Genomic DNA, 144,179 nt, shown 5'->3' on the forward strand with positions numbered 1-144,179 from the left:
CGCCGAGTTCACGGTACACGGCACCCGTCTCCCGCCATATCTCCTATCTTTCGACTTTTTTTGCGAGTTCATCTCCTTCGAATCGTTCACTTGACTCCTATTGGCACCTTTGGGGGAATCTCATCGCCAAAATTAACGTCATTAATGTGCTCCAATGTGTTTTATTACAAAGTTTGCTCCTTAAACTTTCATATTCGACTACACATTCTATGACGAAAAATGTTTAAGTGCATTCTATCACTTCTTTAAAATTATCCCACGAATTATGAATCACCCTGTATACAACGTTTTCCAAAGATTGGCGGCATTAATAAAGTTTATACAGTTGATTCCGATATCAAAGCGATCAACGAAAAATGAGAAAATTCAGCTTTGAATTATTATACAGGGTGTCCTGTAAGTGCTGATGCGGCCTTCATCTCATCAAGTCCGTCGTAGAGATACAGTTTCAGTTTTAGGCGTTTAAAAATTACTCTGTACCAGTTTTAAGAATGAGAATACAGAATACAATATAGTCACCACCGCAAAGGGTGCGACTATGTGTCATCACAATTTCTCGCCTATACCTCCCCAAAAACAAGTCGTGAAACATTTTCGTACTCAGTTTCATTGAATTCCGGGTGTTAATTGGTCTTCCCCTGTTTCCATCACACAGCTCAAACGCCAACTTGACATCCTCCTACTTACCTCCCGTAGATAATATCACTCGCCTATCATTACTCATCAAAATTATCCACGGCTATTTTAACATTGACACTAACCCCATTCTAATCAAATCTCCACATTTGTCCACAATTGACTCAATCAAAAATCGACAATTTTTTTTTTTGCATCTAGAGATTGCTTCAAATTTAGTTTTTCACCCCCGTACAATTATTAACTGGAACAACCTTCCATTAAATTCTGTAGACTATACTTCAATCTCTGATTATGTATGTAGCATCAATCGGCTATGTCAAATCCCACCCTCGGCCAAACAATATTGTACAAATAAATAAATAAATAAATAAACTTTACTAGGAACCCTTTGAAAAAATTATTCCGGCCCAAAATAAGGTAATTTTTGAATTTTAAAATGAAACGAAATGTCTCCGAAACCTGAAAAAAGACAGTTTATAGACTTTTTTACGAAAATATTCGTTTTCACATTTTTTGGAACATTTTAATTTGTTAAATGTAAATTTAATTTTGTTCAATTTGTGAACAGGAATGGAGAAGACTCAAAAAGGGAAAATACGACTCTTTTTAAAAAAATAACACTATATAACATTCATTTGTTCATATGCACTACAAACATGTTGTCACTGCCTATTGGTCGAGGGGTTCCTTGATTTTCACTACGATTCGGCTCCTCGGATATCAAATTTCATTGGCTGGGAAATTGAATTTTGTCAATGTTAATGCAGAAACTGATGCTTCGAAAGAAAAGTGATTTGCCTCCTCCGGGAACCGAACCCGGCTCCCCCTTGCATACCGGGCAAGTGCGCTAACCAATACACCAGAGACACACTTTTCAATACCTCATAACACGCATTAGTAGCGTGAAGCGCTGAGTGAAGTCATAGCAGCCTCCCTTAACTACAGCAATTTTCGCCCCAGTTGGCGTTTTGTATGAAGAGATGGTATCTCTTCGAGCTGGGCCAGGCCGAATAAAAATTAAAAAATCTGTCTCGAACGCTAATCTGCTTGTTTCTTATCACATGAAGAGCCTCTTCATTTCAGGTGTCTCTGATGTATTTGGCTAACGAACTTGCCCGATAATGAATGGGGACCCGCGTTCGTTTCCCGGAAGAGACAAATCCCTTTTGGGCGCGGTAGCCCAGGTCGATAAGGTACTCGCCTGAAGTACCAAAGGATGTTTGGAGGTGTCGCGAGTTCGATACCTGGTTCGTCCTCGTCGGAAAACTTTCCTGACACAGGGGTACAACAAAAACAGCGACATGACCACAGAAAAAGATTGCTACCGCAAGGAGTCCCCTATCAAGGGGTCAGCGCACTAACCTCTCGATGAGTATAAAAAACACGACTGCCGTTCGGATTCGGCAATAAATTGTAGACCCCGGTCTAATTAGCCCCAGTGTGCAGAAAACGATCTAATGATCCTCATTTGAGTAATTGAGGTAGGGTCGGCCACTCAGCTTCCGCACGTACTTACGAACCATTGCTGGAACAATAAAAAATAACGAACTAGTGAAAAACACTGAAAAAACAGGTGGCACAAAGTCACCCCCTTGAATCAGCGTTTTTTTTTGTTTATGCGTTATATTTGTGCCGAAATGCAGTAAAATTTCGTTTAAAACAATTCTCCATACAACAGCTGACAGTAGATGAGGCAGTAAATGCTGTCGGTGAGTCACCTACAGCTCCTGAATCGGCATCAAAAATCTTGAAATCGATAGTTCATCCATACGCGCCTAGGAAGCGCGTGTCCTAAAATCCGTGAATGGCATATAGTCGGAACCTCGGCACAAAGTCACACCAGTTTTTACGGTAGTTTTGTTTTTAATACTATACACAAATACACTGTAATACAAAAATTAGTATTATTTTATAGGCATAAAACATGCATCTAGATCACCCCCCCCCCCCAAAAAAAATTACAAAATCTGACTGAAGATGGTATATAACTAACGATGGCGATCAAGAGATTTTTTGCCGCGCCATCTGTATTATGAAATTTTTTTAATCATGAGTATTACCTAATTTGGATTGTTTCAAATATCATATTGGAACATGAGTAGATACTCTGACAAATTATTGGTATTCTTTTATTTACGACATACAGATATTTTAATTTGATTCTAAAGGTAATATATTACATATATGTTTTTTCATTTTTATAAAGATAACGGCATTTACTTCTATTGGCATAGTCTTTGTCCACAGTGGTTGCATGTAAGCAACCATTTTGCCATTGTCTGATAAATATCTGTACCTACGTAGAGAAACCTAAGAAGACGTGAGTTGGGTACTATCTATGAATGGGAATTTAAGCCTATTGGATAATTAGTCAGTGGTCGTGCCGGTTTCGAATAGCAGATGGAGCAGCACAAATGGAATGTTAATTTTTATAGCCGATTGGTCGTCACCAATGTAAGGGCTTATTTATTTTGTGATATGCTTAAATTATACAGGGTGTTTCATAAAGAATCACCCGATTTGAAATGCATGTATCACGAAAAATATTGAACATAGATACTTAAGTTTAATTTTTTATTAAATGGTTAATCATAAAGTTTTTGCATATCAAATTGAAGGTGCTCAACATGTCCACCTTGGGATGCACGGTATATGTCTATACAGTAGTAAAATTCGTCCCAAACTTTCGCGAGCATGTTTGCATCCACTGCGAGTGGATTTCTGTGGACTACGTGCGAAAATCTACGCTCCACATTTTCGTCTCACGTGTGGGGAATTCCAGGGGATTTCACTTTACACGGACAACCCGTGTCTCGGAATCGTTTATACCATCGCCTAATGCTCTGAGCGGTAGGAAGTTCAACACCAGGGTATTATCGACGAAAAGCACGATGAACAGTTGTTACGGACTCACACCTCGCGGAGCTTAGAACACAAAATGATTTCTGTTGTGCAGTCGCCATCTTGGCAAACACGGAAGTGGCGGCCGGAGGAAGAGCGTTAGCGCTACCTGTCGGCAACTGCGTGAAACTCGAGATATCCTTCTTTCTACCAATACATTATTCGCTCAAAACGGATAAAACGCTGAATAGTTATAACTTTTTCAAATCGGATGATTCTTTTTGAAACACTCTGTATATTGCATACACAAGCGGCACTTCATCCAGATCGACCACTTTTTTTTATAAAGAAGTGGTGACAAATCTGGTCGATCGTCATATGGTTCGAGTGCCGCAAAACTCCAGTCCTGATTATCACATTATATACTTACTCAACATTATACTATCATAATAATTATCACAACTTCAAATGCAATTAAAAATATATATAATTTGCTTTTAGACATCATTATTACCTCTACAACAGACAGTTGATGAGGTAAAGGCTGCATTAGCATTTACAGGACACCCTGTATAATTTATTATTTATGTTAATTACAAGTTCCCGTACTCTGGGTATTTTTCTCGGGAACTGCTTATTCGAGTGCAGCCGAATTTTCGGGATGTCTCGGTGAGACAATGAGAGGAATTTATGCAATAAAAAAATTCAATTTTTGATCAACGAGTGAGGAAATTATGTTTTTTATTGCATTTTCCTTTTTTCCCAAGGTACATAGAGTGTGCGCCAAGTTTTGGTGGAGTGGAGTAGAGGTAGTTTCAGTATGCTGACACTGCTCAGTAATGTGGCACCCGTCGGTATACCGACACTACTCAGACCTATACATGGGCGGAGATACCGGAGGGGGCATTGCCCCCCCTACCCTTTCCCCAGAACTAAAGGTGAAGCCGACTCATGTAATGTATATGCAAATATATGAATTGAAATGATCATGCCCCCTAGACTTTCAACTCTATCTCTGCCTATGGAGCTATGTAGCGCCCATTCTGGTGGATGTATTCCGTTGAAGCTCGGTGTGTGCGTTATGTGGACCATGGGAAACAGAAAAGATAAATAAATTCAATTAAAAAAAAAGCGCCACTTTCTCACCTGGTGGTCGGAAATTGAGCCTTTTTTTAAATTTCGTAAATCCCTCTCCCATGGTGACATTGAGATATCCTGCAGGTTTGGCTGTGTTCTGGTGAGCGGTTCTCTCGGGAGAAACTACTCAGAGTGCGGGAACTTTAATTATAATTGCCCTGTATATGCTCAAACTTGGGAGTAATTAGTTTCAATGGGAAAGGGGAGGGAGAATAAACCATGTTTTTTATGGCCATCTTTTTTCAACCACTTCATTGTACATTTTGCCTGTTGTGGCTTTGTATTTGTATTTGTTTTTCAGTTCGATAAAGGGAGGAGTAGATTTTAGATATAATGATGGACATTCCGTTCTTTTTTAAATAAAGAATATTTCTTTTTATATTGTTCACTCTTTATTACTTCACGGAGTGCCACTCCCACAACTGAATTTACCTCTTTTTGATTATTTTGGATTCGTTCCGTTTGATTAATTTTGGAATCAACTGCCGAAAAATTTTATTGTTTCTGCTCAGCTGACTCCTTTATTACAATTGTGATGTCTCAAATCACATTCAAATTGGCTTCAAATCAGACGTTCCTATACAAAATGGTAGATATCCTTGTCAGTTCTTCCCACACCTAAGACAAATGTACTTAGTACAGAGTTATCCAAAACTCACACAAGCCTCTGAGATATTTAATTTTTTGAATTTTAATGATTGCAAATGCAACTTTTCTTTTTATGAATGGAAGCACTGCACTGTTCTAAATAAAAAGCTGTTTGTTTTACCATCCGCGCATACCGATACTCTCAGTAGTGTTTAGTTCGTTGTGTGGCTAAGTTAGTTTTCTTTGGCCAGGAGCAAGCACTTTATATTATTAAACAATATTTTTTAATTCATTCATTTGCAGTCATTATTGAGGCGTTCGTTAAGGATTATTCTGCACTAAACAAGACAACTATCTACAAACTTACAATCAAGTTTTTGAAAGAACAAATTGAATATAGTGGGGAGTGTAGGAGAAGTGAATATCCGTCTCTTCTAGGCCATCAAGAAAATGCGCAAAGAACAAAATTTTGAATCACCTTCAAATAGTCTAAGAAAGCTGGCATAACAGATGCATTTCTCATACGGAACCACTCACAAAGCCCTGAAGAAATTGAAGATTAACGCTTACATCATGTTCTTGTTAAAGAATTGAAAGCTCCCGATAGGATTAAATATTGAAGTTATTGTTGTTTAATTCATTTTATTTAGCTTCTTCACAGATGAAAATGGCATCGATAAACTTGATTTTGTGTTTACAGATATAGGCGGTTTTATCTAATAGACTACGTTTATATAGTCAAAGCAGCACTGAATTTGGGGGCATCAAAAATTCTGGCATTGGAATTTAAAAAAAAAGAACATTCAATCAGAGATTGGTAAGTGCACTAGTCCTGATGAAAGTGTTCACAATCCTGTCAAAAAGAATTCTTGCTTCTGTTCACGGTTTACGTCTTGACTATATGTTGTGATAATTTGCCGCAAATGTTGTGTTTGTATCCATAAATGTTACTTCGTTAGAACAAGAAGAGTTTTCTCGATTCATTTCTTCGTAGCATTCGAAAAATTAAATATTTTATAACGAGTTGCATGTCTTTCGGACCATTCTGTATTTATGATTTACAAGTATTTATGAAAGGTATATTAGTTATTTTTTTAAAGAAAAAAATCAAGTAACATTGTACAACGCCGTCTGTTTCAATGTTCTTCAACAAATTTACAACTACGGACCTGTAAAAGTAGTTGGAAAATTTCACAGGCCAACGAAAATGAGAGAGAAAGTGTGCAAGCCGTCAAAATTTAAACAAATAAGGAAGGAAATTTGTGAACTATATAAATTTAAATAGGAGCAGCGAAAAATATATAAATGGGACAAATAATTTGCGGAGTGGCAAAAAATTAATAAACGCGAGAAATAATTCCCGGATCGTAAAGAAAATCATAAATAGGAATATAATTGGAAAACTGGCAAGAATACCTAAACAAAAGAAGTAATTATCAGACCCTCTGTCAGAAATTGAGGGCAGATATAAAAACGAATATATGTATTTGTGTCTTATTGAACCTAAAATTATGTAGTGGCAATATGAATCAGACGAAATGCTGTCCACGCACCAGCGGTTGAAAAACATCAGTCTATTTTATTTGAAATAATTTGTTTTTGCTCGCATGATGAGCAGAAGGCGCAGTATAGCCAGTGGTTCTGAATCGGTGGTCCTCGGAGAGATCTCAGTGCGGGTAAGTGAGCTTGTGTACGTGTGTGTTTGGATGAGATAATATTTTCACAAAATTATAAATGAAGGGGTTGGTGACCAGTATCTTACTATCACCCCAGCGTGGTCCAACCCCTCGGGGTAAAACGCTTATATCCCTCTTGGGACAGAGCGTGGACCATGTCTGGACTTACAGTATCTTACTGCAAAGAGGTTCCCTGACCTACATCTTATTGGCACAAAGGGTCCGCGGAACACAAAAATTTAGGAACCTTTGGTATAGTCTGACAGCACTTCACTTTCTCACGTTTGCAAGAGTAATAAACGACCTTGTCTAAAACTGTTTCGCGTTTGTAAGTTTAATATTTACTCTGAAAGAGGTTTATTGTTATAGAAATATATTTGTTTTGTAACTTTTTCATGATTACACATGTAAAGAATATATTACAATATATTTATTTTGTAACTTGGATTACACGTTCGTAGGTCGAGGTACCACTCTGTGTATAGTATCCTAGAAATAGAACAAAAATGTTAGAAAGCATCACATTAGCATATTTTGCAAGTCATAGAATTCGTTCTAGAAAAGCTTAGAAAATACTTCGATCCCCTGCTGTGTGCAAAACTTTATCTTCAATTCCAATCTGGATCCAAAACAAGGAAAGTGATGCTACCACAAATTACATAAACACACCATAACTTATTTCACAAATAAAGATGAGCACCGTATCTTCTATAGACGATGACAATCTGTTTTCTCAGTGTACACAGATCGTTAATCAGTATCAGAAATCAAGAAACAAATCGCGATCTGCACGAAACCGAAACTAGCGGAGATTATAAGCATGGACATTATTAAAGAAAACACAAGAGCGTGAAATTATCGTTATTATTGACTTTCTATACTGGGGGAAAAATAAACAAATTGGAAACAAAAGATCCTGTCAGTAGATGTGTGAATAAATCAGATGATGATGAGAAAATAAATGCAATGGAAAAAGAAGGTGAGTTTCGAACCGAAAACCCTAAGGGTGAGATAGAAAGAAACACACCGAGAAGTCCGTAGTGTTATTCTCCACGCTCTCCTGAACTTCGACGTGATGTAATCTCTTATGTCTATGCTTTTTCTTTTTACTCACCTCTAAATGGTGAACTCTTCTTCCACAGAACTTATTCTTTTTCCCTAACGTAGGATTTCTTCTGCTCAGCATTTTCACAGAAACTAGGTTACAAGACCAGAAAGGAAAGCCGCACACACCGATTAGTGCGTCGAAAAATGCCGAAATCTTCCACAAACGGTAGAGCGCTCTATCGAGAGACGACGATTGTCTTAACGGTGTTGGAGCTCCTAGTGTTGATTTGAGGCGTTCGTGTTGTTTGTTTGAGTGTCACGAGGAATAATCCGTTGAAATAATTGTTGTTGTTTTTTTTTTGGTGCCGTTATTCATCGCATCGATAGGGTGAGTTTAATTATTTCTGCATTTACAGTAAAAACATTATTTTGAGAAAATATGTACTTTTATAAAAACTATTTTTATGTGAATTAACTAAAATTCATATGGACACTAATTATTTTCGTAATTTAGTGCTAAAAAAACGAAATTTTGCGAATTTTTTTATAAATTTATCAAATAATCAAGTTAAAAAATCGAAAGAAACAAATTAAGTAAATTTAAAAAATTAAACCAATTTTAATTTCCTTCTTAATTTTTAATTATTTATATTGGAATAGAAATATTATAAAAATATTAATTATTTTTTGATATTTAATACCTAAAGTGCATTAAATGAATTATACATTTATTGCACTATTTATTATTACCTATTTATTATTATATTTCAATTTAAATGATGAAGATGCAACTGTAAATGAGATGTAATTGAGAATTTAGAGTAAAATGTAATGAATTGCTGAACAATTTATAACAATATAATTTCGAGTAAAAAGTGTAAACTTTTTATAAATAAATTTCTATTCGATGTGCTCAATTGTTAACTGATCCAGTTAAGTATAATATACTGTATTATTCTGTTGAATTTAACACTGGAGAAATGTGATATATTGACAGAGATTGGAAAAAAAATCATTTATAATTACTTACAGAATGGTATTTACTTTAAATTTAGACACTACCACAGGATATGTATTTTGATTGAGTATACAATTTTATTAAAATATAAGTTTCTTTAAATCATTTACTACGTATTTGCACACGAAATAAAGATTGCTGTGAAATTGCATACGAAACAATTGAAATCCATAAATACAAATAATCTTTATAATTATAAATACAAATATGCGATAAGAAAAAATCTTTATCATATACATATTTTTTTTCCGGTGATTGACTATGCCAGTGAAGAGAGTACGGTCCTTTGCATGTTTGATATGACGACTCATGCCCGCTTTTGATCATACTGTCATCAGCGGCGGCATATACATACATTAGATAGAAAAGCCTAAAATGCATACAACATTTTGCCAAAATCTATAAACCTTTTAAAAACTTTATTTCTTTTCAACTAAAATCTTAATATTTTAGAAAGATTCAATTCAACTTTACTTTTTCGTTATTGTAAGTACGGCTGGTCCGATTAATCGATTAATCGATCAATTGTTAATCGCAGTTTAAAATTTTAGTTGAGTTAATCGAATTGATCAATTCGATTAAAATTGTTGTTAAAAGTTTGTGAATTGACTTGATTTTTTTTGAAGAAAACCGATCAGATGTCTTATAAATCATGATTAATGCGGAACATTTTGGATAAGTGGATAAATGACCCATATTTAAAAATATTTGAATCAATAGTTTGATCAAATTAGATTCAACGAAAACTGATGATTTCAGTTTCAAATTGAGTTTGATGGAAGTTTTAAAAGACGACCAAAATTCATTATCTTCATTGTGAACATTAGTTTTTTTGTATTCTTGGAAGCATAAGTTCATCTCCTCACAAGTACCACCCGAAAGAGGTTTCTAAAAAAACAAGAGCGACAGTGTAATCGAAAGTAGTTTCGAAATCTGTGAATAATAACTAAAAATAACCGATTTTTTTTTAAAAAAACGACTAGATCCAAATGAAGAAATTACAGGTTATCGCAATTATGTTCAGCATATTAAATTGCTTGAGGCGGGTAGCCTCAATTTCTTAACCTATTCCTATATTTGTTTACATCTACCGAATAGGCGAGTGAAATGAATGAAATATACATTATTTATGGCATCTATTAACATTATATGGTCACCAAAAATATTCGATTAAAATTCGATTAATCGATTAAAATACTTTGATTAATTAGTTAAAAATTGTAATCGATTCCCAGCCCTAATTATATGTCATCGAATCAGATACGTCAAATGAATATGAATCAAATATTCTATTATTATTTTTTGATTATCTTAAAAAAAAATAAGATGGAAACTAAAAATAGAACGTAACTTTATAATTAAATTAAGTTAAATTAATTAAACAAATAAATAAATAAGTAAATAAATTAATGAGTTAAGCAGTGAATGGAGGAAAAAAAACAATAGAGAACAAAACAATGAACGTTCATAAAATTAGTTGCAGTTCAAGTATATCAAAACAATATGCAAATACTGATAGTTATTCGTGAATAAAAGAGTGTAGATAAGTATCTATTCATAAAGCGGAAGAAAATGTTTGAAGCCGTTTAATGATATCAAACTTCTGTCACAGAAAAATAAAATTTATGATTCTTGCTTTTTCCTTTTGTTATATAATTCAAATGGAAATGAATATGATCAAAAATATTTTTTTAATTATTAAAAGACAATAATTATCTCAGTTTTTTTTCCTATAACATATGCATTGTCCAACTTTTGATAATTAATCAATTCATAATTCGTCACTAAATTGAATGGAAAGAGAAATTATTTATTTAAATGCACCAAGCTACAGATAACAATCCAATTAATGCAAGGGAAGACATAGAAACGATTATGTTCAATATTTATCTCAAATTATTTAGAAATATTTCATCAAAAAACTTATGGCATCCTCAGTTGCGGTTCTATTCGACCATAAATTGACATCAATGATAATTCTTTAGCAATTAAATATTGATTGATGATATGACTATAAGTCTATTTACGTTAATTGGTTATGATCGATTAATGGTGTACGTATATAGGTGCATTTGCATTAATATACTCTTAGAATAATGAGTTAAACAATTTATAATTATTTTGAATGTCAGGGAAGAGAATGGTTTCACGAAATAAGACAATTTTTTTACTTGAGAGTGGAGCGGGAATTGAATTTCGGAAAATCGTAAAATTAAACATTTTGAGTTTTTCGGACATTTTAAAAGAACTATTTCGGGCCGCACTTGAAAGACCAGCAATAGATGATTGTATCACACTGGAAGCAAAACTTACCATTTGAATTCGAGAATCACGAGACGAGATATTCCTTCGTGGTAAAAGACACAAAACATTTTGATCCAAGTTTTAACCCTTTCAGACCCTGCTTGCGCAAATGTGTGGGGTTGCTTTTTTTTAACTGTAGATTTTTTTTTCTTTTGACCTCAGGGAGTTAAGACCTGACTTAAAGCGTTCTGTAAGTTTTGAGTTAGAAGAATATGAACTTTTGGGGCTTTCGCCACTTAAAGTCGAACTCTCAGAGGGTTTTTAAGATGGCTTCCAGGGGAAAGTACATCCGGAAAAAGTGTGATTTATTACATAAAATTTAGCAATAAAACTCTTTAAAAAAATTTGCATGTGTAGATGAACATAATTTGCATCATTTTCGCTGAAAAAAATTCTTACGAAGTGAATCATTTCTTGACAAAAAAGTTGAAAATTTGAAGGAAAAATAACATTACAAAATAAAGATTTGAAGACATTTATGTCATTAAATCTTTATTCAGCTTTTCACTGCATTTCCTTGCATTTTTTGAGTATAAAAACTTCAAAAAACATCACCTGAAAATTAAAAAAAAATGAATACTGGGGGTCTGAAAGGATTGAATTACTTTTGGCCGCAATAATGTTATTAATTAAGGCAGTGTGCAACCTATGTGTTGGATAAAGATGCTTCAAATAAGATGCGTTTGGGAAAGGGCAATGGGGAAATGAATGCATTGATATTCAAATTTATTGAATTTCTTTAGATCGATCGATGAAGCACAAATACGAACCCTAATATTTTTGGTTTTTTAAATGCTTTTATTTTGTTCCCAAATTCCTTTCATATGTTTGGTTCCGGTTCCGCAAATAGACTCGTTTACCAACAAAAGCTGTTTATTTTCCATATTTCTAAGCCACAAAGCTAGATAGCATGCGTATTGAACCCTACTTTTCATTAAACCATATTCTCATTTGCTTAGAAACTATGAATCATCTTCTTCTTGACGTTTAAAACTCCCACTTACGTAATTAGTTGTATTTTCAGAGAGCACCTAAGAATCGACTTCAATTTTTTCCCTCCTGCTATTATAAAATTATAATAATAACGTTATTAACTTCGAGCCGGTTATTTTTGTTTTTGTTTTTGTTCTTTTTGAGAGCTTCTTTCTTTTATATTCGAGCCTGTTTTTAATCCTTTTCTTTTTAATGGCTTGTGTTCTGCCTTTCTTATTACCTCTTGCTTCTTATTTTATTTCTTTTTACTATAAATGCGTAACGTATTTAGCTTTTTCACCGCATTTCAACGCATTGTATAGCGCGTCAACTGAGAATGATGGATAGTTCGCTTTAGCGAGGACTATCAATCCCTCGTGAATATTATTTAATACCGATTACCGTCCCATGTAAACCGAAACCAAACCTTTCTATCAAGACACAGTCATTACGTAGTGTGTATGTTACTGCCAAAGCCCGGAGTGCGGCCACTTCGCGAATTGGCCGATAGTTTTGGCCAAAGTTCAAATTGCAGAAATGATTAGGACTTTTGCCGGTCATTTCGCGAAGTGGCCGGAGATCCCCGGTCAAAGCTCGATGTGCTGATGTAAGACGGCCTAGTAGGAGCCAAGAGAAAAGCTTTCGTGTCCGGCGATAAACATGATGATGATGTATGTCTCTTCTTCATCTGTTATTCTTGGCTTTAATCCTAGGGATCACGTCGTGCGTCGGTCGTCCGGATGCCTTAATGTGATGTTTCCTCACAGTATTTTGATGCAGTCATGCCGCTGAGGACAAGACAATAAGCCTCAGCTGAACTTTGGCATGGATGAGTGCTGACGTACGTTCAGATCAGCGATTCTCAAGTTTTTTTTTTTTTTTGCTAAGCATACATTAGGCTTCACTACACTAGACACACACATATAGGAAAAAAAACGATGCAAGGACAATTTCGAATGGAATTGTAATTGCAATTCGAATTGCAATTTCGAAACGAATTTTCTATTTTCTTTTTTTGCTTTTTCAACTTAAAACTCCATATAAGAACACCTCATTCAAAAAACTCCCATAAAAAAATAGAATAATTTAATAAACAACAGAATGCTGTTCAATAGGTGTTGTTTATAGAAAAAAGGTGTTTCGATTGAGAAATAAATTTCACAAAATATCTTTGCTTGTCAATGCTAAAATAAGAGACCTTTAAGAAGGTGAGATATCTCGCCAGTGCCGCTTGAAGGTTAAAGGAGGTAAAAATTCATCTTAGCTAATGACGTAAATGACAAATCCTATCTCTTTTGTATTTACATATATAAAAATACTACAGAATAAAAAATGAAAAAAAAATAAAAACAATGAAGAAATGCAAAAATACAAAAAAACATGAAGAAATGCAAAAATACAAAAACAATGAAGAAATGCAAAAATACAAAAACAATGAAGAAATGCAAAAATACAAAAACAATGAAGAAATGTAAAAATACAAAAACAATGAAGAAATGCAAAAATACAAAAACAATGAAGAAATGCAAAAATACAAAAACAATGAAGAAATGCAAAAATGCAAAAACAATGAAGAAATGCAAAAATACAAAAACAGGGTGTATAGATCAAATGCTTAACACATCTAGCATAAATTGAGCAAACACAAAACAGGGGAAAGTACAAAAAAAAATTATTCAAAACTATATACATATAATACGCCTGTATGTACAATAGAATTCATACTAACAAAATGAATTTGTTAGTATGAATACGTATTCATTCTAACAAAACCAATCAGTTTCAATGTTCTCATTAGTTTCGCGTCACCTCAATCACATGACGTGATACCTTTTTTTTTCTTCTAATCCAGGTCTATTTGAAGAATTTTGAATTCATCGGGACATACCGGAACGGTAATAGGCTGAAATAGTGATGATGGTGATCGTATAGCTTCCTGGGGAAATCACAAAAATAGAGACTATCAAAGATGAATTATTTCAATAATCACGAGAGGATGAAGACGGTGATGGAAATGTCTATGTTAACGATAACGTGGATGCTGATCGTGATTCTGAGTAGAAATGAAGTGATAGCAAGGAATTTTACCTCGTCTGAGATCATCAGCTCAAATGAAGACTATTCGCAGCGAGTGATTCCAGCTAATGCGCGATCCGATAATGCGAGAATGTTCGGTAATTTCGATTCGATGGGTGCTGCCGCTATCCTGAATAGTCAAACGTTCCCACTGCAGGACTTCCATTTCAGAGAACCATTGCCTGAGAAGATGCAGATGGGAATGTCGCCGTCACTGTTGGGCTCCAGAAAAAGAAGGCCGCATCTAAATACCCAACAAGGTTCGAATTACAATCTGAAGATGTACCATATCCATTATCCACACCCGGACAAGTTCAGAAGCCCAGAAGACATCGTCTTCCAATCTCATTTGACGAATAAAACGTGGGGAGGACATATACCCAATCCTGGCTTTGGATTCGGCAGTCAATCTCACCATTTCATGAGTGACTTTCCTTCTGATCAGTTCTCATACGTACATGACTCATCAATGTACCCACTGAACGTCCCACCCATGGAAGTGTCAGAACCCATGAAGGTTCCTTATGCTTCGTCCATGACGAAAGACCATTTCGGAAATGCAAGGTTTATCGCAAAACCCCAAGGTTCAAGTGGCCGATTCCGTGGGCAACAGGATCGAAAACCACCAACGCAGCATTTCATTCATACAACTAGACCTCCCGTATTTCATCGGAATGTGAATAATGGGAGACAACAACCAATGAGAGCGACGCCTTCATCACAGTCTCCCCACGAGAGAGGGGTGCAACGAATACCACCTCCTGCTCATGAGAGAGTGGTGGAACGAATACCGCCTCCTACGAGACAATTACATCCAAAGAATTCTGGCCGTCCACCATTAAATAATGAATGGAGGACACCACCAGGTAGACCTCCAGTTTACACAGATCACGGAACATTATACACTACTTCAACGACACCTCGGCCATACATACGCAGACCCGATATGGCAATCGGGAGTGGTAACACGGTGAAGCCGAGACCACATTTTCAACATCATATCGTATCGAAAGAAATCATAAGGGGTGATCATTCCATACGCCTTCTCCAAGAGCTGAACAGACCAATAACTAAGCGACCTGAATCACAAGAGACTTCAATAGAAACGAGTGACCATCAACTCGAGTCACAGGAATCCGCCGAATCGAGTAGAGAGTCGGAAGATGTAAGTTACAGGAGAGGAACTCACAGACCACCTATTTTAGTCACTGTGAGGCCCCATGCGAGTACGGGAGCTCGTCTGCTTTTTGAACCAACGACCCGGAAACCGGCCAGTACCGAATCACCACGAATCGACACTTTTAAATCTGCGACGACGGTCGCTCCGAGTGGCTCTTTCGAAGTAAAACACTTTTGGGATTTCAATTCCGAAAATAATGGAATAGTATCTGATAAAGCGGTGCCCGTGAGGACAGTGATATCGCCAACGAGGAACTCCCCACAGTGGCCTAGAAACTCTTCAAACGTTGAGACGAGTGCAAAGACGGACAAAGTTGAGCTCACGGAAGATAACGACCATCTCGGCTCTCAACGTAGCTATTCTGCGACTTCGACCCCAAAGCCAGACATTTCTTATACGTCACCCTCTCACGTTAAATCCAATTCAGTACACAAAGAACAGAAACACTCGAGTGGCACTTACAGAGTCCCAAAACCTATCCATGAACAAAGATTCCGAGCATTCTACCGTTTACCGAATCGGTCAAAAGCCCCCAATCGGCAATCAACGAGTCCTGACAGTGCCTATTTGGACGTCCTCAAAAATCCTAAAAAGAGTTGGACCACCAACACCGGCAGTTCTACATCACAAGAGAAGACAGACAGTATCTCTTCTGTTGAATTGACTACATTGGATATCGGCACCACGACCACTCAAGTCCCAGTATCAGAAATCGTCACCAAGAAAGACGACTGGCGTCCGGTCGTAACGACATCCGGTGGTTTGAAAGTAATTTCATCACTCAGCAACCATTCCAGTGCATATAGCGTCCTAAAATTAGCCAACGCGCTCTTCGGGAGGAGGAATAATACCAGTGACAGTAATCACTTACACGCAAAGCCGCGACCTGTGCAATTCGATGACAAAGTGGTGAAAAAGAAACTCACATATATGCCAGCATTCACTTTCTTCCCTAATGAGCTTTCGACACAAACTCAACCCGTTGAGGCTCCTACGACTGTGAGTCCGTATTCGAGAAATCCAAACACCATTTCCGATTCGTTTTCAAGTATTCGAGGGAATATCCGTAAGACTTCGTCAGTCACGAGTCCTTCGAGGACCACCGAGAGGCAGGCCATTACCACAAGACGGAACGTCGAGACGTCAACCAAAACATACCGAACCGTCAACGATTCGAAACCCAAGAAAAAGCTTTCGCTTTCCGGTGTAGTAGTTAATAATAACCCTTCAACAGCTCCAAAAGACGAATTGCTCGAAGAGGAGAGTGTCAGGAGCGCTTCCAGCGTGGTCACAAAGAATAAACTCGAGACATCGGAGACGGATATCAGTACTATCCAAAGGAAGAGTGGGAACATCGTGCTTCCATCGCCAGTCCAGGTCGCTAAACCACAGAAATCGTTGATCACAACTGTGAATCCAGTCACACAAGAGCCATCGGGTTCAAGTTCAACGGTTTCTATCCAACCCTCTCGTGGCATTTCTCATTCTAAATCAAATGGTTCTCTACCCGTTCCGACATCAGATACGGATGGTGTTCCTGACCACTCGACGCTGACAACGTCGCAGCCTCCAACGACAATGATCGACGCCGAAGCTGCCATGGTGCAATCACTCGTTTCCACCAGGGACAGAATGCGTTCGATGATGTCCAAGGGTCTGAGGCACATGATGCCACTTTTCATGTCCCTCGGATCCGAAATCGAGCTTTCCAGCGACTGCACTTTCGCTCTTCTCAGATGGATACGCGGGATTAAAACCATGGAGCCCTGGGCTGTCAAAAGTAAGTTTCTATTACCTTATAGCATTATCTTTCAACATGATTATTTTCACGTTTGTGTAACTTTTCGATTGGAAAACTTCAAAATTTATCGAATCTCCAGTTCAAATTCACGGCAATAACGGTGGCATGGAGCAGAAGGTCGATGCTAGGAAAATAACGAACCGAACTATACTTGGTCTTGTAACATTATAGAGAGCACTTTCATCACGGATTTAATCACTGTAATACAATGATTTTGATCATACATGACCAAAATCATTATATTACTGTATATTTCTCAGGATCTTTCTCCCATTCCTTAGTCAGGGCCAGGTGGGTTCAAAGGGTGCAGTTGCAATGGACACCAAAATTGAATACGTTTAATTAATTTCGACTTTAACTGCTTAACAGTCTTTTATAGAAATTCTATAAATTTATAGATATGTTATATTATAAATAAAATATTAGAGTCTTGCACCTCAATAACAAACGCCAGTCCCGTCTTAACGCATGGGTCCACCCGAGCACGGCCCTGGAGCCTCACGAGTAGAGGGGGGCCTCATAAAAACGAGATCTGATTAAAATTTACTAGAATTTACCAGGTAGGGTCTCAGGAAAAACCACTTGGCCCACGGGCCCACGATGCTCTTAGGACGGCCCTGACAAACGCATCCACACAGACAATACTCACTGAACGACCGACCATGCTTTTGTGGACCTCGTTTTATCTGTGTGCATGACTCACACAAAAATGGAAGGGATGTACTTATCCTTGAAGCATGAGAATCGACCTTCTGTTTTGTTATTTTAACACTAGAAAATCTGTGTACGGAGGCTGGTTAAAGTATCGGCTGAATGGTGCCCGACAAGAACCCGTAGCTTCGGGAACACTCTGTCCGTTAAACCGTTTAATAAGTCATGGGACGTATCACATGTAAAAATTGATAAGCAAGACAAAGTCGAAATGGAATAAGCGGCCCATGTATTTCACTCCCGTTCAACTGCCCAGTACAACAGCACCTCTAGCATCCGTCCCGCTTCTCGATGGCAGGGTTTTTACACACGGATCCCTTCGCATATTTCTAATAAATTTTTCGGTGGATACAAAGTAGAGAAATATATAAGATTGATTCCCGAGCCTGCTGGCTGAAGCTCCACTCTTTAGGAAAGATGCCTATAAATATTATTAAAGGCCGCAAAATTCACATCACTATTAATATATAGAGCTCCTTGCACCACAGGCTTACTCATCCACCATCTTTGAGAATTGTGACGTCACTGTAACCAATCGCTGTTGCCCTATCCGGCATTTTTAACGATTAGACCGGTCTAATAGTTAAAAATGCTGGATAGGGGGAACAGCGATTCCAAAGTCAGTGTTTCCCAAAGTGGGCGATGGAATGGTCCAGGGGGGCGATAGAAGTTGCAGTTATAACATTGGATTCTACGGACTTGTTTGAGTTGGGAGCGGTGAGAGAAAAAAAAATTCTGATGAAGGGGCGATGGAACAGAAAAGTTTGTGAATCTGTGGATTAGACGTCACTTTGAGCTGGAAAACCTGTTTTGTTTTGTTCAGATGTGGAACGGTGTGTCCGGCTCCCTTCTCTAGGCCAGTGGTTCTCAACCTTTTTGGAACCGCGGCCCGGTGAATCAAATTTATATGAGTCTATGGCCCGGTCTGTGGAAGAGTTTACTCGTTCATAAGATAATAATTAATTAACAACCAATTATATATCTTTTAGCTATGAGATAATTATTTGATTAATTATTTAAAACTCCTTTATGCGATTAATTATTTAAAACCTACTTTATGCCATTAATTAATTAAACCCTTTTAATTATTTGTTAATTATTAATTTAAGCTATTTAATTAATTGATCAATCAATTTAAACGATCTTAATTAATTAAAATTATTTTAATGAATTGTATCCATTATTATCTTACGGACTGATGTAAATTTTATTTCTTCTTTTTGGTACTGTATTAACGTGCAGAAGTCAAAACATAAACGAAGCGTTTCATCAGCAACTGCAGTAAACATCCTAATTGCATAGGCGCCGGAACTTGGGTACTGAGACCATGTTTGAGCGCTCCAATAAATTTTACGAGTGGGGGGGCAGCCCCCTAATAACTAATGAATATAGAATGCAACGCACCACTCCCTCTCTTGCATAAGGGCTTGGCCCGTATATACGGGACAGACGGAAATTTTCAGCCTCCTCAATGGTTTCTCATTTCGGCGCCTTTGCCTCATTAGAAAATGCAATTCATCGCAAATCAATCGAAACGTTTTAACATTCAGTTTTATAGAATAATTCCTATAGTTTGCGTGATACAAAGCTTTCAAAAGTTTTCCATTCATAGTGGGCAATTAAATTTATTTGTGCTGACATCGACGCAACACTTATTAATTAGCACTTTAATAATTTAGTGTAAAATATATTTTACGATCAAATTTTGTATTTAATCTTAACTAGAAACAAAATTCCAGCTATTAAATGATATAAAAAAAAATGTGTATATTGTTACTCACCATTAAAAAATGCTAATTCTGCTGAAAAGCAGAAAATTGTTCAATTTTGGGCGAAACACTCTTTTCGGTATATTCACGATAGGGGACTTGTATTAAATTGTGTAACTTAATAAAATTCAAAACCTTGAGCACGCGATTTTTCTACTCCAAAATTTGAAAACTTTTCTCTATTTTTAAACAAAAATTTAGATTTTGTGAACCTATCATTCGAACAAAATTGAAAAATACGACACTGGAAAAAAATCGGAACGGAAAACTTTCTTAACGTAATTCACTGTGTTTTTGCAAAGAAAACAGTATTCGAGTTATCACCCAGTAGTTATGTGCACCTTGATGACCGACTACTAGTAGGACTGCTAGAGTCTAGTGGTCATCACCGCTAGTCATAATAGATAGCGGGTCCAATGGTCGAAGGTGGGTTTTCTATTGCCCGTAAAAATTCCCAATCACTCATAATTATTCCCCTTTGAAGTTACGCGGCTTGGTCACTGGCGAGTACCACAGATGTTTTTCCAGTCTCTAAAGAATTCTACAGATACCGAGTTTTCTCATAGCATTATTGTTTTCAGGACATTTTCTGTGGTGCCTATATAATGGCAAATAGTGAACACGCAAACAACAGGGTCATCTGGTTGTCAACAGAGAGCCCTGAAGCAGTAGAATACTTTCCAGGGAAGAGGGACCAAGAGTATGGGAATTCCCCCCCCCCCCCCCCGTTGTATTGTTCGGGTCTCATGACGAAGATTACTCAAAATTGCAAAAAGAAAAAAAAATTCAATTAAAAATATGGCGTTGTGACCAGAGACGCATGTTTCCCTTCTTCGGTGCCTTGCAACAAAACGAGTGATTTTCAGTGCAATGGGGGAAGAGGGATCCTCCAAATTCCTATAATTTACGGTTGCAGCCGGAAGCTTTTGTCCTGGAATTATAGGAAGGTTTTTCATCTTTACCTTTGTTTGATTTTTAGACTGAAAAATTCTAATAATAGTTTCCGTAGTGGCGAAATAAACCAATTACTTATTTGTGTGGAAATGCTTTGTGGAATGTGGCCTAGAGTGGTACTAGGCCGCAAGTATAGATTCATATACTTGCGACCTAGTACGACTGATGTCCCGGATCGGCGGTTGAGAAACACTGCTCTAGGCGTCTTAGTCCGCACTTTGGTAGCAGCGTCCGTTGAACACTACACAGAACACCGAACGCTAGAACTCTGCCGCCGTACCTATACCGTTGCCGAGACCCCTTCCACCCAACTTCGTGGTAGAGTCTGCATCACTTTAATATTAAGCTAAAAAAAGTTGGGGAGGGGGGGGAGAGAGAACATACATATATGTATCAAAAATTTTCAAACATAGAAAAGTATAACAATATATTATTTGGACACGCGGGGTACTGTAGTGATTTACAGATTTTTTGGTGATAATAGATCAGATGGGGTCAGAAATTGTTGGAGAATGCTTCTAAAAGAATGAATGCACTATTTTATTTGAAGTAATCAGGGGGCGTGTCATCTGTGTTATCTTAACAGTGTCATATACATAAAATACACGGGAATTCTCATTGTATAACATAAAATGTCTACCGGAGCGAATCGTTTCGCTTAACACCTTGTAGGCGAGCAAATGATGGTTGGGGAGTTGTTAATTTCTGGGCTAGAAGCCAGCAACTGTTTCATTGGGTTGAGTTCAGTCGTTCTGGTGGATAAGATGAAAATATGAAAAATATATTCTAAATATATATTGTGTTAGCGGAACAGAACATCTCGAGCTGAGAAAAAAGTGATCTTCGCTATCTCTCTCTGCTCTTGCTGTACCCTATACAGCCTGTTGTTGTCGATGGTGTTTGCACAGGATAAGTCCTGTATCTCCTTCGTTCTGGGATCTTGCTTTTTATATCATTATGACGCAGAATAAATGCACGCAATTATTCAATATCATGCGCACTACCTTATTTTTTACACCATTAGTAGTGAAATAGCGATGAAGCATTTTATCAAATACATCATAATCATTTCTGCTTTCCAGATACGTTGATAGATTAATATTTTTAGGTTTTTTTCAGCAAATTTGCAACAAAAATGCAAATTAATGAATTTTTTCTATGTTACCATGAACACAGTACATTTAAAATCATCTAGAACAGGGGTTCTCAACCGGTGCTCCGTGTAGCCCCAAGGGCTCCGTGTGCACCTCCCAGGGGCTCCGCGACGACTCGAGGAAAATAATATAAATCAGTAAATTTGATAGATAAATAAACAAAAGAGGCCTACAAGATTTTCCGCCGTAAAAATTATGTACAAAAAAGTGCTTTTCAAACAGGGCCCTGCATAGAAATTATATACCGCAAGTGAAAAAAGTTTGAGAACCGCTGATCTAGAACATCATATTGGGTACCTAAAACACATTTTTATCAATAGAAATGTATCAAAAATATTCAATTTTAATCGAAACTAAATATTTTTTTCAAGATTCGGAAGTTAACTCTTTAAATGCATGGATTTTTTTTTCGAGTTGATAGTTTTTCATTTTTTTTCATAATTAGTGAAACGTATAGGAAGCCGGGAAAATCCATTGGAAAGACCTATTTCGAATTGCACTACTTATATGCAGGGCCTTATTAAAGACGTGCAAAGCCTCAAACATTGCATATGAAATAGATGCTTTGAAGGCTTTCGAATGCTTTATGGCTACTGCTATAATTTGGAGTATAATACGGTTGTGAGAAATTTGCGAAGAGATTGCCTGCGCGAAAGAGGAGAAAAACCGTTAATTGCCACCAAATCCTGAGGAATGTAAAACACATACATACGTAAGGCAACTTCCCGATGCCAATCGCACACATTGCGCACTAGATGAATTTATTTTGTCGAAAACATCAACGACACTCATTAGTAGTTATAAAAATTTCATAATTTCCGGAAGAAATTTCGTTTGACCACGATTTTGATTTTGTGTGTGTTTCATGGTACTTGAGACCTAGATTTTTTCTGCTTATCAACTCTAGAATCATTTAGTTCCTGAGTTGAAAGCACGCATGACATATGGTAAAATAATGTCTCCCAATATGATCCAGCAGGGACCCTAAGTTAGCATCTTTGTGTGCCCCCCTTCCCCGATGCTCCTCTATAGTCAATTTATAATGCGGAGAAACGAAAAAATGATTAGTATCATCTCGGTCCCTGGCTGGAACCCTGTCCATAGGTAAAATCATGGAAAATGATTTTTATTCTTTCCGTTGTACGACATTGTAAAAGTGAATGCAATACAGTAAAAGCGTAAGGCTAAATGAATGGAAATGTGCCACAGAAACGCCAAATGAATGGGGAAAAGTACGACGACGAGCTTCTTCGAAAGTGTACCTTTGAATGGTGCTCAAATGAGTAGTAGTACTACTACTGCTAAACCGGACATGCACCTTGTCTATATTCCTCTGTGGAACTTCTAACGAATTGGTGCATGTTGGAGTGTGTACATGTACTTGTAGTGAACATTCCGTGAAGTGTAATAATTGAATAACATACCATTGTAGGCCTGTCGCTCTCCGCGGTAATACTTTTTAACGGGGAGATCGGCTCGCATTTGCACCTTGAAGTTGGAACAAAAATGAGTAGGAGAACAGGAAATAAGTAGGTTTTCTGCTACTGGAGAAAAGCAAATACCATGAGAGGATATTTCAGCATGTTTTGCAATCAAATTGGATAAGTATCTCTATAACGCTCAAAATGACCGCTACCGTCGTTCTATGCAGAACTTAATTTTACTATTAAACTAATGAATCTGGAATATTCATACTTTACGAGTTTAAGAGCTTTAACAAGATGAAAAAAGTCACGAAATTTCAAGTATCTGAGATAAACCGTTTTGGTGTAACCGCATGTTGAGAATCCGTCGTTCTCTCTCTCTCTATTGCTAAATAAATTTCAAAATTATTTCTCCTACAGATTTGAATTATAATCAGTATCTCAAAAATGATATATAAAGTCGAATCCCGTTTTAACGAATACTTTTCTAGCGAAAATCTCGTTTTAACGAACACTTTTATAATCCTTCAGAAAAGACGCGAAAACCAGGAATTCCTTTACAACGAAATTTCGCTATAACGAAGTGATTTCTTAGGTCTCTTGGAGTTCGTCATAACGGGATTCGACTGTATATATATATATATATACGTATATACCCTTCAATGATTATATAAAACAATTTTTTCTTTCCATAATTCCAATTAAAATTGATTCCAAAATTATTATTTTTCAATAGTTCAGAATCTAAATCAATTCCAAAACTATTTCTTTCAAAAAAATTCTGAACACAATTGATTTCAAAAAGATATTCGTGTGCCAATAATTTAGATTTTTAAATTAATTCCAATATTATTTCTTCCACCATTTCTGAATTTTCACAGTTTGTTGCCAATTTGGCGATATTTACACAGGAATGCGTTAATTTCCATTTTTACATAAGACAATGACTATTTACAGGCAAAAAATGGCATAATAAATGATAAATAAAACCTATTTATATAAAATTTTCGTAACAATATTTATATTCTTCGATTTCCTTTTTCCGTAATAAATTTTTAGTAAGTACAGTACATTTACATAACATTTACATTATGTAAATGTTTGTACTTTACTCTAGTACTATGTAAAGTAAAGTACATTAGATTTATGTATAAAGTACTACACTGTACCAAGAAGTCACAAAATGTGAATAGGAGCAGTTTTTGGTATTAAGATGGTCTTTCTGATGGTGGGGGGGGGGAAGGGGGGGGGCAGGACGTGATCCTTTATAGAAGTCCGGGCTATCCGTTTTGGCTTATCAGTTATCCGGTCCACCCTTCCGTCAAATTAGGCCGGATAGTTCGGATTCTATTGTACTTTCTAACAAACGCTGGAAGGAATTTAAGCGGGGACCCAAAAATTCACAGTTTTTTTTTCACAGTAGGGCATGCAACCTCACGGTGTCTAAATATTCAATTGCTATTAACACATTGCAGACTGGAAAATCTTGCTCATCACAACCGGCTACGACATCACTACAAAAACACGAGTAAACTCAACTCGGACCGGTGAACATTGTGTTAATATTACAGAAAAAAATCGCGATTGTGCTTTTATGTCGCTCGGTTTTGTAGGTCCTTACACAGTGGAGTGTCGTTTATCCGACAATTCGTATTATCCGACGTCCAAAAAAGAAAAGAAAAAAGATCAAGCGCCATCGTAGCACCAACTGTTGAGCCCCTAAGAATTTTACATAATCATTTAAGGCTTTAGAAACTGCGATTAATTTTTGCATTGTTGCGATGTTGCATTGAGCAACAAGAAGAAGCTACAGGAATCGACATAACGATGCTGCAAAGATGACGAGACTTAGCGAAGAAATGACACTCGTAGGAAAGCAGACTACGATGAAAAATTCCTTATGTCATTGCAGGACTGACATTTTTAAGTACCACTGTAACTTCAGAAAATTCTGTAACTGCAAGTTAATTTTTTCTGTCGTTTTGTTGTAAAACATGATTACTGGTTTCGTGATGTGTAAAATTATAGCATGGGTTGACACTTAATAGGCTTTTTCTTAACACTTCTCTGTTATCTGACATTTTCGCTTATCCGACGCTCTGCTGGCCCGTTTATGTCGGATAAGCGAGACTCCACTGTATACGGTTTCGAAAATTTATAAGTCTTATGGTGGTCATAAGTGGTGATATGGTGGTTTATAAGTCTTATGGTCTCATGGTCGCTCATTTTGGTTCGAACAACCCACGGTTCTCTTACGAGTTGAATGGTGTCACTATCCCGGATGCAACTAGGGTCACCAATTTGGGAATTCTCATTGACGAGCGGCTTAGGTTTTCTGAACATTGTTCAGTGGTGGTCAAAAAATCGAATAGAATGCTTGTTCTCATTTTCAAAAAGGTCTCTTCGCGTTTTCCTAAAGTCATTCTTCCGCTTTTTCGAGGCTTAGTTCGTCCTGGACTGGAGTATGCTGTTAGGTTTTGAAAACCATACCTACAGAGGAACATAGACTTGGTTGAAGGGGTGCAGAGAAGAGATACGCGTGCCTTTATTGGCACACGGGGCTTCAGTTATGAAGAGAGACTTTATTTTTTGAATATGTTTACATTGGATGAACGTAGATGTCGAGGAGATATGATCGAAGTGTTTACAATTTTCAATGGGATAGATAGGATGGACCATGAACTTTTAGTACACCGCCAATCGACTGCTTTTACAAGGGGACACCAGTATCGGTTGGTGAGGGACAATGCAAGGTTATGGTGTCGCAGGGAATTTTTCTCTAATAGGGTTGTTAATAAATGGAATAGCTTACCCCCGGAGGTAGTAAATTGTAACACAATTGACACGTTTAAAAAGAAATACGATAAACATGTTGGGGTAAATCGAGAAGCTATCCATACTTAGAATAAGACAACCATAAGTATTCTTTATAGGCGTTGTATAATATTTTATCATGTGTATATATTGTTTACAATTTTTGTTAATTGCATTTTTAATTTTGTTGCTGTGTTTTTGAAATATATGACATCCATATTTTTATGGACATCTTTTTCTCAGCCACCTCTTCGGGCATTTTGCCTGTTGTGACGTTGTATTTGTATTTATCCATATCAAAAATAACAATCCTTATGAAATGCACAAATCCTTCTCGAGAAAACTGCATATCTCATTCTTATCATATACATAAATTTTCCATTACATCACACAAAAAATAAGAGCGAAATAAATTACATTAAAAAAAAGTACCAAATTATTATCATTATTACGCAAGACATCGCATTATAAAGACGTAATGTTCTCTTCAGAATTGCAATTCGAAATAAAGAAATGAAAATTTAGTCATTAAATAGGAACTGAGGGTTATGCTCTAGATGCCGTAGATACCATTAACGGAATAAAGAAACGGCTAGACTTTGTTTTCTATATATTCGGTGCTTAAGAGAATCCTACGTGTACGCCGAAGAAACCTTCGGGCAGATTTTCGTGTTATGGCCACACATATAGGTCCGTTTAAAGATCCTTTCCACTTCTATATTCCTCCGAAACGCCTTAGATAAGAGAAATGAGAGTTCAATAAACGGTACAGTGAGCAAATATTGCCTCGGGATTCTTCTAGATTATTATCGTAGCGACGCTTTTATCAGGTTCGGATCCTAATATGAGGCAGATCCATCCGCAAAAATCGAATCAGATCCAGCTGTTGAGGGAAGAAAAGAAAAAAGCAACAAATATGCCAATTCCATATGTTCGAGGAAAAATGAATCGATATTGAGGAAGGTAAAAAAAAATGTAGTTATATGAGATATATGTAAGAAAAGTTAGATTATACACTAACGGGGCTCATCGAGAGTATCCAATTTCGGATGATTTGCATATCTATGTATATCTGGTGGGTGAAGTGAGAGTCATTATGGATTGATGCACGTATAAAATGATGGAAAGAGAGAAAAAAAATCATTACTAAGATTAGATCTTTGATGGCCCAATTTCGCTTTTTTTCCCCCTCAATATGACTCTCTCCCGCTTAATAGTTTGTCACGTTCACTGAATATCGATGAACTTGACAATGAACTCTATTCGGTGTTTTTATTCCCTGTTATCAGTCAATCATATCGGTTGTGGTTATCGGTATTGTGTGTGTGTGTGGGGGGGTTGAGGTCTTGTTCGAGGAAAAATCTTTCCTTGTTATTGAGAATTCGTGCGAAAAGGCAACAAATTCGTTTTGCTCTTTTTTTTTCAATCTATTTGTAAATTATTTGTTTTTACATGTGTGTATATGTAATTGATTTTTTGTCCATTTCAAGCTTGATTTGATGTGAGTAGATGGGAGTTATTAACCGTAACTTGATGAAGATGTGGTTCAAATAGCTCTGGGAATTTATTTTTAGCTTTCGTGGTTCAATCAAAGCCGCGCAAGTTTAACAACTCTTTTCGTGACGTTCTGATTTCAAGGAGTAATAATTAATTCTTATGGTTTCGTTTTAGTCCAGTTATAAAATTATATTTTTAATTAAGAATAATTTCTAATGCGTCAAGAATAGTTTCTAATGCGTCAAGAATAGTTTCTAATGCGTCAAGAATAGTTTCTAATGCGTCAAGAATAGTTTCTAATGCGTCAAGAATAGTTTCTAATGCGTCAAGAATAGATTCTGAGTCAAGAATAGTTTCTAATGCGTCAAGAATAGTTTCTAATGCGTCAAGAATAGTTTCTAATGCGTCAAGAATAGATTCTAATGCGTCAAGGATAGTTTCTAATTTCCAAAGAATGATTTCTGATGTCTCAAGAACGATTCATAATGACCATAAGAATGATATTTATTACCTCAAGAAATTTTGTCTCAATTGTCTAAAGTCTTGAAAATAATTTCTAATGATTCGATAAAAATTTCCTTAAAACAAATTTCCTTCTTTTAAGAAGAATAGTTTCTAATGTCCCATGAACTATTTCTACTATCTGAATACACATTTCTGACGAGTGATTCCTGATTTCCGAAGAATAATATCTAATGTGCTTATAATAATTTCTAATGCCTCAAGAGCACGCAATTTCTAATGTCTCAAGAATAACATCCAATGTGCCAAGAATGAATAAATGAATGACGTGTCAAGAATGTCTAGCGTCTCAAGAATGATATATGATGTCTAAAAATTGAAGTGATTTCTAATATTGTAAAAATACTTTCTAATGTCCCAAGAATAATTCTAACGTTCCATGAACTATTTCTAATGTCTCAAGGACAGCTGTTAATGGCTTAAGAATAATTCCTGATGTCTGAATATTCTTCAGTTTTTAAATTTTTTTAGTTTTCTTCTTTTCTAATGTCCTGAGAATAATTTCCAATGCCTCAAGAACGATTTCTAATGTCTCAAGAATAATTTCATGTCTCAAGTGTAACGTCTAATTTTGAAAATTCTCAAGCGAATGATAATTTAAAAGAACATAATTTATTATTATTATGAGGTTAGAGATTTTTAATTCTTGAATAAAAGTAAACTTTGTTTTATACGAATCTGCAACGTATAAAAAAAAAATCCACGGTGTTTTCTACGGAATTTTGTTTTTCGGTAGTTTTTCGAGTTTCACATTTAAGCATCTTTACTCCATAAATTCCAGGAATTAATTTACATCAAAATTATGCCTGAGTTTGTTTTTTTTTATTATCCAATGCATCTTTCAGGTTATCATTCGGGTATTGTTATCACTTTTGCTGAGAACGAAAGGGACATGCATGTGCAGAAATTCGTTTATAATTATCGGAACTTCAGTTCATGTTATAAATTTTCTATTTGTCTTTCATATATATATGTACACAGTCAAACCTCTCTATCTCGAAACTGCCGGGACCGAAAAAAATTTTGAGATAGAGAGTTTTCGAGAAATAGAAGTTTTTTCCAGTAAGAAAGGAAAAATACGTCAGAAAAGGTGGAAAATTCGATTGATGAGGGCTAAAAAATGCCGTACTATATTTTACTACATACTAATGAAATTATTGGTCAAGTTACACAATCAAAATGTCCAATGACACTATATGCAAATACACTAAAATACGTTCAATTTCCTTTTTTTTTGTTTAATTTAATTCTATTTAAATACCTTATTTAAACTAGTCCTTAGTTTGATGCTCATTAAGCCTTCGCAATTTCATCTGCACTCGCAGGAGCTGCAAATATTTCGGGCCCTATCTTTCAGTTAGCTCCAGAAAAAATGGCACAGCGTTTTCATACAGCATTTTCCATTGTTACTTTTCGCTAATTCCTCTGGAGCATTTTCTGCTGCATTTGTCATCATCTCAGTCGGCCATACATTGAGCAATAATTTCGGTATCAGTTAAGGTGCTATATGTTTGTAGTGAACTGTCCCTTTAAGCAAAATCGGAAAATGAAATTTCTAGCTTTAAGGGGTTTTTAGTAATTCCCTAATATCCTGAAATTTCGTCTCCAACATTGTTCTGAGATTCATTGAAAAATTCGAGTGAATCAGGATTATCTGATCTGATTCATCAGTGAAATAGATGGCTGGTTCCAAATCCGCAGTTTTCTTAAAGCAATTTTGAATTGTCTGTTGGCTGACCTTTTGCCATGCTGAACAAGCCATCCACTTGGCATCCACCACATGGCTGTTCTACTGAATAATCCTTTCTTATGCTTCTTTTTCAGCTCCGGAGAAAAACCAGGTTTGCGCGGAAGAAAAGGAAAAATTCCGTGTTCCCTTTTTTACTATCATTGGGCTAGACCTGCGAGATGAAGAGTTTTCGAAAATCATTTCGAGACAGAGAGGTGAAAAGGGCGCGGTAGCCCAGGTCGATAAGATACTCGCCTAAAAGTATCAAGTTAGGGGTGTCACGAGTTCGATACCCGGATCGTCCTAGTCAGAAAACTTTCCCTGACACAGGGGTACGACACAAACGGCGACATGACCGCAGAAAAAGATTGCTACCGCAGGGAGTCCCCTATCAAGGGATTAGCGCACCAACCTCTCGATGAGTATAAAAAACAAGACTGCCGTTCGGATTCGGCAATAAATTGTAGGTCCCGGTCTAATTAGCCCTCGTGTGCAGAAAATGAACGTGGTGCGACCAAAATGATCAAAATCGGAGGCGAAAATGCATTGATTTAATACAGTAAATGCAATGATTTTTTTATTTTTCGAGATATGGAGTTTTTCGAGAAATTGAGGGGTTTGACTGTATAAGTATATTTGTGCATTTTTTGAAGCTATGGTTGGACCATATCCAATTTCCCCCCAAAAGTTACGATTATCAACCTGCAAGACCGTGTAGGACGTCAGAAGGGGTGCCACCCCCCCCCCCTGTTTACAAACATTTCCGTACTTGATTCACAATGCCCTATTCGGGCGATAACAGCCGCTATACATACCTATATTGGAGACAAATATGAGGTGAAGAAGTGCCTTTCTCCAGTTACTGGTTAGGTTCACAGTTAGTTGGCTGAAAACCTTCCTCAGGGATACATGGAACGTACCGTACCGTACATTAAAATACAAATACAAATACAAAAACAACGCCACAACAGGCAAAATGCCCAACGAGGTGGCGAGAAAAAGATGCCCATAATAAATATGGATGTCATATATTTCAAAAATACAGCAACCCAATTCAAAATGCAAATAACAAAAATTATAAAAAATATATACACAAGATAAAATATTATACAACGCCCATAAAGAATACTTATGGTTGTCTTATTCTAAGAATAAGACAAAGAATAAGACAATTCTGGTTCTGGTTATGGTTGTCTTATTCTAAGAATGGATAGCTTCTCGATTTACCCCAGACAAATATATACAGTCGAATCCCGCTATAACGAACGCCAAGAGACCGGAGGAATCACTTCGTGAAAACGAAATTTCGTTATAAAGGAATTCCAGGTTACCTAGCATTGTTCCTAAGTAAACTTATTTGGAGGATTAGAAAAGTGTTCGGCAAAGCGAGATTTTCACTATAACGGTATTGGTTAATACGGGGTTCGACTGTATATATATATGTAGTTATTTGAAAACACATTAAACAGTGTCAAAAGCTCGTCATTAATGACTGAATAATAATTAATGCAGGATTTTATCTTAAAGCATTAAAGCAAAAAAGTATCCTGTTTCCGTCTCTGATCCCAATATGCGTTGGCTGGGAGGGGGGATGACGAAATTTTGCTGACAGGGGGAGGAGGGACGTCAGAGTTTTGCTGACGGGGGGGGTTGGCGGGTCAAAAATAGCTAAAAATCAGTTGACGTAATACTTGAACAGCCCCTTATTAGAAACCCCGGAGTTCCCACGCGGTGTGCACTGTATCGTTACCCAAATCGAATATCTTCAGATTGATCAAGTATCGATAAAATTATCTCAAACATCATCAAGATATTCGAGTGTTGTTCAGAGCGAATGCTCGCACGTGTGCGAAGTTGATAAATATCCACGAAAAACTTTTGCGGGCGTCTCTCCAAATCGGCTTAACCATAAATTTTCCTTTTCACTTCAGTCGCCAAATGTGCTTATTATGATCGATTCGTAATGATTAAATTGATAATTGGAATGACAATAAAATTCATCATTTCAAATCAAGGTTTTTATAGTCGGTCATGTAATTAATAATCATATAATTATAATCCATCATCAACTGGAAGATATTTTTCACATTCCGACGGTAGTATTGTAATTATCTTTCGGTTTCTATAGAAATACAGTCAAAATCAATTAGGAACGACCTCGGTTATAACTTCACCTTGGATATAACGTCAATAACTAGGCTGTCCGGACTGGTACCCGTAGAGAATAATGTTAACGAACCTCACTTTCCCTGTCGATGAAAATCGACCACTTCGGACATAACGACAAACTTTACGTCACTTTTGTTTTTCCGTGTCAAAATGTTTTCCCAAGAAATTCTTAAGATTGTAGTATATATTCAGAGAATAAAAAAGACAGGGTCATGTCTCCAGTATTGTAGATGGTAGCATGCTTGCGCGGTATGCAAGAGGGCCTGGGTTCGAGTCCCGGCGGAGACGTGATGACTTTTCTTTCGGAGTTCCCCTCAGCATAATATCCGGAAAATAACTGATTCCTTGATATTCAGAGAATGTGTTCGTCTGTTCTATCTATACCCAACGTTGAAAAAATAATGCATTACATGTGTGACGCTCCAGCTTTCTCATTCACATAATCACTATGTAAAAACATTTCGTATTTGCCCTTCCCGACTTTTTCTTGTAAAAATGTTCCGGCTTTGCCGCCTGTCAGTCGAGTGGTTAGGGAACTACAGTAGCTTCTCACCGTGCAGGTCTTGGTTCGGGCATACTTGGGAATACGTGAGGATCACGTTATTATTATTTCAACGGAGCTCGCTTTAAGTGTTTCTGATCTTCAATAAATTTTTGCAAAATTTATCAATTGTGTTCTAACGAATATGACCGTAAATACTCATCTGACGTATTTGCCAAGTTCATTTATTGCAATGAAATACATTTTAACACACTCGCGCTGTAGTGCTGTACTACTCGCCAAGTAATATTTCTAAGGAATATATGGCACTTTTGCCGACTTTTGGCAACGTATTTGGTGAGAATCGTGACGTCCCGTATTAATTAATCCAATTGCCCGTATTTTTCTTGAACGAATATAATCGCCCTCCCCAATCACAAATAAATAAAAACCTTATGCGCACAGTATTAGATTTGCTTGTGATTATATATTTTTTTTTGTCAAAAAATGTCTTAAAAACGTCAACCTTGTAACGACACCTCGGTTACAATGACTAAGTTCCGTGGAATTACCGATATCGTTATAACCGAGTTTGATTGCATATTCAAACGTTTTACTGCCCTTATAATATCGCTTTATTTTTTTTTTCATTCACTTTAAAGGAAAACTCTAGATGGTAAGATATGCATTATTTTAGATACTTGTGGATTCAAATTCCGTACATCATCGGTAACTATTCAACCAAATATCAAAACAAGGAAGTAAAATGACTGTGAGACATGACCCTTGACCATATAAGAACAGAATAAATTCGACCAAATGAGATCCGAATTTGTATATCGAGTATTACAGAGGAAAGAACCTAAATTTATGTTCTAATGGGAGCGGCTCTTGGAAGGCTATTCGGGATAATGATTGTTCTAAGCGGACGGGAACGATTTCTTCCAGAATAAGAATCAACAACTTCGGTGGTGGATTATGTTTCGGAGTCGTGAATGGTATTTGGGACGTTTAATTGCGATTCATAAAATGAATCCGAATAGCGTTCGTTCCGGTTCACATCAGACTAAATGTGGGAAAAAATGAAAAAAACTAAAAGAAAAAAGTACAACCCGCCACGCATTAAATATGACGATGTTTTACCTCTTTTTTTTGTTTTGTTTCTTCTATTTCAAGAGGAAACAGAACATGCAAAACACATCGCTGAGGTAATGAAGTCAGTTCAGATAAGAGTTCAAGACGCGCGGGTATTCTTTACCTTACCAGCTTACGGGACCTTTATTGACCTTACATGTCTAGTATGAAGCCTTCCGGCTCCCGATCAAAATCAAGACGTCCATGAGTGTGTACATTTTGATTTTTTTCAGTACAGTAATAAGAGTTCTCAAATCCTGACTCATCGGGACCACAATTTTTCGGGACCTGTACGACTATCTACACATGGGGCATCGGCACGTCCAGTGTGGTCAAAATGTAAAATAATAATAATTGAATTTTTATTGTGACTAATAAGCTAATATTGACTAGGGATTTGTATTGCATATAAATGATCACGTTCATTTTTGCATGGTTATATCAATTTGGTTAACACGCAAAGTAATGTTTGGATACTTTAAGTGATTAATATGAAATGGGAATTTAACTTCTAATGAAGTTAATACATTGTGTATGTATATTGTACTCACGCGAAGATTTATGATATACTCTTGAAAGCACGTGTATTCTTTTGGTCGAAGCTCGACCATCCTTTTCTTCTATATATATTTGAAACCTGCAATTTCTTAAATCTGTTGCAATCAGTATAAAAATACTATTATTTGTCTTCTTGTTTGGCGTGCGAGTAGCATGACCACTCCTTAAGTAAAGGAAACTTGATTCTTTTATATTAATTTCTTCATGCAAGTAGCATGAATTTTTTAACTATTTTGTGTGTAACATAACGATATTATGTAACTAACATATATTTTTTGCGGGCCGGTACTAATGGGAACCCCTCTGGAAGAACGTTAGATAGAGGGAGGGATGGATGGGGGACCACCCAGGGATGAGACGTAGTAATGAGGATCGTGGCACAATTCTAATGACGGCTATAGAACCACTGACAAAAACAAACTCGCATGGCCATATGGCTGGGACGAGTAATTTATGAGTATCATCGGGACCTAAGAGATTCCGGATTAGGGAATCTTCAAGATTAACGATCAACTTTCGTTTATTTTCTAAGTTTTTTCGTATTTAAAGCGGTAATATACCTTCAATCGTTTCGATTCATGTTTTCATTTGAAACAAAAAGTAACAGTAAAGCGATATAAGGGGTTCATAGCTAACAGCTGGCACCACAATTTTTCGAGAGTTTAGCATTATGGGTGTGTGTGCGATTCGTGCACGACTGAAAATGCTTCTACGCATAAAGAGCTTCTGCCGCAGAGAAGAAATTCACTCGCATTACATACGAAAGCATGCGTAGTAATACACTATGCTACTATACTACAATACTAATCGGTATTGTATAAGTCGCTATCTGATGGTATCGTCAGCAGTTGTGAGGTTGGCCCGAGTCAGGTCCGGACGTCCATATACGGTCCCGTTCAGTGCACACGAGATCTAAGGAAAGATTGAGAGATTCGTTGCCTTTGTAGTCTAGTGCGTTCACCCGGAGAGTGAAAGGACGTGGATTCGATTCCCCGCAGGGGCTGTTGACTTTTCCCTCTTTCCAAAAATTCATCTTCGCAACAGTCAGTTGTTAAAAAAACTACGTATGCATAAGTAATTCCGTGCAGATGCCATAATGTAACAAACGAATAAATGTAATCTATACCAATTTGAACCCAGGCCCTCATGCCATTTGCTACCGTAAATTGCCCGTCTTGACTAGGCTGACCATATATATTCCCGAAAGAAATACAGGAAATTTTGATTCCAAACACATAAAAATACGGGGTATTTCCAGTTATTGCCAAAAAAAAAAGATGCCAAAAGTAAGCAAAGTCACCAAATATTGCTAAAATCACTTAAAAATCGCCAATGGCAGGACATGAAGGACTACTGCAAATATTACGGGAGATTTAAACCAATCCCACGAAACAAGACGTTGAGCACAACAAACACGAGATCAATATTCGTATTTATAGTTGTAGTTACGGTAACGTAATTTGTGAGTAGAAAAATTATTTATGATTTTAATAAATAATATAAAAATTCGATTTAGCTGTGGTGAAAAAAACGGGGACATTTCTGCAAAAAAAGTCGGGACGACCAGGAAAAACAGAAAAAACTGGAACTGTCCCGGAAAAAATACGGGACGTATGATAGTCTTCAACATCAAAAGCACGGAATCCGAGCACGTTTTTCTTCACACACAATACTTTCAGTTTTCTACTCCAATACCTAAGCTATCAATCAATCATTCAGGTGCAAATTAATTTATAATTAATACGCTATCAATTATTTCAGAGTTGATACGGTACAGCAGATAATGATTTATAAAAAAAAGAATCAGGTCATAATACGTAAAAAGTTATTTAATGAGGGGAAAAAAAGTGACTTTTTCCCCAATAAAATGTGAATGGAAGGAGGTTGAAGTCCCCTTCGAAGGTCACGCGTGGTTCAATGGTCGTCATTTTCTGTCATTACTTTCCTCGGTATTTCATTACTCCATTTTTTTCCTTCATTTATTTCTTTATTGAGGAAAGAAAAAGGGGAAGAAAACGTTTTTCTTTCTTCCATCTTTTATTACCTAGAAGAGAAGTGTAATTACTTCTTCTTTCGCACTTAATGGGGGGAAAACTCCCTGCGCTATTTCATCTATTGGATTCGATCACTTTCTGTTGGTGTGATTGACCCTAATGGTAAACAGTATTGTAATGAGTTTTATAGTTTCCTCATCCCCCCCCCCACTTCAGAGCAAATGTTGAGTCTAATTTTATTCATTATAGCATATTCTTCAGGTAGGTCACTCTTTTGGTCGCTCACCGACCTGGTCCATTGCTCTTTTGGGCACTGCAATACTCGTAAACTCTCTGTCGTTCTTTCGGTCATTCGCGTGCACGCAAAAGATTTAGTTCACACTTTTGGTCATTCACTGACCTGGTCCCTTGCTCTCTAGGTAATTCTTTTTTGTCTCTCACTCACCTGGTTCCTTTCTTCCTAGGCAGTTCTTGGTCACTCACCCACTCACCGACTTGATCCCTTACTCTCTAGGTAACTCTTTTGGTTACTTGCATGCTACTGAGCTCTCTAGGTCTCTCTTTTGGTCACTCACTGAAATGGCCCTTCACTCTCTACGTCACTTACGTGCCAGCAAACACTACCTAGATTATCAATGTCCTAGTCTCTTTCTTTCTAGGCACCGGTGGATTTATGGTTTTACTACCCTTCTACATTAGACAATTTTTTTTTACCACTTATTCCATAAATTTGCTGCCCTGGGCCATAGCTTGCTAAGCCTCCCCCCCCCCCCAATTTTTTAAGCCCCACCCCCCTTTTTAATGGTCGAAATCGACCATTCGTAAAATCGACCATCGTATTTCATAAAACGTAGACACATTTCCCCCTTATATTCACATACAATTATCATTGTATTCTGTGCTTTTAATTTTCAAGAAATATACAATTTTCAGAACTTGGGTGATTCTCTCTAAGGCTGGTAATACATGATAAAAGTTTGATAAAAGTCCTTTTATAAAACTTGAAAAATTCAGCCGATAAGGTCACAGGTTGCATTTTCTAGAATGTAGCCAATAACCTTATTGGTTAGATTTTTCAAGTTTTATAAAATGGATTTTATCAAACTTTTATAGCGTAATACCGGCCTAAGTCACCCTATAAAAGTACTAACTTAATATCGTCCGCCGGAAGCACGAATGCACAAATTTTCCCTTTCTTTTATCAGCTGTTTGGATACCTCGTTTTGCTATCTAACTTGTTCCTGAAACGCGCATGCGTATCCCTATTGAAACGCACGTTACAAAGCATTTTAGGTAAATATTTTCCATAGAGTAACACGGGTAGAGTAAACATTCAAACATCATTTCCCACGTTCTTTCTTTGCAAGGGCCTTCATTCGTGATTCTGGCCTGACGGAGCCGATATATTGATTATTGTACAAGTAGAATTTGATAAAAATCACATCGTATGATATATGGTAATTAGCTCAGCCGAATAAAGTCATTCTTTAGTTTTGACATAATCAACCAGATTTTTCATCAATTTCAATTTTCATAAAAAAATTGAAATTGATTTTTAATTTAATGAAACTGACTGTAAGAGTGAACAACTAAACGACTGAGTGTGCGGATAACCAAGTGATTGGGTGAGTGACCGTATGAATGACCGAATGGGTGTGCGAGACTGTATTAGTGACCATATAAGTGACGAAATGGGTGTGCGATCAACTACATGAGTGAGTGAGTGATCATATTAGCGACCATACAAGTCACCAAGTGCATGGCCAGCGGTGTGAGTGACCAAGTGAGCGACTGTTTTCCTGATCAAGTTGGTGATTGACTGTGTGAGTGACCAAGTGAATAGGTTAATTATCGTATGAGTGACAATATGAGTGACCAAATGGGTGTTTGATTGACTGTATGAGTGAATGAGTGACCCTGTATATGATCAAGTTAGTCACCGTATTAGTGATCAAGTTAGTCACCGTATTAGTGATCAAGTTAGTCACCGTATTAGTGATCAAGTTAGTCACCGTATTAGTGATCAAGTTAGTCACCGTATTAGTGATCAAGTTAGTCACCGTATTAGTGATCAAGTTAGTGATTGTATAAGTGACCAAGTACATGGCCAACCATGAGTGTTTCCGTGATCAAGTTATCGACCGTACAGGTGACCACGCTCACTTTGCCTCTCATACGGTCACATACTGTCATTCACTCATATAGTCTAGTCACTCAGTCACTTACTTGGCCATTCACTCATATAGTCTAGTCACTCAGTCACTTACTTGGCCATTCACCACTCATTTCGTCACTCACACGGGCAGGGTAAGTCAAATGTTAGGGGCGTAATTTACCGAAGACGAAACGTGCTCGGGTGCGAAATTTTCCATAATACTCTGGAACAACGCCGTATTATTATTAACGCGATTTGAAGTTCGCGACAACATTATATTTTCAATTGGAAATTTAGAATAACTCTGCACAGTATTCACAATTATAATTTTTCTAAATTATACAATAACGGAAGTGTTTTGAATACTGTTATTATATTTGAATGTTTCTTCAATTTTTATTTCCATTTTGATATTCGTTGAAAAATTTTAAAGTCAATTTGTTAAATTTTTTTTTTCCTCAAGCGTCCCTAAATTTTCTGTTTAATTATCAATGGTTGTTATTGAGCAACCATTGTTGTCATTGACTAATTTATATAAATAGAGAAACTAAGACGAGAAGAAGGCGTGAGCTCACACAAATGCTCGCTATGTGCGCTCAGCTAACAACGGCGAATTATAATTGACATTAGATTCTAATTTAAATCTCACGTAACAATTTAAATTGTCACTTAGTCATCCATGAGAGATTTTTTTTGTTTTTGTTTACGGGCTGATCATGTGAAAAAGTCATTCGAAGTTGTGTGAAGTAGATACGGGGCGATTCCTACCAGTGGAATTGACCCTGTCAATCAATGGAGCGCTGCCATAATGTCGGTGATTGTCGTAAATCAAGCTCTATCGTGTTTATTCAGAGTGAAACTTTCACCGGAAAATATTATACGCTTCTTGTGATGCTGTACTTTTTTTTTGTTTTTGTCAGAAAGAAAGTATAGAATAGTACAGGTTCCATACATGTACAAGCATCCAGAAGAATCGGGGGGGGGGGTAGAATGCGCAAAGACAAATCGGAATCATAAGGTGATGCTGAGTCACAAACGTGGTTTTCGGGGTCCTCGCGTACAGAGTGGAGGAGTAGTGAAAGAGATGAGATAAAACAAAATGACAAAGTGCATCCCCCTTAGCCAAATGCATTGAAGTTACAAAAGGTGTACAAAGACGTGAAGTTGAGCTATAACACAAGCTTGGCTGCATTAGCGGAGGGAGTTGCGCAGACCCAGCACCTCCTAGAAATAGAAGGCCTCCACACGGGTTGCCAAGTTCATCTGCGACGTCATTAAGACTACCTAGCAAGTTCGCCACATTTTGAACCACGGCATCCTATTTCGTTTCTTCTTATTTTGGCGTAGAATCTTCATGGTTGGCTCACAAATACGTTATGGTGATTGGATGTGGGACATAGAAATCACCAATTCTGAGCCCGGTCGTTTCTTTTCCTCACAACGATGATACAACACGAGCAGCGGAATTGTTTTCCCTGGATATTCTGAGTGGAAATGGACTACTTGCTGACGTCTCGAGCAGCGTGCTGAGGCCTTCCATCTCTAGAAAGTGCTGGCAGACCTCGGACGTGTTTCAGACTTGTAGCTGTTCGACTTGAGCTTGGTGTAGGAGGTTTTTAATTTCTTAATTAATTCAGGGGCTGTTCTTCTCCATGCTAAAAAATACCAGGGCTGTTGTTCGAGCAACGACAGCTCAAGTAGCCCGGATTCGAGTCCTGGTAGAGCCAGAGATGAATTTTGCCCGAGTGGCGTGGTGGTAAGATGCTCGTCTACCAAAGTGAATGTTGCCGTCAGGTACTAGATTCGAACCGGGAGAAGAACATAGATAACCAGATAAGTTTTCCTAACGTCCTCCCTACATGGAAAGACTATGCTAAAAAAGTAATACCGAATTGAATGAACGAGGTGAGAATGTTCCCTTTCGGTAGAAACGGTTTGAATAAATCTTTATTACATAATCCAACAGAACTCGTCCCAAAGATTCAGAAACCATCATTTTAAAAACCGTTGTTCATTTTAATTTTATTAACACTGAAATTGATCTGAACTTAAAATTCCACAATCCATCCTGTTCTATATAACCCTGATTGCTCTTGTAGTAAAATACTTAAAGTCGAAGAAATTAAATACTTGGGTCTCCATATCAATCAGAATTTACAATGGGAAAACACATGCTGATGTAATTTTAAAGAAACTCCGTTTCATTGTACAATGTATATAAATTTTTTTTTATCTTAAATACAAAGTTACAACCAAGTTATTGAACGATTTATAATATGCACTGTTTTATGAATACGCGCGCGGTCGATTTTCGCGGCCCCTGGGGGAAGAACTCAGCGAGGTTCAAACTTGAGCGGGTTCCTCGTATGGCCGCTTCAACATCATGGGCCCCAGGGCAAGTGATATTCTGAAGGCCCCATACTTAGATGAAACAACTTACTTATTTGCATACCTTCGAAAATAATAGTATCTTTTCATTTAGTCCCCCCCACCCCCAAAAAAAATAGACATTAGGATCCCTGGCATGACATCCACAAGCGAGTGACTGACAGGGCTCCAGTCTTAAGCTCCCATATTTAAATAGATCGAAAAGCTTACATATTTGCATACTTGTGAAAACCATAGTATCCCGTCAATTTGCCCCCCCCCCCCAATGGACATAAGGATTCCGGGCATTGCCCCCCGCAAGGGTGGGACTGACGAGATTCCAGACCATGGGAGTCCAGGACGAGTCTCATAATTTTTTTTTCCACGCTATAAATTCACTGTAGAGGATCCGTGGAAAGTTTAGCCAGTGAGACCGGCAAAGATCTCATCCTAGGGGACCGACCCTGCTCCAGGTTCTGGAGTCCATGCGTTTGCCTTATTCTAAGCTTTATTCCTACACATCTGAATATATTTTTTTTCCACCTTTCTCTGTGGCACTCGTTAATTAACAATCATAACTCCTCTTCCACTTGATTTTAACCCGCGGACCCCTATGTGAATATCCCAGGACCGTAAGGGGAGCCGCATTGCCCCAGGTTGAGAACCACTCCTATATATAAAGCATTGTGTCTGCACCGCTATATATAACGGGGTCAAACTTTTACGTCTTCTTAATAACATTCGCAGCGGAAATAATTTCGCGAACGAGGAAAAACGATCAATGGAAGAAAACACGTCTTGAAGATGTTGGCGTGACTCTCGCGGATGAATGACCAATACTTTCCAAAATAGTGCGCAAGGTTATACGCGGCGCGATACCATCACCATCGTCTTTGATTTGTAGATCACACACACACGGTCAATGTCAGTGACCTTCGAAAGAAAACGTGACTCGCGAACTAAGCAATAAAAGCAAAAAATTACATTGGTGTGGGATATATAATTGGTTTTTCTCTCCTCCTCTATTTTCTACAATTTCACGGCTGGGCAAAGTCAATAACAATAATAATTCGTTCTCGTGTATCAACAATGACAACATCATCGCCGTAATAAAACGAGGAAAACGTTGGATAAAATTTAGAGCAAATTCCAATTTTGTTTGCAAACAAAAGGGATCATTTGTTTTGGAAAGTCAAATAATTTAGATGCTATCAACAGGTCTTATTTCATGTGACAACAATCTCGTATTATGTTTGGGTTATTTGAGATCTTCGCTTTCCCTACGGAGATTTCACACGTTACAAAGCTTTTATTGCGTCTTTCTTCGATGTATTGAAATCTTCGAGACCTCTTTCACATTTTGTGGTCACCATAATGACGCAGGTTCGTTTTAGGAGGTAATTTAGGTGAATTGTATTTTCCAAAATAATATTATCTGATGCTTAAAATGCGTTGCAATCACGATAGGGTGGCGCAATTGCTGTTACAGTGCGAATGCTGATTTGAATGAGTCTGAAATGGTGTCATCAAACAGTTCGTCTTGGATATATATATATATATATACATACAAGCCGGGTTTTTTTGTGGAAAAATTCGTTCCTCAAGTTGGGGGTAGGCTTATACTCTATACTAGGGTCAGTTTTTGATGAGAAAATATCGACAACACAATCACAATCAGTAGTCATTTTTGTAGCAGTGTTCGAGAAACCGGCATTATTGGTATGGAATATGTTCAAACCCCCACAGAACCGATAATGGCAAAGTTGAGGCAAAGAAATCGAAAACATCACTGGCTTTGACACCAGGTGGGCTAACGTCGATTGTACAGCCTTAAGATGTGAGCATCAACGAACCTCTGAAAGACTATTTTAGGGATTTGTGGATCGAATGGATGAGTTCCGATGATAAAGAAACTACATGAAGTGGTGTTTTGAAGAAACCTGACATTGGGCTAGTGTGACAATGGTTTGGCCAAGCGTTTTTTGGGTATATGAGGCGTGGAATTCTGTTTCCGCCGAAATTATCATCTGATCTTTCAAAAAGTGTTGCATCAGCAATGCGATGGAAAAAAATTATCTTTGAAAGTGACACCCTGATAAGGATAAAAACGATACCGCACCCCCTATGATGATCTGATGGATTACGGTGAGCTCAGAAGAAACGGATTAAAAAGTTTGAATCACTTTCTATTGTAAATTTCCGCAAGCTGTTCATTTTGCATGAAAATATAAGAATTTTTTTTCCCCAAAAATGCATGGATTTTTTGGGGTCGGCTTATACACGGGTTTTCAATTTATTGCGGATTTGGTGGTCCTGAAGTGAGGGGGGGGGGTGGCTTATACACGAGTATGTACGGTATTTTATTTATTTATTTTTTTTAAATACTTTTAGGGGTGATATAAGACACCTAGACAAGAATTTTCCATCGTAGAATGTGCGGACGAATCGGTATAGCAAAGGCGGTAGAGGGTGTCTTTGGAGAGTGGTCTACAGCACCTCACCTAAAACAAATATATTCCCGATAGGTTTGCTTCGATATGTGCTATCAGCCATTCCAGGATGCATATGCGTCCAGTCCGTCAAGCCCCAGCTGTAAATACGCTTCTATGTAGCGTGATACAAACATTATGGACACTTTGCTTCCTGGCAGTAGAGTGGCCATGGAGCTCTCCGCTCACTGTGCGGGCCTGTTGTTGAGCCAGATATGACCCAGGCTCTGTCCCCATGAGGAATATAAGCACATTACCCCTAGGGGTTGGGCCACGCTGACTGTGCAGGTCTGGATTCGAATCCCGTTTCGGGCATGAATGTCAACTAACACTAACCAATTTCCTGAGCAGATCATACGGATCTCTTGAGAATGCGTGATGATAATTTTGTTTGATAATAATACCATAGACCGAATGAATCGTAGTCATGGTCCGTGCCTTCAACTGTAACTGTTCTACAGCATCTTGAAGCTGTATATTTCTTTATGAACTAACCTGTTCTCCAAGTAGGTCCTCGCTACTCGCTTGATTTGATGGAGATGCAACTTATGGGGGGGGGGGGGAATGACACGCCAGGAGACAAACGACGACTGCCGGACCAGTGAGTAGTTCGTGAAGCGTCATCAGTTGTGCAGGTGTTTGCTAACATGTACACCTACATGTTAGCAAAGCAGAAGAAAATTGAAAATTTTTGTTTCTTCACATGCTTTACATGAACATGTCTCGCTCAGACAATAGACTGCATTGTCTGTGTATAGCTGACCGATGACTGTCCCAAGAGGTCATCAATTGACGTCATGGCTCACACAAGGTAGAGTAGGAGCGCAGACAGAGCTCTGAGGCCCATGCTGTACTGTAGATTTTGTTTTTTACACCATAAAATGCACTGCAAACAACCACAGCTGTTTATCTTACATACATATTTAGTATTCGATTAAGTTTACCTTTCACCCTCAGGGGTGTGCGACATGACACAAAATAAAGTGTTCCAGACTATGCCATGAAGCTGGGCTGGAAGAGATCTCGGCAACGGGATAAGTCCAGTAGCAAAGTTCTGGCGTTCATTCATTCAGGGGTGTGCGACAGATGCGGCCACACAGGGCCCCGCGCTTGAAGAAGTCCTGCATACGTGGTAATAAAAAAAGTAATTTTTTTTCTGCATTAGAACAAGGAAGCTGTGTTTCAACTATAGAAATGATAATGATCATCCAAATAATACAACAAATAAACGAGAATTATTCGCAACTCGAAGGAGCCCCACAGTTCATTTTTTCTACGGGCTCCGAGTCCGGTAATTGCGGTCCTGGAATTGACATATAATGAGGGTTTACTGACATTTTATTTTGGGCATGAAATTAGTTTAGCTTGAATTATAACGAAGTTATTATGAAACATAATTAAAGCAGTACATTGATTAAATGCAACCAATTTCTCAGCTACTTTTTAGATCCTTAATACCTTTTAGTTTTAGTTATTTTTCCTTTTTTCCATAAATTATAAATGCCCTTTTTTCAGTGCCTATTTTTAGTGTCATTTTGCCTGCCTATTTCGACCAGTTTAGTGCCTAAACTTCCGGGCTCTACTCATTAGAATTTTACGCCTTGACTATTAATTCATGGTTTATGCCGGCATATAATGGCAAGTCACAAACTGTCAGGGTAGCCAAAACTGACGTTTCTACGGAACCAAATAGCTGAGTGTAATCGTGGGTCCCCCACCAGACTTTGGAGTGTGTGTTCATATTTACCAATATTACGCGTGAGTCCATCGTACCCTCAAAGTTCTTCCACAACGACATGGAATAATCGTAACCGGACAAAACTTAGGATCAAAAAAACAAAACAAATGTCTTTGGTAACGATGTCGGAAGGTGATGACTTCGGCCACGTAACCTGACCCCGAACTGCACAAACAATTCCCCAGAACTCATCTGCCAACACTACTAAATTGAACCTCTTCCCTCCTGCCGTCCGCCTTTGTCTAGAAAATTGAATGCACGAGGAATAATAATAAGGGAAATGCCTTTGCGTTTTTTGTTTTGGTGGAAACAAAATAAATCCTTAGAAATTCATCGCTATCTCTTGTAAAACACGGAACAAACGTGAGATATTTTATTGCAGCCGCGTGTCATTGCCGAAACATTAACCTGTAAGGTATGGGGCCCCCCCTCCAGGGCCTCCAAGAAACAAACAAACAAAATTACGTTTAACCTATCACGTCGGAAGCTTCCCGCCGCGTGCGGAAGCCTTTTGGTCTAGTAATTCTCAAAGAAATGGGTGATTTTGGGTGACTCGTGAGTCACGGAAAACCAAAATGTCTGGCTCGTACATTGATTTTGATTTTCGCTCGATAGATTTTAAACTTTACGCCAGGGGTCTTCAACGTTCGAGAAATCGAGGGCCAAAAAACCAAAATAAAAATTACACGAGCCCTACGAGAGACAAGGGGTCATCCTGCGGTTTATACATTCATACAATGACAGCTTGATTGATCAGCCCAACAGGACCCAGGGCTCCGAGTAAAATAGCGGGGCCTAAAATTATTGGCGATTTTTTTTAAATTCATTTCATGCTGCGGTGTCTAGATTCGCACAATTGCGTCTTGGCGGCTGAGCGAAACAGAACCCTCGAATTATTGGATAGCTTTATTTGTTGTGTGATTATATTTTCATCAAGTATGAATTTCCATTCATTTTAAGAGTTTTCTTCCATGTAAACGCAAATTTTTATAATTTTGCAGTCATTTTGCCATAAAACGGGAATTTTCATTCATTTTGAGAATTTTTTGCATTAAACGTGAATTTCCATTAATTTAGCTTTTTTTTTTCAATTTAAACGGGAGTTTTCATTATTTTTAAATTATTTCTTCATTAATTAAAGATCAATCTTCCTTATATAACTCTGGGAATATTTCTTTCAATAACTATGAAACCATTCCTCATCAATTGTGAAATTACTTCTCACCAATTCTGTAATTATTTTTGATCAATTTTGAAATTATTTCACATCAATTCGCAAATTATTCTTCATCAATTCGCAAATTATTCTTCATCAATTCGCAAATTATTCTTCATCAATTCGCAAATTATTCTTCATCAATTTGAAAATTATTCTTCATCAATTCATAAATTATTCTGAAATTATTTCTCTTCAATTCGTAAATTATTATGAAATTATTTTTCATCAATTCTGAAATTATTATGAAATTATTTGTCATCAATTCTGAAATTATTTTGAAATTATTTGTCATCAATTCTGAAATTATTTTGAAATTATTTGTCATCAATTCTGAAATTATTATTGATCAATTCTGAAATTATACTGAAATTATTTGTCATCAATTCTGAAATTATACTGAAATTATTTGTCATCAATTCTGAAATTATACTGAAATTATTTGTCATCAATTCTGAAATTATTATTGATCAATTCTGAAATTATTATTGATCAATTCTGAAATTATACTGAAATCATATTTCATCAATTTTGAAATTATTTCGCATTAATTCGCAAATTATTCTTCACCAATTCGTAAATTATTCTGAAATTATTTCTCATCGATACTGTAATTATTTACAAATACAAATACAACGCCACAACAGGCAGATTGCCCAACGATGTGGCTGACTTAAGAACATCATGGATACCCGAGCCATTTTTTGGAGGCCCTACCTACTACTGCTACACCACACATGCACCCCGCCCACACACATTGAACATTGAAGGACCGAACACACCCCGCTTCCCATCTCAGAGAGATATCGAAGCTTCCCCGGGGGATGGGTGCATCTGGAAATTTATTAATTCATGTGAAAATAACAAACAACGATATACATATATACCATAAACAGTCTGGAGTAAAAATTGTGATCGTAGCATCATCCGCAGATAAGGACTATTACGATTACGGACTGATTATGTAAATGATCAAAGAATAATTTTTGCAACTACAGAGAGACCGATAACAGAAGTTTCTTGTCTCGTTCTTCATCTCCAGCGAGTGGCAAAAATTGTGTGAATCCCCGATTCAACCCCCGACATCCATAATTTAAATTTTCATGCCTCACCATAACTCCAGGAACCGTTGACGATACGCTTGACTCCAAAAGTGGTGGTTATTGTAGTGACTAGATCCCGGATTATATGTGTTGATGTAAATGTGATAAATGTGGTCATAAAGCATAATGACACTTGTTATTATGCATAATTGTCAAACAAGTTTGATAAATTCCTCTAAACATCACTTTTACCTCTGCATCACTTTTACCGGCAATTATGCATAATACCCAAGCGTCGCGTCGTCGTTGGTAAACATGATAATTCGTATTATAGGACATAATATACATGAAAATTATATACATACATGTATCATTATATCGGGGTACGGTCGTAAACTTTGTTATCATTATATCGGAGTCTGACTATGTTCATCATACATACTAGACTCATTCGAAGTTTTTCCCATACTAATCAAATTTACCATTTACGCTAGGGTGTTATGCATGATCACAGACAAAAGCGATAAATTTCAAGTATTTATCAAATTTATCAACGACACTCGTTATGCATAATCGCCGGTAAAAGTGATAAATCTGTCAAACTTACCAAGGCGATTGGTAAGTATGCATAATAACCGGTTATTGTGTATAATAACTGATTTATCACATTTTACCATAACATATGTGCCAAAAAATCCTAAAATATGTTCCAAAAAATCCTAAAATGTCGTTACGAATCGCAAAATGTGTACTAAAACAGAGATTGTGCGTTTAAAAAACAAATAACCACGGAAAAAGCTAACGTGTTTCCTAAATGCATATTTCGAACTTGTTATAATGCATATTCATTTAGAAAACCAACAAAAAAAAAAACATTCTCAAGGAAATGACTTCTACATTTAGGATATTTCAGTTACCAGTAGCTGCCAATGGGGAAAATAATTTTGCTCTAAAGAGAAATGACGTACCCGTGCACCCCAGACTGTTATTATTAACACCAATGATATAAATGTGATTGAGCTTTTTTCGTATAACATCAAACTTTTTATGCACTTATTCTAAAAATTCTTCTATTTTATGCATTTATATATGCATTAATTCCTAAAAGAAGCTAATGTGTGCATTATTGTTGTGTTATGTGATGCATATTTGTATTGTGATGACTCTAGTGATGATTTCCCATTCTGGTGGGTGGGGAGAGGGCGATGGGGATCCCGTGAATCCCGATGATTGAACAGTACCGTATGGTCATTTGCAGTTGAAAGCAAATTTGCTGAATGATCTGTTGTTGCAAAAAAGAAACAGACGGCACAGTTTCACCATATAAAAGAATGCAATATGCAGCCCAAAAGAAAGAAGAATCCTCCCAGAGCTGAATTCATAATAAAGTAAAAGTAGAAGAAATACCAGCTTCATGGGAAGTTTTCTGGTACAGTTCCCCAGAGAATCAGAAATCAGTTCCCCAGAGAATCATGAATACTGGATGACTTATTTGTCTTCCATCATTACTCCAGTGTATCTATCCATCCCCCTCAAGCCAGTGTTTATCAACCTGTGGTCTGCGGACCTCAGGGGGTTCATGAGTACTTTTTAAGGGACCCGCTGAATCGTTTTAGTTTACTACCATTGCAATGCTCATTTAGTGCTGTGAAATCATACGTTTGTTATATATATACACAGGGTGTCCATAATTGAAAGACCTTACTTAAAAGTAGCCTACAGTCGAAACCAGTTATCAGAAAACTGTGAAATTTTGTAGAGGACTTCATGAAATGGATGGGAATTTGTTTCAGGGGAAAAAATTAGCCGTCATCACCAGAGGGCGTTTTATTAAGAAATGACACATTTAGGCAAACATTTACAATTTTAACAATTGTTAAACACTTTTACAATTGTTACTGCAACAAAACATGTTCCACATGATGGCCATCATTTTCAGATGCCATGTGGAATCGCAAGATGGCATGTTCCACAACCGACCGAAATCTTCTGTGCGGGGAAATGGTCAGCACGTGGCGTGAAATTCTGCCTTTAACGTCAGGTAAAGTTCTTGGATTGTCGCGACTTACCAGACGTTTCAAATTGCATATATTGAGGTCCGGGGATCGGAGAGGCCATAGATTAGGGGACGTGCCGGTTGATGACACGTTCTTCTGTAAAATGTGTTTTAAGAACATTCTTAACACACACCGCAACGTGTGGAGGAGCTTCGTCTTTCATAAAGATTGTGTTTGCAATGCAGTGACGTGCAGTGACGTTCTGTAACAGCAATGCATATCGCTTCCCAGTGATCGAACATGTCACTGTACCTGTAGAACGTAACGCTTTGTAGAAGTAGGGACCGAGAATAAATTATGCAGTAAATCCACACCATACTGTCAGTTTTGGTGAATGCATCGGAACCTCTAAAATAGCGTGCGGGTTTTCTGGTTCGCAAATTCGGCAGTTGTGGGTATTGACTGCACCATTCAAGTGAAAATGCGCTTCATCTGTTCAAAGTCTATTCCAAGGCCATTTTGAATCGACCTCAACGCGAGCTAGAAACTGCAGTGAGAACCGGAGTCGAGCGCCATAATCATGTGGAAGCAACCGCTGCACAAGTGAAAGTTTGTACGGATAATAATATCGGAGGATACTCCGCATGATCTTATGGAAGGTTGAACGTGGCCTGTCCAACGCCTGTGCTACACGCCTGACACTGGTGCTACCACCAGAATTTGAATCTCTGTCCTCTTCCCCATGAAGCGAAATCTCATTTACTGTGTCTATAGAAACGGGTTTCAATCCTCTTCCAGGACGAACATCCTGTGTTTTCAAATTTCGTTATCATACTCCGAAGGTTTTAACATGCATTGGACCTATTCGAATCCTCTTCCAAGTCCGATATTTCCGTAGAGCGGTTACTGCGAAATTGCTGTTTTGGTAAAGCAATTTGACCAAGAAAGCGCGATCTCGTAAACTTATCGTCATTGTGAGCAGCAAGCACTTTGAGAAACAAGATCGCCACGGAATGTTTCTAGGTTTTATAACAGCTGCTGCGTGACATCACATAAATTTGCATGCTTACTACAGGTATTCAAAGTGAAACCTCCTCTGGTGTCGGAATATGCAAGTAATGTTTTTCCCCCGAAACAAATTCCCATCACACACACACACACACACTTCATGAAGTCCTACACAAAAGTTCACATTTTTCTGATGACTGGTGTAAGCTATAGGCTACTTTAAAATAGGATCTTTTAGTTATGGACGCCCAGTATATATATATATATATATATGTATATTGGATTTTATGGGGGTTAGCAGAGCATTGACCTTCAGATTACAGGGGGTCCGTGGAGAATAACCCTTCACTTCAGTTAGTCCGTGACGTCAAACAGGTTGAGAAGCATTGGCCTAATGCATTAGTTCGCAACCTGTTGTACGTGCAACTCTAGGACGGACTGGGTACGCTGAAAATGACTATATGCGCCTGTAAAAACGAATCAGGTAAAAAAGATGGATGGGTACAAATGAATGGAACAATATAAAATGGGGCTAGCAAGGATCTTATGCATTTCAGGGCATTTCACAGGAAAACCTCCTGTGCCTTTCTAGAGACACGCTCTACTCACGCACATTTTTATCAGGCCAGCAAACCTCATACATTTTCTAGAATTACGCGAGCTTAGCATTCGTTTCAAGCTTCGTGCTCATGTGTAGGATATCTACAAGTCTCCCATATATAAATGGACGCAAACCTTGATCTAATTATTAGGAGTGCTCAGCAAAATTGTTTTATCCGTCCCATTTAGTGCAGAGGTCCTTAACTAGGGATCCTTGGATAGGCTTCAGTTTAGAATGAGACAGAAATTAATTCATTGTTTCTGTCTTATCATATATTGAATATAATTCTGTAAAGGGGGTTTCGTGGAACATGAAAGGTTAAGAAACTCCGATTTAGGGATGCGCTAGCCTTCTACGCATTTTCAAAGGTTATTCGAAGCTTGAACGGTTGGGAACCACTACTCCATGTCAATATCCGGGTCCTTCAAAAAACACACTGATGCAACAATTCCGTTTTTTTGCCTAAGGATACGAACATTATGCACCGATTTTCCGATTTTGTGAGCCGGCACCGTTATGGATTGGTTAAAAATCTTGGCATTAATGTTTTTTAACCAATCCGTAAAAGTGCCAATTTGGAGAAAACCAGAGCGCATCATGTTCTCGTACCCTTACATCAAACATGTGTAAAGGGTTCTGAAGTATCACTGAAATATTAGATGTCACTTTTTATCCTCTTTCCAAAATCCTCACACGTGTATTCGTCAACTGGCAAACTAATCTTCTGAAATATGTTGTAAGACGTACACAATAAGTCTTGAAAACTCTGATATTCCCAATGTATTACACGCGAGAAGTGAAATTCCACGGCGAATTTCAAGTATTCTTTTGAAAACCCTCAACACGTGGAGCTTTCGAAAGCTTTGGCGGGATGATTGACAAGCTGATGACAATGTCCAACGAATCAATCACCTCCCTCTCTTTCTTGTCTAGATCCTAATTACTAATCCCATATGCAAAGTCAATGTAGTTACGAGACGCATGATCGCATTTTTGGGATAATCACGACTAAAAGGTCATGAATAAATAATCCTCCATTTGCCATATAAAAGTAATGCAAGTTGGAGAAAAAAAAAAAGGAACATTGAGTACGACACAAGGGAAGTTTCTTTTTTAAGTTGTGCCTAATACCTGTGGCGTAAGAAACTGTTTTTTTACAAGTTTTGCGTCTGAAAAAAAACACACATTGAGCAGGTACGCATGGATCCGTGCGCAGAAATTCCGAACATTTTACGGGTATTTGAACCGAATGTTTTGTGTTTTCGTTTATATATATACATGGTATGACAAATCTCATACGTTGTTTTTATTTATAAAACCCTCACTTAATACCCATAAAGGAAGCGTGTCGTAAATACGCCGCGATTCCTTTCGGTGTTTGTTTTTTGTGTGTAATTTATGCAAATGGCTTCGATCTACATTTTTTTCGGAATATTCGTCAAATAAACACAATGACCTTACGATTATTGATTGAGTTTTTACGAAAACAGTGCACGCCGCTCAATGTGATCACTATCGGGACTCGAGAGGTTTCTGATAACAATTACCGATTGATATTATACATTCGAAAAAAGTCCCGATTTCAAGTACGGTGATCATAAATCTCTCCTGCTTGGTCGAACAGGACGCATGGAACTCATGTTTCTCTCCCACTATAGTTGCAAATAGTCCCGTTTTTTTTTATATTGCTCTAAAACGGTATTTTTCTCCCATTCAGCTGAAGAGGGCGAATAATTTGGCCTCATTAATTTTTTATATTCAGCCACAGCCACTAGCTACAAGTCGCTTCATGTGTATTTGATAATCTCTGAAAATTACTTGGCAATGATTTTCTAATATAACATTTGAACCTCCCTTGACCAGCATCCTTGAATTTTTCAGAAATCCCGTCGTAGTGAGTCTCTACATTACAATACTAAAATACTAACAAATTTTCTCATATTTATAACTTCAGCAGTTTCGGCTTAGCGTGATTTCTCTATGTTACCTTTGAATGAACCCCTTTATGAACCCCTCTGGTGCCAAATTTCGAAAAAAACCCACGTCTTAGAAAGCCTTTACATTATAAAATAAAACTACTGCCCAAATTTCATATTTATTGCTTCAGTGGTTTCGTCTCGGTGATGATGAATCAATGAATCAGTCAGGGTATGTCATTTTATATTCAGCCATTGTGGGGAGTTAGGATGGAGCTATCTAATGTATATCATAATTTAATTACAATACTTTTTATATTATAAAATGTACGGTACGTCCCATACATTTCCTTGTGAAAGACTTCCGGTGGACCGAACTTTGAATGTGATCAGTTGAAAAAAACTGTCCAAGAAACAGCGCTCTCACGATCCTATAACGACATTTTGAACCAAGAACGGAAATTTTTGTCAACAAGGGAGCCTTCTGACCTCCTACATAGTCGTGCGGGTTGATATCGATAACTTACGGGGGAAAAAGATCCTGATAATTATGAACGATCTTTTTCACATGTTGTGATATTGGTCAGCTTCGTAAAGTGATAAAGTACCCGAATGATAATATTATTCGTGATTCTCTTATCAGCGGCGGCGACTGTATTTTTCAGTAAAAATAAGTCTCTAATGTCCGCTTAATTTTCTCTCACTTTAGTGCTGGATGCTTCAAGTAAGATACCGGAAGGAATACTCTACGGGACAATATCGACTTTCGGTTCTTATGATGAATGTTTGGCGATCGACTCGACGAAGGATCTGTCGTCTATCCCGATGAAAGGCCAATATTGCTCCGTAGACATCAGTCCGCTGCTGCCAAAGAACAAGAAGATATTCACTATAAAGAACGCTTTCGATGATTATCCGAGACTTAAGAAGGCATTCAAGGTAAGTTCTATATCCTTTTTAAATCATTATTTACCTTGTCATCATACACCCTTGGCTATTCGTCGATTCTAAGGAAGACGATCATATCTCCGAAAGGAGTATGGGTCTGTTACGCAAGATTGCGAGTCGATCTCTCCGTTAAAAAAAAGTCTCATCACACAGATCAACAGGCCTACGGCGATACAACCATTCAATCATTACACTTCACTCATAGTTTGAGAAACTGATGGTGGATGGCAGCACTATAACAAGCATTACACAGAAACAAGCTTCCTTAGGTTCGCAACAAATACACGCAAATTTCTCAGCATGGCCCCAGGTCTTCGATCACCTGCCAAAATCTCTTCATTGAGACAGAGCGGTGGACCATGATCTGGTTAGGAGGAGGAGGCCTGTTACGTAAAGTACGGAACGAACCAACAGAATCCATCGCCCTTCCCGACACATCAAAATGGATCCTTACCTACCATGGGCTGGAATTCAGTGAGCATCCTTCTCATGGATGAAATTATATGCAGGGCCGTCTCAATAGCACCGATCCCAGGGCAAAGTGATTCCCTCGGGGCCCCCTATGCTGAGCTGGAAGCAATAGCTTACACATAGAGAGAAACGGCCCTCAGTAGCGCAACGACATAGAGATTTTGATACCGTTCGACGTCGTTATCGATATCGTTCAACGTAGAAATGACATACATTTGTTGACGTAGTTCGACATAGAGAAATTTGGATTACTTGAAAAGGGACTAATTATCGTACCAGATATTCTGCTTCAAAAAAAAAAAGATTATTCGGCGTTTATATTGAGCGAATGCATGTTTATTATCGTTCGATATCGAACACGTAAAAATTTCCAACCTCTTTCCGACGTTCGATATTCATTCGATGTCAGATCGGTACGATATCCTAATTTTTCTCCCTAGTCATTGGGTTCAGCTATCCATTTTAGTCAAATGGCTTGGACGTTGCATCGAGTTGATGGCTGTCTTCATGGGGAGAACGACGCGAGAGATCCGACACTTGCGAGCAAGGGGCAAGGTGAGCCACCACTATAAATCTTTGCTAACATTTTCCGACACAATTCTGAATCTTTTGAGGTAACGGGAGTAAGATACTTTGCATCAGTCCGGGGTTGTGAGCGGATCTATCTAGCTACGATATCGTTGTGCTACTGGGGTATGCCACTCTTGGCGGCTCACGCAAAGTACGCAAAATAAAGTCTAGATTCTTGTTCTTTGTAAATAACCAACGCATTTATGAATGCCTGATAAATGCGTGTGATGTGTTCGAAACGCTATCATTTTTTTTAACAAAAAAAGTTAAGTCGCCCACATCCCCTAACCTTTTTTACTTCGAAGGTTCAACCGCAGAATCTCCTGCAGTCATTTTGAGAGAACAGAAGATCACCAAATTTATTTTGTAACGCTAATTATGTGTGTTAATATACGTAATATTTTTCCTACAATTTTTTTCACCGTAACTTCAAGTATGACATCTTCTATTTATTAATTAATGTTTTTGGATTACTATAACTATACTTTCGGCCTACACAAAGACACAATCATTCAATCATTACAATTCATTCAGATAGAAAAAATTAATGCCAGATGGCAGCACTACATATAACAAACATTACACAGAAACAAACTTCACATAGGTTCACAACACATACACGCAGATCCCAACGAGCAGCAATCCGTTAGAAGTTCCGCAGAGGAATGTGGACGAGGTGCGTGTATGGCTTAGTAGAAGTAGTTTCTATGAAAGGGATGACACCAAATAGTCTTGTAAATAAGTGATTTATTCTTCACAAACATTTCCAAAAAATAGCAGTGAACTCTTTCTTTCTTGCACCTTTAAACCTTGACGCTTTGAATGAACAGCTTTCATTTTAGTCATTCCTCGATATGGAGGCAGGACCGTGTCGGACATTGGCGTACGCAAGGAGCGTGAACCTGATCCGAGATTATAGTGTAATTTTACAGGAGAAAACGTTTCCCCCCCCCCTCGAGAAAATCCTGCATATACCTATCGTGTCGGATATATATTATGATAAATTCTTAAAATCATTCGAAAATCGACAAGAAGACAATGAAAATCCACATTATTTCAAAGAACAAAAGTTACCAATATAACGCTCCAACAAGAATTTTGTTCATCATGTTGTATTGGTCACCCAGACAACAAAACCTTCGCTCATATTTCCATTAATTTTGCAATTAAAATTGATCATTGCAAAACGTGCAACATATTTTCGATTATATTTCTCAATGGTCAATTAAAATTGAAAAATTTGCGAAATATAATCGATTTTCGATTCGTCTAGAAATGCCTATTATATCTTTTAAGCAATTTCAGCATATAATATTTAATAATTAATAATTAATGACAATCTGCAAGTGATTACAGTGCGCTAAACTTCGCGGAAACAATAAATGAAAGGATCATGTTTATTTTTCTGAGGAAATAATCTCGTCTGTCATGTTCATGAATTTTTATCCAGGAAATGAAAATCGATGAGAAAACTATGGCGTACTATTATATCCTGAAGCACCGAGCGGGTCTATGTGTCCCAGATTCGTGTGGCGTCGATGATCTCGCCAGAGTCACCAAGAAAAGTAAGTGCGCACATTTCTTCGTGATCGATATACAGGGTGACTCCGAGCTATTCTGGCGAATGAAAGGGGGTGATAGGCAAGCCCAAGTGGATCATGAAACACCCCAAAGACCCTGTCTTATCTCAAACCGTTTTCGAGTAGTGGTCGATAATGGATTGAGGCGAAAAATGCGTCAAGTCTGAAAAAAAAAACAGAATTCATGAATTTTTTAATGGACCTATATACGCGAAATAAGCATACATTTGGAAAGCACAGAAAAATTCCTATAAGGTCCCACCAATTTCTTTGAAATATCTGGATGTAATAGCGAGCTGCAGGCGCTAAAAGAATGGCAATGTTTAAAATCGAATTGTCACCAAAACTTTTAATTGCCAATTCCTTAAACACTCTTTTACTTACAATCGATCAAATTTACCAAAAACTTGTCCATTCCACCAGCTTTCGGAAGATTCTAGAATAAACTAAATTGGTCATCTAGTTCAGGAGAAACTTAGTCATTTGTTTACAATACATCACTGAAATCTGCGTTCGTGGACGTAATTTTAGCAGGTTTTGGCGACAATTCCATTTCCACTTCATCGGTCTCTCAGCGCTTGTAGCTCACTATTAAGTACAGATATCTTATAGATAGAGGTAGTGTCACCTCATAGGATTTTTTGTGCAAAATCAAATCGCGTGGCGAAAATCTGTAACCGCTAATTCTAAATTTTCGTCGAACTTCGACGAGTGCGGATTTCAGTGATGTAACAAACGACTAAATTTCTCCTGAACTAGATGACCAATTTGGTTTTTCTAGGCTCTTCCGAAAGCTAGTGGAATGGACAAATTTTTGGCAAACTTGCCCGATTATGGCTAGAAAAGTGTTTGCGGAATCGGCAATTCAAAATTCTTCTTTACAAGAAAAGAACTTCGCCAATCTTTCAGCGCTTGTAGCTAGCACCAATAAATCCAGATATTTCGATGAAAATCATGTCATCTTACTTTTTCCGTGGTTTCCAAATATGTGTGTGTGTGTGTGCTTAGTTTGCATTTAGGTCTCTCGGAAACTTCACAAATGCAGGTTTTGTCAGACTCAACACATCTTTTATTCCATAATCGATCATCCACCGTAACTCGAAAACGGTTTGAGATAGGACAGGGTTAGTGGGGTGTTTCATGCTCCACTTGGGCTCGTCTGTCAGCACTTTCGTTTGGCAGAATAGGTCGCATTCACCCCGTACATTCAAATTCGTCTTTTCGAAATCTGTGTTTACTTAATCGTACCCGGACCAGGCTCTGTCACCTATTGATAATTTCAATCACAAATATAAATACAACGCCACAGCAGGCTAAATGACCAACGAAGTGGCTGAGAAGCCCCCTCCATTTCTTAAGATTTCATAATACAGTGGAACCTCACCGTTAACGGACACTTTTCTGATCCTCGGTCCCGAAGAATAAGGCTTTAATGTATTTCACTCCCGGTTAACGGACACTTTCGATAGCGGGCAGTAAAATCAGGCAAACTCTAATTTTTTCCAAAACTTTCATTTAATATATATATATATATATTTATTTATTTAAACATAAACCGAGAATTCATCATATATAGCGAAGATTATATATAATCCTCATTATATACAATACTCATTTTGGTAAATATGATAAATCGTTAATTAAGTAATTAAGTACCAAATTAACTGAACATAACTATGGACCAGGATGGTGAATTCGAATGGTAATGTGTTTGTTTTGTTTGCGCATGTTAGTAGATGTGAAGAAAGCCAACATTAAGACACTGATAATGTTGCTTCTAGCATAAAAAAAATGTTATTGTCCTCTTCACACACTTCTTTTAATGAAATTCAACTTTTGTTGCACGTGTAAAGCACGTATCATGTGCGTGCAAAAATAATTAGTTGGTTCAATGAAGTGAAGAAAAGTTATAAATGTTTTCATATTCATAAAAATTTCCAACTTTATTTCGATGTTATTCATAATTACCGCTAAAAGTTACAAATGTTGTGAAAGTAATGAAACTTTCTTTATCGAGATGATTGGTGATTATGCATAACCACCGGCGTATCACTTTTACACATAGAACCAATTGGCACCGAAAACAAACGTCATATAAATGTGAAAGTCGTATAAACGAGATTCCACTACGTATCGTTCCTCCCCCCTTAGCGGACAAAATTTTTGGTTCCCCTGGTGTCGGTTATCGAGAGGATTTACTGTAGTGCAATTTTCCCCCGAGGGCGTTGTGGGATGATAATTTTCCATAAAGTGGTGAAAGTTGTGTGCATTATGTGGATAATGCGCATGAAATTACGGTGGATGAAGTTTAAGGCGCAGAAGATCATTAGTAATTGAATTTTGCTATTTATAACGGCTGCGGAGCACCAGGAAATATCCCAGAAGTAGTCTGGGTTTCTACACATATGCACCCACCCCTCCTCCGATGCTAAAAGCACGAATGTACAATGTCGATGGAATGTTTACTCATGTAATGTTATTACTGACTAAAGTAATGTTATTACTTTAATGTAAATTATTTTCCTAAAATGTTAATGGTCCTTCCGCCTATTCCAATAAAACTATATCTATTATAATTTATTACCACGAAAAACCACTTTCACGTTCTTCAATCATTTCAATATCGCAAATTATCTGATAATTTTCAAACAAATTTTATAAGTAATCTTTCTCTCTCTGGTTAGATAGGATGTTAATTGATAATCCCCTTCACTCAACATTTAACTTTATGAACACGAGAGCTTAAATCAGGAATCCATAGTTTAAAAATCATTCTTCTATACACCAATCGGGATTCAAACCCATACCTGTCAAGCTGCAAGTCGATGTGCTAATTATTAGGCTGTCTTGAGGCGTCATATTTAACCCCACGAATATCTCATGAGATAAAAATGTCTTTCTCGGAAGTAAGTATTTCTACTGAATAATCACCATAATAGCCTTATAGGTTAGAATCTGAGTTGTGGAATCTCGTTGTCTTCCTCCAAATTGTTGGAATCGTCTTTACAATGCAATTCTCAATCTAACACTACTGTAGAATATGATTTATGAGCCAACAACTTGGCTGTACTTGTATCTTACACATGTTTAAATCACGTAAATTCCTGTATAGATTTTTTTCTAGAACTAAGTTGGCTAATTTTAGCCCACAAATAATATTATTTCAACACGACCCTTCATATAAACAGGCCCTACTCACACGAGGATACTAATTTTGCTTAGGTACCTTTGACCTTTGAAGACCGGGCACACCCCGCTTCCCATCTCAGAGAGATATCGAAGAGAGATGCTTAGGTACCGGAAGACTCGGTGTCTCAGCGACCCAAAACGTACATTTCTATGGCTCTACTCACACGAACGTGTTGCGATATTGGCAACTACAAAACCTACGTGACCTGCTAATTGGTGACTAGGTTAGTTAGCATCCCCGCTACACCAGTTAAACTATTCTCAAACATTTCCTTGTATTCTTGTGATTGTGTAAAGCATGAACTGCAACCACCTTTTTAGTTCACCACCTTCACACGATCACAAGAATGTAAAGAGATACTTCGGAAAAGCGCACAATAATAAATTAGAAGGAGATTAGCACCTTAGGTGACTTGGAGATTATTACTCTAAGCAATCTGAACCTGAATTAAATAAATGCACCTAGGTTACCTTCACTCTCCCGATTTTGAAGTTTCCCGAATGATGGATGTAACTGGAAATTCATAGTTTTAAAATTCTACACAGGAAACATAAACGCCATTCCACAGGTTAAAGGAGCATAAATAAAATATATAACGGACAGATATTCTTAAAACACCAAGTCACTAGTCAACAAGTCGTGTAGTTTCTCTGTTCGTCAATACTCTAATATTCTCGTCTCAATACCGCCGTAGACACTTACGTGCAGGGTTGCCTTGATGCTGAATCTAGAAAACATTAGTATCCCCCTTGCGAAGAAAGCCGTAACTGTACGAGACCAGTGTCTCCCAGAGTAGATGATACCGCTTCCAAGTGACCTGGCCAGGGCTATCCCTGAGGCGTGTGAAACAGTTGCGGTTGCACCGGGCCCGGCGCTTTGTGAGGCCCCACACTCGCGGTAAATTATTGGATTCTTTCACCAGTAATCGAATTACTTCTTGCATTAATCAAGAATTTCAATAATTTTGGAATTTTTGTACGATGCCGTTAGTTCTGAATTTTCATAACTTGCGGAATTATTAATTTAATTAATTCTAATTTTCATGAATTCTGGATTTTTTTCCCATTAGATCTGAATTTTTATAAATTCTGGAACTATTTCGTTCATCAATTCTGGAATTATTGCCTCCATCGGTTTTGAATTTTCATTGGTGCTGGAGTTGAAGTGACTTAACAGCGGGCACACCGGGCACTCGCACTGGACACCAAGCCCCTCTCCCCCCAGAAATCCCAACTTTACCATTTTTTTATAATTTAAGGGGCCCCAATATTTTCTTTTGCGCTTGGGGCCTCAACTGAACTCAATCATCACCTTGTATAGCAGAAAGCCTCCGCGCGAAGCTTTGACGTCACTGAAGTCGTCCATTTCAACCATAGTCATTGAATATACTGCAAAAAAGGTAAAGATTTAGCATACGTCGGACTGTTATTCCAATGGCTACAGGTGAAATGGACGACTTCAGTTACGTCAAAGCTTCGCGCGGAGGCTTTCTGCTATAGGTGTTGCCTCATCCGTCTCGGTGCTGGAGTTATTTTTCTTCAATTGATACCAAATTTCTATCGATTTTCGAATTATTTCTTTCATTAATTCTAAATTTTCATCACATCTCTGGAATTATTTGTCCCATCGGTTCTGAATTTCCATTTTGGTGCTGGAGAGAATTATTTCTCTCAATATATTAAGCTAATCATTAGAGTCCGGTAGTTCAGGCAAAATGACATAAATGCCTTTTATTGCCTATTTTCAAACTTTTTTGGTAAAAATGCCTTTTTTGAAATTTTCCTGCCACAACATTTTAACGTATTTTTAAATTTATTAGTTAATTTCAGAGGTCATAATCTGTTAAACTTGAATATTTCGAGCATTGAGAACAAAATAATTGAATTTTCCAACCCTCTCAGTACTAGTTATCATCAGAAAGCCCCCCCCTCCCCCCTCCAGCCCCATTTACATGTAAATAAGTGATTTGAGAGATCGGTGTTGCCATGCATTAACTGTGCTTTGACCGGATGATGTTAGATGTGAATGAGTTTGTTTCAGATGAACGCAGCCCATGTTAGAAAACAGAAAATTAGAAATTTTTGCTTCTCCACATGCCATAACATGCCTCGCTCAGGCATTGGACTGCATTGTACATCTGACCGATGACTGTCCCAAGAGGTCATCAGTTGACGTCATTGCCAACACAAGGCGGGATAAGAGCAGGACAGGCCCATGATGTTCTGATTTTGTTTTTTGCAATCGGAAATTCACTGCAAACAACACAACGGCTATTTATATAAAAATATTATATATGTAAAATCCGTATTCAAACACAATATAATATAATATGTTGTTGTGTCCTAACGGATTTGTCAAACAAGGCCCCAAATACAAACCGGGATCCCAAATAATTGATTTTTTTTTTCGTTTCGAAATTACTTCTTTCACTAATTCTGGAAATAGTTCTAATTATTTTTTAATTAATTATTCTTTTTAATAATTGTGAAAATTTTTTATTAATTCTGAAATTATTCTAAATCATACTGATATTATTTTTTTGCAGTTAATTCTGAAATCATTTAATTAAATATTTCTCGAAAATATTTTTTTTCAGTTATTCTGAAATGATTTCTTTTTCAATTATTCTTAAATCATTTCTTTCAATTATTTAAGAAGAATTGAAAGAAATCATTTCAATTATTCTTAATTTCCATTATGATTCATGATTCATTATTCATGATTATCATTTTTTTCAATTATTCTTAAATGATTTCTTTCAGTTATTTTTAAATGATTTCTTTCAATTATTCTTAAAAATGATTTCTTTGAATTATTCTAAATCATTTCTTTCAATTATTCTAAATCATTTCTTTGAATTATTCTAAATCATTTCTTTCAATTATTCTTAAATCATTTCTTCAATTATCCTTAGACTGATTTCAATATTTCTAGAAAATATTTTTTTTCAGTTATTCTGAAATGATTTCTTTCACTTATTTTCTCTTAATAGACTTCTTTTTATAATTTCTTTCAATATGTCCCGGAAACAATTCTTTCAGTTATTCTGAAATGACATACTTCAATATTTCTTGAAAAAGGTTTCTCTTTTCAATTACTCTGAAATGATTTTTCTCAATTATCTGAAATGATTTTTCTCAATTATCTGAAATGATTTCGTTTAATCATTTTAACAATTGCTTCAAATATTTCTCGAAAATATTGGGTTTTTTTTTTCAATTATTCTAAAATTATTTATTTCAATACTTTTCGAAAACATTTCTTTCACTTATTCCGAAATTGTTATTTTTTCGAAAGCATTTCTAAGTAAGTCTCTGCTGACTTTTCTCTCCAGAAATAATGAAATTTTCTCAAAAAGTGTTGCACTTCTGCCGAATTTATTTAGACGGTCCTGGTAAATGTAATAGATTTAATGTATTAAAAAATAGTTTTTTCAAATGTTTTTAGATTTTCCTAAAATTGGTCAGCGGGCCACGACGAAAAGTGTTCCGAGGTTTACATTCACCGATGCTTCAACACCTATCCTAGTACCACATTTACTAGTCAAAATACCGAGATCGCCCTCGGCCACGGACTCGGTCTAAGCTTATCAAGAACACCAAATAGTAACAATAACGAGAACGATGCCAAACGCTGCAAACCAACCGAAACTTTCATGCAAGCCATATATTCATCAAATAATAATAAAATCTGGAAGAAAAAAAAGTGAATTTCAATGATATCGCGCGACGATCGAGCGAAAAAATATCCATAATGATTGACGAGCTGACGCGATCACATGAAAAACTGAACAAACAATCGTTTCATGGCTCATGAATTTTACTGACATTTAAATAGATGACAATACGTGAACATAGAATTCAAGTATAACATAACGGAGAGAAAAAAGAGAAAAATACGTAGAAAAACAAGAGGCATGTTTTTTGTATGCACGTGTTGTTTGGAAATTATACATAGTGTTATTCTTACATGCATCACTGAGAACTTGAAACTCGATGAGACGTTTCGGTATGTTCACGGCTGTGTGTTCTCTCTTCTCCAATTTGCCTTATTTTATTTTATTTTTTTCAGGTCAATTGTTTGTCATGGCGAACACGTTCGATATTATCAAGTGTGATATTATCTTTGAGACGGAAAAAAAAAATGAATACACACATAAAATTTCTGCCTGTTGTGTGTTCGCGGAAATCCTGAAATGCTTCTATTGCATTTTTTTTGTATTATTATTATTTGCCATTTGGTTTTCTGAAATGTTAAATGATAGAGCTCGTTGACTTCTCGTCTAATCTTCTAGATATTTTTTTTTTTTCCCTCCTACCCCTTTTTTTTGTATTCTGATCATGGACTTGGGCTCGTTCCAGTGACATGTTCGAGTTGTCCGGTAATCATGCGGTTTTTTTTGTCTCACTCATTTTATCATTGAAGGTCACTGATTGTTTACATGCTATTCGAACGCCTCGAAAATTAATTAAAAAAAAAGGAACAAATGGTGCCCGAAAATTGCGGAGTGAACTAATGAGATCAGAAGGTGATCGGATTTGTTCTTAATAAGGCGAAAAATCCTTGCGAAAGACACTGGCGGATGGTGACGGCATGATATACAGTCATATCCCGCTTATAAACAGATATTAACGGTTTTAGCACACAATATCCAATTAAGCTGGGTATTCGATTAGGCGGGGAACAATTAAATAGTCAGTTAACGCCGTTAGTATAGTTTTTATATTGGAACTGAGGTATTAAATAAAGCTTCTCTTGAGTAAATCACAAATCAAAAATTAACTCGATTTTTTTTTAAATTAAAATGATCACAATATTTAAGATATACACTTTTATTGCCACAGTTTGCGCTTTCAATGAGCATGTTAGCGAACAAAAATAACTTGAAATAACTGAGTACAACTGCTTTAGGTTTTTATCTTAACTGTCAACATATTGGCCATAATTTCTAAATGTTTCTTCTGAAACAAATATTATATACATACCGGTTGATGTGTAAACAGTTTCGTGAATCGCATTAAGCGAGGGACTTAAACATTGTCTTTACGGGAGAAATTTCGGGTCTGGAGGATTTTATTTGTATAAGTGGGTATCCGTTACCCGATTATGTGGGGTTGACTGCATATCACGAGTCTTGAAAATTTCAGACATTGCGGGCCACGTTTGAGCTTTTTCTGAAGCCCGCGAGCCACCAGACCAAATCCTACAGTGTTATCTACAATTTTAAGATAGTATTCAGATTCACAAACACTTGTGTGCAAGGGTGTTTCAACAATTTGGCCAAACGGCTGCCCTCGAAAAACATGCCCATAACAAATATGGGTGTCATATATTTCAAAAATACAGCAACCCAATTAAAAATGCAATTAACAAAAATTATAAACAATATATACTAATGATAAAATATTATACAATGCTCATAAAGAATATAATGGTTGTCTTATTTTAAGTATGGATAACTTCTGGATTTTTTTACTTCGGGTAAGCTATTCCATTTATTAACAACCCTATTAGAGCAAAATTCGCTGCGACACCATAACCTCGCATTGTCCCTTACCAATAGATACTGGTGTCCCCTAAGACAGAGCTGCGGGCCATATTCTGGTCAGGAGGAGGAGGTTATAACGCCCTCGGTTGTAGCGAACTATCAGTGATCAAACGTCAATGATTCTTGGTCCTGACTGTATTTCTCCACAGATAAAAATGTTAAAGCAATTTACCTCGGATATAAACGACACATTTTTCTTCGCTTCGCTTTTCATACATTTTCGTGTGCTTCAGTTTTTATGGCATCCCCCCACCCCAAAAAAAAAAAATTGTTAAAATCAAAACTCATCAAGAGTGCCCGGATGTTGATGGCATTTGCCTTTATTTGGAATCTTTTGCATTTTTATGTCTCCCCTCAACCCTCTTAGGTCCTTCTTCGAGATTTTGGGCATTTTTTGATATTTTCGGGATATTCTTTTTCACTTTTAAATTTTTTGATGATAAAAAGATTTTAAAAATAAATATCAATATTGATTGTATATTCATCCCTTATGAAAACCAATTCCGTGAATTTCTTGAAAAACAAGAAAAAGAAGCTTTCACATGGCTTTCTAACCATAATAGGCATATATAGGATTTTCTCAGGCGTAAGGGCGAGGGGGTACTATAAAAGAAAAACCACAAAAAAAAACATTACCCGCCGAAGTAGACTAACCCAGTGTTTCTCAACCTGGGGCCATACGGCCCCCTTGAGGTCCTGGGATATTCTAAGGGGGGCCACGAGTGAAAATCAGATGAAAGGGGGAGTCATGACAAGTGGTGAAGGGGGGCCCGCAGAGAGATATGAAGAAATTATAACAATTATAAATTATATACAAATTTTCAAATGAAATATGTTGGGGGAAAAAGTGACTAAACTTTCAGAATCCAGCAAAGCTGTCCATGAAGCAGGAGCCATCTAAACCTATGTGGGCATGGCTTGGGATGCTCATGGAGGCCCTTTATGGTCACATATGGTACAATAATTTTTGAGTGTAAATATGTAAGCTGTTTCGATTACGTAAAGGGACGCCCCAGAATATAATTTTGCCCGGGGAATCATTATAGTGAGACGGCCATGCATAGAACCCCCAAAAGAAGGAAGTTCACTGAACTTCAGCCCACGGTAAGGTGCAGACCCATAATGATGTGTCGGTAGAAGCGATTTATTGCATAGGTTCGCTGAATCGTCCAGCATTTCGCACATACCTATTATTCCCATATAATTTGTCCCTTAAGAAAGGTGGCAATCTCCCCTTCCCCCACTTAAATTGATCTTATCTATAAAATTTTTTGTTCATTATAAAAATTTAGTTTGGACTAAACTAAATTCAGTGAGTATAAAGTGTTTCGTTCCTTCATGAGGGTGGGGGCCCTTAGGTAAGACGAGCGGGGCCACGAGAAGAAAATGTGGTTCAAAGTGGGCCATAAGCTAAGAGAGATTGAGAACCGCTGGACTAACCGGTTCATGAGTTATAACTCGCTAATTAGAAAAATGATGAAAAATTGCAAAATTGATGGTTTTTGATGGAAACTAAACGTTGTAAAAAAGTAATTAACATTTTATATATAGTCATCACGCATATTCATGTTGAGGTAAATCGAGAAGCTATCCATACTTAGAATAAGACAATCATAAGTATTCTGTATGGGCTTTGGATAATATTTCATCATGCATATATAGTTGTATATCGTTTGTATTGAATTTTTAATTGGGTTGCTGTATCTTTGAAATATAGGACATCCATATTTGCTATGGGCATCTTTTTCTCAGCCACCTCGTTGGGCATTTTGCCTGTTGTAGTGTTGTATTTGTATTTGTATATGTGTGCCATGTTCAGGTTTTATTTTTTTTTCATTCTTGTGAATGGGATTAAAATCACTGTAAACTTGCTCCAGCCCCCTTGATTTGAAACAGCCAATTTGAAAAATTTCTGACAAGAATCTATGGTTTCCAGTTGTTATAAAACAAATTTCCCGAACTTTTCTAGATAAAATATGGTCAGGCACAATTTAATGAAATTCCAATTCCATGTATTTTGAGTACATGTGATTATTTACATATTTGGAAGGTCTTGACAACGTCACACTCCGTTGTAACTATATATACACCTGGGTTATAATTCCGAAGATTCACAAAACATGCAGCGTCGTTGTAAACGGGTATTTCCAATAAAATGGTCGGTGGGTGACGGCGAAAATCACCGAGTGGCACATTTGGCCCGTGGGCTAGGTCAAAAATACCCCGGATATATATGAAGGGGATTATGCACATCTGGCTGTTGGCGTCGAATGAAGAATCTATAGCATGGGCTATAGATTCTTGAACTTTGGGCTATAGATTATTGAAACTTTGATAACTATTAATTAACATGTTATCTAGCATCAAGCCAGTTTACACATTATCTATTATCAAATTAATATTGTTCTTTTCTTTTACTCTATTTTATCAGAGGCCTAATTCCTGTACGCATGTTTCATGCGTTAGCCTAGGGCAGCGGTTCTTAACCGGTGCTCCGCGGAACGCTTGGGGCTCCGTGTGCACTCTTCGGGGGCTCCGATATTTAAAAAAAACAGTTAATTTGAAAAAAAATAATTATAATTACTTTTAAATAATGGAAACAAATCAGTAACTTTGATGAATAAGTAAAAAAATAGGCCTACGGGGCTTCGCCATAGAAATTATATGCCAAAAAGGGAATCACTGGCCTAGGGTAAGTAAGTTCTCTAGGAATACGTACTCCCACTCCACCATGCCCTTCTAGTGGTGAGCAAGGAGCCCCCCTCCCTTCCCCCACTGTTGTCGAAAAATTCGCAGGTCTAAACCGTTTGTAGAAGTGCCGCTTACGTATTTCTATGTACATTTGAAGCATGGATGTTTAGGAACCACTGGTCTAAAACATTGTTCTCAACTTTCAATGCTTCCCTAGTGGCGCTAACAAATGCATAGTAAGCTTGGCGTATCCCTTGTAGCACGTGGGATGCTTTTTTAAAGAGAGAAATGTGTACGAGATGAGCTTACTCCCCAAACGCGCATATCGTAAATGCTTAGAATTCGTGCGCATATCCTTCGACATGTGTGAAAGCTTACGTATTCCTAAAATTCGTGAAACTTTCATTTCGCTGAGGAGGATCGTGCTTAGGAGACTTGCGTAGCCGTTATAACAGAGATCGTTATAACCGAGTTTGATTACATGTTTTTCTCTTCAACTAGCCAACAACATGATTTGAATTTGGCAAGATGCCCTACCTCACCAAGAAAGCCAGGGATAATAATTATTATCATCAGTGAGACGAGTTGTGGGCTACACTAAGTTTTTTGTCGCACTTTTCTCATTCTAATATTTGCCAGTCATTCCTCAAATTTTACACCCCAAGCCCACGCCCTGCAAATGCAATTGCAAGTAACGCTTTTGGTCAATCACATGCTTACAAATTCTCTAAGTCGTTCTTTTGTTGGCCTAGCTCTTTTTGTCTATATCATTTTCCAAGCCACTTTTTTTCGCATTCCAATGCGTGAACACTGTTTTGGTGACTCGCATGCTTGCAAGCTCTCTAGATCAGTGTTTGAAAACAAGGACCAGTAAAATGTCTGAAACAATTTGACGGACCACTTGCGTCCCATTATAATTACTGGACATTCCCGTGATTTTTATTGTTTTGGTTTTTTTTTAAATATATATCTGTCCCGTATTTTCAACGATACTTATTTGAATCCGTAATATTTACCGAAGTCGTGGATACACTGCCCGCAATTTTTTGGAATTTTAATTACGATTGATGATTGTCGCTACTTCTGAAAATTCTTCTGATGAAAAATAGCGATGTCCCGTATTTTACGGATTACTATTTAAGATACTAGTTTAGCGTATTTTTTCTCAATGAAATATGGTCATCAGATCATTTAAATATTTTTTTTCATCACATACATTTTTTTTTACTGTGATTTTTAACGGCCCTTTATTTCCACACCCTTCTGCAGTTTCAGCAGTAATTCGCGAGTTGCATTTAAAGCGGTAAATTGGCAAAATTTATATAGTGACATCCAATATTTAGGACCGCATTTACCTCTGCATTCTTCTCGATGATATATGTATGAAGTACCAAAGTATGAAGGATTGACTTTACTTTGAACCCATATGTAGGTTACTATTACAACGGATAAATAGTTCTATCAAGTCTGCTGCAGACAATCTATAGCATCGCCGCACGCCACCTCTAGTCCGCAGACCACAGGTTAAGAAATGCTGGTCGAGGTTGCTCATTTGGTCATTCACTGTCTTAGTTCGCCCCCCCCCCCATACGGAGGGGCGGATTTACGGTTTCGTCGCCTGTGTGGGTTTCCCAAGTGTTGTGGTTTTTGACAAGTTAATCCTTAAATCTCCCCCCCCCTCCCCCAAATACTCATCTCGTTATCACGAATGTGACCATAAGTCAATTTATATAGAACGCCAGGGCTACGTCGACCTTGGGCTGAGTGGTGTGCGGCAGGGGGTCCCGTAGTCTGGGGGTGCATTTACGGATTACGCTATAGAAGTTATTTATAAAACTTGAAAAATGCTACCAATCAGCTTAATGGTGGTATTTTTCAAGTTTTATAAAATAACTTCTAGAGCTCAATACCAGCCTTATATAAAGCTGAAACAACACTGCACTGACGTGGCGTGATTTCACGTCATGTCAGAAACGTTGTGAATGGGAATTCCACGTCAAATAATTTCAACATCACAGAATTTCCACGAATAAGAAATTCACAAATTCTCTGACGTGACGTGACAAATGTGTTTCGGCCATAATGTACCGCTTTAAACACCAGACCAGCGTGCACCCCCGTATAATGTCTGATAATATCCCGTGCCATCTGACCTGACGTGGCTACACGTCACGTCATAGTAGTGTGTGCCGGCTTTAAAACGCTCAACTACGACGGTAGGAAAAGCCACGGCATTCTTTCGGAAGCACTTATCATTGTAAATTCAGTCAAACCTCATTAATGAGTCGCTCTTGGGAGAGCAAAAATATGACTTAGCAAGGGAGTGACTCGTTAAACGGAGTACGCCCTAGCTGTGCCTATTCCTGCCCGAGGACAATTGAGACTTCCAAAAAGTGACCCGGTAAGCGGAGTGACGTGCTAACCGGGTGACACACTAATGAGGTTTGACTGTATATCCAGAATATCATTCTGCCGCATGTTACGCACACAAATTCGAGTAATGTCAAAAAAAATTATATTCCCACAGTGGCGTTGGAGCTGCAGGCAAACGTTACAGTCGGAAGATGTGAAACATCCAAGAGCGTCAAACTGACCAAGGGGCAAATAGTGTCAATGTAAGTATAATTCAAACAACCTTTCTCTTTTCCCCTTGGAATAGGGGTTTTTCCCCTTGCATTACCTAATTCCCTCTCGCCGCATTTTATTGGCTAACCCAAAGTTTCCCAAACTTTTCATTCCATCGCCCCTTTTCAGAAATATTTTTCTCTCATCGCCCCCAACTCAAGTGAACCCATAGGATCCTATGTTAATTCCGTAGCTTCTATCGCCCACTTTGGGAAACACTGTTGTGCCGTTGATCCTAGACACATACTTCCAATTAGAAAAAGTATCCAAATAACGTGCAGAACTCAGATGCATCGTTCGTATTGCTAGGGGTTGTATAGTTATTAAGATAATAAAAAAATTATTATTAAAAACTTTTCAACTGTCGCTCCGTCCTCAAGAACCTGTTATCAGACATTTGCTGCCCTGTCTCTCCTGAGGCCAAAAAAAAAAAATCAACGTTTCAAAGTCAAATAACCACTGAGATATTTCAATTCAAAAATCGGAGGAAAGATGGGGAAAAAACATATAAATAAGGGAAAGAAGCGCTGTTCCTGAGGTTTTTTTCTCTTCATTTCCAGTTTTTCAATTCCAATATCTCAGCGGATATACATTTAGAAACATGGAATTTTCTTTGTTGGCCTGAGAAAGAAAACAACAGGGCAACAACTTACTCTAATTGCGTTTTTGAGCACCGGGTGTCAAAATAAAAAGTTTATTATTCCAATGACGACGAGCACCCCTTGCAAACATGAATGACGTGTCCGAGTTCTATCTCTAGTATCAACGGTTTCGCCAGTAAAATGCGGCAAAGGGGAATTAAGCAATCGGTATATCCATGTATAATCCGCATAAATCCCCTCACTTCTACAGTATTTGTGACGCACAATCTGCATCACTATTATATTTATTTTACAGGGTATTAATTATATTGTAATTTTTTTGATAGCTGTTAAAGTATTTATAAATTATTTATTTATATTAATTTCCAATATAACAAATTTGATTAAATTTTCCTAATATTACTAAAATTTAATCAAAAATAACAAATTTAAGTAGCATGGTATACATTTCCGACCATACCAAAATTCATATTACAAGACTAAAGAGAGACTAGATTTTTTCCCCATGTAAAATATAGTTTCAGAAAATCACGATAGATGTCACTGTTCTTTTGTAAGTATGTTGGTCCAGGATGTTTTTTTTATGGGAAAAATCTCCTCTTTCATTAAGAAACATTTAAAAAATTTAATTTACTTTAATTTCTTTTAAATCTTTTTTCTCGAATTTCGTAAATATTTTTATACAGTTTAGCTTTTACGATCTCAGTAGCTGTTTCGTTTCTTCTCCTAATTATAATTTCAACACAACGTGTGCAACTTTTTCCATGATCACAAAAATTTACCCGTATTTCAGTGGTCCAGATGGAAAAATGACACAAGTTCACTTTTCCAAAAAGAAAGAAAAAAAAAATTGAGTTGTTCGCATTATGGCGTGTCTCGTTCGTCAAAATTTTGGAAGGTGACAAAATTTCGTCCATCTCTTTCGGTTTACGAGGAACCAACGGCGGCAAAATTTGCCATAATTCAAAAAAACCACATCATCACATTTTTTGCAAAATATTGCTTACAAATTTGCTAACTTACAAAAGTGAGTTATTAAACTGGTGAAATAAATTAAGAGAATTTGCATATTTTATCGAATTTCATGAAAAGAACTGAACTGAATGTAAAACTATTGCTTCTAGACAAAAATGCAAATCTTGTACGTCAAATACGTAATACGTATGTGTAGGCGCAGCCAGTAAAGAAACAGGCTTTACAAGCGCGCGTAAGTTAAGGCGCATTTCGTTCGCCAGCACACCTCGGCGAATTTCTTGGTGTTATTTTGCAGCAATCGGTTAATTTCAAATTGTAACAGTAAAAATGAGTAACCACCAACGTTTAGATGATGGAATGAGGTGGCGAATTGTGGGGAGGCTAGAAGCAGGACAATCTCAAGTCCAGATTTGTAGAGAGTTCAATTTAACGTGCAGCGTCGTGTGTAACTTATGGAAACAGCTCCAGGATATTGGATTCATCGAGAGAAAGCCTGGGCAAGGTCGTCCAAGAGCCACGACGGCCAGAGAAGATCGCCATTTGTCGATTATAGCGAGGAGTAACAGGAGTGCTACAGCTTCTCAGCTCTCTCGTGACTTGTATGCAGCCACAGGAACCCGTATATCAAGGGTGACTGTCTCCAAAAGACTTCATGAGAGAGAGGGTTGTTTGCAAGAAGACCTGCTGTTTGCGTCCCGCTCACTTCTACGGACAGGAGAATCCGTTTATCATGGTGCAGAGAGCATAGAGATTGGAGTATGGATCAATGGGCAACCGTTCTCTTCACTGATGAGTCCCGGTTCAGCCTAAGCACCGATTCTCGCCGTACGTTCATATGGAGAGAACCAGGGACCCGCTACCTACCCTCCAATGTCCGCGAAATCGACCATTATGGCGGAGGAGGTTTAATGGTCTGGACAGATATCATGTTGGATGGCCGCACACCTCTCCATGTCTTTGAAGGAGGCACTGTGACTGGTGTGAGGTATAGGGATGAGGTCTTGGAGCCCTATGTTCGCCTTTTCAGGGGTGCAGTTGGTCCTGAGTTCATTTTAATGGACGATAACGCGAGGCCACATAGAGCTCTTCTGCTCGACGATTTTCTAGAGAGTGCGGATATTCGCCGGATGGATTGGCCAGCCAGATCTCCAGACCTTAACCCTATACAGCATGTCTGGGACGCTCTGGGGAGGGCAATTGCAACTCGCAACCCTTTCCGGGAACCATCCTGGGAATGAAAACAGCGTTGCTGAACGAGTGGGACCAATTGCCACAGGAAATGATAAACTGCCTTATTTCAAGTATGAAATCACGCTGCGAGACCTGTATATCTGTAAAAGGGGACCGTTACCCATCTATTAACCCATTTTTTTTGTTTATCCTGTAACCGCTGTTTCATACCTTCCGACTCCAACGAGTGTTACGCACGATCATGCGTGTGTATTACAATTATTGAATTGTTATTTGTTTTGTATTGTATCAATGTATGTACATATCCAATTTCATTAAAATCGGTACAGTAGTTCTAGAGATAATCGACCAAGTCTGCAAATTCTCTTAATTTCTTACACCAGTGCATATTTTGACATCTGAGCACAGATTTTGTACCATAATTATTTTTTTTTCAAATCATTTTAATGGGATATATTCTGATTAGCATGTAACACATCGGTGTTGGGATACATACAAAGTTTAAAGTCATTTCAACAAGTGATGTTGGAAAAAAAAAGTCCCTTACGTTAGGGCTGGACAAATCCCAGGCTCCAGGTCTCCATGGCGACTAAAGAAATTGGTACTAGCTCCTAACATTTTCTTCGTACAGTTGCTGCTCTTCCTACAGTGAAAAGAACATTTCACCCTGTAGCGCGGGCAACGCGAATGTCGCGTTTCACGTATTCTAGAAAATTTCGCGGGGGGGGGGGGGTACGTACGCTAATGCGCGTTTTATATACGTAGAGGATTAAAATACCTGCGATTTTATATAGAAAAATAATTCAAAAACTGCCCGTGGATGTGGAGGGTTAATGGAAAAAGAAACGGCATTCAAAGTGATTGGCAGCGGTCTATATTAAAATATTTAAAAATATATATCTGGTGAAAAATATAGAACGAAAAACTCGTAAGGAGTTGGACGCAGAAAATTGCATAGTATTGTATTTAAAAATCAAAAAATAAAAAAAGCGAGATGCAAATGCCTTTTCTGGCAAATTTGCGTGCACCAACCCCTTGATTACTTTCAAAGTACACTGCTCAAAACAATTAGGGGAACACATGGTTTTAACAAAATTACGCAAAGATGTATAGCGATAAGTAACATAAATTGAATCATCCATAATTTAAAGCCTAGCAGGAAACGGAAGAAGAAAACTTCATATGCAAATCAAAGTTCATGACGTCAAAAACCAGAAAAAGGAGATAAGGGCAGAAATCGGGATGTTGCAGAAACGTCTGTTTTACTGTGAAATTCGATTGCGCAGTATTTTTTTTTGAGACAAAATGACTTGAGGATGTCTCAACAACGTGATTTACCGGAATCCATGGCATGGCGTGTTATGGGCAGACTGGAATCCGGGCGAACACAACGTAGTGTCGCGGACGCTGTTGCAGTCGCCAGAAGTGTTGTTGCAAGGCTGTGGAATCGATTCCAAGAAACAGGAAATGTTAGACGTCGACCAGGGCAAGGTCGGCCACGCGCCACTACAGCAACTGATGACCGGTATGCACGGTTAACAGCCTTACAGAACAGAGAATGCTACGCAGCTGCAAAGACGGTTGCTCTTGGCAACAGGACGAAGGGTGTCCAGCCAAACAGTACGTAATCGGCTTCATGAGGGAGGGCTCTATGCACGTAGGCCAATGGTCTGCATTCCGTTGACCCCACGCCACCGTGCGGCCCGAAGAAGATGGGTTGCTGAACATCGAGATTGGGAGCAACATGATTGGAGCCAAGTGCTGTTTACAGACGAGTCCCGATTCAGTCTGGATCGTGACACCCGACGTGATCTGGTATGGAGGGACAGGGGCACTCGAAATAACCCCGCATTCGTTCGTGAAAGGCCGCTGTGGTGGTCGAGTGGTTATAGTGCCGGACTCGTGATGCGAGGATCCTGGTTCGAACCCCACAGTGGTGGTCGGCTGAAGTTGGTTTTCTGTGGTTCCCAACTTCAAGGCGCAAATGCGAGCCGATCTCCCCGTTAAAAAGTCTCGCCACAGAGAGCAACAGTCCTACAACGGTAAATCATTCAACCATAACACTTCACTCATAGTTAGAAAAACTGGGGGCAGATGACAGCACTACACATAACAAGCATTGCACAGAAACAAACTTTACGTCAGGTTGCACTACACGTACACGCACATCCCCGCATGTACCGATTCGTTGGGGGGTTCCGCGGGGGGCGGGGGTGCATGTGTGGTGTAGCAGTAGTAGGTAGGGCCTCCAAAAAATGGCTCGGGGATCCATGATGTTCTTAAGGCCCCTTTCACACGGAGCGGATGCGGAAGCGGGTCCGCATACCCTTTACTATTTTTTCGCAATTTTTGTAACTGTTTTTCTCCTTCACCCCTGATTCAGTGCCCATATGCAGCCTAGAGGTATTCTTTGGTGGTTTAGTCTAGAGCCACATAGAATATGGGAATAAAGATGTCTTCATTCCGATCCTCACAAGTAGTCGATGGGAGAAAATGTCTTCAAATATTTTCAAAATATTTTGAAAACAAATCTGTCCTTTCCGGAAAAATATGAAAGAAAAATTCCAAAAACATCCAATATTCGAAAAATCCAATCCAAAAACATCAAAAACTAATATGTTCCTAAAAAAAAAATTCAGGAGATATCAAAGAATTTGCAAGTAGAAAAAAAGGGGAGGGGTGGGGACGTTCAAAATGTCTGTGCTTAGAAATATTCACATCACAATTCTGTCTTAGGCCGGGATTACAGTATAAAAGTTTTATAAAAGTTAGTTTATAAAACTTGAAAAATGCAACCGATAGGCCGATCAGTTAAGTTCGCTCGAATGTAACAGATGTGTTTATTGATTACATTTTTCAAGTTTTATAGTGTAATACCAGCCTTAGGCCGGGATTACACTATAAAAGTTTTACAAGATATACGGAAGACTGGATGTTGTGAAGATATTTATTATTTCAGATGTTTATTTTTTAAGGAAGGAAAAAACTCATCTCTGCCTCTACCGGGAGTCGAACCCGGGTCCCTCGATTGCCGGACGAGTGCTCTGACCACTAAGCTACAGAGGAGATAGAGATTTTCCTTCGCTAGAGCGTATATATGCCGAACGGAACCGTGCAATGGACGGTGAAACCGATCAGCTAATAGCTCATGGACGACGAGCCACCAGAGGGCTATATATATGACATGAATGTCGCTTGTATTAACAAGTGGAGAGCGACATTCATGTCATATATATAGCCCTCTGGTGGCTCGTCGTCCATGAGCTATTAGCTGATCGGTTTCACCGTCCATTGCACGGTTCCGTTCGGCATATATACGCTCTAGCGAAGGAAAATCTCTATCTCCTCTGTAGCTTAGTGGTCAGAGCACTCGTCCGGCAATCGAGGGACCCGGGTTCGACTCCCGGTAGAGGCAGAGATGAGTTTTTTCCTTCCTTAAAAAATAAACATCTGAAATAATAAATATCTTCACAACATCCAGTCTTCCGTATATCTTGTATTAACAAGTGGAGAGCGACATTCATGTCATATAAAAGTTTTGTAAAAGCTCTTTGATAAAACGTGAAAAATTCAACCAATATTATCTTATTGGTTGAATTTTTTGAATGCAAAATGTGTGTGCGTGTGTGTGTGTATGCACCGGTTGCATTTTCTGGAATGCAACCGATGCGCCTATTGGTTGAATTTTTCAACTTTCATAAAAGTTCTTTTATAAAACTTTATAGTATAATCCCGGCCGGATTACACTATAAAAATTTTATAACAATTATTTAAAAAAAAGCAACTAATAAATTTATCGGTTGCATTAGAGCAAATGCAACCGATAAATTTATTAGTTGCTTTTTTCAAGTTTTATAAAATAACTTTCATAAACCTTTTATAGTGAAATCCCATCCTTAGATTAGTCACTTCTGAAATATAAAATTTCATTTTTTTAAGTTTATAGACTAAATATTGAGTAAAATAAACTTGTAGGTATCGGGGGAACCACCAAAACTATTCAAGCGCTAGGGTCTTCAAACGTCTTAATCCGGCCCTGAGTGAACACCGGACGTGGATAACGTTGTTTATGAAAAGTATTTTTTTTAAAGTTTAAAAAAATTAAAAGATAAAAAATTTAAAAAAAATAATATTTAAAATAATATTTCAGATTTTTATATTTTTAAATAATTTTAAAAATTTAAAAAGAAAAAAATTAAAATTTTTAAATTAAATTTAAAAGTTATTAAAGTATGTAGTCAATTAAATATTCGTAATGAACAGAACGGCTTATAATTTTGGTCCCGTCAGTGGCCGTTGTTGGCAGGTTTTATTGTATAAAATTGTGAAATATGGACAAAAGGCAGTTAAAGTTGCTATATCTCCATCTCATAAGGAAAGGGAGGGATTGACGTATGTAGGTACATTATATTAATGAGCAGGGACCATCATATGGTGTTTTATGATGGTCATTTTATCATTATGGCAAATAATTAAAAAAAAATCCGTGAAAAATCACCTTCAAAAAGCACCCAAAGATGCGGACGAATTCGCTCCGCATCCGCGTCGTCTGAATAGCTCCGAATAAACCTATTGTCAAAACTTCTATGTGCGGATGCGGAGCCCGCACTTAGGTTTTGACACATGCGGACGACGTCCGGACCCGCATGAACATTTCCTAGGTGCGGAGATTTTTCGGCTCGTCTGAAAGGCGCAGTATATTCCAATTGTTAAAACTTCTTCCGGACCCGCATCCGCTCTGTGTGAAAGGGCCCTAAGTCAGTCACCTCGTTGGGCAATTTGCCTGTTGTGGCGTTGTATTTGTAATACAGACGAGCTGGTTGGATGGTATGGGGTGGAATCAGCATAGGCGGAAGTACGGACCTGCATATCACTCGGAATGACACTTTGACGGCCCGAAGGTACGCAGACGGGATACTGCGACCTCATGTCATCCCTTACACTGGAGCCATTGGAGATTCCTTTGTTTTCCAGGATGATGCCCGACCGCATAGAGCTCGTCTGGTGGAGAACATGTTTGAAGCTGAAACAATACAGCGTATGGAATGGCCAGCGTGCTCTCCTGACCTGAATCCTTGGACGACACATTGCTGCGCGACCAAGGCCACCTGTTACTGTCCGAGACTTGCAGATTGCACTTCTTGAGGAGTGGAACAGTATTCCCCAAAGTCTGATCGATAACCTCATCGCATCCATGGCAAACAGGTGTGCAGCAGTCTTAGCTGTTCGAGGAGACCACACGCCCTATTAAAACTCATGCATCATGTCTAAACAGTACTTTTTTTTTATCGTTTACATGTAACCAAATTGTTGCCCTAAATCATCTTTTCATGTTTTTTCCATATTTTCAAAGAATTAAAGCTTAATTCCAAATTTTTTTACGTCTTTTTTCTGTATTGCGCATTGATACGCTTGCCAATACGTGGCTTTCTCGCACGGTTTTCTTCACTTTTTTGCTTGCTCCCCTAATTGTTTTGAACAGTGTACAACGAACTTTTTACGGGCAAGATATAGGGATCCCGCTGTGTTCTTCTCACATAACAAGCACTACACACAAACAAACTTAATGTCATGTTTCACTACACGCACATTCACATATGTACGAATTCGTTAGAGGTTCCGCAGAGGAATATGGACGAGGTGCTTGTGTGGTTCACTGGTGTTCTTCTCAACCTTTCCGCATTTCCAGATCGCAGTGGAAAAATCTCCGCGGACTTGCTGCGAAAATTCGGAAAAATAATTTTTGGGACTAACAAAAATAAGTAATCGTGAGAGATAATTTGCGGACTATTAAATAATAAGTAAGAGGAATAATTTGGGAACTGCAAAGAAAGAGGGAGAGAGAGAGAAAGTACATACAGGGTGGGCAAAAAGTTCGTAGAAACATCAAAACTTCGTAGAAACCGGAAAAAATTACCGAAATAAGAAACGGTTCGTAGGGTTAGCATCGCTAGGGTCACGGGAATTTTTTTAAGACGGGGGGGGGGGAATACTCAAACAGACGATAGGGGGCGCTGACGTGCACGAGTCAAAGAAAAGATTCACAAGTAACGAACAGAATGCCTCTAGAGCGTTTATTACAGCAGTATGTGTCCCCATGACCACCACCACCACCACAGGAGACAACACATTGCAGGCGAGTCACAAATCCAGCAACGGCAGAGTGCAGCAGGTCCACATACACGGTTTACAACGGTGAACTGATTGTAGATTATGATAGAAAGTTGTTATAACTGTCTCATTTGCATATTTCCACCGCAGTTACTCGTACCAACTAGTGCTACCTATCGGTTGTTTTTGAATTAATTTTCCCCCGTCTTAAAAAGAATTCCTGTGATCTAGCGATGGTCACAGTCCCTACAAACAGTTTTTCATTTCGGTTTTTTTCCGGTTTCTATTCATTTTTAAAGTTTCTGCGGACTTTTCGCCCACATGGGAGGAAATAGTTTGAGGATTGGCAGAAAGAAAAGTAATTTCCGGGCTGCGGAAAGTGGGAAAACTTGCGGACCATCACAAAGTGCATAAATAAGAACCTTTCTTTAGACCGTACTTTATTTAATAAATCTGAAATCATATAATAGCTACTTAAATTGAAGGGAACGTTTGAAGACACTCGGCATATACGAACATGAACACTTACATGGTCTACTTCTGCCACATCTTAGGCACACATACTGAACCCATAACCAACGGGCCAGATGTGGTCCCGTGTCATTTTATGTGGTCCGTGACCTCAAACCAAATTTCCTAAAAATGAACTAAGCGGCCCGTTTCCAAATCACTTAGTGACGCGCAGAATATTTACAGATCAAATTAGAGACCAGTAACATAGTTCCAGACCACTTAAGTAACCCACGAGCACTTGAGTGACCGATGGTGCAATTCCGCATCACTCTTGCGGCGCACTTCCATGTCATTTGAGTGGCCTGCTGCATATTTACGAACCTCTCAAATTTCTCGTGGCACATTTACAGATCACTTAGGTGGCCCACGGTGCTGTCCTGCATCATTCAAGTGTCCTGTGGATCATCCCCATATCACTTTAGTGACTGCAGCACATTTACAAATCGCTTAACTGTCCCTCGGCACATTTATAGTTGACTTAAATTACCTGGGGCGCTGTTTCGGAATGCTTAACCCCTCCCCCCCCCCGACAAATTTACAGATCACTTGAGTGACCGGGCACACTTTCAGATCTTTCTTTCTTTCAAACCGAGCACAACTCAGGTCTATCACCATCTAAGGGCGATTTACTGCCTAGTGAGTTGTGCCGGAGGTGTAACTGTGTGTGTACCTAACAGTCTGAGTGCGTATGTAGTGAAGTGTTATGATTGAATTACATTTGTAGGTCTGTTGCTCTCTGTGGCGAGACCTTTTAAAGGTGAGATCGGCTCGCATTCGCGCCTTGAAGTTGGGAACCGCAGGAAACCGACTTCAGCCGACCACCACTGTGGTGACGGTGGGGTTCGAACCCGAGACCTCGCGACGCGAGTCCGTCACTATGACCACTCGACCACCACTGCGGCACACATTCAGTTCACTGAAATTGCTCGCAACACATTTATAGATTATTTAAGTACCCATCCGTGCTTTCCCACATCACCGTGGCCCGCACATTAAGTGGCCCTCGACCCTCATCACGGACTGTATTTCATTAATTTAATCTGAAATCATACAGTAGGTACTTAAATTGAACGAAATGCTTCTCGAACCGGCAAAAAAATTCCTACGCACTTATTGGTGACGATCATTTCCGTAGAAAATATTTCCCACTAAATCAAAAAGCCACAGAAGAATATACAAGATTCTCACATTGAAAGACTGGTTATTTGTGGAGATGAAGATTACAAGCAAGAAAATCCATCACTGCCCACACGGGTATTAACAAGTAGAGAGGACATTTCTATATGCAAGTATATATAGGTCTTTTCTCAGTAAGCGGTAGTTTAGATCATTCAGATGGCCAGTGATATCGACAAGAAATGCGAAATCTCTCACCCAATTTTTATTTTCAAACTTTCCAATAAGTTCTCCTTTGGATTTTACGAATTCGTCAATTTCCTCTTTCGTGGAAAACGGGTGCTGCTTTCCTTATCAGACATTCAGAAGAGCAAAAAGTGGACACATTAGTCCCCACCACCTTGTTACTACTACTTAAACCAGACATGCACCTTTTCCATATTCCTCTGCAGAACGTCTAACAAATTGGTACATGTTGATGTTTTTTTAAACTATATTGTAGTGTATTAAATTTTTTATTACTATTGTGTGCAGTCAAATTGGTTTTTGCACCTGATGTCTACAAAATTCCATCAAATTGAAGTATATTTAGTATTGTTTTTCATACAAACCCCAGAATTTCCTTTTTAATTCATCAAAAAGTATATTCTGGTCTCTTAGACATACTACTACGTTACCAAACACCAACTCCGGCTATATCACTATTGCAGTTTACTGCCATTAATGAGATGAGTTGGACATCCATATTTTTATGGGCATCTTTTTCTCAGCCACCTCGTTGGGCATTTTGCCTGTTGTGGCGTTGTATTTGTATTTGTTGGAATGTGTGTGTGTGTGTGTGCAGTGAACTTTCCGTGAAGTTTGTTTCTGTGTAGTGCTGCTGTTTGTCATGTTCTTTCCTGACAATTTACACTTTATGTTAAGCACTTGCTGTCATTTCTGTTCGGTGCTTGCATGCGCCATGTATGTATGTTTTCTTTCAGGTGGCAAAGGAGCTGAAGCGAGTGATTGGCAACCGAGATCCCACGGGTCCATCTGCGGATGGATTGGTGGGGACGGAGTGCGGTGGTGGCATGGATGGGCACGGGCTGCCGGAGGGGGACGGACGTTTGGTTCCGTTGTTGCTCCTTTGGGCGATGAGTGGCGGACGGGGGTGTTCTTTCGTGGACTAGTGGAGCCGAGGGCCGTCGAAATGTTTTTGCTGGGTGGGTCGGAGATCTGGCGGGCGGTCCACCTGCGCTTGACCTTCTTGACCATCGGGGGTTTCCGGGAGCTTCCCGGAGTGTGGCTGCTTGGGATGGAGTGGGTCCCGGCGGGCGGGCCGGTGGCTTGCGAGTCCGGGGATGTTCGCCGGGCCCGGATGTCAGGAGAATTCTTCCAGCATGGCCCAGCCGCAAGGTTATCCGCTTATATCCCTCAAGGGACAGAGCGGGGGCCATGTTTGGTGTTATGTGTAGTGCTGCCATCTGCAACAATTTTTTAAACTCTGAGTTTTTTCTCAACGCATAGTGAGTGAAGTGTAATGAATCAATAATTGTAATGTTGTGGGCCTGTTGCTCTCTCCGGCGAGACTTTTTAATGGGGAGATCGGCTCACATTCGCGCATCAAAGTTGGGAACCTCAGGAAAACAACTTCAGCCGACCACCGTATGAGGTTTGAACTCTGAGCCTTGCTATGCGAATTCGTCACCCTGACCACTCGAACACCACAGCAGCCCCCGCCTTGTTAGGGAAACAACCTGTACCCACTTATGCTTTTGCGGAAGGGGAGAGCTTATGTGACTTGAGCCCTTAAGGTCCAGTTTCTATAGGGCGTTGTATTTAAATCTACTTTAAATTTAAAAGTTTTTAAAAAACTTTTTTTTTTTTTGTAAATTTACTTGCGTTCCCTCTACTTTATTAACTGTAACCCCCAGGTGGTTGCTACTTACAGTTTGGGCACCACTGATATAAGAAAACCGTCCAGGAGGGCTCTCACTCGTCCTACTTTTTGGTGAAAAGGTCCCGCTTTTGTCATACTTTCTAGTTTTTGTCCTACTTTTCCTGCCTTTTTAATGAAATCCTATCAACAAAATTTGTATATGGATTTTAATTGAGAAGGGAATCATGAACATAATGCCAAATAATACAAATGTAGTAGATTGCAAGATCAAATGATCAAAAATGATCACTTCCCCCCACGAGGACTCGAACACCGGTCTGTGTGTTCGATTTTTTTTGTGAAATTTATACGTATCTCTATGATCTTTAAAATCCCTTGGCATCTTTCTTAACCCTTGAATGCATAGCTTTGTATATGTACAAATCCTTCCAACGTTCATTACTGCTGTCAGTTTGAAGATAGAAACTCGGAATCGCGAAATGTGAGGTCTTTCCATTGTGTGCGTCTAGTGTTTCTTGGCTGGTATTACACAATATAAGTTTCATAAAATGTCATTTATAAAACTTGAAAAACAAATTCAACCAATAAGGCTATCGGTTGCATTTTCTCGAATGTAACCGATAACCTTATTGATTAAATTATTCAAGTTTTATAAATGAACTTTTATGAAACTTTTATAGTGTAATATCATCCTTAGTGTATCTTTCCATTTGAATTTGCTTTGGATAGTAGATGTTCCAATAAATGACAGCAGCTCTTTGTTTGTTGCAGAGCATAAAGATTAAGACAACCATAAGTATTCTTTACGGGCATTGTATAATATTTTATCATGTGTATATATTGTTTATAATTGCATTTTTAATTGGGTTGCTGTATTTTTGAAATATGTGACATCCATATTTGTTATGGGCATCTTTTTCTCAGCCACCTCGTTGGGCATTTTGCCTGTTGTGGCCTTGCATTTGTATGTGTGTCTTGGATTTTCGCTAATTTGCGGAAAAATGTTTTGTTTTCGTTTTTTTTTAAACTGGAATCTTCCAACTCGATTTTTTTGAATCGCAAAAATCGGTAGAGTCCTGTAAGTGCCAATGCGGCCTTTATTTCATCAACCGTCTGTCGTAGAGATATGGTACCAATTTGAAAAATGGTCAAAAGGCGTTCAAAAATTACCCTGTACCAGTTTGTGAGAGTGCAGTATACAGAGTGCCACAAAATTGAAAAAGATCTAAATTTTTATACGATCCCCCTTGTCCTCTATCTTCCAGTTAGAAAATTGTTATCTCCTCAGGCCAACAGAAAAAATTCCATGTTTCTAAGTGTAATATTCACTAAGATATTTTTGAATTCAAAAAAGGAAGGGAAAGTTATGAAAGGACAGCATAAATGAGGAAAAGCAGAATTGACCGTTAGTTCTTTTGCTGTTCTTTCATAACTTTTCTCTGGTTTTTAATTCCAATATCTCAACGAATATTGCACTTGGAAACGTGGATATTTTTGTTAGCCTTAGGAGACAAGGCAACAACTTTCTAATTGGAAGTTAGAGAATGGGTGGGGGAGGGGGTATGTATAAAAATATTTAGATTTTTTTTTTATTTTGTGACACACTGTATTTTCACTCTCTAAACTGGTGTAGGGTGATTTTTGAACGTTTTTTTGAGAATTTTTTTAAGTTGGAATCATACCTCTACGACGGACGGTCTCGATAAAGGCCGCATGAGCAGCACTTGCAAGACATAATATGTTTATTAACTATGAAAAACATTATCTGCTTGAAAACAAAAATTTTACTTTTAAGGATTGAAGCTATTTGTAATAATCTTTTATTGCAGGTGTGGTGTTTTCATGGCTCTCTTCGTCGTGCTTCTCGCAACAGTTTTCGATCTATTTTTCAAGCTAAGACCAACCGGCAGCATAAACAGCAGCAACGGCTCTCGCTCGAGAAGCTCAGAAAACCACAATCAGGGTAAGTTTCTACATCGTTACTGATTCAAGTTGTATTAGTTTCAGTGGTATATATCATATACAGTGGAATTTCGGTTAACGAGTGGTTCGTTTAACGAACAATTCGCATAGTGAGCAAAAATTTCGAACAAACTTCGATTCGATTAACGAACGATGATTCACATTAGCTGCCATGCTTTGTTTATTTATTTTCAGTATATCGCAACTGCGCTGATGGCGTTTGTCCATCTCTTTCGCCTACCACGTGCTGTGAAAAATTGTGGGTAATATTTTCCCCTAGTATCTGGTCAGCGTGCTCAACTAACCCGTACGAACGTGACTGTTTTCGATACGAAACTTCATGTAGATAGATAGAATCGCTCATTACCTCGGACTGATGCAAAGCACCTTACTTCCGTTACCTCAAAAGAGGCAGAGTTGTGATGGAAAAAGTTAAAGATTTATAGCAGTGGATCCCATTGCCCCGTGCTCGCAAGTATCGAATCTCTCGCGTCGTTCTCCCCATGAAAACAGCCATCAACTCGTTGCAACGTACAAGACATTTGACTGAAATGGACAGCTGAACCCAATGCCTAGGGAGAAAAATTGCACGTGCGCCCAGTGGCACATAAGGGCCGGAGACCACAGCCTGGGATTTCGAAAAAAAATGTGGACAAGAAAGAAGAAGAAGAAGTTGGCAAGTTGAAGGGGGAAGAGATTTGAGAATGGTCTAAATACACAATGTATACAAAATATATATACATATCGTCTCGACTGTGACGGAAAACGAAGAAACAAAGCCTCCGTCCATAGTGATGGGCCGTTTTGCTTCTCTTTCCTTTTACAGAATATGCAACATACGCACACAGAAAACAAGTTGTAATCCGGTTTATATGTGCTTGAAGTGGTTTTTTTTTAAATTCTGATTTGACATAACTGTAGTGTAGGTTAATTGGATAATTGACTTCGAGGCATAGCTCATGAACAAGGGAAAGCATTTCCGAAAAGATTGTGTCCTTGGAGAAGACCATGGGACTGACTTACTCACCGAAACGACGACCCAGTCCATATTCCGAAGAATTTCTAACCGATAGGTCACCGCCGGGGTAAAAAATACTATGACAATGGAAGGAAGAGTCAAGATGATGTGAATAATCAAAGTATCGAAAAATACACGAAAACAGTTAAAAGCAAGGGCTTCAGGGAAAGAAAGAAAATGTACATTGCTTACAAAATTGGGTATGCAGGAAATTGCATCTGGCACTACTGGAAAGGAGGAAAAAGTGCGTGTGTGACATACTTTGTATATAAAACTACATTTTATACTAAAACAAGGGCTGGAGAAAAGAAATGTATGCTTGCAAAATTGACTTTGCATGAAATCACTCCTGACACTACTGAATAGAATGTAAAAGTACATGACATGCTGAATAAAAAAAAAAGCGAATGCATATAAATTTAGTGACTGGGAGAAGAGTATGGGACTGGAGGTGCTTGAGCCCGACATTCAAGAACTAGTGGAGCAGCATAGTCATATCCACAGATGAACTGATGGATGTCTATTGCACGCAACAGCAAAAGCTTATGCACGAGATCTCGTGTGAAGAAGACAAAGAGAGAAATGAAGAGTCCCTCACTTCAAATGAGATTAATACACGTGTAGAGAACGTGGGAATCTGTGCTAAACTTTGTCGAAGAGAACTACCCCAAGTAAATCTGTACCAGTGCAAGCAATAAATCTGTCCAACGATTGTGTAATTTTCCATTGCAGAGAGGCAAAAGCAAGTGTCGTAGATAGGGTTTCTTTTAAAGTCACAAAATTACAGACGGTGAGTGTACAGGTCGTAAGTCGTTCTAAACTCTCTCTGATCGTTTAGAGTAAGTTAATTCCTAAACATTATCGAATTGTATGTTTATTTCTGGCATTATTATCATTTTAAATATTGTATTGTATTACGTATTATATTATTATTGTGTCGCGTTATTCAATGAATGACGTTTTTATGAATCATTTTCATGCCAATGAATTATCCAAGTTTCCATGATTTCCTATGAGGACATTTGATTCGGATAACGAGCACGTTGGCGGAACGATTTAATATTGTCAGCCAAAGCTCCACTGTACATGTCTTGAGATAAAACGACGAATTTTGTATTCCCTTTATTACTAGGATGCGTGCGCCGCGTCTGTTCAGCCTTCTCCTTGTACCAGAACACGCAGTCAGTGCTGAAGACGTCCCTCCCGGAGGACCATCTTCCAGTTATTCACGGCATCAAGTTCCTGAGCATTACGTGGATTATGCTGGGACACGTTTACTACTGCAAGGATTATCTAACTTTGGGTGACTATAATTATCATTATTTTTCTTTTTGAATGTTGACTATTAATGTCATCGAGCATTTGATTTTGATTCTTAACATGGTACTTGATGAATACACCGATTTCCGACCAAGCTTTCTAAATTAATGGTCCAGAGTTGAAATACTTCATTTACAGAAAAAAATATCCGGCATTGACGAGGTGTCTCACCTCCATAGAAGCCTCTTATTGTAACATTGGCATACCCAGATATCGTGAAAAGTTGATTTCTCAAGGAGCACTATTTTATGTACCGCTTTTTCGAGGCTTAGTTCGTCCTGGACTGGAGTATGCTGTAAGGTTTTGGAGACCATACCTACAGAGGGACATAGACTTGGTTGAAGGGGTGCAGAGAAGAGCTACGCGTGTCCTTATTGGCACACAGGGCTTGAGTTATGAAGAAAGACTTCATTTTTTGAATATGTTTACATTGGATGAACGCAGGTGTCGAGGAGATATGATCGAAGTGTTCAAAATTTTCAATGGGATGGATAGGATGGACCATGAACTTTTAGTACACCGCCAATCGACTGCTTTTACAAGGGGACACCAGTATCGATTGGTGAGGGACAATGCAAGGTTATGGTGTCGCAGGGAATTTTTCTCCAATAGGGTTGTTAATAAATGGAATAGCTTACCCCCGGAGGTAGTAAATTGTAACACAATTGACACGTTTAAAAAGAAATACGATAAACATGTTGGGGTAAATCGAGAAGCTATCCATTCTTAGAATAAGACAACCATAAGTATTCTTTATGGGCATTGTATAATATTTTATCATGTGTATATATTGTTTGTAATTTGTGTTAATTGCATTTTTAATTGGGTTGCTGTATTTTTGAAACATATGACAACCATATTTTTATGGGCATCTTTTTATCAGCCACCTCGTTGGGCATTTTGCCTGTTGTGGCGTTGTTTTTGTATTTGTATTTGTATTTGTATTAGTTTGCACCTGCTGAAAATCGGAACAAAGTATACTTTAATATTTTGTAAAGAGTTTAACCACTTAAAGGGTTAAATATACAGGGTGTCCCATAAATTCGTTAATAGTTTACATTTGAATACAGTTTGCAAGAAGTTATTCTCACGAAGAGGGATTATTTTGGTACAGAGAAAAATAATATATCGTTCAAATTTTTGTCGGAAGAGAGTGTTTCAAGAATTATTGGATCTGAACCTTTCTTCAATCTCTTTTGTGTTCGAAAAGTTCATCTGATGATTCGATTCGTGGCTGAGGTAAAACAAATTCACCAACGGTGGTGCTTCGTCCACCAATGTCAACATCGCAATTGAAAACTTTTGTCTATATAACGGGAACATTCACAAATGAGTTTTTAATTATACGTCTTGCATTTTATAGGACTCTGGTTGCATATTAAGAGCTTTCGACAGCACCCTCTTTCGACAAAAATTTTAACTATATTTTTTCTTCTGTATCATTAAAAAATCTCTATATAAAAAATTCGTTGAATTTTCGAAGAATCAACTTAATTTCATCGGGTAACGTCGAAAATCTGGTAATTGACTTTCATTTGAGGAACAACAAGGCCATGCGATTAGCAACAACCTACAAACCGCCGAATAACGAAATGGACTATGATTTGATCAAAAAAATCTTCCAAACACAGAACCAGTGCATTGTCATGGGAGACTTTAATCTAAAAAATAAATTCTGGGGTTCCAGAATAAACACCAGACAAGGTATAGCCTTCAAAGATTACTGTGATAAAAATGCAATCAGTGTTATTGGTTCAGACATACCCACGCATTATCCAAAGGTACTAAATCACAGACCAGATGTTCTGGACTTTGCAATCACCGGAAAATGTTATCATCAGATTACTTCAGAGGTGCTTTACAAACTGAATTCCCACCACCGCCCAGTGAAATTGAATGTTGACCTCAGAATCAACTCATCTAGAATGAAAATCAAAAGTATCAACTGGCAGAAATACCAACGTAATCTTCAAGAGATTGAAATTCTTCAGTATAATTTCCGACGATATTCAGCAAGCAGACGATGCCACAAAAGAATTAACGAAACAAATACAAAGAGCCATAGAAGAGGCAACAACAGAAAGAGGAAAGAATATGCAACCTTTAAAACTACCAGAGGAACAGCAAGTATTGATTTCTTATACGAGCAGTTATGATGAGCAGTTTGAAGCAAATTTGTTTTTAGTTGAATTCCCGTACATTTATATTGCATGTTGAAGTTACGCAACCCATGCAAAAATCAAGAGTTTTGTTTTCACATTTTGTGTCACCTACAGGTTGAAAAATCGTAGCATCTTTTTTTTTTTTTCTTTGATGGCTCACGAGCAGTGTTACATGATCCAGAGCACACGGAACTTGCGCAAGGACGAAAAATGATGAACGCAGCTCTTCATTAATAAGATTTTGAAGGAACTGCATTCGGAAAATAGTTTTGCTGTTCACAGCTCTCTACGAAAACCAGGAATTTGTTCTAGCGAGATCTAGGATGTTGTAGAAAATATGGACAAGCCACCTCCGTGATATTGCCTTCACCACATATTTTCTGTGCATTTTGCCGTCTCTGTCTACGCCAAATTTTGTTGAATTGTAGCATGAAATAGTTTCTGAAAGCTGTTTGAGACTACTAGTGTGTCGATATTGACTCGGATGAAGCGTGAAAGTAATGAACCTGAGTAATCAAACATTTTCGTCCTTTTTCCCATGATAAATTTTCATCATGGCATCATTGTTTTTTAGTAATAACGTTTCATGCAACTGCAGTCGCTAAAAAATTGGAGAGAATTCCCTTGATTGAAGATTCAAAAATGAAATTTCTCTGATTTCTGAAGAGAGTCTTTGCGTGCCACTACTGATATCATGACGTGCAACGCTCCGGCCACCCGTGATTCATAGCGCCCGTACTGGATGGATTTCTCTCTATACATAAAACGGAACTCAGCAAATTGTTTGTATGCAAATGGCTAGGTGTGGCCAATTGGTCTTTTACGTTAGCTGTCCATTGATGCGATCATCATGGCGCCATCTGTCTTTCACAAATGGATGCAGTACCTCCGTGTTAAGAAAGATATCTACAAAAAGACCAGGTATATTTCAATACTTGTGAAATTTTGGAAAGTTCTTCGGAACGTTATAGGTGGATGCCTTATTAATATCGGCTACGGATACAGCATGTCTCAACATATGTTGCAAATCTTTAAGGGGTTAGGTGCACGCAAATTTTCCAAAAAAATTCATTTTACAATTTTTCAATTTTTAAATACTATTAAATTTTCTGCGCCTGTGTTGAAGTTTTTGTTTTACCTGTACATTTTTTCGAACACCACTCATTCAAATGTCTTGAAAGTTTGTGTGTCTCTCAACACTCTGGCATTACATTCTTTAACACGAGGATTTTTTATTAAAATTATTTAAACAAATTTTATGGCACAAAATATGGGTAAATTCTGATGGTTTTTGAAAACTGCATGTTGTCGGAGTTACGATTCGATAAAAAATAACCAACGATTAAAATCCTAAAAGCTCGTGTTAAAGTAACACCATGGTGTTGAGACAACACAAAGTTTCAAGACATTTCAATGAATGGTGTTCAAAATGTTCTCCCTATCTAACAAAAAAATCTTAGTTTTGAGGAAAAACGCATTTTAGTGAAAAACATTTGCATGTGTCATTATAATGCCTGCCAGCAGTTTATATTAAAATATTTTAAAAATATTTTCAGTACAGGTAGAACAAAAACTTGAACACAGTTATATAGACGCAGAAAATTTCATATTTGATATTTAAAAATTGAAAAATGTGTTTTTTTTTGGAAAATTTGCGTGCACCAACCCCCTTAAATCATAGGTGCACAATCTTTCCAGTTCGTGGGCCAGAGATTTATACTAGCTGAAACCATATGATCGGCATTATTACGGAACATTTATATAATTTCGGGTCCTCAAACTCTTTTATGAAGTGTCTTGTTTCGGATAATTTGGTACATGCGTTGCAATAGATCAATCTTTATTAATCATCAACGCACCGAACCTAACAAGCTATTAATCTTGAGGGGTATTTATATAATCCATACGTATTTGCATGACATAATTTACTAATTTAAATATATGTGTGCTAACGGATATGTATATATATATATATATATTTTTCAATTTCATATATTTTGCTTCAGCTGGATTATCTCAAGTCAGGGATCTTGGTTCGAACCTAGCTTTTCAAGTTGTCCTCAATTCTGGATTTGCCGCAGATACATTCTTTCTAGTCAGGTATTCATTATATATTATACAAATTCATATATATCTTACATTGTATTTATTTTTTCTACTGTATGCCTTTTAATAGATGACTATCAGAATGGAAAAGTGATTTTTTTTCATTGCAACGGGGCTCCAAAATGTACATAAGACGGCATGGAAAGCCTCCCCTACAACATGAGAACTGAAGGGACCCTATTTTTCAAACTTTAAAATGCTAATAAACAAAAATATATGCTTATTTTAATACATATATATTTTAAGATCATATACTTTTCATATTTCATCTTTCTTTATAATTTTAAATATTTTTTTATCAATAGTTAACACCCAAATGAAAAATTTTCCCGGTTTTTTCCGTTTCTATTTCCCACCTACGGTATTTGAAAAACGTTGGTTCAAATCGTACAACGGCAGTTTCTACCTATCAGATTTTGTATTGACAAGGAGAACAGACACCTATTCATTCTCTTGATGTGATGATCCATAGAAACAGAAGCGAAAACGAAAAAAAATGTCGTTTTATACGAGGACGTAACGTTTTCATCGACGTCATAAACAAGGTTGATGAGAACATTAGTCTCTATGGGGAACGAGCCAGCACCAAATATTACTGACGTTATAGCCTAGGTGTCGTTACAACCGCGTCGTTATACCTTTCATACCCTGAATGAACAAATGTGGTGCGGTTGATTTTTTCGCACAGGGGTTTTTTTTTTCTTCTTCAGGGAGTTAAGTCCTCAAAGGATTGTGCAAGTTTTGAGTAAGAAGTATAGTGAGTACGAACTTTTTAGGCTTTCAGCAGAGGGCATCACTTGAAGTGAAATTTTCAGGGGGATTTTCAAGATGATTTTCGGGAAAAAGTACCTCCAGAAAAACTGCGTTTGTGACATAAAATTCAGCACTTAAATTATGGAAAAAAATGTATGTTGATATATGAATATACCTGGCATCATCTTGGCTGAAAAATGTGAACGTAGTGAATTGGTTTTTTACAAAAAAATATATATATGTATATAAAAAAATTGAAAAATTTGAAAAAAATGCTGACATTTATGACTTCAACGTGTTTTTAAGTATCACACAAAAATGCTAAAAACATCTTGAAAATTCCAAAAAGTCAATGCACGGGGACTGTTATAACCGAGTTTGACTGTATATAATACTGATTATCCCACGCAAAAGAAGCATGGATTGCTTTTATCGTCGTGAATTCACGTGAATGTCCGAGCGACAGATAATCCATCAGATACATAACACGCGAGAACCCGAATCTTCACAAATTACTGACCACAACAAGCTGATCAGCTGACCGTGGCAGCAGGAGAATCAAGATATCAAATCCAGGTAAAATAAGTCATCAATGGGCAATGTTTTCGGGGTCGAGTGGAATTCAAATACACACACACATTAATATCTGAAGATTACCATTCAGATTACAATTTTAGATGGATTTTAGAACTTTGGACGCATGACGGAGACCCTTAAAGATTTTTCTCTGCTCTCATCTGGTAAAGTCACTGGACTTTGGCTTTATTTTGAACTTGATGTTAAAATCGCTAGTAAATCCTTAGAGATTATGAGCCCAAATTGCATCAGGTCTGTGTTTTTTTTGCTTGTTTTGGCTCTTCTATTGGCAAAACTTGGAAAACTGAACGAAGCCGGATTATGCAATCATTCCTTAGCGTCATATGTATCTATTTACAATAATGCTCATTTCTTGTCTAAAATAACGTATATTATAACTGTAATTAAATATAATTATAATAGTTCATAGTACTTATAAATTAAAGGAGGTACGGTCAAATTCGGTTGTAACGACACCTTGGCTATGACGTCAATCATTGGCGGTCTGGACTGATTCCCATAGAGAATACTGTTAATATTAACCTTACTTATTTGCGTCTTTGAAAATCAACAACCTCGGATATAACGACAAAATTTTCGTCACTTTTGTTTCCGTTTTGATGATGTTTCCCCAGGAAATTCCTATGATTGGAGCTGATCACAAACAGGAATTTTTTGTCTGTTATTCCAGTTTCTCCCAAACCGTGGATTGCGACCCTGTGGGGGCCCGGGTAATGGAGGAGGGAGGAATCGCGGAAGGTTTTCCAAAATTTAAACGTCTTAAAATAAATGTATTTTATTTCTACTCAACGTAAATAAATATGTATCAAACCCAAAACACACCTTAACTCTCAGCTGTGCTACTTATTATCCATATGCGCACTCACTGGTCATTAGTAAAGCACACAACTAATAAATTAGAATGTGCAGAGTGTCTGGAAAAGGAAATTCCCACATTAAAATTGAATTTCTCAAAAACAATAAATGAAGAAAGAAAATTTCATTGCTTTTGTGCAGACAGTCCTATATTTAATACAATACAATACAATACAAATACAACGCCACAACAGGCAATATGGACGAGGTGCACGTATGGTTTAGTAGTTGTCAACAGCGCTGTGAAATTTCAATTAAAATGCTAGTGAAATCGAAAATGAAATCGTGTAAGTGCAGATTTTGATGATAGTGATAGGAATCGAGACATCCAGGCTCTGTCGCACTCGGTGATATAAGCACATTAACCCTGGGGACTCGGGTGCCTCAGGGGAACCTAACCATATATTGAACTTGAGAAAGATATATTACATACATGGGCAGGTGCCATTGCGCACATCGCCAGTAAACAATTATAAAATTTATGATCGAAAAATGGTGATTCATGTAATGATCAGATTTTGATCCCACACAATCATTCAACTTTTATTGGTTGTCAAACACAGATTGATGTTTTCGCTGCATAAACAACACCACACAAGCACGAGCACTCACATTATCTCGATCAGAGAGAGAGAGGAAATGGCGGTTTTTCAAATAAAATTCGAAAATGCAAAGTTGATTGCGTAAATGGATAGTATCTATACAGCGCCATCTATCAATCAAATTTTAACTGACGTTTCAAAGAGGGAGAGACCAATAAAATTGTTGTCGAAAGAGGGTCACATGCTTCAAAATTCATAACTAACATTAAAAAATAATTATAAATTCTTGACGAAGGCGCTTGTTCTCATCGACCGTTTTTTTCCCCTAATGTGAAGCCTGCTTCAAATCCCTATCCTTATTAAAAACAGGAGTAAAATCAATTTAAGTATAATTACTGTTTTATACAAATATTCTATAATGGATATGACAAAATATTCATCTCTCATATCTGCCAAGTTTGATCTTCGCCCATGAAATACATTCTAGCAGATTCGATGTAGCATTTTCTTTCTTGCCAAGCGGTATTAATAAACAATATCTGAACGGGCGTCTAAAAAAAAGGCATGTGTTACAAAAATATACCAAAACTTTACCGAAAACGCCAAAAGGCACGTCATTCGAGGTCGCAATCGTTGCGGAAATCACATATAGAATGTCTTCCTTTCACTTTTGGACACTAAAACCGTCACAGTGGAGTTTGTTACATTACATTTGAATTCATTCCATTAAAAAAAGGCAGTTTCGCGGAAAAAAATGTAACATATGCCCTTCTTCTAAGCACCCAACCATTTGATAATTTCGTTTTCATTTGACATTATGTTTGACGAGAATATGCGATGTCCAGTATTACTTTATACCGATTTCTCTATGAAATTGGTCACCCTATTCATAAAGAGGCAAAAGCTTTATGCAACGTATTTGATTGACTCTGATTATATTTTCCGTCAAAAAAAAAAGGTCTTGAAAAAAGCCTACCTCGACTGTAACGGCATCTCGGTTACAACGACAAAAGTTAGTTGAATCTTCGTTATATTCGAGTTTGACTACATATTCATAAGGGTCTAGGAAAGTTTTGCGACTCGAGAAAACAGCTTGCGTGTGCGATGATAGTGTTGCAAAGAACAAGTTTATCGGCTAGTACACAATAAAACTAATTTAAACTAATTATATTTGAATTCACATAGATGCCCTATATAGCCAAAAGAATGTGTCGACTTAGTTTAGACATTTTCTGGAATTTCTAGAAAATTACCAATTCAATCGTACAGTATATACCCTATGTTGACACTCACCATTTCCAGTAAAAGTTTAGTCACGAGTGCATTTAGAGGACCGATAAAAACTAAATGAGGAAAAAATAAAGTTTTTGATCAACCCCGTATCAGAAAAAGCTGCAAGTGACTTGTAACTTTAACAAAATATTGCACTAATTTCGTGCAATGCTTTCGTGCATTTTCGTGAGAATATCACTCATGTTCACGGGAAAAAATATATAACCCATAAAAATTCCAATTCTTATCGCATGTTTTTTTTTTGCTTATAACATGTGTAATTTTCAATTTTAAACTAATTTTACGAAATTCGCAGAAAACATCATACTACACACGAGATATGCTGTGTAGAAATTTAAAATGTGACAAATATCATTATTCTTTGAGATGTAGGTAATTTTTTAGCAAATGATTATGTTAATTGTCCATGCGCAAGAAATACAGTGTAACTTCGGTTAACGAGTGCGCTTTGTTTATTTATTTTCACCTTATCAAATTTGAGCTGATGGGTTTCCGCTTTCACCAACACAAGTGCTGTGAAATTGTGGGTAATATTCTCCCCCTACAGTCTTCGATCAGCGTGACTAACTCGAAATATGAACACCCCTACACGAACGTGGCTGTTTACGATATGAAACTAGATGTAGCATTGTGTAATCACGCGTATGTGTGTTTGAAGTCTTTTTTTAACCTTTTGCACTCGAGAGGTGACTCTCGATCACCACTTGATTTGATGCGGTAACTCGAGAGGTGACTCTCGATCATCACTCGGTTTGATGCGATAATTCGAGCAGTAACGATGTTTATTTAGGTTTGGTTTCGGCAATATCGCTTCATGAGTGTATTCAACAATACATGCGTATAAAGCAACTGCCAATCTTTAATCTTAAATGCGTTTTTTAGATTTATTGTTATGTATGCGTTTTTTCGCGTTAGTTCGGACTCGACAGTCGTGGCAATAGGAATATTATTTTCAAAGTTACGGAGCCCAATAAGCATGGGATACGATGAAGGAATCAGTTTAAGTGAAGATGAGTTCGATTTTTCGTTGATTAAGAACGAAATTACGTCTACGCATAGACTACTTGACGATAGAGAGGAGGAAAGCAGTGATGAAGATAGCGATGAAATAAGAAGTGTAAGAGGCAAAAAAATCAGGGTAATAGTGAATGTGAAAGCGACAGTGATTCCGCAGAAGAGACAGAAAATTCAGAATGGATAACGTGCACAGAATCCGAAGAAATACCGCAAAGAATACCGTTTGTATCCGGCAAAGATCCGCAGGACCGCAAGTACCTTCAGACATAAAAAAACCCATTAGATTTGTTTAAGTTATTATTTATTTATTTATTTGAAGTGTAAAGATATATATAAAATGTTAATGTTATATATAAAGAAAATATAAGAGTTTTAAACGTCAAATTGTGTGTGAAATCTTTTTAAGTTAGCTGTAATAAATTCACCAAATATGCGGAAAATCGTATCGAGTTGCTGGTTCCCCCGAGCGAAAAAGGCCTCGAGTGCAAAGGGTTTAATTCTGCTTGGAGAAAAACTTTGGGCTGGATGTATATTGTTGACCGCGAGTTTGAGGGGTTAGCTCACGAACAAGGGCCACCATTTTCGAAGGTATTGTATCCTTGGGGGAAAGACCATGAGACTGAAGGTGCACGAGCCCGACATTAAAGAACTAGTGGGGGAACATGGTCATATACACAGACAAACTGATGGATCTCCATTGCGCGCAACCGCATGAGCTTATGCACGTAGAGCTTATTATGATTAACGCAAGAGCTTATTATGATCTCGTCTGAGGAAAACGAAGAGAGAAATGAGAAGTCCTTTCACTTCAAATGAGATTAAGATGTGTGGAAAATGGGAACCTGTGCAAAACTTTGCAGAAGAGAACCACCCCCAAATAAAGCTGTAGCAGTGCGAACAATAAAGCTGTCCAAAGATAGTGCGATTCCTCATTTCCGAAAGAAACCAAAGAAAAGATGCGAAAGCAAGTGTCGTAGAATAGGATTCCATTATTTTCTGTTGTTTCATTATTGACTTCAGTTTGTTCATTTTGACACCATGCACGTGTTATGCTAAAACACTCCTCTTATGTAGCATCAGTCACGAGTCTTCGCTCATTCGCATAATGTGTTGTGTGTGCTTATTATAATCGCATATCAATTCGTGGAAAATCCCTTATTATTGGATTACTTTCAGCGAGTTTCAAAATTACTGCTCACTGTATCAACGATATCTTTCTGAATTTTCATGACATTCAGCTGGAATTTTCACTGGCAATCAAATTTATGAAAAAAATTGAATTTATATTTCCTGCCAATGAGAAATCAATAATCATTTACTTAAAATACTTATATATTATTGAGTAATGATTTTTGTCACATTTTCATTCGCCATAGAGTATGTATGTCACTTGCGTAGCGTGATTTTTTCTTTAAATTTCCTAAAAATTAGTTGAAAACTCCGCATGTCGTAAGCAAAAAATATGCGATTAAAATTCGAAATTTCACTGAAAACATTTATATTTTTGTGAATATACGTGCTGACACGAAAAAGCAAGACGGCATTGCACAATACAATATTGTGTGTTAAAGTTTATCTTTTTTAATTTTTTATCCGTCCTTCAAACACACTCGCTACTAAGTTTTCACTGGAAATAATGAGTGCCAACATGTGGTATACAAGACCGAAATTTCTGAGCGATTTGTCAGTATTTTTGTTGACAATCGAGAAAATGTCGGAACTCCTAAGTCAACGCACATACTTTTGGCTATATAGTGTAATTCGTTGTTAAGCCTCGTGTGTGTGTGTGAATAGTTAAACTAACTACCTTGCAATGAAAATAAAGGAATTACAACAACAAAAAAAAACCCACTAATTTCTGACTTTTAATCGCACTCAGTGTCATCTCAAAATTTCACGAGAGAAAAACTGAAATGTTTGTGCGCCATCTATCAATGAAACTTCCGATGTTGAATTTTCATCAATAAAGTTTTATACGTCGAAAAAATTGGTAAAGTTATAATTAATGAATTTTTCAGGGATAAAAATTCACAGATATCTCAATAAAAATTCGCACATGATTAGTTGGGGGTGTTATTAATTTTTTAATAAAGTATTATAATATACAAAATTAAATTGATAAAAATCTTTTGGTATATGTTCTTGGGAGCACAATTATTACCAGGGACACTATTGAGTTCCTGTTTGAATATATGGAAGAAGCGATTAATTTCTTCATGAACGTCATCAACTTACATTGTATCTCGAACTTCAGTAGAATGCAATCCTTTCATAAAAGGAATTACATTTTGTGTACTTTGGACCCTTTGTCCGGGGACAAATCACGAAGGCCCCGCTTTGTCCTAATATCATAAAGTCAGCGGACCCCTGTGCATATGAAATGAAGGCCACCCACGGACCTCCTTACAGAATTGTATTCAGTAGATAGCAATGCAAAAAAATGAGCTAGCTGAGATGAATGATTTTTACTTTCTCCGATGATTTTCAATATAATATGCTAATAATATCCTAATAAAGGTGAACTTTTTGCTGTGTCTACGTCGGGGATAGAATCCAGGACCAGACAAGAACACTGATCGTTATACCCCAGAGAACACTGGCTATTATAATATTTTCAGAGAAGAAAGGTTATGTCCCTGGGGTGTAATGGTCAGTGCTCTTGCCCGGTATGTAAGTGGGCTCGATTCTCAATGACAACAAAATTTTCTTCCTCGGCAGTTCACCTCGGGATAATATCCAGAAAGTCTCTTGAATAAGCTAATTATTTTTGCAGCCACGCTTGAAACCCAGCTGAAATCTCTCCATGGACCGTATACCCCCCTATCGTGGAGCAATGTCATATAGCGATGAAATGTGTTTTTTCCGGCAAATTTCTGGATACCGGGATTCAATTTGAACATGATATTTCGATTAGAAATGAGAGGTACGCTGGAACACATTTAGTCACTTCTCATTGCAAAACTGAAAAATAACCAGGAAAACTGACCAAAGAGAGGAAAAGTTTGAAAATATCTGAGAATTTAGCTTTTCGCCTTCGGATAAGAGTGCACTGTTTTTTCAGTCCGCGGGCCAGAAACTGGTATAAAAAAGTGACCATATGACCCGTTTCCCGACTTCTATAAATATTTAAATCTCTGAGCTGACCCCTATTTCCCGTGAAAAATACTGGAAATCTCAAATTGTCACCAATAATGGAGCTATAGGTGGTTACAGTGACGGACTCGCGATGCGAGGATCCGAGTTCGAACCCCACTGTGGTGGTCGGCTGAAGTTGGTTTTCTGTAGTTCCCAACTTCAAGGCGCAAATGCGAGCCGATCTCCCCGTTAAAAAGTCTCGCCACAGAGAGCAACAGTCCTACAACGATAAATCATTCAATCATAACACTTCACTCATAGTTAGAAAAACTGGTGGCAGATGGCAGCACTACACACAACAAGCATTACAGAGAAACAAAAAACTTCACGTCAGGTTTCACTACACGTACACGCACATTCCCGCATGTACCGATTCGTTGGGGGTTCCGCGGGGGGGGGGGGGCATGTGTGGTGTAGCAGTAGTAGGTAGGGCCTCCAAAAAATGGCTCGAGGATCCATGATGTTCTTAAGTCAGCCACCTCGTTGGACAATTTGCCTGTTGTGGCATTGTATTTGTATTTGTATAAAGCTCACAGTTATTCCTAAAATCACTTTAACCCTAGATTCGTAAACATGCATGGGAGATACACTATTCATAAACATTCGTCTCTCAGACGAACATATTATATTGATGATTTTTGTTTTATCGAATACAGGAGCAGTAAAACACACTTTGAATCTGAAAAGTTGTTAATTAATCATTAATTTTCTGAAATGAAAATGAACATGATAGTTATTCTGAGCAATCGACACATAATAAACCACGGTGATCCATACACATGAATTTTTTACATTGGGTACAACACAGAACCTTGTCATTCGACGTTTTTTATAATCGCAGAAGGCACAAATTTTTTTCTGGGATCCACACACAGGGTTATGTTTGATCAGCGGAAGAAGTTTCACCAAGAGAATTGCAATTTTTCCCCGTTTCTGCAATTTGCACCCGTTCTGCAATCGCAACACTATTCATAAATATTCGTCTGTGGGACGACCTACTCACTGTAACTCCATTAGCATAAGTGCACTCTGACATGCGACAGGCGCAATACTAATTATTGAACGATCTAAGAAGGTACTTGGAAGTTCATCTTTCTATGGCCGGGATTACATTATAAAAGTTTTGTAAAAGTGCTTTTATAAAACTTGAAAAATACAACCAATAAACAGATCGGTTGCATTTGCTCGAATGTAATCAATCAGCTTATTGGTTGTATTTTTGAAGTTTTATAAAAGAATTTTTAGGAAACTTTTACAGTGTAATCCCGGCCTATCTCTTTCACTTTAAAAGTTACAAGTGTTTACGTATTTTGCGCGGTCTGTGAGACGAATGTTTATGAATCTAAGGTTAAAATCACTAATGTAAAATGAAACACTACTTCAGGGGGTGCGCAACTTTTTCAGTCGTCAGGCCAGAACTGTTCAGTATTTCTGTCGCTCATGAGTGGCCAGAAACTTGACCACATGCATGGCCCCCACAAGGGGTGGGCTGACAAGGCTCCAGCCCTGGGCCCGGAACGATTTTTACCTTTTTTGTTTTTTCACGTTGTCAATTCATCATAAAGGGGGCCCGGCTCCAGGATGTGGGGGCCATGACCACATGACCAGTATCTTTCGGGATGTCCCCGTAAAAAATTTGGGCTTCCTAGCTTTTTCTTTATAAAATGTCCCATTTTTACTCTCATTTTCAACGAGGGTTATTTCAATTTTTAAAATCAAGAATTGAGATTATTTTCATGACTTATAAATAATACATAACTCATAATTAATGACATATCTATATAAATATGCATACATACTATGATAATTACGATGCTATCATATATAATTAATAATAGTCTTGTATTCACATTACATATTTGTCAAAAGTGCAGGCTTTATATAATTATTTTTTGAACTGCATTTTTACTCACATTGTAACTTGTAGTAGCCTTATAATTGCTCCCATTGGTGATTTTTCAGCAATTTTAACGACAGATATCAACTTTACGGGCTTTTGAATTTGTTTTTTTTGTCTGTAATTTATTTATTTATATAATAATGTTGGCCGAGGCCTAAACATGAGAATGCGGTTGATGATGACTGAAAAAAAAAGTATTACATTTTTCGAAAATATAAATGGCGTGGGTGAATCAACAACAGTGCAAGGGAGAGAAATTTAAAGCAGTCGGTGGAAGCGGAGACAGGGTAATTGACAACTGTTATTTGTCTTTGACAAATATTTTGGCTGTAATTGGCATCTTTACTTGCCTTTGACAATTTTTTGGCTGCAATTGGCAATTTTCATTGCTGATGACTAGAGCCCGGATTATATGCTTTTGCATATTTTGGCCTTTTTTTTTAGCATTAATGCATATAAATGCATAAAATCAAAGAATTTTCAGTATAAGTGCATATTTTTGAAGGTTTATTTAAGCTTGCTAAAATTTTTTTTTAATTTTTCAAATAAATATTTTCATAACATCAATTTTTTTCCCCGCAGGTGAAAAATTTAGTGAATTAACAAATATTTATAAAGTATTTTACGAATATTTAGCGTTTTACTGAGGCTATTTCTAGAGATATGTCAAAGTGTTAAATTTTTTTAGAAATAGTCGAAATTCTTTTGTTACTGGTGTTTTCGTTATTGAGCAGCTACGACAAACTGAAAATTAAAAAATGCCTGAATAAAAAATACGTAGAAGTTATTTTCATATGCAATATGTATATATATATATATATATATATATATATATATATATATATAAGGGAATATTTTTTTATAAATGAATACATACGCACTGAGAAATAGAAAAGATGTATTTTAAAAACACATATGTTTTTTTTTTTTTCCATAGTGATTGTTTTAATGCATATTTTCTCATTTTCTGTACATACTTCGGAATTTTTGACTTTTTCAAGATTTCTAGTGCATATTTTTGCATTTTTAATTGCATATTTTTGCATTTTTAATTGCATATTTTTGCATTTTTAATTGCATATTTTTGCATTTTTAATTGCATATTTTTGCAGTTTTAATTGCATATTTTTGCAGTTTTAAGTGCATATTTGCATATTTATAGAGCATATTTTGCCACTTTTTTAGTGCATACAATCCGGGCACTACTGATGACACTTTTTTTTGGGCAGTGATTGGCAACTTTACGTGTCGGAAAGTTTTGGGTGATTCCCCTTATTTTTACACAGGAAATATGGAGAGCGTAGGTACTTATCATGTTGCCTGTATCAATGCATTTCTACCGGAACACCTTCGCGGGCCGGAGGTTATGAACACTTGCACTACCGCAAATCCGTGTGAATTTAAATGAAAAAAATAAAAAAAAACTTCCATGTAACAAATGTGTGGGATTACTATTCATATTTACCATCGTATCATAATATAGTTTATAAAAGTTTGGAAAATAATTTTAATCTTTGTGGTCGTGTAATTTCCATAAAGAATAAAAGCTCGAGTAAGCTGTACTAATCTCTTAATGTTCTTAACATGTGAGTCAACATGGCCTGAGCACAGGGCCCAAATCAAATAGTGGGCAAAATTATTGAAAGCTATCACTAATTCTGAGATTATTTTCAATTACGGTCGAATCCTGTTATAACGAACCCCAAGAGACCGGAGAAATCACTTCGTTAAAACGAAATTTCGTTATAAAGAAATTCCAGGTTTATGCATTGTTCCTATGTAAACTTATCTGGTGGATTAGAAAAGTGTTCGTTAAAACGAGATTTTCGCTATATTGGTATTCGTTAAAACGGGATTCGACTGTAATTCTAGAATCATTAATTTCTTTCATTAATTTCAAATTCTCATCAATTCTATAGTTTCATTATTTTTTGGTTATTAGTATTAATTATTGAGTTATTATTTTTTATAGATAGTTTCAGCATTCCTTTTGCCCATTCAGTAATAATGTTTTGTTTTTTTGGATGCCGACTTCTCCTACAAAAATGCGATGTATTAAACAATGGTTCTAGGGGAAGCCAAAATTATTATTCGGATCCCAGGCCAAAAAATCCTTATTAGGCCCCTAGTGGCACAAAAAAAAATAGATTTGAATAACCGTATTATAAGTAGATTCGTTCGAACCATCTCAGGAGCCCTCGTGATCCAAGTTTGTGTCGCAAACCCCTTGGTTTATAGACGTATTCTACGTGAAAAACTTTTACGAACGGAGGGTTTTTCAGGTTTGTAGCTGCTGCACGCGTATTAAAGAACGAAGCATGATGAAATATTATGCATACTTCAAGCAGTTGAAGTATCCTTCATCTGCTGAATACTAAGCGAACGTCTGTTGTGCATTTGCATGGTTTGCACAAAATGAGGGGGGAAGAATACTCCATCGAAGAATTCTCTACGTATGCTACGGAGAACAGATACAGTCGACGAGCTTGATGTGCTCACACCACGACCAGGGGTTTCTGATAACAAAAACCGAATTATATGTGTAACCGAAAAAGTCCCGTTTGCAAGTAGGATGGCCATACGTCCCATTTGGTCGAAAAGTATGTATGGCTAACGGATATTGTTAAAATGTGACAACTGTTCTTCTTTCCCACTTAATTAGTTGCAAAACGTTCAACTATTACATTTTTTTTTAAATTCTATTCCGAAACGGTACTTTTTTTTTACTTTGAGCTGAAATCCTGAATTTTCGTTGTTCAGCCATTGTGGGTATTAGAATGGAATTGTCTGACAGGGCCGTAACTAGGGTTTTTGCCACCCTTAGACCTTCAAAATTATATAATTTTGTAACGGTGTTCTTTGTCCCTACCTAAAACTGCCACCATCGAAATTTTGCAGCTCCGGGCTATTGCCCTCCCCCGCCTCCCTCTAGTTACGGCCCCGCTGTCTGATGTATATCACGAGATGAGATAATTTTTAATGTGCAGTACGTTTCATAGACCCTTTGAGAAAGAATCTCGGTAAAAGAAAAAGAAATTTCAATCTAGTCAAGTGAAATAAACTGATCAATCAAAAACTCAAGGCCTACATTTGCCTTCAACTCCACTCGTACAGGGATCACAGCAAATACTACGGACTGATTATTGAGACTGACATTAAGAGCGGAAATATTTGTCAGCAAAGAATAGGGAAGAGAACACCTTCCAGCCGCCTACATAGTCTTGCAACTTTATAACGATAACTCACAGTGGAAAAAAATATGTTCGCTTAAACTTTAGCTTCAGAATGCCCAGGAAAAAACCTGACGGAAAAACATTGATAACACTATCCGAAGTCCTAGAAGCTATTCACGAATTTTTTCCCCATGTTATGATATTGGTCCGTTTCGTTCTTTGCAAAAGTGATGAGTGTACACTAATGATAACATTATCCGTGATTCGGATAATCGGTTTCGACTGTATTTTATGTCGTTACCTGTCCATGTAGAGCACATTGATTTATTATTTTTACTTTTTCTGCATGTTTCAGTGGTGTCCTAGTCGTGTATTCAAGCCTACACCACATGGTGAAAAGAGAAATGAAGTTCTCCATCATCAGCTTCTATGTCCGAAGATACTGCAGGTAATTGACGTGAACTTTTATTTAAAAAAAGTTAAATTGCGATTATATTGCAACAATTCCGTTTGGAATCCGAGTTGTGTCTAAGGGGGTCTGCCCGTGTTTTATATGAGTGGACATTATAATACCGTGTCAGGTAGCTCAACCTACCGTAGTAAGTATTAGGAGTGATTTACTCGGCTATAATGACTTGTGTTGATTTTAATTCATGCGGTGACGATTCTAGATTATCGATTAACATCAAATTATGATTTATTTATTTACTTAAAATACAAAGCTGCAGCTTGCAGTAAAAATAAAAATTAGGACAGAATAGAAAATAAGCATAACATGATAAAGTACACAAAAGACAAATAAAAAGTAACAAAAGTTACGCAAAATACAAAGTTCTACACAAAGATATATACAGTACAACTCAATCACAGCAAAATCTTCTAAAGTCGGTTACAGACGAATGAAAAATATCCAGATCTTGAGGAAGATCATTGTAAAATTCGGGAAATCTGTTTATACAGCACAGTAATTACCAATGTTAGTATTCAATGATTTGACGGCAAATAAGCAATTAGATCTTGTATTGTGGCACTTAATATTGAAACAGATTTCGTTAAGAATGAGTGTGCAATCAATTTGGTTAGTCAACAGTTTCTTGAAAAAATAACGAGCGAGTACTCTCTGCGTTTTTGTAAACTAATGACATTGAAAGTGTTTCGTAGATGAGTGGCAGATAGAATATTGTTAGTATAAGGACCATGTTTTTTTGAAATATAAATACCTTAGAAAATTGTTTTGAATAATTTCAAGACTCGTAATATGGCAAGCGTGAAATGGGTTCTAGATAATTGAAGCCCCCACCATCGCCATAGGGTGGTCGGCTGAATTTGGTTTTCTGTGGTTCCCAACTTAGAGGCGCGAATGAGAGCCGATCTCCCCATTAAAAAGTCTCGCTACAGAGAGCAACAGACCTACAAACAGCACAAATTCAATCATAACACATCACTCACTTCACTTCCCAAATATAGAGATGGCAGAACTGAAAAATCAAAACACAACACTACATATGCACAAAGACTGCTAGGTACACACGCAATTACACCTCCGGCACAACTCACTAGTTAGTAAATCGTCCATAAAATGGTGATAGCCCTGGGTTGAGCTCGGTTTGAAAGAAAGAAAAGATAATTGAAGCATATTCTCCAGTTTAGATCTTATCAGCGTATTAAAGTATCACTATCGTTGAAATCTCTCAACATCCTTCAAAGCAAGCCATGTTTTTTTATATGGCACACACACACGCACGCACGCACGCACGCGCACACACACGCACACGAACACACACACACACACAGAGCAAAGATTTCTACTGTGATCAGCAAAGTTAAAATTGGTACTATAAATAACACCTAAATCGGTCGCTGAGGTTGTTCTGAGTAATTGGCTATTATTAATGCTATAAGTAAAATCATAGAATTATTACTCTGTGAGTAAAACAGATTGGATTCTTTTGTGAGTGAATGAAAGAACAAAACAAAGATGAACTTACATTTATCACAGATTATCGACGATTTCTGATTAAACATAATGACGACGACGGTATACGCATTGGTCAACATAAACTTCATCTATTGCTATCGCGGAACATCAGGGACAAGACCGTGGAACAACGATAGGAAAAAAGCGTCACCTCACCAAGTACAGCATGTGGACCAACGGACGTCAAGACTTATATCAAATATCATAACGGTTCACCTAATGAAGGCAATATATTCGTGGAGATATTTGAATTCAAACCTCAGAGAAAAATTGGGAAAGGACAGTATAAATGAGGGAAAAGAACGTTGTCCGTTAGTTTCTGATGTTCTATCATAACTTTTCTCCGATTTTTGAATTAAAAAATCTTGGGGAATATTGCAACTAGAAATATGGGGTTTTTTTCAATTGAAAAGACGGGCAAAACAACTCTCCAATTGGAAGTTAGAACACAGGGGGACCGTATAAAAATGTAGACTTTTTTATTTTGCGACACACTGCTTGTTCACTCTCAAAACTGGTACAGGATCATTTTTGCATGTGTTTTGAGCATTTTTTAAACTAGTCATACCTCTACGACAGACGGTTGATCAGATGAAGGCCGCATTAGCTTATAGGACACCCGGTATAAAATTGCAAACGCATGTAACCCTAACATTAAGAGCTTTACAGCGAACTTCAATCTCATCACTGTGAGTGTGAGGGCATAAGGGTTTCTCAGGGCAGCTTTTATTTCGTAACACACTGTATGCGCACCTCCAATCTGTTAAAGAAAACGGCCTGACCCTACCTTTATGCTCAGAAAAACATCAACTGTTCTTCAAGAAATTGCTGATCAGAGTGTCTTAGGCCGGTATTTCACTATAAAAGTATGATAAAAGTCCTATTATAAAACTTGAAAAATGCAGCCAATAAGGTCAACGGTTGCATTTTCTATAATGTAACCAATAACCTTATTGGTTAGATTTTTCAAGTTTTATAAAATGGATTTTATCAAACTTTTATAGTGTAATACCGGCCTTAGGCTTATTAATTATTCTGTCAAATTTCTCTAGTATTTAATCGACACATTTTAAAATGATAAGCTTAACTTTTTGTATGAGAGATAGCCTTTCATCTCGTCCCGTCTTTAGTAGAATAGAGTTCCGCGGAAAATAACCACACCGAATTCTTGGAGAAATTCCTGTAAATGATTTCTAGCCATAATCACAACGTGAGAAAATGGGAATGGCTTTATAGTTTTCATAGTCGCATTGGAATGATATAACGCAGGTTTGCGATAAAAAAACTTACTTAAAAATAATTCGTTTTCTATTGTTTTTGGAGGCTAATTACTGGGAAAATATAATGAAAAATTCCATTAATGAGATAAAGTGAAAATATTAAATTTCAATACTAATGCATAAGCACCATGTAGACCACATAGAAACTGTGCGCTATAAACAACTGTAGTAAATCTTTGCCAAAGATGATTCAGTGATTTTAGGGTGATTTTGGGGCCCAAAATCATTATAATGCCAGAGCTAGGATGTACCGTAAATGTCAAATATGTGTTTATGAGGTGATAAAATAAAAGTCTAAATTCTAAAATATATTGTGTTTTGGGTTATTTCTCCCAAATTTTGAAATCTTACGTGAAAAAAAGGGATTACATTTTTGGAATCTGCACTGAAAATAACCGAAAAATCAATCATGAAAAACAAAAGACCTTTCAAAAAATAATATTATTTTTTGTAGATCTGTGCAATCAAAAGAAAATAATTCGCATAAAAATTAAGGTGAATTTTCAAATAGGTATTTGCCACATAATTTCTCTTGTCAGTTATGCAAGAGGGTCTGGGTTCGAGTCCCGGCGGTGACAAGGTGACTTTTCTTTCCGAGTTCCCCTCAGAATAATATCCAGAAAAAAATGAAATGTTAACTTGATATAGTTTCTCATCGTATTCGTCATCTGCGAAAATTGTGATCATTGTATGACACAAAGGGGAAATGACTATAGAATCTTTATCTGAAAAGATTTTTTTTTCCTCCAGGTTAACGCCGGCATTTCTGATGGCTTCCGGACTGATCTTGCTCGGTCCTTTGGCTGGTAGTGGTCCCATCTGGAAGGACACTCTACAGCCTTTCGTCAGTGGTTGCGAGAACTACTGGTGGACGAACCTCTTCTATTTCTCGAATTTCGTACCGAGTGACCAATCAGTGAGTACAACATATTGCTTCCGTTGATAGAACTCTTCCATCAAATGCATCAAACTATTTTCAAGTCATAATTATATAAATAATAATTATTTTTTATATTCTTCTCCAGTGTGTTCCTCATGGCTGGTTTTTATCGTGCGATCTACAGTTTTACATAATCGCTCCGATCATCATCTTCGCGCTTCACAGGTAACGACCACGATTTCTTATCACATGATGAGTGATTGATTATTTGAAATGGATGTCTTCGTGAGAGTTATTTTGTTGTATCCATGATTACAGGCGATACAAGTTTGGACTCTTGCTCTTGTTTCTCGGAGTGGTCTCGTCGATGGTCACCGTTGGGATCCTGACGTATATACACCATCTCCCGCCAGTTTCGTTGTTTACTCTACCTCATCCAAGGTATTCATGGGCTTCCTCTTTTTTTTTACGAAAATATTCTTAAAAATACGGTATGTCGAAGGTAGCGTATCGAGAGGGACATATATCCATGTTTTCTGCACAGCGATCAGTAGGAAATACAATTCATTCGACTAAGGGCCGTATTAACCGACATGGTTTAAACCTTTAGTTACAATTTTTGGATAAGAGATCAACATATATTGGTTAAAACCCTGAATTTAACCAATCCGAGTCGATCTCTTATCAAAAAATTGTGACTATAGCTTAAACCATGCCGGTGAATACCGCAGTAATTCGTGCAACTGTGTTAAGGTGGCTACAATCTGCTCCAACGTGGTCCCACGTCCCGCCATAGGGGGGTATGGGGGCACCTTTTACTGTTCTGAAACGGCTCAAATATATGACTGTTAAGATAAGATCTGTGTGTATATGTCTTTTCGGACGAGTCAGTGAGTATATGACAATTAGGATGTGGGCCTGTGAGTATATCACATTTGGGGACAAAGGATTAGAAGTTAAAAGACTAACTTCTAGTCCTTAAAAGAGAAAGACTAGGATAACACTCCCGGGGTATATGACTATTTAGGCGTGGGACCCAGTACTGCCACTACCCTGAACCACGCATGCCCGTCGTAAACATTCCTCTGAGAGAAGGGGGGTCATGATAAAATCTGCAAAGGAATTCGATAACTGTTCAATGAATGTCAAAAGATAAAGAATATGTATTTTTTTGAAATATTAAATTAATTTGCAGAGATTCGAAATCCTTCATCGAAACAGGATTTTGGTTCAGAAACTGTACTTGAAAAACATTCCTTTTCCTAAACAGTTCTTCACTTCTTTAACCAGGATAGCCCTGGTACAGTAATAAATTATGTTTCATGAAGCGCCGTTGTCGGTAAAAAACGAGATATCAGCTTACACGTCACGTTGCTCAAACAGAACCGACTGCAACCGCTTTTCTATCCTGTTAATTACGATAGTTTGCAATCGCTGTATTGCCGATTTTATTGAAATCTTTCCAAAATTATCTTTCCGATTATCGTCATTAGTATTTGCATATTTATTCGCTTGCTTCGTTCAGCCATTTAAACATTTAATGGAAGAAATTTTTCATTTGCTTATGAGGTAACTTCCCCTGATAATGTTTTTCTCGGATCAATTTTAGTTGAATCACCTACGTCAACTTTTGTTAACACGGGTCAGATAATTTCAATTACCTTTTGTGCTTCCTAATAATTCTGGATTATATTTTTGTTTTTATCTGAATAAGGCGTAGCTTTTAGATGCTTTGGACTGCGTTATAACCAGTACAACTGCAATATGAAAACATGGGAAGTAAATTAAGAAAATCCTGATAAAAAGGTTTGGGCGTAACTATTAGTAGTACAGTGGAACTTCAGTTAACGAGCGGTTCGGTTAACGAGCAATTCGCATAACGAGCATAAATTTTGAAAAAGTTTGATTCGATTAGCGAGCGATGATTTCTAGCATTACGAGCAAACATTTTCCGCTTTGTATATTCATCGTCCCGTTATCACAACTGAGCTGATGGTTTTTCGCTTTCGTCCACACGCGTAATGTGAAATTGTCGGTAATATTCTCCCCAACAGTCTCCAGTCAGCGTGCCTTTCCCGAGAAATGAACACCCGTGTGCGGGCTCGACTGGTTACGATACGAAACTACATGTCGCATTGTAACCATGCGTATGAGCGCTTGGAGTTTGTATTTATTCCATTTTTTTTATTTATAAATTCTGCTTGGTCAGGAGGTGACTGTAGACACAAACTGATGGACCTTCATTGCCTGCAACAGCAATATCTTATGGAGGGTATATTTTCTGAGAGAAAAGTGCCTTACTTCAAGTAAGATAGATGAGAGATGTGAAAAATGCGGGAATCTGTGCAAAATTCTGTAGAAAAGAACCAATCAAATAAAGCTATAGCAGTGTGTGCGCGAGAAATGAATCTATCCAAGAAAAATGCAAATTTCCCCATTTTTTTTGAGAAATCCTGAAAAGGAGGCAAAAGCAAGTCTCATCAGATACGTTCTGTTTTCAAAGTCGGACGAGAGAATAAGCTTGCCGAAAAAAGAGGGTCCCCAAGTTGCCCAAAACACTATAGTCCGTTTCAGGTTAACTTTGCAGTGCAGAGAAAGATAGAGAGTGTATTCTTCCGCCGCAAAATATAGTTCCCATATATCGGAGGCTTACGATGATCATTTATGCAGAATATTTCAATTTTTTTGAATAACTGAAAAAAAATACTGCAAAAATATCGTTCTGAACCGATCTTTATTCGTTTAAAATTTTTAAATTAGAAAAAATATTGGTAACCATTATACGTACAAAAAAGATTTTTCTCAGTGAGAATCAGCCATACCTTACCGTGACCGCGTATCGATACATTAGTTGAAAGGCTTCCGTTGTCATAGCAACGTGTGATGCGGTTTCCCCGTAGCTTCCCCTTTACTGCAAAGTTAACTTGAAACGAACCATAGTCCTCATTTAGAGTAAGTTAATTTGTAAACATTACCGTATTTTTTGCTTGTTTTTTATGGCGTTATTATATCATATATGTATTTTATATCGAATTATTTATTATATTATTATTGTGCTGTATTATTGAATGAAGCCATTTTTATTAGTCACTTTTATGTGAATGAATAACTGTGGACCGAATTATGTGAATTTCCATTATTTCCTATGGGGAAGTTTGATTCGAATTATACGAGCACTTCGTATAACGAGCACGTTGACGGAACGAATTAAGCTCGTTAACCGAAGTTCCACTTAATGCTAATATCAAAATATATTATTATTTACCAACTATTTCTTGAAAATTAATCCATATTTCTTATCTTATAGATTACAAAACGATTATAAAATTACCTCACGCGCGCGTACCTGTGACACTGAAACATCATGAACGAGAGATCACTCTTTTAACAAAGTAAAATAGGCAACTAAAATGAATAAAAGCCACTTCGATTTAGCTCGTTGTGTGCTGATACAGCCTCCTAGAGATAGAAGGCCTCCACAGTCTGCTTGTGACGTCAGTAGTCAGTAAGTAGTCCATTTTCCCTCAGAACAATCAGGGGAAAAAAATTTCCTGCTCGTGCAAGTATCATCGTTAGGAGGAAAAGAAATCATCGGGCTTAGAATTGGCGAATTCTATGTCCCACATCCAATCACAATGCGGCAATCAGGTATATTCTACGCCAAAATAAGAAGAAACGAAACAGGATGCTGTGTTTCAAAATGTGACAAACTTGCTAGGTAGTCTGAATGACGTTCATGGCGAACAGTGCGGAGGCCTTCTATCTCTACGGGTTGGTGGCTGATATCGCCTGCTAAGAGAAAGTGTTTGAGCAGTGATGCCACGCGGTAGCTCCAGGACCACACCCACTGAGCCAAGGCTGCAACCCCGACTTCAGGGGGGCTGAAACAGCTCTTGCTAAATAGCCCTGACTTGTATGCGCTAATCATATCCAGTTTTGTTTTTGCTAGTGCCATCTAATGTCGGTCTTATGCAATATTTTCGTTATTTGAAATTATGGCTGTTTTTGAATTTTTTTGCACCCGTTTTTGGACAAGATACCTTAAATCTTTATTTTTGTCTAAAATCACTTCCATTTAATTAAGTAATAGTTATTTAAATTACTATTTTTCATATACATTATTCCACTAAATATTATATATAGGGTGGTAAAAACATTAACTTCATTTCTCCGATCTTATCAGAGGCGAAGGTCGGATTTTTGAGGTGTAGTCACGAAAAATCACCAATGAATTTCTCCCCCCACACACATGCACACGTATATTTGTTCCGTTAACGCATTTTGTAGAAACTTGAAGCTTTAAAATCATGTGTTGTCTAACTGAAAAGGAAACTGACATCTACTGATTATTTTCCAGGGATATTGCCAACTATCTAGATACCGTAGGATATAAGCCATACGCTCATTACGCACCGTACTGCATAGGAATGGCGACGGGTTATTTATTGTTCAACAGACAGAAAATGGATATGCATAAGGTACGTTGGTTTCCAGCATTGAAATTTTGTCTTTTTCCTGCACATTACCAACATTAAAAGTCGACGCTCGGCATACGGACGTCTCATCGACCGAGGGAAAACGAACGTTTTTTTTTTTTTTTTTTTGAGAAGTCATTATATCGAAAGTTTAAAAATAATATATACAGTCGAACCTCGTTAATGCGTCACTCTTGGGAGAGCAAAAATATGACTTAGTAAGCGGCGGAGTGACTCGTTAAACGGAGTAAGCCATAGCTGTGCTAATTCCTGCCCGAGGATAATTGGGACTTCCAAAAAGTGACCCGGTAAGCGGAGTGACGTGTTATCCTTGTGACGCACTAACGAGGTTTGACTGTATATGTATATTTTAAGGAGTGGCAATAAAATTGATTGCATTAGGTTAGAAAATATTAATAATTAATTGCATGCACTTACAAACCGTATTCTCCAATATCGAAGGTCAAGGTAGAACACACTTAAAAACTCAACTCATTTTGGTCATTTCTTTACAAAATTAGAGGGGATGGGATCAAGCTGAGTACGGACTTTGTATCCGACTTTATATTAGGACACCATTCTACTTTAGTCAATACTTTGCAATGAGTACTTTATAGTTGTGATGTTCACCAACTTCCAGATAAATTAACGAGTTAATCATAAACGTAAAATTTCCGGTCTGTCTTTAGTGGTGGGTGATGAAGTCATCATGGAGGAATCATTTATTTCCTGCCCACCTAATGAATTATGTTGGTATAAACGCAATCGGCCGTTCGGATTGAATGTTCTTTGTGGGTCGTTGTATCGGATGAAATGGAAAACGTTTGGGAGTTATCGTACGGGTCGGTGTAACGGAACGGTTGCAATAACACATGGTCTTTATAACGAGCGTCAACTGTATTAGAATAGACGCGTGGAAATCCATTCCTGGAGGAGAACAGCGACATGTGTCTTCGAGGTTTGGCCATCGATCTTTTTTATATGTCGTTGAAATCGTGTTTGTTTTTATCTACACTTGTTATATTTTTATGATTGAAAGAATATGCGTATTCTAAAAAAATTTCAGGTATTTCATATCCTGGCATGGAGCTTGGCAGCCACCGGTGGTTTGGCGGTGATTTACGGCACGTGGCCTTGGAACAGCGGCGACCTACCGGAACGTCAACAGGCCATCGCTTATGCTTCAACGTGCAGGACGGTCTGGGCGCTGTCCGTGGCTTGGGTCATCGTGGCGTGCTCTTCTAACAAAGGAGGTGAGACTAACGCATTTCTATCAAGTACCCGTATGTTTTCTACGAATAAATTGCGTACAACGCATGTTGTACAGCAGTGTATGTCTTGAAGGATTATATAAAAATGTACATTATGTCGCAAATTTGATTAATTTCTGTCGGAACTTGTTATATGAAACATGATTCTAGTTATATATTTTTCCATCATCTCCGTGTGTAGGCGTCGTCCATGTCATACTTTCTTGGAAAGGATTCGTTCCGCTGAGTCGACTTACGTACATCGCTTACTTGATCCATCCATTGCTCATGTACGTCTACGCAAGCTTCGTTAGGACGCCATTCTACTTCAGTCAATACGTTGTAGTGAGTATTTTATAGTTGTGATGTTCAGAAAGTTCCAGATAAATTAACGAGTCTATCACAGACGTCAAATTTCCGAGTTGTTTTGTTAGCTTCAGTGTTGAGAGATAAAATTATCAAATTAATTATTTATTGTTTGCCCATCAAAGAAATTTTGGTGGTATAAATACAGTCGGGCCCCGCTAAATCGGGTAGCAGATACCCCTATTCAACGGATAAAATTCTTTGGATTCCTCTCATATTGAGGAAATGATAATTTCTACTTCATGGGTTTTCAACTTTCTCCTGCTTAATGCGAATATTGAATCTTAAATGCCGTTCAGATGAAAAAAAATTATTAATACGAAAGTGCACTACTAAAGTACAATCTATCTTCTATATATCTATCTATATATATAAAATTGATTTTCTGTGTGTCTGTGTGTGTGTGTGTGTATGTTCTCTATACAAATCTACAATTTTAGATCGATCATCACCAAATTTTGCATATATACCAAATGGGACCCGACTTGAACGATAGGCTACTTTAAAATTTCGTCAGACCAGGGCAAATGCCCCAAATGGGCAAAACACTGTCCGGCAACAATGGTTTTTGGGCCTCAACAATCACTTTCCGAACGTTTACTTTGGTTACCGTGGTTCCCTAGCGATGAGTTTCAGACGTGTTTATGTCTTTACAATGGTTTGTCACTTCTTTAATGCTGTCAGTTATGTATAATATTTTATGCCTTTATAATGGTTTGCCACATTTTCAATACTCTCAGTAATGAGGCTTTTTGAATAGACGTCATAATCATCACCATCATCTCTTTGAGGGTCAGGAAAAGGGTGATCCTCACAGAAATCACTATTAAAATTGCCGATTTAACTGCATAAATACGGAAATTTAGTGGTGGTGGTGGGGGGGTTTCCTGCCACATCAATAATTTTAAAAATTAAATTTAATTCTCGATTTTTGAAATATTGAATTCACTTGGAGATACGAAGCCCAGAAAATTAAAAATATGAATAACTTGCCGGATCTACTTTTGAGTTTGATATCCATGTAATAACATTGATTTCAACTTTTTATTTATATCTTCTCAATCATGAAAATTAATGTCTCCGTATTGTCTTTTGATATTTATTTGCATAAATTCATATAGTTTAGGATGTTTTTAAAATTAGTTTTGGGCCCCGTAAAGTGCATCGAAAAAATTCCACAGCTTTAATTTAGCATTTTTGGAAGCTCAAACAGGCAGAAATAGATAACTTGAAGTTCAGGGGGAGGGAATCGAAATACCTAACACCCATCAAAAAAAAAGGGGGAGGGGACTATTCATTTCTATGTTTCTTTAAATTTAGATTTGTTTATTTCATGAGTCGCGCAGGACGTCGCCATATTGGTTATCTTTAGACACGGTTTGCATGTCCCTCAAGGAAAGAGGGAGATATCGCATGATCCAAAAAGCCTCATTGAAGAAAACCCGGGCAGCGCCGGGTATTATAGCTAGTATATATATATATATATAAAATTGATTTTCTGTGTGTCTGTGTGTGTGTGTGCGTGTGTGTATGTTCTCTATACAAATCTACAATTTTAGATCGATCGTCACCAAATTTTGCATATATACCAAATGGGACCCGACTTGAACGATAGGCTACTTTAAAATTTCGTCAGCCCAGGGCAAATGCCCCAAATGGGCGAAAAACTATCGGGCAACAATGGTTTTTGGGCCTCAACAATCACTTTCCGAACGTTTACTTTGGTCACCGTGGTTCCCTAGCAATGCGTTTCAGACGTGTATATGCCTTTACAACGGTTTGTTACTTCTTTAATCCTGTTAGTATATGCCTTTATACCGGTTTGCCACATTTTCAATATACTCTCAGTAATGAGGCTTTTTAAATAGACGTCATAATCATCATCAGCATCGCTTTGAGAGTCAGGAAAAGGGTGATCCTCATAGAAATCAGTGTTAAAATTGCCGATTTTACTGTAGAGATGCGGAAATTAGTGGGATTTTCCGCCCCATCAATAATTTTAAAAATTGTATTGAATTCTCGATTTTTGAAATATTCAGTTCGCTTAGAAGCCCAGGAGATTAAATATGAAGTAATTAGCCAAACCTATACTTTTGAGTTGGATATTCGAGCAATATCATTGATTTCATTTATATCTTCTCAAGTATGAAAATTAATGTCTCCATATTGTCTCTTTTGATATTTATTTGCATAAATTCATGTGGGTTAGGATATTTTAAAATTAGTTACGAGCCCGTGAAAAGTGCATCGAAAAAATTCGATAGCTTTAACTAAGGATTTTTGGAAGCTGGAACAGACAGATGGGTAACTTGAAGTTCGGGGGGGGGGGGGGGTGATCGAAATACCTAGCGTCCCTTAAAAAAAGGAAAATATGTATTCATTTCTACGTTTCTGTGTAAATCTATATTTGTTTATTTCATGAATCGCGCAGGTCGCCATATTGGTTAACTTGGACACGGTTTGTATGTCCCTCAAGAAAAATAGAGGGAGATATCACGTGATCCAAAAAAGCCTCATTGAAGAAAACCCGGGCAACGCCGGGTATTATAGCTAGTGATACAATAAAGTTTCAAAATTTGCAGTCAGTATATCCCCCTCCCCCCGTCCTCCAAGTCAGCCCGAGTGGTGCAGTGTAAGATGCTCGTCTTCCACTATGAATGCTAAAGTCAAGGTCCACGCGGGTTCGAATCCAGGCATAGAACGTCTGAAGCAAGTTCTTTACCTACCGAGCCTAGGGCAACCACCGATGGATGGAGGCTTCATTTCCCACCCAGCTCCACTGATGGATCGCCGTATGGCGATATATGACCGGAGTTGGTGTGCGGTGAAGTAGCTATTACCTGCGGCTTTGATAGCGTAGATTTGGTAATCTGAAAATCTAATTAGAAATTTGTTTCCCTGTCTCTCCTGAGGCCCACAAAAAATTTCTATGTTTCCAAATGCAATATTCTCTGAGACATTCGATTTCAAAAATGAGAGAAAAAAACGGGGAAACAGCGTAAACTAACGGACAACACCTCATTTCTGCTGTTCCGTTCCAACTTTTCTCCCATTTTCGAATTCAAATATCCTTGCGAATATTGGACTTAGAAACACGGAAATTGTTTATTGTCCTCAGAATAGACAGGGTAATAACTTTCTTATTAGAAGTTAGAGGACGGGGAACATTTCGAAAACTTAATTTTTTTTAAATGAATTTTTTTACAATGAAGAAGTGGAAACAGTTTGGCACCGCACGATCATGAGGCTTGTGCGCGGTCCGATTTGCTCTCCATTCCAAAATGTTCGAAATAGAAGTAGGTGACATCGGCAAATAGTGTTCAGACCTGAGATTAGATGTTTCAGGTTATAATTGGTTTCCAATGATTTCATGCCACGTGATACTCACCCCTATAAGTTATGCACCTGCTGTCATTTTATAGCTCAACTATGACTAGATCTCATCAGCTTTACACTGTATGGTCCAACATCACGAGGTAACGGGCTCGTATATCATAACGGGCAAGACCGGAGGCCATGCTTAGTTTTGTAATATGCTAATGTTGCTCAACGTTCGGTAATGATGAATTAGTAATAACTAGTTATTTGCTATAGCATTCAGGGAGCAATAAAAAAATAGAAAATGCTGAAATCATCTTACACATCTGTAGACCATTTTCAACTATTTATGGCTGATAATATCATCATAAAGGATTTTACCAAAAGCATTATAACGTCATTAACGATCAGTTTTGGAAAGCACACGTTTATGATATAGAGCAGTGGTTTACAGCCAAATTCCTCAGAGGAATGTGTATGAAGAGCATTCACGGTTAACTAGCAGTAGTGGTTCTCAGCAAGAAGCATAAGGCATATGCCCAACTTATTGAACTTAGATTTATTATATAAGGAGCTACTGGACAAAATAGAATGGAAATGGAGTCATGACCAGCAATTTAGGAGGCCACAGAGAAGTGGAAAAAAATAGATGAGACGAAATAAAGGTCTCTAATAGAAGCTCTAATGTGAGACAAAAATTGTGACTACTAACCGAATTCAGCGGAACCAAAAAACCCTCCAAAACCAGGACCATCTGTTGCCAGACAGTGAATATTACGAGGTTCATGTTGAAAAGGCCATGAATTGAACTAGGCCAAGAAGGAAGCCTAACAAACTTTAGCCCAGTTGGCCGGAGACCGATCTGACGATCAAAATTTTTGTTTTCTATGAACTTACTGAAGAAAAAAATCAATTCAACGCGTAGAATGAGTCTCACTCCTAGATAAGACTGGGGGACCTTGGGTAACACAGGGACCCAACGAGAAAAAAAAAGGTCAAAAAGGGAGTGGCAGCATGGTTGGAAAAAGGTTATGAAAAACCATAGATATAATATAACTACTTAATCTTATATGCCTATGTATGAAACACTGATATCCTCTTCAAAACTATCTGTAACTTTTTCTTATTTGAATTCCAGGTCTACCTTTACTTGGGACATCTCTGTGTGACATTCGGGTTGTCGTTCATTCTATCGCTGGTGTTCGAGGTCCCCTTCCAAAACCTTGAAAAAGTCATCTCTTCTTATTTGATCTCGAAAGGCAACAACAGCAGCAGGACCGATTCGCTGTCCTCGTCTACGAGGGGCCACAGGCACTGGCAACATCCCGAGCACCCAGAAATCAAAGATTCCGTCGTTCTCACGAGGCGGCACCAGGCCACATCTCATCGGTACATGTAATGCGTTTCGCGCATTTTGCATAAAACCAGTTGTATATCAAGTGCGTTAATCTAGGGCTGGAATCGATGCTTAGAGCAACTGAGGAGGGTGAATGTTCTATATGAAGTCCACCGTACACATGAACGGAAATCGTTTCCTGAAGAAACCGTGCAAAACAAGCCATACGTGAAATAATTGATTCGACATACATACGCATGTCATAAGACAAGTCATTACATTACGAAATGTAAACCTCTCATGGCATGTCTCCGCTGGGCCCAGAATCATCCATGGACTTGAAACGAATAATGCCCCTGAAAATCTCTGGAAGTTCTAGGATCCTGGACCTGTCACGTGGAACAGACTTTGAAACGACGAAAATTACGAATGAATATCAGGAGGACATACTTAAAATGCATTTTAATGAGTTCATTGCGTAAATTCTGTGATTACGAAACAAAAGATCACGTGGCCATTAAACGTGGACGTTATACGAACTGTTTCCTCTGTCAGCATTCCCGGATAACTTTTACTCTGTATTTATATGTAAGATATTATCACTTTAACCTGTGTATATTTCCATACGTTATTATTATGAAGCGTTATGTGTTTACATAAACACATTTTGGTATTAATAGGTCAATTTGGCTCATCAATTTGCGTTATTGAATTTTTTTGAATGATTTATGCATATGTGAAATAAGTTTTTGTAAATAATGATTGGAATAAAAATAGCGCCGAAGATCTGAGCTGCGGTCCTGTTTATTCAATCGATTCTACGTTTAATAATCGATTTAACGTTCTCGAGTGCGACAGACCAACCACAGCATAAATCGTACTATTATTAATTAACTGACATTAGAGGAGCAAGATAGACTCCGTTGGTTACAGTACTAACGGTGCTCCTGGCAACACTATCTGTAGCAGAAGGCCTCCGAGCGAAGCTCGTGACGTCACTGAACAAGGTCATCGCACCTATAGCCATTAGATATTGTATTATATTATACAGTTGTATTTACCTATGTATATAATATTTATCTATTTATATTAAGGGGAAAAAGGGTGCAGATGGCACAATCTGCCTGCTATATCAAATGGCTGTAGGTGAGATGACCTTCTTCAGTGACGTCACGAGCTTCGCACGGAGGCCTTCTGCTATCGATAGTGTTGTCTCGGGACTGCACTGTAGAGGTTTGTGTTGCCATCTGTATTTTAAAATTGCAATTCATCACTGAAACGAAGACCATTCTGCTTTGGAGAGAAGTATATATAAATTTGTGTGAAATCCACGACGCATTTCAAAAGTAAATTGAAGAAATAGAGTAATTTTTTTTACGTAAAAATAAAAGTATGGTTTATGCCGAGGTATTTATGTAGTTTTAGGTATTTTTTCACAAATAAAATAAATCATTTTTATAATGTAAGAGATACTAACCCCCGGCCCGGCAAACATAGTTCGCCATACGGGGTTCCCCGAAGGGAGCATTTATTTTCTCCACACAAAAAAAAAAAAAAAAAAAAAAAAAAAAAAATCAACTTTACATCTTGCCCCAGGGAGCAACCATTAACAACTCGCGAGCAGCAATTTAGTGTCCCTGGGGTTTATAATAATTGCTTCACTTAAGTATTATATTTTACATTGTAATTATCACACTGTAGATACACATTCACATATCACACATGAGTCCGACAATCATTTGATCTTTCAACATAAAAAAAGAGAAAAAGAAAGAAAGAAAAAAAAAAAAAAACCTATACACACACATCAGGTCAGCTGAAATACACGAAGCAAATCAGTCCGTCAATCAGCTAATTTTGCACGAGATCGAAGAACACTACTACAAGTTATATTTCAGTCGATTTTATGCATTGTAACCATGTATTAGATATTAACATATATTTTATGTGCACTGCTACACACATGCTATCACGAACAAAAGTTTACATATTTTCGTAAAAAATCAGTATATGACATAAATTTAAAAAAAATTGTAGTACGTATTATTAAAATTTACAGTATAACTCGGCAACAAAAAAGATCAAAGTGAGAACTTTACATTGAAAAAATGGTATACGCTAATCCAGTCTAAATCAGAAAATCCTTTTCGTATTCATCAAATGCACTTATGTACAATGTTGTATTAACACCTTACAATTATTCAACTTTTCAATAATATCTATATATTTAAAACAAATATATCATATATATTATGTATTCATTTAAACCTTGTCATAAAATAGGACATTATTGGTGATGTATATAATATTCCACGCTTTTTTGCATGATGGATTTTAAGAAATTAGCTATTTTCTTATTTTTCACCAATGTTAAGATTTTTATGTTGTGATCGCTAAAATTGCATTCTTTTCTGTCTTTGTCCCATGCTTCACATCTATATACTATATGTTGAGCGTCGCTAGCCTCCTTCTTGCAGAAGATACATAATGAGTCTCGTCTGTGGAACCTTGCCTGATAGACTCCCAGTGCCCCATGTTGAGTCAACAATTGGTTGATGTAGAAGTCTCCATAGATGTTGGTTGTTTTAACCTTCGGCATTATTGAGTGTGTAAATCTCCCTTTTGTAGTTGAGTTCCACAGCCTCTGCCATTCATCCTGTATATTTTTTTTTATGGCATTTTTAAGTTGTATTTTAGTGATTTTAGTTTTAATGTCAATTTGGTCCTTTTTTGTTGCCTCTTTAGCTTTATTATCCACATAGTCATTTCTTTTATTATTATTATGCGCTTTGATCCAATGAAATTTGATATTATTTATCGTTGCCAGATTTTGTATTGTACGATGAATTTCGTTATAATTGTTAGGGTTTGCTAGCGCTTGTAGTGCCGATTTCGAATCACTAAAAATGTGCACATTTTGAAGGTGATTTTCATGAGTATATTGCACCGCCTGTGATATCGCTGTAATTTCGGCTCTAAATACAGTGCTAATACCGAGGGGCAGACAACCATCGATCTTGGTCAAGTATGTACCGAATTCTGTCAGTGATGAAGAGCTAGTCCAAGTAATGTTTGACCAAAATCCGGAAATATGTTCCTCTGACAGTGACAGCAAAGAATCGAGGTTCAGATTTGTGTTGGGGAAAAAGTTCAATGACTCGAGACATGTTGTTGTCAATGTTCCTGCGGCAGTCCGAAAGCGATGCATACTACAAAAATGTCTTAGATTTGATTGGTCGATGTGCACTGTTGAGGACTTTGTTGTGATGAATAGATGCTTCAAGTGTTTGGGTTACAATCATAAATCTAGTGAATGTAGAGGTGTTCTTACATGTTTTAGCTGTGCTGGTCAACACAAAAGTGTTGATTGTGATAAGAAAAATAAAAATGTTTGTGCCAACTGCATTCGTTTTAACGCAAAAACCAAAAATCCATCCAAGTGTGTGGATGTAAATCATAAACCATATGACAGCTGCTGTCCGACTGACAATTTTATGAGAAATCTTACCCTTTCTCGAATCCATTATGAATAATAATTTGAATTCAGGATCTTGTCTGCGAGTTGTACAAATTAATTTGCATAAATGTAAGAGAGCTACGCAGCAACTTATTTTAAACATGGAATCTGATGACATTGATATAGCTCTTATTCAAGAGCCGCATTTTTTCGCAGGCAGTCTTCCGGGGTTTCTTCCCTCTTACACAGTTCATTTTCATCGGTCAGCGGATGTGGTGAAGGCAGCCATCGTCATCCGATCTAAGAAAATATTTTCTTTTCTGGATGTTCGTAACACTGACTTCAACATGGTTACTGTACATATTTCAGTTGAAGGCATAGATTTCTCTCTTCTTTCTTATTATTTTGAACCAGCTAAAAACATTGATTCGGATCTCGGTAAACTCTCTTCAACTCTCTCGAACATAAATGTTTCTCGACTTATTTGGGGGATGGATGCCAACAGTAAATCAGATCTGTGGCATAGCTCTAATACTGATTCTCGAGGACTCAAACTCACAAACTTCTTTTGCACATGGCATCTTGTTGTTGTAAATGAGGACTTTGGCCCAACTTTTGTTGGTAATCAAGGAAGCAGTTACATCGATGTCACTGTTGTCGGTCAAGAAATTCTTAGACAAATCATAAATTGGAACATTCCAGATATTGATTCAATGTCTGATCACAGAATGATTGCTTTTAAAATACTTCTCTCAAATAGAAGAAATCCGCTACCTCCTTTGATGACGAAACTCTTTGACACCAGGAGAGCAAAGTGGAGCCGTTTCAAAACCTTTTGTTCACATTTTGAAAAGGATTTCGTTCGAAGTCTACAAGAATGTTCTGATCCTGAACTGTTGGAGGTTCTAGTCGAGAGACTACAAGACTTAATCATCAGTGCAGCAAATGATTCTATCCCGTTTAAGAGAATAAGAGAACACATTGTTCCTTGGTGGACAGCTGAAATTTCTTGCCTGAGAAAGCAGCTTAATGCCATTAGACGAAGATTCCAAAGAGAGAAATCTCTGCTTATTAAAGATATCTACAAGAGAAAATACCTTGAAACCAGATATATTTATAACCTCAAATTAAAGGAAGCAAAACTAACCTCCTGGAAGAGATTTCTTTCTGATATTGACACTCATAATGTTTGGAGTAAAATTTACAAATCAGTCAAAAACAACTTTTCGAGGACCGTTGAAATATCTGGTATTGAAATTTCTCCGGGAGTCTTCACGGCAACGTATGGACAGTCCATCAGCGCAATCATTGATAAGTCTTTTCCTCCAGACGAGAGAAATGACGATGATGATACTCACAGAGCCATCCGGTCCGATGCTGCACTTCCATTCGAAACAGCTGATGATGTGCCTTTTACGCTTGATGAGGTGAACGGTGTTGTTAAAAAACTGAAACTGGGGAAGTCTCCGGGTCCTGATGGAATTGACAATGACATTATTAAGCATTTCCACCAATCTTTCCCGACGCTATTGCATCTCTTATTCAACAAATGCTTACAACTCGGCGTATTTCCTCTGTCGTGGAAAAGAGCAAGGGTAGTACCTATACCGAAAAACAGAACATCTAAAACTGAAATCAATAATATCAGATGCATCAGTCTTTTGTCTTGCCTGGGCAAATGCCTGGAGAAATTATTCACTGTGCGTCTGAGATGGCATTTCTCGAAGACGGGTCAACTGAGTGATGACCAGTTTGGATTCACTCCTCAGCGCTCAACGGAGGACGCCGCTGCGCGTTTGTGTGATGTCGTAAAGAAGGGAAAGATGAAAAAGATGTATACAATTTTATGTTTCTTAGACTTCAAGGGAGCTTTTGATAACGCTTGGTGGCCTGGGATCTTGCACCTGCTTAGGAAAGGTGGAACTCCAAAGAACATTTACTTGCTGGTCAAAAGTTTCTTGAAAAATCGTTCAGCAGAAATTTCTCTAGGCAATGCTTCTCGAGTCTTTTACCCGGAAAAAGGATGTCCGCAGGGATCGGTATCTGGACCCCTTCTGTGGAACCTAATAATAAATGACCTCCTGCGTGTTCTTTCAAGTCACGAATACTGCTCAAAGATTGCTTTTGCTGATGATCTGCTTTTGATTGTTCAACGGAAGAAGTTTACTGATGCTTGCGGAACGTCTCAGGTAATTCTCGATCTGGTTACTTCTTGGGCCAAATCTTACAAGATGGAATTCAATCCTGAAAAAAGTAAAGTTATGATGGTGCATAAAAAATGTCCGGATGGAGGTGGAGTCAATGTAACTCTGGATGGCGTGGCAGTTGAAGAAGTTGAAGAAATGAAATATCTAGGAATCATTGTCGACAAAAAATTCCAGTGGAAAAAACACATCACATACCTCTCTAGGAAATGTGAAAGTGTTTTGAATGGCCTTTTGAGAGTATCTCAGAATACATTTGGATTGAAATCTGATGTCTTGTGTTTAATATACAATCAGGCCATCGTTCCTATTTTTACATATGCTTCCAGAGTTTGGGGTGATTCCCTGAAAAAGAAAATAAATCGTAAGAATATTCTGAAAGTTCAGCGGAGATTTCTTTTGAGAATTGTTAGAGGATATCGTTCAGTTAGCTACGAGGCACTATTTGCTATTTCTGGGCAAACACCTATTGACATCCTTATCCTCTACAATAACGAGGCCAAGAACATATTTTCAAGAAATTGTGATGACAATTCCCTTTCGGGTATAGTACCTTTTTCATCTCTTCCGCACCCAGCGACACGAGCTGCTATCGCACTTGTAAATTACAATGAAGAGTCTTTTCCTAAGTACGATCTCATCTGTTACACTGATGGCAGTAAAATTGATGGCAAAGTGGGTCTCGCTTACGTTGCTTATAAGCAAGAGAATGAGCTCCTGTTTCGCCAATTCAGATTAGAAAATAACTGTTCTGTTTTTCAAGCCGAGCTCCTCTGCTTGAATCTTGCCACCAAGTGGATTTCATTTTGTGTTGGAAACGATAATAATAGCGCGCTGATATGTTCAGATTCTCTCTCTTCTTTGCAAAGTCTACAAGATATAAATTCTACAGAAAAACTTGTGGTGGAGACACAATGTCTTATAAATGATCTTAAAAAGAAAAAATATATAATCGATTTCACACATGTTCGAAGTCACTGTGGCATCACTGGGAATGAGAGGGCAGATGATCTCGCACGGTCTGCTACACTTCTTAATGTCATAGAAAATGTGAAAGTCCCAAAATCTCACTATAAATATGTGTATCGACACAAATCAATCCATCAGTGGAACACAGAGTATGTCAGTTCCAAAAATGCCAGGCCGGTAAAGAAATTCTTCCCTTCGATTCCGGCGAGAAGGAAGTGTTACCATTTCTCCACAAATTTCCATCTGACCCAATTTATTACTGGGCATGGGAATTTTCAAAGTTATCTCGCGAGAATGAAACTTGCCAGTAGTTCGCTGTGTATATGTGGAACCAATGAAGAAGATCCTATGCATCTTCTTCTGTCGTGCAAAAATCTAACGAAGGAGAGGGTTCATTTCAGAAAAGAACTTAAGAAACTGTCTATTTCTTGGCCGCCTGCATTGTCCGATTTGGTCAAATCAAAGGAAGTCCTTCGCATTCTAAAAATATATGTACAAAATATCTTTGCGAAAAAATAATTGGTTTCTATTTTATTTTTTGTATATACAATGTGTACATTCTCATTTTCCTTGCAAGTGCTGTTTTCGATTCTTGAATAATTAATCAAAATTTCCATTTAAGTACTAATTATTATTATTATTATTGTTATTATTATTATTATTTATTTTTTTTTTTCTCACTATCTTTGTATGTATGTATTGGTGTGTGTATATATATGTGTATGTGTGGATATATATATATACTTATGTGTGGTCGTATATTTTTCTATTCATGTGTGTGTATTGAATTTTTTTTTTTTTTTTTTTTTTCATTGATACCATATGGCATTCACTGGTGCAATATTGCGCTTTGAAGTGCATTCGTATATTGTTATTGTACATACTGATCTGATTTTTCCTTTCTTTTGTATTACGCTGTATTGCAAATTTTGAGTTTCTTGAACCGTATATGTTTGTTGTTGTTACTTACGTTTGTAAGCCTCGTGGTATACTCTGTGGAACACGGGGAGTTGTTTCTGAAGGACCCAAATAAAAAAAAAAAAAAAAATACAGTGCTATGATCACTAAGCCTTGTTAGTTGCTCCTTTTCAATCTGTGTGTTTTTATAATGCACATAAGCACAGCCAACCCTGTTTTCAATCCTGGATCCATCTGTGTAAATTGAATTTTCCATACTATCCTTTTGATCTTCATTCCAGTCGATCTTCTTTTTCTCCCACGGTGGTATTAGAGCCGGCTTATCTTCTTCTATGTGCTCTCTTTTAACAATATTTTGATTAATGCATATTTGTTCTCCAAGTTGAAGCAATTTGTAACGTTTCAGCAGATTTTGAAGCGTAATCTGTATGGGTGGTATCCCAGTAAGTACATTCAATGCTTCATTAGAAATTTTTATAATGTAACAAAATTTCAGTCAACGAACTTGATTTGTTCCGCGAACGTGCTCGTTATCCGGGAGTATGTAGTTTATCCCGACAGCGCAATGCATGAACGAGGTTACTTTAAAATTGCCACTTAGCATTGGCGAGGAGTGGGAGATATCCTGTTTGGGTGACTGTTGGTTGGTGCCAACATATTACCTGGCTACGTTTATATAACAGTGTAACGAATCTATTTTCCCAGTATGGATATTTTTACTAACTCTCTGTGGCCTTACAGCACATAATGCGTTTTGTTTGTTTATACGTTGTTAAAAGAAGTTGAGAAGAGAAAATCTATCTTCCAAGAGAAGAGAACGTGAGTTGGAATGTGGCTTCCGTTCTGTAAGGTTGTCTGTTTTGAGTGTGCTTCGAAATAAAGGCTTCTTCGTTAAGTTCCGTAGTTTCGTGTATAAATTGGACACCCCTCCAATATCAAGAGTCTGGGGATATTCCGCCACCTCACGGAAAAGAGACGCACCTCCGACGCGACGTCCCCTTATAACAGTATATTTATATTACTTAACTTTACATAGAACCCACAATCGCAATTTTTGTAGTGGTTAATGTAAGGCTCTAACATTGGAGGGGGGTTGTTGGTTCGAATCCCACTCAGATGAGCTGTTGCTTTCTTTCTTCTTCCATCTTCATTTCTTGATCTCTTAAATTAATTTTAATTGCTCTGAACACACAACAGAGCATTTAAGTGAGAGCATCATTGCTCTGTTGTGTGTTAAGTGAGAGCTTCATTGCTCTGTTGTGTGTTAAGTGAGAGCTTCATTGCTCTGTTGTGTGTTAAGTGAGAGCTTCATTGCTCTGTTGTGTGTTAAGTGAGAGCATCATTACTCTGTTGTGTGTTAAGTGATAGCATCATTGCTCTGTTGTGTGTTAAGTGAGAGCTTCATTGCTCCGGTCAGTAAAACGGCAGTGATTACGTGAGTATACTGATTTTTTTTTCTTAGAAAGATACGTTAGTATTATTCGCTTCACGTATGATTTTTTTATTATTGTCATTCGAAAATACGTCAGTATTATTCGCTGAGCAAATTTTTTTTTTTTTTGAAACGTCAGTTTATTATTGAGAATATGATTTTTTTTTTTTTTTTATTATTAACAGCAGTATTATCGCACATACTATTTTTTTAACGATAGAATACATTTGAATGTACGATTTTATTATTTTATTTTCTTGGGGTTTGTTGGAAATACGTCAGTATTATTGAGCATATATCTATCTATATATGTATATTTTTTTCTCGAATGATTAGTCATTAATATATGGCGGTGGACGTATACACGTAGACTAAGTGTGAACATTTATAAGTAAAAAAAAAAAAGCAATGATATACCAAGCAACATGGCATACCTCGGGCGAGCAAGGAGGGATGATTTCATGGTTTTGGCAGAAGAGTTGGGTCTGGTGGTCAAGGACGGATCAAACATATTGGACTTAAGAAATAGCATCCTTAAATGTGACGGCTATGACGAGGAGTTCATCCGAGAGCAGTTAGTCGTCATCAAGAGAGACAGGGAAGCACGAGAAGAGCGTGACCTAACTGAAGGGAGGATGCGTGAAGAACGAGAACACCTCTTCCGAATGGAAAAACTCCGCCTGGAGATGGAAAGGACGAGCGTGTCCACAAACAGACGAGAGAATTGAACCTCATTTAGTATAGAACTGACGAGGCTTGTTCCAAAATTTGACGCCAAAGAGGGGGGCATCGCCATATTTCTCACAATATTTGAACGCCAGGCTAATAGGATCGGGGCGGACAAAAGAAACTGGGTGTCAGCTTTGCTGACCTTATTGCCGTCAGACATAACCCAATTAATCGCCCGAGAATCGGAAGAGAAGTTTGATGATTATGAGTACATTAAGGAGATCCTCCTTAGGAGATTCAAATTAAGTGCAGAACATTTCCGGCAAAAATTCACCAAACACCAATGCAACCCGGCGAAATCATGGCGAGAATTTGTCTTCGAAATATCGAATTTCTTGGAAGAGTGGATCCGGGGTCTGGACGTTGGTGACTTCGAGACACTGAAGAGCCTTGTCATTGCTGACCAACTAAAACGACGAATTCCTGGCGAGATACGTCACCATTTCGTGGACGAAAGGGCCTCTTTCATATCTCCGTCTATTCTAGCTGACAAGCTAGATGAATACGAAAGTGTGCGGTCAAACTTCAAGAAGGTGGTCTCAGGCAATGATAATGTGAAAGATGAAGCTGGCAAATATGTTAACAGTAGAAGTTTTCCTCCTAAAGCACTGAATGCCAGGCCAGGACTCAAAACCGAAACACGTAAAACCTTTGTGAAGCCAACTTGCTATTCTTGTGGCTTGGTTGGGCACATATCGAAGGTTTGCATCAAAAACGTGAAAAGGCATGCCGTTGCGAACGCACAGAGTCAATTAACGACGGTGGAACCAAAAAGTGAAACCTCGAATATTTTGACGGTGAAGGTTTCGGTTCCTGTGTCTTCTGCGAAGGTGACGGGGAAAATCGATGAACTTAAAACTAGTGACCCAAAGAGTTTGCAAGCAGCATGTGGGTGACCTAAAGAGTGTGGGAATAGGTTTGTGAGTGATCGTAAGAGTGACCTAGAGCATGTGGAGAGCATGTAAGTGACCAAAAATAGTGAGCAGTAATATGATCGACGAAAAGAATGACGTAGAGAGCAATCGACCAGGTCAAGGGGAGGGGATGAGCAGCGCCTCAATAAAATTATCATAGACACAAAATATTTGTGTAAAAGATATTTAATGCACAAATAAGTCCAGGGTGGAGGAAAGAGGGTTCCCAAAAAAAATATTTTTTTCCGAACTAAACGACACTGGCAAGGAAGGAATGTGAAACTTTTATATTGATTAATTTAAAAAATAAATTGCGAACACACGGTATTTCCAAAACACTAACTGGTGAATCGGAGCAGCCGGCCCCACAATATTTCTTCGGGAGCGCCACAAAAATAAATTTGAAAAACAAATCTTGCGTAATTCAATAATATTAGGCGCAATTGTTTGGTATGCTTAGGCTTACCATATTTTCTCGTGAAAAATACGGGAAATTGAGCTTGGCAATATGGGAAAATATGGACCATTGCCGATTATTGCAAAAAATGACGCTAATAGTAAGCAAAGTCGCCAACTCATAATCGCAGAAAAGTCTTCAAACGCGGAAAATGAAGCTCCACTTCAAATTGCAGTGAATTAAAAAAAAACCTGACGAAAATAATGTAAGGTGAATATAACCTAATGTAATGTCTGAGTTGTAAAGGTAATTTCAATCGTTTACTTGAAGAATAAAAAGTCAAGTTGGCTCCGTTGGGAATACGTGAAAAACCGGGACATTTTTGCGAAAAAGTCAGGACCCCAAAGAAAGCAGAAGATGCCTATTCTGTTCCAGGAAATACGGGACGTATGGTCACATCAAGCATTAGTGAAAGGTCGATGATCTTTTACTTATGTTTGTGACTGACAACAAAATGACATCTAGTGAGTGTTAATGACAGCATCATAAGCTGAAAGAAGGGTATTGGGCTTTTATTACTGTAGTGAGTTGACACTCCCGATTTCTTCTGTTTTTCTCGTCTGCTGTCCCGACTTTTCTGCAAAAATGTCCCGGTTTTTCACGTAATTTCAACGAAGCCAACTTGACTTTTATTCTTCAAGTCAACAATTAAAATTATCTTCCCAACTGAGAAATTAAATTGCGATAATTACAACTACGAATAAGTATATTTATTTCACCTGACGGCTTCGGCGTCCAACCTCCCCCAATGGACCTAACTACTCATCACATCTTCTTTAATTATCAAGCAAAGTATTTCTCAGGCGCTTCAATTGCCAGTTTTCCACTCTGATTTCGATAAGTAATGCACTGCCATCATAAATACAGCGTAATACTCGATGCACCGTAATACATACGTTATACCCAACGATAGGCGATACAAAATAAGGAATGCCCACTATATGCAGTGCATCACAATAAGAAATACACCATTATATGCTGTGAATTTCAACACGCAAAGCAACATTATCTGCAATAAATCACAATACTACCACTATATGCAGTGCAAAAAATGAGAAACACAGCACAAAATGCAATACACCACCATCAGCAATACAGCAAAATAAGTAGTGCACCATGATAAGGAATGCACCACAATGCGCAATACAGCTCTACGTGATGCATCGCAATAGGTAAAGTACCATAATATGCAATGCACTACAATACATAATAATGAGCACTACATTACGATAAGCAATACAGCACAATATGTAATGCACCACAGTACGCAACATATCGCATTAAGCAAAACACAACAATACGCAAACCACCACAATACGAACCGCGTTGCAATAAGAAAATACAGCTTGCGATGAACTACAACATTGAATGCGCAACTACTTGCAATAAGCAACACACCCCCAATACGCAATAAGCACTTATCAAAATAAGCAATACAGCACGTGATGTCCTACAATACGCAATGCATTACAATCAGTAATGCACCACTATTTGCAGTGCATGACAATAAGCAATACAATATAGTAATATGAAATCCACCACAATACGCGATGTCACATATTAAGCAAAATACAATAATACGCAATTCACATAAGTACTACATTCCAATAAGCAATACAGCACGTATGCACTCTAATACGTAATGCATAACAGTACACAACCAGCAAAATCAGCAATGCACTGCAATCGGCGAATCATCGCAATAAGCAATTCACCACTATACCCAATGCAGCAAAATACGCAATACGACTGCATTATGATAAGCAATACAGCATGCGACGCACTAAAACCACCATTGTACCGCTATTTGCACTGCACTACAATAAGCAATACAGCACAATAGCAATAACCACTGCATTTTATTAAGCAATACAACACAATAGCAATAACCACTGCATTTTATTAAGCAATACAGCACAATAGCAATAACCACTTCATTTTATTAAGCAATACAGCATGCTATGCACTACGATACGTGATGCATAACAAATGCAATGCACCATATTGAACAATACAGCACGCTATGCACTACGATACGTGATGCATAACAAATGCAATGCACCATATTGAACAATACAGCACGCGATGAAGTACAATACGTTATGCATAACAAATGCAATGCACCACAAACTTCAATGCATCATATTGCAGTGCACCACAAACTTCAATGCATCATATTGCAGTGCACCACAATGCATTGATGCATAAAAATATGCAATGCACCACAATGCATTGATGCATAAAAATATGCAATGCACCACAATGAATTGATGCATAAAAATATGCAATGCACCACAATGAATTGATGCATAAAAATATGCAATGCACCACAATCAGCAATTCACCACATTGCAGTGCACCACAATAAACAATACAGCATAATAAGCAATACGGCACACAGCTTACTAAATACGTAATGAATTACAACACGCAATGCACCCCAATCAGCGATGCACCACAATGCGAAATGCACCACAATGCGAAATGCACCACAATACGCAATACAGCACAATACGTAATGCACCACAATACGTAATGCACCACAATACGTAATGCACCACAATACGTAATGCACCACAATACGCAATACGTGCTGCATTATAATAAACAATAAAGCACGCGATACACTACAACACAACAATACGCAACACACCACAATAAGTAATACAGATCAATACGCAATACATCGCAATAAGCACCACAATACACAATAACCACTGAAATACGATAAAAAAGCGGTGCACTATAATCAGCGATGCACAATTATTTGCAGTGCACCACAATTAGCAATACAGCCCAATACGCAATGCACAACAATACGTAATAAGCACTGCATGAGAAATATAGCACGCGATTCACTATAAATCATAACAATACGCAACGCACCACAATCAGCAATGTACCATAGTAAGCGATACAGCACGATACGCAATACGCACTGCATTATAATAATCAATACGCGATGCATCACAATGCGCAATACGCGATGCATCACAATGCGCAATACGCGATGCACCATAATAAACAATACAGCACGCGATGCACTGTAATACGCAATGCACCACTGTATACAGTGCACCGCAATACAGCATAAAACGTAATGCACGGCAATACGCTATGTATCGCAATAAGCGAAGCAAGCACTATAATATACGCAAAAAACGGAAGCACTGCATTACTATAAGCAATATGGCACGTGATGCACCGCAATACGTAATGCATAAAAATGAGCAATTGACTAATATTTGCAGTGCACCAAAATATTCATTCAATTGCGTTTCCCACTCTGTATTGAGCTTTTAATACGTGTTAGGCTTTGGTGAAAAGTCAGATTCGTTTACTTATATATGTTACAGACAATCAACTGTTTGCCGTGACATCTAACGAGTCTTTATATGCTAATAAATTATCATACCCTTAGAAAAGTGTATTGGGCTTTTACTACGTTTTAGGCTGTGGTTAAAGGTCGATTTGTTTACATATATTTGTTGCAGACAAGAAACTGTTTGCAGTGACATCTGGTGAGCCTTTATATGTTGACGTTAACATAAGCTTAGAGAAGTGTATTGGGCTTTTGTTACGTTTTAGGCTGTGGTTAAAGGTCGATTTGTTTACTTATATTTGTTGCAGACAATAAACTGTTTGCAGTGACATCTAATGAGTCTTTACATGTTGACGTTAACATAAGCTTAGAGAAGTGTATTGGGCTTTTGCTACGTTTTAGGCTGTGGTAAAAGGTCGATTTGTTTACTTATATTTGTTGCAGACAACAAACTATTTGCAGTGACATCTGGTGAGTCTTTATATGCTGAGGTGTCATTATCAGTAAACTGACTGATGAATACAATTGATTGGGGCCCCTGGAATTTATTTGTTGGTAAATTGAATACAAGTTAAAATTTTTCGTGGCACTCACAGAGAGGATGTCCGACAAACTACCAGGTCAGGGGCCCCATGTGGTAGTTGACAGGTTTCATTTTGGGGGCCTTGGATGAATCGCATTGTTTTTGTATTGTTTTACACTAAAATTTGAAACAGTGGAAGACCGAAATAAATCCAGTCTGGGATCCGCTAAAATTTCGGTACAATTGAAAATCTTTCTTGGTCCAACAGGACTCCAGTCTGGGGAACCCTCATGGAGAAGTTTTCTGTGGGTACATGAGGAATCACATTTGCTTTTTTTCCCGTTTATTATTTAAAAATAAGAGAAAATGGGGGTGGCCGCCACAGGCGGAGGAGCCCCTCAGTAATTAAATAAAATCAAAATGCACCGCTGCTACTATCTGTTGACGAAAATTAAAACCCGGGTCCAATGGCTGTGAAGAAGTTTGATTCAATATCAGACATTTGTGACACACCCTGGGCCGTATCTAGTCTGGGCCAATCGGAGCACTGCCCCGAACCGAATGGTTTACGGAAAATATAACAACAACAATTAACTGCTAGGAAAATTCACGGACCATCAATTCACCGACAACAATTCATTGACAACAGTTTGTCACGAAGCTACCGAGTCCGTGAGCGAGCCAAATATTGAATGAGGTGAACGGTGAGCGAGCTACCGAGTCCATGAGTGAGTGGGCGAACGAGTGAACGAATGACTTAGTGAGTGAGTCGGCGAATGACTTAGTGAGTGAGTGGGCGAGTGACTGAATGAGTGATGAGTGAACGGAGTTTGTGGGTGAATGAGTGGGACAGCGAGCTACTGAGTCCGTGAGTGGGTGAGCGAGGGTGCGCGTGAGTGGGCGAGTGGGTAAATGAGCGAGTGAATAGTGGGCGTGTGAATGAGTTAACGGGTGAGTGGATGGGCGAGTGATCTACTGAGTCCGTGAGCAGGTGTGTGACTAAACGAGAGTGGACGAGTGGACTACCGAGTGAGCGAGTGATCGGGCGAGCTAAGAGTCCGCCAGCGAGTAAATATGTGTGAGGGAGCGAGTGAGTGTGTGAGCGAGCTACTGAGTTCGTGAGTGAGTGAGTGTAAGATTAAGTGAGAGAGCGAGTGGGCAAGTATGCGTGTGAACGGGTGTGTGGGCGACTGGTTGTGCGAATGAGTGGGCGACGTGGGTGTGCGATTGAGTGGGCGAGTGGGTGTGTGAATGTGTTGGCGAGTAAGCTACTGAGTCCGTGAGCGTGTGAGTGAGCAAATGAGTGAGTTAGTGAGCGAGAAAGTGGGTGGGTGAATGAGTGAGAGAGCGAGCTACCGATTTCCTGAGCGGATGAGAGAAGGAACGAGTGGGTAGGCGAATGGTTGGGTGAAGGAGCGAGCGAGTGAGTTTTGGTGAACTTGTGAATGAGCGGGAGAGTGGAGGAGTGAATGTGTGAGTGAGTGGGTAAGTGCACTGATGAGTGGGCGATTGGATAAGCGAACGAGCTACTGAATCCGTGAGTGAATGAATAAGGGAGAGAGTGAATGGGCGAGTGGGTGAGTGAGGGAGTGAACTACCTAGTTCATGAGAGAGTGGGCGAGCGAGTGAAATAGTGAGTGAGGGAGCGCGTGAGTTGGTGAGTGGGTAAGTGAACTAGCGAGTGGGTAAGTGAACGAGCGAGTGACTGAGTGAGTGAGCGAGCAAGTGGGTGAGAGAGAGAAATGGTGAGTGAAAGCGAGTGACTGGGCGAGTGGATGAGCGAACTATCTTGTGTGGGCGAGTGAGGGATCGAGTGAATGGGAGAGTGGGTGAGTGAGGGAGTGATCGTGCGAGCTACTTAGTCCGTGAGTGAGGGAGTTACTTATTCCGTGAGCGAGAGAGGGAGCCAGTGAATGGGCGAGTGCGGGATTGATCGAGCGAGCTACTGAGTCCGTGAGCGAGTGAGTGGGTGAATGGGTGAGCGAGCGAAATAGTAAGGGAATGAGTGAGTGGGCGAGTGGGTGAGTGAGGGAGTGATCGAACGGGTTATTAAGTCCATGAGCGAGTGGGCGAGCAAACTACCTTGTGTGGGTGAGTGAGGGAGCGAGTGAATGGTAGAGTGGGTAAGTGAGGGAGTGAGCGAGGAGTGGGTGAGTGGATGAGCAAGCGAAATAGTAAGGGAATGAGTGAGTGAGAAATGCTTTAATTATAAATATGTAAGGAATGAAAATTATGTCGAAAATTATTAATTAAATACAGTATGTCTCGAATGAAAATTAATAATTGTAATTTTCCTTACAATTAGTCATTTTCATTCAAAACATACTGTATTTATTTCGGGGTATATACTGTATATATTGTGCTTATCAGACACATGTCCTACTACTACTGTTTTTTCCAGCATCACTAGTAAGACATGGGTCTCGGTCATGGGTCAACAGGTCAAAATCCCAACAGGATTAAAATCCCGAAAGGGTCGAGTACGCCGCACTTCACCATTTCTGTCGAGATTTGCATTTCTCGCGGCGAGGGGTATCGTGGCGCCGATCACGTAAATTTTGAAATTTTCATTTTCACCGCATAAGCAGCACTTTCTGTCGGGATTTTTATTTCCCGCTGCATAATATTTTGTATGTCTGGGGTGAGAAGTCATTTAAAAAAAAAGTCTCAGTTATTGGACACATTCATTCGATGTTTTGACTTGACGTCTTGGACGTAGTATAAACGAGATTTCTCTGTATTATGCAGTGGAGTTGACAAGAGTTCACGTTATGTCCTGTTATTCTGCAATCCTATCCTACTTGTTCAAGTCGAATGGACGCTTCCCGTTGCTAAGCTGCTTTTACATGTTTACATTGCCGATTTACTTTCTCTGTGATTGGTTTAATATTTGCAAAAGGGAAGAAAGAATATATTAATCTTAATCCTCAAATCACACTATTTCTAACAATAAATTTTACTTTTTTTTATATATGAAGACAATTTCACTGCCTAATCCAGGGATTTTCAAACCATCAAACATTGCGGGAAAAATTAGAACTCCGCAAAGTCCACGAGCCAACAACTCTGAATCTGGCAATTCACAATGGCTTAATATAGTGTACGGCCAACGGGAACCCGGTGAAGTAGAGGGCCGAAATAATTGAAGATGTTTAACCAGTGGCGGATCATGATTTTGGGAGGCCCCAGGCGCAACCTGATCTGGAGGCCCCCCCTATCAGGGGCGGATTAAAGGTAGGGGCTGTCACCCCCCCCCCCCCCGAGAGCAGAAAAATTAAATGGAAAAAATATATATTTTCTACGTTTTTGACTGAATAACAAACCAAGAAAATAAATTTGCTTAAAAAAGGGGGAAAATTCAGAATTTTTTCCAAAAAAAATCAGAACCGTCTGAAAAATTGAACACATGGTCACAACCACCGCCCCCACCCACAAATTTGCGTTTATCCACCACTGCACCCTTTTGGTCCTAATAAGAACGAGAGCGTTCACTAAAATGAACAATATTATGAAAATCATAACTTTTTTTTTATTTTTGCATCACCAAAACCATAAACACAAAAATAAGATAAGGAAATATAATGATATTCTCTGGTACTAGATGAAAAATAATCACACTCCCATTAAAAAAAAAAATCACAGTAAAATTCTGCATCATATTTTTAGTAATCTAAGATGTCCGTCCTGGTGCCTTCAGCCACACGGCAAAAATGGAGATCCGTCATAGTTTTAGTAATTTAATATTACTGATTAATAAAGATTTGATAATATCTCAAATATAATATATTTGATTTGATATAAAGATACTGATAATATTTAATAGAAAAACATTTCTTCAATAGAGGGAAGAAATTATATCAGAGTAAATATAAGAATTATATTTTTAATGGAAGAAATTAGGCCAGAATGAATAAAATTTAATGAAAGAAATTATTTCAGAATGAATAAAATTTAATGAAAGAAATTATTTCATAATGAATTAAAATTATTGTCAATGAAAGAAATTATTTGAAAAATTTTTTTTAGAAATTATTATTTTTTATTTGTTTATTCTATTTTATTTTTACTATTATTATATTAATTATTATTATTTTTTCTTTCAGCCACCTCGTTGGGCACTCTGCCTGTTGTGGCCTTTGCCTTTGTATTATTTGTATTCAGAGTGAATAAAAATTTTCTATATTATGCCCCCCCCCCCGTTTCGTTTAATAACGAAAAATGCCACAGTATAACATTGTGGCCCGCGTACTTTATAAAATGTTTCAATATGGCCTGCTATGCCTCAAAGGTTGAAGACCACTGCAGTAGACTCTCGCTAATCCGGTACGTATTAGACCACGGTGTGCCAGATTTTACCGAAATTGCTGGATTAACTTTGAAGAAACCCATCGAAATAATATATGAAATTTCGTGCAAAGACATAGTCAGGACTTGATCAGCAATTAAGAAATATTAGAACGTGTTAAGGGGTTAGGGCATCAGGAGAAAAGTGACACCACACCACCTAAATATCCTGGACTACTGGACGTGCTGGATTAGAGCACGACCGAATTCTCCAGAGACTACTGTAGTTGAATTGAAATGCTCAAATAAAAATTTATCAGATAATTTATATATTTTTAGTTTTGCTTACCGTTATTTTTGGAGATTCTGCCTAAATGGAGATTCTGCCTGATGTAAATCCTAAAGGAAATCTTGAGGATCGACATGAAAATTTTTTTCATTACAATAACACACATTACAATTACATTAACAATAAACACTTTTCGGTCTGACACAAAGATGTTGTCTACCCAAGCCTCCTTGACCAATCCGAAAATGTAGCTCTTTTTTTTAGAAAGAAGGAAAAGAAACCCCCTTGATTTTTTTCAGCCGGGGAGGGAGTGTTAAAAGAGAAACAGAAAAATCACGTGATTCAGAATGCATGTCATTCAGCATTCATTTCAAACCCCACTTTTTTTTTGTCATATGGTCGTATGGTTCCAGTCATAGATTGCAAATGTATATGTTGTTTGAACCAGCTTATAGTATTTCATTCAAACAAGTGGGAGACAAAATCACAATAAGAGCTCTACTACATTCATTTTAATTAGTACGAGTGTCTCTTCCTGTCGATGTCGCCGCAGCCATCTTGCCATCCATTATACTGTATACAAAAGCTTACACCAAAGCTGTCGTATTATCGGCGCCCATAAAAGCATTTAATACTGTGGAATGAGACATCTGTTTATGCCTTCACTCCAATTTTCATTTCGGACAGACATTAGGACCTGCTGTTCTCATCCCTCCTCCTGCTTGTGCCCTTAGGGAAATACTGTTTGAAAATGACCCTCCCTGAATGATCGCTTTACAATGTCTCTTCCTTCTTTGTCGGGGAAGAACTGAGGCCCTTGAGAGCTGCGTCTTGTAAATTGTTCTTTTCTTTCAGTTCCCGTTTTTCTTCCATAACTCTTATACGTACAGTATACATAAAAAAAAAATTGCGGTTAAAAAAAAAGGGAGAGCAGATACTGTACTTAGTTCAAGAGATTTGTTGATGCGCATGTAAATTGATATGTAGGATGAAGCACACAACTATTTGGGGGCCCCCCCCGTTCTGCCGAGGCCCCAGGCGCGCGCCTCATGCGCCTGTGCGGTAATCCGCCACTGTGTTTAACTACTTTGAAATTATTTCTTCAATTTAAGTCAGTTTCAAAGCAATTGCTTCCAGTAATTAAATCATCATAAAAATCAGAGAATTTTTATCATTTATAACTAATTTACCAATTTTATAATGCAAAAATAAATGCAGATTCATCATGAGGCCCCAGGGCTCTTGCACTATCAGCTTTCTGATGTAAGCACTGCATGTGGTCAGGGCCACTGCCGTCTTAACGCATTGGTCCACCAGGTAATTTCACGGAATCTCAAGGGCAGAATGGGCCTCATGACAATGAGACCTACTCAAAAATTCGACATTCAGAATGTAAATATGTTAGCAGGTGTTTCCAATCAAGTAGGGGCCCAATAAAAAGCATAAAACCCCTTCGCCCAGTGTAGGCCGGGAACTGGAGAAGTAGGGTAACTGCCCCGCTGAAAAATTTAGGAGACAGCAGTGTTCAAGGTGAGAACAAAGAACACCGTTATAAAATTACCGACAGGAACCGCGAAGTGTGGCTTATACATTGAAATAAAAATTTTAAAAATTTATTTGATCGCAATTTATCATCTTGATCGGCACCCCAGAACGCCCCTCGCAGCGAGAAATAAACATCTCGACAGAGAGAGGTGATAGGGTGGGAGAAAATGTTAATACTTTCTGAATCCAACACAGTATGGAACCAGGACCATCTAAATCGGCGGGCCCATATGAGCAGGGCCCGGGCCCTCTTATTCAAATGGGGGGTGGGGCACATGATGAGATCTGGTACTACAATTTCTGGATGTAATTAATATGTAAACTATTACTTCTCCCCAGCCAAGTACGGATGACCCAAGAACCCTTTGTCAGTGCCGTCATTATACGTGGGCCCACCCTGAAACGGCCCGGAAGCCTCAAAATTGAAAGGGGTGCTCATGATAACGATATTTCGTCAAATTTTTCGAGAGCTTCAATATGTGAATGGCATACTAGACAGGCATTTCTATCCAAGTACGGGGCCTTAGAGAAATTACTGTATCCGGAGGGGGGCGATGGGGCTCTTAAGACGACCCTGCACTTCTCCTGAGCACCAACGATGTTGAGACGCCCTCCCCGCAAGAGGGAAGTTCACTGATTTCTAGCCCAGGATAGGAGCGGGCCAAGGTCAATATCTCTGAAAATTCATTGGCTCGTACAATATATGTATTTATGTGTTATATTTATTATTATTATCATTATTGCATTGCATTATTGATTAAATGCCGTTTTTATTGGTAATTTTTATGTGAATGAATAATTGTGGAACGAATTAACCGTGTTTCCATTATTTCCAATGGGGAAGTTTGATTCGAATAACGGACGATTCGTATAACGAGCACGTTCGCGGAACGAATTAAGCTCGTTGACCAAAGAGTTAGTTATTATTGTCTCTGTCGTAAGCCCTGTAAGCAGGGGCGGCTCGCCGCCCAGGTGCGAAGCCTCATATGCCGCCCCTAATGGCGGTCCTGGAAGAAGGTTGACAGGGCTTGTTCAATGGAGGGGACCTCGAAATAAACCTGGTTTTTTTCCAGAAGAAAGCCGCACATGATATTGTTTACTGTGCAGAATGCGCGTGACCATACTTCCCGCTTTTGAAGTAGATTTTTTTTTCTGTTGTTGTTTATTTTAATTCCAGACCACTCTAATAATGCCTTACCAATAATTATAATTATCTTACCATTCTTAATAATGCCAGATAACTTAATCCTTGAAACAACACTTATTTTTGTGAGCCATTATCAATTATCCTGTAAAGATGATATGTAACGAGATTATTTTTACTAAAATTTTTTCCAAAGGTGTTTCTGGTATTCCAGGAATCGGCCAAGTGCGAAGCCAATTTTTTTTCCTTTGCTTTCATTTGACTATTCTGGAAGAAATTCAGGGTGAGGGCATGGCATACCCCCCCCCCCCCCACCCTACAGCAGGGCCTCTAGGCTGGGATTTTTTGTGAGCTCCTCAGTCAGACTTCTCACGGGACTTTCTATAGTTAATTTATAGCGTGAATAAGCCAAAAAATTAAGAGAATTGTTCCGGTGTCACCCTGCACAAGGGCCATGTGTGACGGAACCAAAATGCACACTTGCCCATTGTGATGAGAATACAGGGGCGGCGCTTGGCCATGCGACCCATTGCGGCTACACGAAGTGCCGTTCAGACGGGTTGAAGATACGTGCCTTAAGGGGACAGAGCGAGAACCATGGTTGGTGTAGGTAGGTAGGTGTAATTTCGATGTAATTTGAAAAAAAAAACAATATTAAATTAAGATAGTACTCAGATTGAAATGAAATTTGAATTAAGATGCACTAAAATTTATGTTTTTATTGTATTTTTAAATATTAACAAAGCTAAAATATTTTTGAAATTGCAAAAATGAACGGTCGTGTCTGGAAGGGTCATGATCCACCACCACTATCATGAACTCTTGCATTACAAGGCCACGAATAGAATATATAGTCATTGCCGGCACATCCGAAATCCATTGTCACTGATGCCGCCTTTTCTGCGGACGACCTTGGAAATTTCTAGATAGCGAAGGTTCAGTTCATTAAAATTACAGACATTACAGGTAAAAAAGCTTTCTATGTTTTCTATGTGGCTTATTTTCAAAATCAAAACACCCACACATTGTCTTTTTTAATTAGCAGAAACTGCAAATTCATTCATTGTAAATCTGGCATATCCTTATGCTCAGTTGTTCGTTATGTCGCTGTGGACCATGTTTTTCAAATGAGCTTTTATAGCGCGAATATGAATCGGGAAATTCGTCATTTTTCTGAAAACGCGTGCCATTTCTTGAACTTGACAGTTGACTTGTCAAATGTGAATCTTACGAGTGATTTCGATATTGAATGAGCAAAACGCGGGGAAAAAATTGTATATAAAATGAAACGATTTTTCTGAATGAGGCATACACGGTACAGATCAACCCATAGTAGTCATGAATTCGTTGGTATTGTTGGTTCCAGCTCTCGCTGCTCTGATCACAGTCTGTTTTGCCGATCAGTTGGAGACGAACGCAGCTTTCCGTGCAGCAAAGATAGTTCCCGCCGTCATTGGCCAAGCTCCGACCTGTCAGCTTGAAGTGAGTGCCATAAATTCCTTTTTCTTTAAAATTTCATTAATTTTTTTAAAATTTTATTACTACAATACATTATGTATTTTTACATAATTTGGGATGACTTTTGAATAACGTGAGAGGCATTTTACTGGATTAAAATTCTGTCGCTTAGGGAAGAGGCCTACTAGTGATTCCGTGAGTTATGCATATTTCTTCCGTTCAAATTTTTTTTTTTGCTCTTCTCCTATATTCGAGACCAGTATATTCTGTATTCTTTCTTTTGTTAGGCTTGGCCTGGCTATCTATAATTTATCGTCATCAATCAATTATTCCACTTCCAATCTGCCTTCAAAGGCAGAATGAAGTGCCTTAAATGAGTTCGTGCTTTGCCTGTCTATCTTTTAATTCGAGGCATAGATATTGTTGCGAACTGTGGGCGATAGATGGCGCAATCGTTTATCGCAGCTTTCCGTTGGTAACGGGAGCTGACGCCGGATTCGGTAAAGCGCACGAATGCGTGATTGGTGGAAGACTGGCAGGGCGTGTAGAGAAAAATCCAGAAAGTCCCGCCCCTCCAAGACATTGGTTCGTACGGTGGCGCTGCCGACTAGGAAACTGTGAAACAGAATTTTGTGGAATGTTCTTTTCCTCGAAGTTTTTCCGGGATTATAAATACCGTGGCGCTCACAAGATGGCAGGCTCAGAGAGACTCGAATAGAGAGAATCGATGAACAGTCGGTTGTGTTTAGAATGTACGAGAAAGTTGTTAGCTCTCTGATTAGCTTGTAAATACGTGTAAATTGCTGTTTTGTAAATAAATCCGTGTTTGTCCGTCGAACCGCTTCTTGATTTGCAATCTCAAAGTCTTGTGGAAAATTATCCGGGACAATATACTATATGACATATGTAAAGAGATCACAATGATAACACATGAAGAGTCTATGAAGCGTCTTTAAACCCTAGGCTGCGGGAATAGTCGCAAAAATTCTGCTCTCGAAACGACCGAATATAAAAAAAAAAAAAAAATTTCAGTTGTCTTTTGTGTAAGATAGAGGGTAGTCAATGTTATATGATGCAAATACGGTG

At 37.9% G+C, this 144,179-nt stretch overlaps 2 protein-coding genes across 2 annotated transcripts in view; both read left to right on the plus strand.

The window, feature by feature from the left end:
- Positions 1–8,045: 8,045 nt before the first annotated feature.
- Positions 8,046–120,239, plus strand: LOC149083604 (uncharacterized). The gene is made up of 16 exons (XM_089234106.1): positions 8,046–8,316; positions 14,075–17,258; positions 53,429–53,658; positions 56,159–56,273; positions 70,245–70,332; positions 84,562–84,695; positions 86,845–87,015; positions 91,201–91,294; positions 104,921–105,013; positions 108,574–108,739; positions 108,849–108,928; positions 109,022–109,144; positions 113,061–113,181; positions 114,245–114,431; positions 114,631–114,773; positions 119,251–120,239. Exons 2-16 carry the CDS (start codon positions 14,192–14,194, stop codon positions 119,509–119,511), a joined length of 5,073 nt encoding a protein of 1,690 aa, XP_089090232.1. The 5' UTR covers positions 8,046–8,316; positions 14,075–14,191; the 3' UTR covers positions 119,512–120,239.
- A 22,710-nt stretch (positions 120,240–142,949) lies between these two features.
- The window catches only part of LOC149083605 (26 kDa secreted antigen-like), an 11,138-nt gene continuing 9,908 nt past the window's right edge, over positions 142,950–144,179 (plus strand). The window contains exon 1 of the mRNA XM_089235391.1: positions 142,950–143,117. Coding sequence (XP_089091517.1) covers positions 142,974–143,117 — 144 coding nt within the window. The 5' untranslated portion in view covers positions 142,950–142,973. The remainder of the gene's footprint in view (positions 143,118–144,179) is intronic.

This window comes from Pholcus phalangioides, unplaced genomic scaffold (genome assembly GCF_987345545.1).
Source record: "Pholcus phalangioides strain wild (caught in Gottingen) unplaced genomic scaffold, Ppha-v1.0 ptg000008l_1, whole genome shotgun sequence".
Taxonomy (NCBI): Eukaryota; Metazoa; Arthropoda; class Arachnida; order Araneae; family Pholcidae; genus Pholcus; species Pholcus phalangioides.

What these genes read in the sequence shown, in the direction of transcription:
- LOC149083604 (XM_089234106.1), top strand. Translation starts at nt 14,192, where the DNA reads ATGAATTATTTCAATAATCACGAGAGGATGAAGACGGTGATGGAAATG. An exon ending in GACTTAAGAAGGCATTCAAG is followed by an intron (nt 53,659 to 56,158) that starts GTAAGTTCTATA and finishes ATTTTTATCCAG; the next exon opens with GAAATGAAAATCGATGAGAA. An exon ending in TTTACTCTACCTCATCCAAG is followed by an intron (nt 109,145 to 113,060) that starts GTATTCATGGGC and finishes ATTATTTTCCAG; the next exon opens with GGATATTGCCAACTATCTAG.